Source organism: Azolla caroliniana, unplaced genomic scaffold (assembly GCF_043228905.1).
Source record: "Azolla caroliniana isolate FFs.n. ecotype wild unplaced genomic scaffold, voAzoCaro1.0.p SCAF_3, whole genome shotgun sequence".
Lineage (NCBI taxonomy): Eukaryota > Viridiplantae > Streptophyta > Polypodiopsida > Salviniales > Salviniaceae > Azolla > Azolla caroliniana.
The window spans coordinates 23,587,718-23,731,896 of record NW_028230438.1 but is presented as its reverse complement, the minus strand read 5'-3'; the positions used below and the strand labels follow the sequence as shown (position 1 = coordinate 23,731,896).

The 144,179-nt window shown below is 38.5% G+C and overlaps 9 protein-coding genes, 1 long non-coding RNA gene and 1 other non-coding gene across 16 annotated transcripts; 3 read left to right on the top strand and 8 right to left on the bottom strand.

The window, feature by feature from the left end:
• Positions 1 to 13,245: 13,245 nt before the first annotated feature.
• LOC147866711 (uncharacterized) lies at positions 13,246 to 26,087 on the bottom strand. Its single transcript, XR_015529521.1, has 5 exons — positions 26,016 to 26,087; positions 25,753 to 25,886; positions 25,114 to 25,221; positions 18,421 to 18,818; positions 13,246 to 13,274 (listed from the first exon to the last, which is right to left on the bottom strand). It is a non-coding gene; the product is annotated as an uncharacterized LOC147866711 (long non-coding RNA).
• A 51,911-nt stretch (positions 26,088 to 77,998) lies between these two features.
• LOC147866710 (Adenine nucleotide alpha hydrolases-like superfamily protein) lies at positions 77,999 to 82,132 on the bottom strand. Its single transcript, XM_087317170.1, has 7 exons — positions 81,761 to 82,132; positions 80,587 to 80,968; positions 80,384 to 80,470; positions 79,599 to 79,720; positions 79,425 to 79,518; positions 78,820 to 79,187; positions 77,999 to 78,229 (listed from the first exon to the last, which is right to left on the bottom strand). The coding sequence occupies exons 1-7, from the start codon at positions 82,045 to 82,047 to the stop codon at positions 78,187 to 78,189; spliced, it is 1,383 nt and encodes a 460-aa protein (XP_087173296.1). The 5' UTR covers positions 82,048 to 82,132; the 3' UTR covers positions 77,999 to 78,186.
• A 613-nt stretch (positions 82,133 to 82,745) lies between these two features.
• On the bottom strand, positions 82,746 to 82,817 carry TRNAW-CCA (transfer RNA tryptophan (anticodon CCA)). Its single transcript has one exon. It is a non-coding gene; the product is annotated as a tRNA-Trp (tRNA).
• Positions 82,818 to 85,773: 2,956 nt separating this feature from the next.
• On the bottom strand, positions 85,774 to 89,417 carry MEE31 (Mannose-6-phosphate isomerase, type I). Its single transcript, XM_087317169.1, has 5 exons — positions 88,694 to 89,417; positions 87,969 to 88,136; positions 87,662 to 87,877; positions 86,811 to 87,080; positions 85,774 to 86,363 (listed from the first exon to the last, which is right to left on the bottom strand). The coding sequence occupies exons 1-5, from the start codon at positions 89,192 to 89,194 to the stop codon at positions 86,031 to 86,033; spliced, it is 1,488 nt and encodes a 495-aa protein (XP_087173295.1). The 5' UTR covers positions 89,195 to 89,417; the 3' UTR covers positions 85,774 to 86,030.
• Positions 89,418 to 92,249: 2,832 nt separating this feature from the next.
• Positions 92,250 to 99,072, top strand: LOC147866707 (uncharacterized). 3 transcript variants are annotated; one of them, XM_087317167.1, is made up of 10 exons: positions 92,250 to 92,887; positions 94,602 to 94,786; positions 95,463 to 95,520; positions 95,598 to 95,657; positions 96,460 to 96,528; positions 97,963 to 98,064; positions 98,204 to 98,241; positions 98,348 to 98,389; positions 98,625 to 98,687; positions 98,793 to 99,072. In XM_087317167.1, the coding sequence occupies exons 1-10, from the start codon at positions 92,375 to 92,377 to the stop codon at positions 98,962 to 98,964; spliced, it is 1,302 nt and encodes a 433-aa protein (XP_087173293.1). In that variant the 5' UTR covers positions 92,250 to 92,374; the 3' UTR covers positions 98,965 to 99,072. The 3 variants fall into 3 exon arrangements, with proteins under 3 accessions (XP_087173293.1, XP_087173294.1, XP_087173292.1); XM_087317166.1 differs by having other exon boundaries at positions 92,252 to 92,887; positions 98,164 to 98,241; XM_087317168.1 differs by lacking the exon at positions 95,598 to 95,657 and having other exon boundaries at positions 92,251 to 92,887; positions 98,164 to 98,241.
• Positions 99,073 to 103,985: 4,913 nt separating this feature from the next.
• Positions 103,986 to 116,369, top strand: LOC147866706 (serine/threonine protein phosphatase 2A 55 kDa regulatory subunit B beta isoform-like). Of its 3 annotated transcripts, none has more exons than XM_087317165.1 (15): positions 103,986 to 104,272; positions 104,631 to 105,696; positions 107,447 to 107,550; positions 107,640 to 107,735; positions 107,931 to 108,050; positions 108,179 to 108,376; positions 108,497 to 108,588; positions 110,606 to 110,724; positions 113,273 to 113,396; positions 113,475 to 113,598; positions 113,766 to 113,834; positions 114,844 to 114,935; positions 115,027 to 115,104; positions 115,198 to 115,259; positions 115,374 to 116,369. In XM_087317165.1, exons 2-15 carry the CDS (start codon positions 105,567 to 105,569, stop codon positions 115,505 to 115,507), a joined length of 1,542 nt encoding a protein of 513 aa, XP_087173291.1. In that variant the 5' UTR covers positions 103,986 to 104,272; positions 104,631 to 105,566; the 3' UTR covers positions 115,508 to 116,369. The 3 variants fall into 3 exon arrangements, with proteins under 3 accessions (XP_087173291.1, XP_087173288.1, XP_087173289.1); XM_087317162.1 differs by having other exon boundaries at positions 103,991 to 104,272; positions 115,198 to 115,271; XM_087317163.1 differs by having other exon boundaries at positions 103,992 to 104,272; positions 108,179 to 108,373; positions 115,198 to 115,271.
• Positions 116,370 to 118,407: 2,038 nt separating this feature from the next.
• On the bottom strand, positions 118,408 to 121,993 carry LOC147866705 (pentatricopeptide repeat-containing protein At2g03380, mitochondrial-like). The gene is made up of 2 exons (XM_087317161.1): positions 121,786 to 121,993; positions 118,408 to 121,461 (listed from the first exon to the last, which is right to left on the bottom strand). Exon 2 carries the CDS (start codon positions 121,379 to 121,381, stop codon positions 118,457 to 118,459), a length of 2,925 nt encoding a protein of 974 aa, XP_087173287.1. The 5' UTR covers positions 121,382 to 121,461; positions 121,786 to 121,993; the 3' UTR covers positions 118,408 to 118,456.
• Positions 121,994 to 124,200: 2,207 nt separating this feature from the next.
• LOC147866704 (pentatricopeptide repeat-containing protein At4g13650-like) lies at positions 124,201 to 127,784 on the bottom strand. 2 transcript variants are annotated; one of them, XM_087317160.1, is made up of 2 exons: positions 127,055 to 127,458; positions 124,202 to 126,968 (listed from the first exon to the last, which is right to left on the bottom strand). In XM_087317160.1, the coding sequence occupies exons 1-2, from the start codon at positions 127,322 to 127,324 to the stop codon at positions 125,229 to 125,231; spliced, it is 2,010 nt and encodes a 669-aa protein (XP_087173286.1). In that variant the 5' UTR covers positions 127,325 to 127,458; the 3' UTR covers positions 124,202 to 125,228. The 2 variants fall into 2 exon arrangements, with proteins under 2 accessions (XP_087173285.1, XP_087173286.1); XM_087317159.1 differs by having other exon boundaries at positions 124,201 to 127,784.
• Positions 127,785 to 129,062: 1,278 nt separating this feature from the next.
• LOC147866703 (uncharacterized) lies at positions 129,063 to 132,011 on the bottom strand. The gene is made up of 4 exons (XM_087317158.1): positions 131,850 to 132,011; positions 130,579 to 130,717; positions 130,351 to 130,484; positions 129,063 to 130,269 (listed from the first exon to the last, which is right to left on the bottom strand). The coding sequence occupies exons 1-4, from the start codon at positions 131,954 to 131,956 to the stop codon at positions 129,315 to 129,317; spliced, it is 1,335 nt and encodes a 444-aa protein (XP_087173284.1). The 5' UTR covers positions 131,957 to 132,011; the 3' UTR covers positions 129,063 to 129,314.
• A 1,496-nt stretch (positions 132,012 to 133,507) lies between these two features.
• Positions 133,508 to 138,815, top strand: LOC147866702 (uncharacterized). Its single transcript, XM_087317157.1, has 8 exons — positions 133,508 to 134,003; positions 136,886 to 137,035; positions 137,120 to 137,254; positions 137,338 to 137,403; positions 137,986 to 138,039; positions 138,118 to 138,207; positions 138,289 to 138,355; positions 138,431 to 138,815. Exons 1-8 carry the CDS (start codon positions 133,806 to 133,808, stop codon positions 138,652 to 138,654), a joined length of 984 nt encoding a protein of 327 aa, XP_087173283.1. The 5' UTR covers positions 133,508 to 133,805; the 3' UTR covers positions 138,655 to 138,815.
• Positions 138,816 to 140,949: 2,134 nt separating this feature from the next.
• Positions 140,950 to 143,745, bottom strand: LOC147866701 (peptide deformylase 1A, chloroplastic-like). The gene is made up of 4 exons (XM_087317156.1): positions 143,288 to 143,745; positions 142,128 to 142,217; positions 141,899 to 141,966; positions 140,950 to 141,419 (listed from the first exon to the last, which is right to left on the bottom strand). The coding sequence occupies exons 1-4, from the start codon at positions 143,675 to 143,677 to the stop codon at positions 141,164 to 141,166; spliced, it is 804 nt and encodes a 267-aa protein (XP_087173282.1). The 5' UTR covers positions 143,678 to 143,745; the 3' UTR covers positions 140,950 to 141,163.
• Positions 143,746 to 144,179: the final 434 nt, after the last annotated feature.

Below are 144,179 nucleotides of genomic sequence, written 5' to 3'. Positions count from 1 at the left end.
TCGGTTCGGTTTGAGCCGAAACCGTGCCCATTGCTAACCATACATACATGGAAGGCAAAAAACACGATATAAATAAATAAATAAAATAAATATACATATATTGTTTATTGATGGAGAGGGGCATATAGTATTATATATATATATATATATATATATATATACTGCCCCTCTCCACGAAGCCTTTCCTATCGTAAATATCATCCTCATATCCCTCGCCCATGACTTCTGTAAAGAATCGAGTGTGATTCTGTGGAGTAGAAAGAGTATGTGTGTGTGTGTGTGTGTAATTATGTGTAGCGGAAAGTGTGTGTATGTGTGTGTGTGTATGAGAGAGAGAGAGAGAGAGAGAGAGAGAGAGACCCAATTGGATGTAGCTCAATTGGTATGGTTGCCCAATGGAGACAAAGTGGTAATGGGTTCAACCCCGACATACCATAGTGGCATCTAGGAAAGTGTGTGTGTGTGTGTGTGTGTGTGTGTGTGTATGAGAGAGACATCAGAGAGAGGCCTAAATGGATGTGGCTCAATTGGTATGGTTGCCCAATGGAGACAAAGTGGTAATGGGTTCAACCCCGACATACCATAGTGGCATCTAGGAATGTGTGTGTGTGTGTGTGTGTGTGTGTGTGTGTGTGTATGAGAGAGACATCAGAGAGAGGCCTAAATGGATGTGGCTCAATTGGTATGGTTGCCCAATGGAGACAAAGTGGTAATGGGTTCAACCCCGACATACCATAGTGGCATCTAGGAAAGTGTGTGTGTGTGTGTGTGTGTGTGTGTGTGTGTGCGTGTGTGTATGAGAGAGACATCAGAGAGAGGCCTAAATGGATGTGGCTCAATTGGTATGGTTGCACAATGGAGACCAAGTGGTCATGGGTTCAACCCCGACATTCCATAGTGGCAATTAGGAAAGTGTGTGTGTGTGTGTGTGTGTGTGTGCGTGTGTGTATGAGAGAGAGACATAAGAGAGAGGCCTAAATGGATGTGGCTCAATTGGTATGGTTGCACAATGGAGACCAAGTGGTCATGGGTTCAACCCCCACATTCCATAGTGGCAATTAGGAAAGTGTGTGTGTGTGTCTGAGAGAGAGACATCAGAGAGAGGCCTAAATGGATGTGGCTCAATTGGTATGGTTGCCCAATGGAGACAAAGTGGTCATGGGTTCAACCCCGACATTCCATAGTGGCATCTAGGAATGTGTGTGTGTGTGTGTGTATATATGAGAAAGGCCTAAATGGATGTAGCTCAATTGGTATGGTTGCCCAATGGAGACCAAGTGGTCATGGGTTCAACCCCCACATTCCATAGTGGCATCTAGTGAAATAAGAGATATATATATATAGTAAGGTAGTAGTGAAAATGACTTACAACTATGGTAAGCTAATTACAATCAATAAAAAAGAGAAAATGTTGGAGAAGGACAAACACGGTTTTTTATGTATCTTTCTGCTCCGATGTCTGTTTCCTTAGTATCTTTGGCTCGTTTCAAAGCTTGAATAGAGAGCTTTCTAAAGAGTAGTTTCTATAGAACGTTATTAGCAAAATTGTCATTCGGTTGTATACATATTATGGTCTCTTGCTTTGTTTCCCTCTCTAACAAAATTTCTTGTAAGTGAGCTCTCTCATATTTTTTGCCATATGGATGGTAGTGGTTTCATGAATATCGATGAGTCTCCAAATTCGTCAAAGGATGCATGCGTGGTTGAGTTCGTATCGAGTTCAAGAGGGGATGGTAAAAGACAACGATGTATTGGAGATAATCTTAATGATATGTCTTATATTGATGCAATGCAACAAGATGATATTGGGAAGGATGATACTCATTGGGAAAATTTAAGATGCATGACAAATATATTAATGGAAGATTGTATAACGGAGAATGTAAAAGTTATTGAGGAGTTTGTTGACGATGAAGTGACTAAGGTAGAAATAGACAATAAGGAGTTTTTTGGCTCATTTGCTAATTGTTTTGATAAAGGGGTCATATTGTTTTTCACGGGGAAGATCCCTTTCCTTTGGAGGGTCAAACAATGGTTACGTGGGATTTTACAAGCTGATTGTGTTCAAGATGGTTTATGCTGGTCCTCGTGGGTTTTATGAAGTTGTTTTGGTATCACAAGAGTATAAAGAGAAATTACTCAATAAATTGCCAATGTTTTATGAGAGAAGTTTGGTTCATATTGTTTCGTGGAGGCCACTAGTGGAATATTAAGATATATTGAAGCAAGAGTGTCCTGTATATGTTGAGGTAGAGTGCACATATTTAGTGGTCTGGCCAATATTAGGGCCAACAATGGAAAAGTTGGGAAAGATATTGGTGCCTCCTAGTGCTAATGCTCAAAATCGATATCGGATGTGTTTTCTTTGGGATACTGCCGTAAATAGGCCAAGTAGTTTACAAATTGCATGCTCTTGTATGCCTCCTATGTATTTTCGGCTTAAATGGGGTACATTTGCAAAACAATGTTTTCATTGTGGTGTGTTAGGGCATTTTATGGTTGAGTGTCCTCAAAAAAGAAATAATGTAGTGGAAGTGGTACATGAGGAGCCTAAAAATCATGATATGATTCAAACTTTGATAATTTCAGAGCAAATAAAGGAACCACAGATTGTGAATGATAAGGATGGAAAGACTATAGAGGATAAAGGGCAATGATTTATAGTTTTTGGAAAGATGAAGAAGTTTAATAAGAATGTTGGGCATAATGTATCTATGGAGAAGGTAACACTAATTCAACTTGAACAAATTCTATGCGGAATAGACCATGGGGTTGCCAGGAGGACTATCCAGAGAAATTGTCTTTTGATAATAAAGGTAATTTGTATGTTCCTTGGAGTAAGCGGAAAACAGTGCCTTGTTCACAGGAGGTGCCATCGGGGTCTGGAGTTTTGCACTCCCATAGTAGTTTGTATGCAATCTTAGGGGATTTAATTCAAAATATGGCAGAAACATTAGTAGTGAAGGAGAAGGAGATTTCTCAAATTAAAGGAAAAAATAAAGTATGATGATAACCACATGGAATCTGAGGGGATTGTGTTCTAGATTTAGAATGTGTGAGGTTTGGACGATTGTGTTAAGTGAGCAATGGGATGTTTTATGTGCAGTAGAGCATAAAGATTATTGTAATGCTGGATTAATTAGTTATTATAAGGGTTATACACTATGTTATGCTTGCATTGTTCATGGGGATTATTTTGGGATTGTCATGCTTATAACAGATAAATTTCATCCAAAAGTAATTGTTTCAAATGAATTTGGAAGATTTATCGTGGTTGAGATATCTATAAACTCGATGCTTGATAATGGTAGACTGGGTTTATAGATAGGAGATTTTAATGTTTGTTGTGAGACGAATCAATCAACATCTATCCGCTCTATTACGAATGGACTAGAGGCTCAAGAATAGGGAGATTTTGAGATTGAAGTCATGTTAAGGGATGTATGGAAATGGATCAAGAGAGATTTACCTGGTTATACCTTTGAATCGGCTCAATATAAGGATACTTGGAGTAGGTTAGATCAAATGTATGTAATGCTGCCGAAGGGTTTTTACTAGAGATTTTGGATATTTAAGTGTCTTATGGGTCAATTATATAAGATCATTTCCCATTAATTTTTGAATTCATTCACCACTCGATTAGAATTTTTCACGAGTTTTTAGGAAAACCACAGTTGATTTTCAATTTCTCATTTTTGGATCATGAGGTCTTGCATGCCTATATGTGTCAATTGATTGATGCATTTGCTTATCGTGTTCAATTTGATGGGTATGAAATGTGGAAAGTATTTGTTGGAGATGTTTAGAGGTTAATTAGGTATTATGGAATTCACCATGCCTTAGGAAGGAGAAAGAAATTAAGTCTCCTCGTTAATTTACTTGATAATGCAATTCATTGTTCACTTATTGGCCAACAAATGTAGAGTTGATGGGATATCAAAGGTATTAATTTCGGCAATGCATGATCTTACGATGAAAAATTATCAACATGCTAGATTACATCGTGTACTACAAGAAGTGGAGGATGCTAATTGTCACTCACATAAGTTTTTTCATGACCTTCATGAATCACATGCATGACATAATGTGGTAAGGTTAGAGGAAAATGGTATCATGTGTTTTGATCCTCAAGAAATTGTGATCAAGGCAAGTTGGTGTTCTCGATTGATGCTACGAGCCAAGGTATTTATTTGGAGAGTTATGGTTGGAGCTTTACCATTAGGGGATGCATAAAAAAAAAGAAACATTACGAAAGGATTGTGTTTCTTTTGTTCGGTGGAATTGGTACATAGTAGGCATCGATTTATTTCATGCCCGATGGCAATTGGAGGTGTATCAGTTTAGTGTGGATGTCTCTAACAGGAGTAAACATATCTTCCTTCAGTTGGGTTTTTGCACATATGGAGAACAATGAACCGATGCCTCATTTCCAAATTATTTTTGCGTTCTTGAGGGATTGGGGACTATGGTTCAATTGGAATATATGGAATGCCTTCACTTTTGATTCGCAAGTTGGGGGGAGAAAATATGTTCTAAAGTTAAAAGGACTTCTTTTGTGGCAATTTACAGTGTTAGAGAAGTCATGAAATCTCAAGCATGAAGAGAGAGAACTTTGCAGGGTAACATATCATCATATTCACCATTTGAATTGGTGTGTAGGGTGACATTGAGTTTGGAGTCGTAGTAGTCTTTAGATCCCTAGATAGAAGGGTTCTATACTTTGTGGTAAGTTAGTCATGGTGGTGTTTTTCCTTTCTTAATGAAAGCCACACAGAGAGAGATAGAGAGAGAGATAGATAGATAGAGAGATAGATAGATAGATAGATAGAGAGAGAGAGAGAGAGAGAGAGAGAGAGAGAGAGAGAGAGAGAGAGAGAGAGAGATGCCAAGCGATCTCAATTGAATTGTTTATTTCGACTGGGGATTGTACATTTGGAAGATGTGGTTGATAATGACTCTCAAAGGTTGTCGGAATTTGAAGATGCGAAGCGATCTCAATTGAATCGTTTATTTTGACTGGGGATTGTACATTTGGAAGATGTGGTTGATAATGACTCTCAAAGGTTGTCGGAATTTGAAGATGCGAAGCGATCTCAATTGAATCGTTTATTTTGACTGGGGATTGTACATTTGGAAGATGTGGTTGATAATGACTCTCAAAGGTTGTCGGAATTTGAAGATGCGAAGCGATCTCAATTGAATCGTTTATTTTGACTGGGGATTGTACATTTGGAAGATGTGGTTGATAATGACTCTCAAAGGTTGTCGGAATTTGAAGATGCCAAGCGGTGGTTATGTATTCCCCCAAAATATGGATTTATTTGGGAGAAATTACAAGATATACCATTGTTGCAAGGATCTTTGCCATTGAAAACAAATGTTGCACCTTGGGTGGATTGGTGGTTACAAGATGATACACGCTTGTTATAGGTCACTACAAATATATTGTATCATCATGCAATGATATCATTATCTTGGCTATTACCTAAAGTAGAGAAGTTGTGGAATGTATGTAAGTCAGATGCAAGTTGGTGGAAAATATTACAACGTGGTTGGCATTCCCATCTACCATTTCGTGCAAAGGTATTCATATGGCACTTGTTTCTTTTGCATCGTTCCATTGGAGGATAATACACATACGTTCATTAAATGTCCTGTAGCGTGTACCATTGGAAGCACTTATCAGACATTTGGCAAGTTTTAACCCGTTGTTTGAGACCTCAATAATGGAATTTTTCTCAATATGTTCAAATGGTTCAAATTATGAGATGGAGATATTGTTCCAATTTTTACGTCATTAGGGACTACAACACAATTGGAATATGTATAATGCTTTCATGTTTGATAATCAACAAGGGGTGAAGACCGATATAAAGAAGCTGAAAGGTATTCTCATATGGAATTTTTTCATGTTAGAGCATGCAGGGATGGTTTCCTCAAAATTTGCATATTTAGGACGTCCCTCTCCCTACATAGGCATATGATAGGTAGAGGACACTAAGAAATGTTGTAACTAAGTGGAATTTACATACAATTAATATAATTGTGTGCTTTTACCACGAGAGAGAGAGAGAGAGAGAGCACTGTATGTAAACAGAAAACTATCTTAACAAGTATAAAAAAGAACCAACAATTACAAAGAAGAAAGGTACTTATGTAGTCACATTCTCTCTATATTCTCTTACTACAACCACCTCTTGGGAAAGATGTGGAGACTTAACTACCTACTAACTATGTGTCATAGGACTTAACTTCTATGACACATTAGTTATGATACAAAGTGGTGGGATGTTCACACACTTGGCTATTCCTAGGGTGTCTCGACATTGGGGAAGTTGACTTTCATTCTCAACATGCTCCTTCAAACACAACTTCCGATCGCTAGAGAGTTGGTTTGGTGATTGGTATCTGGGTCGGCTCCAGTAGTCGGCTTCGACTTCGGTTATGGATGGCCATCTCACTCCGTTTTCTGTGTTCATTCTGCTCCATTTGACTCCATATCAGGCGACGACGGCTCCTTACTCCTCCTCAAGCTCGACTAGTCGGTGGTTGAGAGTCCTAGGTTTGTCATGAACTGATGGAGCTTGTTGGCTCCTAAGACCTTCTTGAAGATGTCAGCCTTCCCTAGCTTCGTGCTGATGTGTTCCAGGTCGACATCTCCAGCCAGGATATGTTCTTGGATGAACTGATAATGCACTTTAAGTGCTTAGCCCGAGCATGAAAAATCGGGTTGCGAGCGAGGTGACTATTGCTTATGTTATCGTAGTATAGGATGACTGGATCTTTGATGGAGATGTCCAGATTCTTGAGAATCCTCTTGAACCATACGGCTTCACATGTGACCACGATCGTGCCCCTGTATTAAGCTTCTTTGCTCAATAGTGCGATTGTCGGTTGTTTTTGTTGCTCCATGATATGGCTCCGCTGCGGACGGCGAAGACGAATCTAGAAGTTGATTGTTTGTCGACCTTGTAGCCGCACAATCAGCATTTGTGTATCCTTTGAGTCGAATTGTCTGGCCGATTTGTAGAGGATGTCGTAATATATCATCCCACTTGCATACCTTAGAACTCACTTAACACAGTCCAAATGATGAATGTCGTGAGGTGTTTGCATGAAATGACTAAGGAGGCCGATTGGATAACTGAGGTTGGGTCGAGTAATGGTGAGGTAGATCATGCTTTCGACTAGTTCACGATAGTGAGTTGGCTCACACTCTTCTGTGCTAAAGTCAGTCTCTAGCTTCGGGTTTTGATCGAGAGGAATTGCCATAGATTTGCACTCACGAACTTGTATAACAAGTTGACGATGTAGTCCCATAGGGAGATCATAATGTTGGCATGAGGTTCAAATTATTTCTATACCTAGAAAGTAATGGAGCTCCTTCATATCTATCATTTCGAATCGACAAGAGAGAAGCTTCATGATATGATTGATATCGGCGAGGTGTTCTCCTCCCATTACCAAGTCATCGACGTATATAATGATGAATAGTTGTTCTATGGAGTCGCTCCGGATGAACAAGGAGTTGTTAGACTTGGACATTCTGAAGCCGATTTGATGAAGATATTGAGTTATCTTCAAAAGCCATGCTCTAGGTGCCTGCTTCAGGCGGTAGAGAGGCTTTTTGAGTTGACAGAATGTGTGCAGGTGTGTACTCTATTTGAACCCGGGAGGTTGTAACATGTACACCTCATCTAATTTGCCTTGAAGAAAAGCATTCTGTACGTCCATTTGATAGAGGTGCCACCCTTTGGCTGCTGCAAGCACAATGACGGTCCAAATGGTCGTCATCTTTGCCATCGGGGAATAGGTGTCTTCATAATAAACCCCATGTGTCTTTGCGTATCCTTTCGTGACTAGCTAGGCCTAATACTGATTGACGGTGGCATCAGAGCTGTGCTTCACCTTGTATATCCACTAACAACCAATTGCCTTTTGGTACGGTGAAGAGGGGACCCGATCCCATGTCTCGTTCTTAGAGAGTGCTTACATCTCCTTGTTAATCGCTTTGACCCATTATGAGTCCTTGGTTGCTTTGGAAAAACTTTCCGGTTCTCGAATTATGCCTACCTTCATCATAAAGCCATAATAGTATGCCATGTAGTCATTGTTGCCGAACCGACTGACGACATTTCAAAGCCACCACACTCATTGTCGAGTGAGTGAGTTGATTCGTTGTTGTGAGATTGATCTTCATATCTTGGCATTTTGGCCCTGCCTTTGTCTAATAATGGACTTGGCCATGACTTGCTTTGATTGCTCAACCTGGTTGTGATTGGACTTTCTTCAAGTATCGGCCTTAGCTAATCATTCTCTTATGTGTTGTCATGGTCATTCGTAAATGGTTCGTACATTGAGGCTGATTCGTCAAATACTACGTCCCGACTTACCCGAACATTTGGAGTAGAGGGGTTGAAGCATGATGGGAAGTTTCAGAAGAAACTGCATGACATGGATATTGTCCCTAATATATTTGGTAACTTTATACAACCTCATATTTTTGGTTTGTGATGTGTTTATCGACCAAAACTATGTCCAAAAAACCCTTTATGGGGAAGAGTCTCTTGAATCTACTTTTGAAGATTAAATATGCAATTCAATGACAAAAGCATTCGATTTGGACTAATATTGGGGATTCCTATATTATATCCAGTGCAGCCATCTAAGGGCAAACTCTCACGTACACTTCATCATGATTCTCAGCAGTTAGTTAGTCTTACATTAATGTGGCCACTATGAAACATAATTGATGGTCCAACTGCTAAGAATACAGAAGGTTTACCGACACAAAGCAAGAGCACCACACTGCAATCAAAATCCTCTTGGAACCCAAGAGACAAGATTAGAGAATTCCAGGCTAGCAAAAAGAGAGAACGGCTTCAGATTTCATACGTTTTTGCTTACTCAATGAGAAATTGTAACACAGGTTTCGCATAACAGCCAATATATAATTTGAATCTATGATATGAAGAGAAAAAATCAAGAGGATGTGACACAAAATTTGAGTGGAGGATGAAATCACATAGTGTTTGGCTAGACTAGAGAAGCTGCATGTTTGAAGAAGCCTGTACATGAATCCACATTCCAGATTATTTCTTTCAAAATGAAATTATTTCATAATAACCATAGATGATTTCGGTGCGTTGCCTTGACTTTATTTTGGGCTGCTTCTAGGGAGCACCGCAGTGTCCTACTCGTATAGTCCAAGGGATTCTTCATTGTTGAGGCCGAGACTGTGATGTGTCATCTTGTGCCTTTTATTAGACAGATGATTATTTCAGATTTAATACAGTTTTGCTTCTTTTCTGGTTACAACAAGCAGGTTGATTATGTATGTGCACTTGACCCTCAACCCTCTTAACTAAAAAATCATACTTTTGTACAATAAATCAATTCATCGACCTTGAAGCTGTTAGAAACATGTATTAGAAGCTGTTAGCATTTGAAGCCTCCCTGAGCTGCAGTCTGCCATAGTCTAAATAAATCCTGACACTTGATACTTGATCCTCTGGACTATTTTACATATAGTAAATTGATGGCATGAAAAAATAAAATATGATACAACCCACTGTTAGATGGATGACATCAGATTTCCAGGTTTCCAAAGCCAGCAGTTTTCCATTCCTCTTGGGTTGAGGAACAATCCAAGTATAATGAATTGCATGAAAATCAATGTTGAAAATGATCGAAAGTCAAGGAATAGGAAAATGAAAATACAGTAACCTTGATGTTCAAACATAGGTCCTGACAACCTCTGCTGCAACAAGCGAAGCAACCAGTCACTTGTTCCTACATTCTATTGCTTTGGTAAATTCATTGTGTTTGGCATAAACAAACAATGCATACTAAATGCACAAGACACAATAACATCAAGTCATTGATAAGTAAGAGAGAAAACCACATCAGATTTCAAAATACCGATTTTTTTTCATTCGTATGTTTCCGTCAAACATGAGAGGTTAGCCTGAACTTGCTATTTACACTTTAACCATACAAGTTTACCAAAGACAGGAGGTATAATGAACAGAGAATAGTTTAACACTGGGGATAATCATACTAAACTTCAGGGGATGGAAATTCAAGAAAGGGATACGCTAGAAAATACAAACCATCAATATGAATTGCCTGAAATGACGAAACAGGATTACCACAGGAAAATGAAAAATACCAAGAAACCATCAATATGAAAAGGTACGTGGGTTTTGTATCAAAATATAGGTACATCAGTTGTTACCAACTGTGGGAAATTCGAGAATCATCCTGGAGATAATGACAGATGATGATACTGGAACCCAGACTTGGGAAACTATACGTCTAAATATAACAACTTTGAAAACAAATAGGACCAAGAAATTGCAAATTGATATAACAAAGGAACAAACAGAGATGCAGAAAAGGAAAATGAGGATTTCAGACTATCAAAAACATTACGAATAAAAAGAACATAATATTAAAAGAGATGGCCTCTTAATGTGATTAGTAACACTCAATGTGACAGAAATTACACTCAATGCCTATACATAGAATAAGTAAAGAACATGATATTATCAATAAAAAAAACATGATATTAAAAGAGATGGACTCTTAATGTGATTGGTAACACAAAATGCCCATACATAGAACAAGTAAAGAATGTTCTGGGAGGCGGAATTCAGCATTCAGCATAAAGAAGAAGTAGCAGTACCTATTCCATAGGAATGATTGATCGGGATCAGAATCAGAAAGGTGCATGTTACCTTTATCATATTCTCTGCAACTCAATCATGGGCTTCTTCTTCTTTCTGCGACACTTGTAAAAAACACCAATAATGAAATAAAAAAACAGACGAATACACCATTTTCTTAGGAATGGTTACATGTAGAGTGCAGCTGTAGGAATCCAAAATCCCCATCTATTGATGGACACAAATAAAGTATTCACTAGTCATGATTTGGAGAGACAACGCATAGCAAAATATCCTGGTTGTTGCCATGATAACAGAATTGGAAGAAGGAACTCTGTACATATCTTATAGACGAATTGGCATCTAGACAAGCGTACTCAAAAGAAAGAAAGAAAGAAAGATATATTAACATCTTTTAAGAGGCCAAAATGGCCTATAAGACCAAATAAGAGATCACAATTTGTATTCGTTGTTTTATTATTTCAGTTAACAGGGCTTCTAGTAACTGTTCATAAGGTCTATCAGAATCTCCCATGCATTCAATATAGACAACTAAACTGAGGCTTCTATATAATGTAGGTGTTCACTATAGAAAGAAAGAAAGAAAGATCTATTAACGTCTTTTAAGAGGCCAAAATGGCCTATAAGACCGAATAAGAGATTACATCTTAAATGTTTTCTCGTCTTTGAGAACAAATCAAAATAAAGTAAATATTACACAGGAAATATAAAAGTAAATACCATGAAAAGAAAAGAAAAGAGGGAATCTGGTTTTTGGCACATTTAAGATCCTCAAGTTAGGTATATTGTAGCTTTTGTCTTCGAAAGATCTGTAGCATAGGTTGATCCAGAATGGAAATGTCTCCGAAGTGAGGGAAGCACCTACAATGGCGGGAGATAATGGCTTTTATCTGTCAATGACAAGGGTGTCGAGGTTGTGGTCCATGGGCCAGGGCCTACGTGCACGGCAAATTGTCATTGCCCGATCAATTGTAACCCCTTTGTTATATCCTAGTCTGGATCCCATTTCTATATTGACTTCTAGCATTAGGAGTGATGGGGCTAAAGAAAGTTGTGATTGTTCTTTGTGGATGAGCTTGTGTGGTTGTATTCTTCAACAACTTTTCCCTATGTCTCTTGAGCTCTAGCAAGAAAAGTCCTAGGCATCGATGGTCCTCATATTCCAATACCTTGCGTAGTGGGCCAAAGCCTTGTTTAAAGAGGTAAAGCTATCTCCCTCTGATTTCAGAAAAGACACTACAATGACAAACATAGTGTTCTTAAGATTCCACTCCTTGATGTCACAATTGGCAAATTCTCTCTTCTAGAGGTAGTCGTATATATTTGCCTACCTCAATTTGTAGCTAATGTGATGAAGTTCGCAGCCGCCCTATCACACTACGTAGCGCACAAGATAGATGTATGTCCATATAAGGTGGCCTGCTGACAAATCCATGTTATCTTGTTTTCTAAGTTAATAATATCTTGTTCGGATCACTCTATTCTTTTCCACATTGGTCATTTATACGATGAAGGGACTCTGTACAGAAAGTGGAAAGGATAGTTTAAAAACATGAGCAGCCTCAAAAGGAACTCTGTATTGCAACCCACTGATGCAAGGGTCAGAGGCTTTGAGAAGGAGACAGAATGTAATAACTAAGATCAGGAGAAACATAATACAAGATATAGGGCCATACCATTCATTACTGATCTTGGAGACCATAGTCTTACATAAGGTAGTTCAAATACAAAGGCCTCAGCATCAAGAACTGGCTACCCACTGATACAAGGCACAAAGACTTTAAGAAAAGGAAATCTGATGTAAAAACTAAGACTATGGGCAACACAATACAAGATACATCGGACCATACGAGTGAAGATCATGAAGATCATAGAACACCTTGTCAACTTTGTACTCCAGCCAGCATGTAATACAATGTTCCCCACTTTACCACTACTCACCACCTGATTAGTTTGGATCAAAATGATATCCCCTATACCAATTCACATGCAGACGAGCATACACATACACAAGAGGCTACCTACAGACGATCCAACATGTACCGAGACAGAGCAGTGGTTATTCCACAAAACTAACCGGTTTAGGAAAATTAGGGGCTGCGGAGATGGGGTGAGGTGCTTTAGGTTGATTTCATAGCAGAGATTGATTGGGATCAGAGTCAGAAAGGTACATGTTACCCATCTCATATTCTCTATGACTCAATCATAGGCTTCTTCTGCTTGAGGAGAGCTTTATGGGGATCGGAGTGAGAAAAGTGCACCTATCCGGATTCCATACCTTATGACTTGATCAGAGATTGATTGGGTGCATGTTACCCATCTCATATTCTCTACGACTCAATCGTAAGCTTCTGCTTGAGGAGAGATTGATGGGGATTGGAGTAAGAAAAGTGCTCCTGTCCACAAGGAATATCATGAAAAGCACTACTCGCCAGCAGAGTATCAGAAGTATCATGAATGTATTGATATGAGCTATAAAAGCAATAAGGCATCAATTTATGGGAGACGCTTAAAAGGCATGCAGAGTCATTTTGAAATTGAATTGTAGTTAAAAGATATGCATAGCAACATATCCTGGTTGTTATCCTGTCATTGACCAAATCAGGACCATGCCATTCAAAGAATTTTAAACCATGATAACAGAATAGCAAGAATGAACTCGGTACTAACAGTACACAAAATAATTCAACAGTGACAAAGAATAGGAAGAAGGAACTCCGTACATATCTTATAGAGGAATTGGCATCTAGACAAACGTACGCATACAACCATACCACCTAAAGAAATTCAAGGTAATATTTTTCATGCATAGAAGTAAACCATGATAGCATGATAGGATGAAGGAACTCTGTACTGACAGTCTCTTGAATCTACTTTTGAAGATTAAATATGCAATTATGGAACAACAGTTTATTGGAATCGGAGTCGGAAAGGTGTATGTTACCCTTCTCATATTCTCTACGACTCAGTCATAGGCTTCTTCTGCTTGAGGAGAGATTGATGGGGATCGGAGTGAGAATAGTGCACCTATCCGGATACCATTCCTTATGACTTCATCATTGGCTTCTTCTTGCATCAGTACATATCAGTGCCTGGATTCTGCTGCTGTCCACCAGGAATATCACGAAAAGCACTACTCACCTGCAGAGTATCAGAAGTATCATGAATCTGGTAATTATAATGGGTAATGTATTGATATGAGCTATCAAAGCCAAAAGGCACACAGAGTCGTTTTGAAATTGCATTGTTGTTGAAAGAGATGCAAAGTACATCATAACAGTTGAATATTTTCCTCCAATGCAGCGCTGTGAATATTGGTTCACAGAGACAAATGTCTAGACATTCTGTAATACACATTGGGAGGACACCTGTTAAAAAACACTGACAATGAAACCACAAAACAGGCTGATACACAAACCATTTTCATAGGAATAGTCACATGTAGAGTGCATCTGTAGGAATCCAAGCTCCTCAACTAGTTATGATGTTGCAGAGATGATGCATAGCAACATATCCTGGTCGATCCAATTTGAAGAAGTTAATGGGTCCCCGTGTTATCTCTGGAGCTTGGTGAAGAATCCTATCCTGTCATCGACCAAATCAGGACCATGCCATTCAAAGAATTTTAAGCCATGATAACAGAATAGCAAGAAGGAACTCCACACTAACAGTAGACAAGATAATTCAACAACAGTGACAAAGAATAGGACGAAGGAACTCCGTACATATCGTATAGACGAATTGGCATCTAGACAAACGTACGCATAGAACCATACCACCTAAAGAAATTCAAGGTAATATTTTTCATGCATAGAAGTAAAGCATGATAGTATGATTGGACGAAGGAACTCCGTACTGACAGCGGAAAGAGTAGTTCAAAAACAAAGTCCTCAACATTAAGAACTTGCCACCCACTGAACCAAGGCAGAGGCATTGAGAAGGGGACAGAATGTAATAACTAAGACTATGAACATCATATTACAATATATGGGGGCAATACCATTTCTGATCAAGGCCTCAGCATCTTGAACTTGTTACCAACTGATACAGGGCACAAAGACTTTGAGAAGAGGACTGATGTAATAACTAAGACCATGCGTAATACAATACAAGATATATCGACCCTACAAGATAATGCAGATCACTCACCGTCTTGTCAACTTTGCACTGCACCCAGCATGGAATACCATGTCCCCTAGACCAGTTGACATACAGATGAGCCTACACATACACAGGAGATTACGTACAGATGATCCTACAGTTGAAATACAGATGAGCCTACAGATCATTGCAATAGATAAGGTAGCATGATAGGAGGTAGGAACTCCGTACTGACAATTGAAAATATAGTACAAAAACACAGGTCTCAGCATCAAGAACTTGCCACAGGGGCTTTGTGAAGGGGATGGAATGTAATAACTAAGACCATGAGAAACATAACACAAGATATAGGGGCCATACGATTACTGATCATGGAGATCATAGTAGTAGATAAGGTAGTTCAAATACAAAGGCCTCGGCATCAAGAACTTTGAGAAGAGAACTGATGTGATAACTAAGACCATGGGTAACACAATACAAGACATATCAACCATACCAGTAAAGATCATGGTGATCATTGAACACCTTGTATACTTTGTACTCCAGCCAGCATGAAGTACTGTGTCCCCTTACCACCACTCACCACCTGATGAGTTTGGATGAGTATGCTATCCTCTTTGATTGCGGACAAGCCTACACATACACAGGAGGCTACCTACACATGATCCTACATACTATATCATCTCCACAGTACGCCCTCCAGCAAAATGCAGGATATGTTTTCAAAAAATGATAAACATGACTTTTCATGACACATAACTAGACAATTTTACGAAGACCTTTCTTCGGAATGATCTGCTGTATGCTGTCCAAGCATAAATAGTATAGTCTCGCACAGGTGATAATATAAAGAGAATTATGTATGGCATGCTCAAATGCAACTAAGATCTGAAACACAATGCAAATACACAACCAAGCATCATAAAAAAATAAATGCCTTTCCCAGTTGCAATAAACAATGGAGATATCCCACAATACCTGATCCTAGAAACGGCTATTCCATAAAACTAGCCAGTTCAAGCCTAGGTTTGGGCTGCTGAGAGAGCTTGGGGGGCTTTAGGTTGAATTCATAGGAGAGATTGATTGGGATTGTAGTCAGAAAGCTGCACGTACCCTTATCAAATTATCTATGACTCAATCCTAGGCTTCTTGTTATTCTTGAGGAGAGATTGATGGGATTGGAGTGAGAAGGTGCACCTATCCGGATACAATTCCTTATTACTTGGTCATGGGCTTCTTCTTGTAGAATCAGCACATATCAATGCCTGGATTCTGCTGCTGTCTACCAGGAATATCACGAAAAACCTCACGAGCAGAGTAATGCCTGCGCTACCAAAGCAAAAAGGAATTAATTTATGGGAGATGCAAAGTACATAAGAGATGCAAAGTCAGCTTTAAATTGAATTGTAGTCATAAGAGATGCAAAGTACGTACAAACGTTGGACACTTTCCTCCACAGCAGCCCTGTGAATATTGGTCTGCAGAGGCAGATGTCTAGACATGTGGACAAGGCTGACAATCTCCAATTACTTTTTGCATTATAATACATAGGCCTTAAGAGATTGACACCTGTAAGAAAACAATGATAATGAAATCACAAAACAGGCTGACTCACAAACCATTTTTATAGGAATGGTCACATGTAGAGTGCAGCTGTAGCAATCCAAGCTACCCATCTATTAATGGATACAAATAAAGCATCCACTAGTCATGATGTTGCAGAGATGACGCAGAGCAAAATATCCTGGTTGTTATCATGTCATCCACCAAATCAGAACCATGCAATTCAAAGAATTTTAAGCCATGATAACAGAATTGGAAAAAGGAGCTTCGTACTAACAGTAGACAAGGTAATTCAACAACAGTGATAAAGAATAGCAACAAAGAACTCCGTACATATCTTATAGACAAATTGGCCTCTAGACAAATGTACTCAAAGAACAATACCGCCCAGACAATTCAAGGTAATATTTTTAATGCATAAAAGGAAACCACGATAGCATGATAGGACCATGGGCAACATAATACAAGATATAGGGGACATACCATTACTGATCTTTGAGAGCATAGCAGTACATACGTTGGTTCAAAAACAAAGGCCTCAGCATCTTGAACTTGCTACCAACTGATACAGGGCACAAAGACTTTGAGACGACGACTGATGTCATAACTAAGACCATGCGTAACGCAATACAAGACATATCGACAACACCAGTAAAGATCATGGAAATCATAGAACACCTTGTCAACTTTGCACTCCAGCCAGCATGGAATACTATGTGCCCTTACCACCACTCACTACCTGATGAGTTTGGATTAGTATGATATCCTCTAGACCAATGAACATGCAGATCAGCCTACACACACAGGAGGCTACCTACAGATGCTCCTACATACTAGAGCATCTCCACAGTACTTCCTCCTACAAAATGTAGCTTTATGTGTTTTCAGAAAATGATAAAGATGACTTTATATGACACATAACTAGACAATGTTACGAAAGCTTTATTCTGAATGATCTGCTGGATGTTGTCCCCCACTCTAGATTGTCACCACGGGTGATAATATAAAGAGAATTGTGTATGGCATGCTCAAAATGCAAGTATGGTCTCAAACACACCTGTTGTAGTAAAGAATGGAGATGTCCCACAATAGCTGATCCTGCGAATGTCTATAACCAATCCAATATGAAGCGTGATATGGCAGTTGTGGGCTACTGAGAGGGCTTGAGGTGCTTTAGGTTGATTTCGTGGAGAGATTGATTGGGATCGAAGTCAGAAAGGTGCCTATTACCCTTATCAAATTCTCTACGACTCAATAACGGGCGTCTTCTTCTTCTTGAGGAGAGATTGATGGGGATTGGAGTGAGAAAGGTGGACCTATCCAGATGCAATTCCTTATGACTGGATCATGAGATTCTTCTGTTTGCATCAGTATATATCGGTGCCTGGATTCTGCAGCTGTCCACCAGGAATATCAAGAAAAGCACTACTCACCAGCAGAGTATTAGAAGTATCATGAATCTGGTAATTACAATGGGCCATGTAATAATGTGAGCTACCAAAGCCAAAAGGAATTAATTTATGGGAGACGCTTTAAGGAACACAGAGTCAGCTTGAAATTGAATTGTAGTCATAACAGATACAAAGTACATCATAACAGTTGGCCATTTTCCTCCAGAGCAGCGCTGTGAATATTGGTCAACAGAGGCAGAGATTGTGTAACTCCAGGGTCAAACATGGTCAACTTCTCTTCCGATACACATTGGGATGAATGTAGTCAAGGCATACACTCTCCAATTATTTTTTGCATTATAATACATAGGTCCTAAGAGATTGACACCTGTAAGAAAACACAGGTAATGAAATTACAGAAAAGGCTGATAAACAAAGCATTTTCACAGGAATGGTAACATGTAGAGTGCAGCTGTACGAACCAAGCTCCGAATCTATTGATGGACTCAAATAAAGCATCCACTAGTCAAGATGTTGCAGAGACGATGCATAGCAAAATATCCCGGTTGTTAACCTGTCATCACTAAATTAGAAACATGTAACTCAAAAATTGGATCTATATAAATCACCCCGATAGCCTGTACGCATTTGAGGAAGGAGGTGAGAGACTAAAATACCTTTGTAGACAGCAGAAGCAGGGAGGTCTCTAGGACTCATATATGCGGAAATTCGACTTCTTCTTCTAGTTCTCTTACAACAGAGGCAATCGATTAGGAGAGAGACCATGGTAGTGGGCAGCATGACTGCGACATGAGGATGAAAATGAAAGCGGAGGTGTCGGTGGGTTTAGGAGACCGACGAATCTAGCTCACATCATATAAAACACATACACAAATATCTATATTCATAACTGCGAACAGCTGATATCAATGACCTCTTTCATGAAAGCTTACCTTAAAAGAGTCAGAGAATAATAATCAATATACGATTTTTAAGGAATCGTAGAGGAGAAATAGTCTCCATCCTCGGATTCGCTACCTTATCATCAGTTGCTGTTCCAATTTCTCGGAGGTCCCTAATCCAAATGATATATCTCTCATCGGAGTTCCTCCTCTATCATATAATCATGAAATAGTTCTGTTTACGCTAATTCATTTAAGGCACTTCGGTATTTGTGTTCTCGCAAACGTTAAATTTTTTTAATTATTCTCATAGACTATATTTATATTTATATATATACAACTCTTACCTTCTTAAATAGCGGTATTTATATTTATATATATACAAAATTATAGTTATTAAAAAAGTCTACCAAAAGTAACAATGAGCCTAGGTCCTAGATTCATAACTTCTTATTTAACTTGGGAATGTACTCTACTTATTTTAAGTAGATAGATCATATCTAATATAGATCTGTTAGAAAATGGTGGTTTAAATGCAGGATTCCAACAAACTCTTTACTAAATGGTTAAATTGACATTGCACCTTCCTCAGTTTCTCATTACAGGTTCTCCTTGCACACTATAAATTCTCAAACTCATACAAATATAGAGGGATTTGTTGATAGTATCCTGTAATTACATCTTATAAAAATCTTCCAAAGCTCGTCTAAACACAACCAATGAAATCAACTAAAGACATGGGTTTTACCCATGACATGAAAAGTCCAAAGTATATATTTGTACACATCTTGTTGCAAAAAATGGGAAACAATTCATAACGCACTAAAGAAGTCTGAACAATTCATTAAATTGTATAGTAATTGGTTTGATAATGAGCCACTATTTTAATAGCAAAATGTCCTACAAGACCAAACGATCAATTAATGAAATCCATATAGTGCCAACGATCTATTTGAATGGAACTTAAACATTAGCCTTGGATGGACTTTAAAAACACTTAAAAATCCTCATCATGGACTGATCCAAGTTACACTTGTCTCCTAATTGAGAGGAGAAAAACACTCACGGCACTCTCGTATTCGATTACCCTGTGTACATGGTCTTCTTTGGATTTCCAGCTCCTCATGGCAGAATTGGCAGTTTCGTTCTTCCGTAGATCTTTGCACAACCACAGCTCAGTTGTTGTGTTTGAATAGTTGTTCTTCGACAATTACTTTACCTTGGCTAGTGAGCCAAAGCTTTGTTGACAGAGGCTATAGCATATCTGTCTTATTTCTTAAAAAGAATCACAATGGCATAGGTAGTATTCGTTTGATTCCATACCTGAATGGCACAATTGGTAGATCCGTTTGCCCAAAGATCTGCATGTCTCACTAAACAATGAAAAAAGGTCCTAAGCTTCTCAACCACACAAACAGAACACATTAGATAGATGTATATTCATGAATGGTTTGAAGTATTATCTTTTGATTCAAGTTTTGATTATCATTGGGGTCATATTAGAACCTAGTGAACACTATCGATGCTTTCACTACATCGAAATGTTTTGATGCATAGCTCCAAAGGGTCTTTGAGAACAAATGGCAAGGAAACATAACATGTTCTCCGAAATAGCTTCAATACAATCTCAGAAAAATGCACAGCAAAATCAAACCCAAGAATCTATAAAACAAGCAGGTGTAACATAGGTAAAGGCAAACCTGCCAAAACTAGCAAGCATATCATTATCCGCTCTGAAATATTCAATAGTCTGGGTAAGTGATGCATGAGCGAACATATGGGTGATTAGATTTATTATTGAGTATCTGGTTTTGCAAATGATTACAAATGCTTTCTTTGACGTTTTACTGGGTCAAGCTACATATGGACAATACATGCTCCCGCATCCTAAACAATGCATGTCCCATTCAGTTATGACCATGGAAAGGGATGTTGAGTGCATGATTAAGGTTTACAAAAAAAACACATGTTTACTTCTTAGAGATGTATGGGATGCAATTATAGAAATTTAAAGACAAATTATAGCAAAAGCGTTTGGGTTCCAAATGGATGTTTACAATTGCATTCCAAGTGCTTATTACAGATACAAAAGTAGTGTGATTAACAATGTAGTATTTGGAAAGTATCTTGGATCACTTCCCAAATTTTGACTTGGTCAATGAATTCTCTGATAAAAGAATTCAACTTTATAATATTCATCATAAATGAGTATTTGCACAAGGACGAAGGATTTGAATACATGAGTATAAATGCGAAAATGCTTGATTATAACAAATCATAGTTTCAAAATGGTGAAACTTTAGAAGGCAACGCTTCTGAGACAAGGATGTACGACATAGGTGAGATGACTTATCCACTGCAGATATTTCTTTGTGAACAACTTTGATAATTATCACATTTTGATATATTTTCGGCCTTTGACCATATTTAAGTTTGTTTACCACGAATTGTCAATCTGGTCCACTCCGTATTTAAATTTCTTTTACAGTGATACTAAGCACTCTCAAATGGAATGTGCATTGCTACAATTTTTGCACATTGCAAATCACAACTGGATTCCATGCATACTATGTGAAAACATTTCACGTTTCCTCCTATAGTTCATATTTCATCTGGGGATGATAATAAAATCTAAAATATCTTCTATCTTTTCATAATCCAAAATGTTCTGAACAGTTGTGGAAGAGATTCAACCATAGCAAGTTCTGAACCAAAAGTAAAGACTCTTCTTGGTTCAATATAGTCTATTGAATCTTTGAGGAAAAAAACGTTAATATTGTCTGAACTCTTGCACAACAAAACTAAGCTTGTATCGTGACGTGGAAAATAAAAATAATTGGTGTATGTTGAATCTAGTAAATCAAGTTTAATTTTGTTTGCAGCTTAGAGTAATAATAATCCTAGCATAATCCTCCCGACATGTATTTTGGTGATACCAATATGATTTATTACCATTCACCATTTTGTCTCTCTCTCTCTTGCAAGAGATCATTACAAATAGCTCATCTGACTCATGAATGCCAAAAGTTCCTTCAAAGCTGAGGCCAAGCTAGAATAAGAAGTAGATTTTCCTCGCGGTTTCACCTATATGAAAAGCTTGATAATGACCATCTATACACTCATATACTATGACACTGTAGTGGAAATCATTTAATCCAGAAAACGTGTAGAGTCATCTATTAAGTGCGTATGATCTATAATGTAAAGCTTAAGTTCAAATTTTCTACTTCTCCCAAGCAGGATTTTAGGACCCTAAATGTTTCAATGCCCTGTTAGTTGGGAAAGTTTCATAAGAGAAGATATTCACTGCACCAATAACGGGTTTCTAATATTTAAGTTTCAATGATAAATTACTTGTAAGGTAACGTATTTGCTCACAAATGCATGCAACCATGTTAAAAATTGGGCAATGTTGAATGTCCTACTTGGTACAACCTTGGTTGGCTGATGTATTTCACTGAGTACACGAACAACTTGAGACATGGACTTCTTGTGGGCAAAGCACTAGAAACGCACTACCCAAGGTTTTACACGATCATGCAGCTGGATGAGTTTAAATAGGAGTGTATATGTACCTTTGGTACAGAAAAATAAGGCGTCATAGTATTCATGCATGTATTGCAGCGGGTCTGACTGCTAAATCCAACATTTCATGTACGGTGTGTTCTTCTAGATATATTAACAAAGACAAAATGGACATAACGCTATAACATGATATCCATAATCCTACAGTTTTTCATGCACGATCCAAGCAGCGCCTGACAATTAGAAATGTGACACACTACATAAAATTATTTCAGGAAGATAGGCGCATTAGCAGTGTGACATACTTCATACAATTATTGCAGGAAGATAGGCGCAGTAGATATGTGACACTTCATACAATTATTGGCGGAAGATAGGCGCACGATAAAAAGATCCACCAGGACTACAATACTATAGCGTCTTTGTACTCTAGGACTCGTTCTCACCTCTCCAAATTGCCAATTTCATTTTCAAGCAATTGGTTAAATTAAAGGCAACGGCTATTGGTTTTCCGATGACCAATCCTTCACATCTATCGTTTTTGTTCAACACACTCACTGTTTCAATTTTGATGAGTTATCTTTGATATATGTATTCCTCAAATCTCCCAATAAACTGGAAGATACTTATGTTTCCATGCTGGTACTTCTCTAATTTCACCTATCTTATCGTGGCTAATATGTAGCAGTAATAACTGATCTTAATTTGTTTCTATAATGTAATAACTGATCTTAATACTCCCTCTGAAGCGTAGGTCTCTCACAAGGAGGCCTTAGCTGGGCCATAGCGTAGATAATTAGTTATGGAAAATAAGTATAGAAGATGGAATTGGACATTACACAAATGAAGGTATCGGATTCCCCTAGGTTGACACTAACTTAGACTCCTAATTATGAATAGCATCCTTTTAAAATAAAATAACGAAGTGTTCATTATACATATTTCAGAACTACAATATCGAAGTTACAGTTTCACCACCATTGAGTTTCATATGTGTGGAACCATTGCATCATTTCCTTTTCTGCTAAGTCAGGATAACTCCTCGTCATAAATGTTCATATATTCTATATTGATGGTAAGGCTTATAAATATTATTCATTAGCATAAAAGATCAAACATATTTAATGGACTTTACAGAGTTTAAAATGGAATGGAAGTACCGTCATAAATAATAGATTGGCAAAATATCACAATCTGGCTACCATTTGTTACTTTGATATATAATTATAATTTATAGAGATATTAGACGATAACGCAAATTTAGGGGCTTATAAAAGAAGGAAACTCGTTCGGACTGAAAACCAAGCGTAAAGAGAAAAGTTTGGTGTTGCAGAATAATTTTTCTAATGAAGCATGGTCTACATGTATTGTCTATCCATTTCGAATAGGAATGGGAATTTGTGGTTGCGGTGGGTGAATCTCCGACCAGTTTTCTGAACCCTGACATTTCTCAAATAATACACAAATAATATCTAATTATATGCGATAGGAATTTTGCTATATACGTATATTCCCTCTATGCTTCAGTTATGGTGTCAAGAAGAACAAAATATACGTCAGCAGAGGCTTATATATATACTACCAATCCATATCCAAATATATGGACCATGATAGATGTTTGAATCAAAATATATATTGCAGAGGCTTAAAATATATACTACCAATTCATATTCTAATATAAGAACCAACGTGTTATGAATATTCATTCTCGATGATGATTCAAATGTTACAAAGAAAAACCATGCGTCAATGGGCCCATAAATATAGTAATACTACAGACTAAATATATAAGCGACACGATATATATATAGGTTTCCAAATATATTGAATAAATAACAAAACCTCTACTCGTATTACCGGTGCAGGATACAATATATTACATATATTTATATTATGTCGAATAGGAAAGGTACAGTTATCACATTGAATAAAGAAAAACACTCTTCCTATATCAAGGATTATATCTGATTCCCTAGTAATGTTCATAGAAATAAGATAAAACATATGATCCATAAACATGATAATTTTCCTTCAGAGGTAAAAAATCAATAAATAAAATTTTCCTTTACAAGGCTTAAAAGAACCTCCCTCACATAAGAAAATTACATATTATAATTCTTAGTCTAAATCTACTATTGAACTAAGGATAGACTCACAAATTACAATGATCTCAATCTCTATCAATAGTCTCGACAAACCTTCTGCAATTCATTATATTGGTTGTGACGAAAACTTCGTCCATGCACTAAAACGATAATTCAATAGCTATGATAGTATGTTGTTTAAATGCGGAAAGAGTAAATATTACATTAATCTTTTACCTTAAGCTTACAATTAGAATAGGCATATCATAAATGTAAAGGATGCTTATTTACTATAGATTCTAAATTAACTCAAACGAGGTAATTAAGTAAACCAAAACGATCGTGCTTTTATACTGGAATATAGATTTTCATTTTACTCAGAGGAAGAAAAACTCAAAATGAACTTTTTTCCTATGGAGTATTGATTTGATTTAAACTAAGGTTCTGAGTTAACTACTTTCATATTGTGCACAGATTCTGAGATTTGTTTCAAGCAGATGATTAAATAAATTTCAATGAAGACTGACGGATCATTTCTCTCAGATTATAGATTCTGACATTTTACTCATATCTAATAATACAGAGAATGCAGGGTTGCCTCGTTAACATATTATAGTTTAATATGGTGAAGTGACAAGGTGGTTATTACAAACAAGTTAAAAGCGGAAAATGAGAAGCCAGAAAAAATGATTACTAATATGTTTGGCAGCCACAACTTGCAAGGAGAAAGATAAAACAAAAATCATCACCCTTACTAAATATTACGTAGACTAGAAGTTAGAAAGACCGACATAAAGAGAAAAATAAACATTAGTTTGATTAGCATACTCAGCCTACGAGAAGAGAAGAAACCGCATACCTGTGATTATGAACAAAGAGAGGGTAATAGTCCTGCTCCAAGCTCCAACATCATATATATTCAGGCAAACCTGATTTCCATTGTTTTCATCGTTTCACACTATATGTGCTGCAGGTTCAAACATCAAGTTACTATCTTCTCTTCTCTCTCGCCTTCTCTTCTCATATAGCTTATATAATGATCATCATTACGCGAGGAAATTCACACATCTTCTTTCCATCTCGGGTGAAACACGCATATAAGAACAGTTTTGGCAAACAACATTGATATAAACACTTCTCTATGTCTTTCTATGTTTCTGGTGTAAGCATGTTGATTTCTAAGAGGGAATTACCAGAATCTTTCTTTTCATTCCAACTAAAGATACACAAACATAACGATATTTTGGCAGACAATAGTATTGACCTGACCGGCGCGCTCTCTGTAATAAAAATGCTCATAAACATTACTACGTCTTTCGCTCTTTCTTCGATCTCCCTCTTTCTCGTGACAATTACATATAACATACATGGCATATACAACACTTTCATCTCTTCAGAAACTCCTGAATCCCTCAATCTCTACAGATAAAGAAACACACAGACATACCAGACAACCTAATACATTATATTACAGTACGTTGGCTACATATAATCATACCTAATTCTGCAGGAATATGCTGATTATATCTTGTTGTTTTCCGTTACTCAGAACCGCAGATTTTAAGACGATTAATTGAAGACGGACGAAGAAGTTAGAGAAAGCTGCATCTTTTACATGACTTAGACTGAAACCTGTCAGGTTATAGACGTATAAGACCAAAGAAACTGCAGAAAACGTGATGAAGACGACGACGAAGTTGATAATATAAAGGAGAACATGCTAATTCTAGTGACGGCGAAGGCAATGAAGATAAAATTTACCTCGCAAAGAACAGCAGCGTCAGGAGCCTTCAAGGAAACGTGGCAGAGAAGAGAGAGAGAGGACCTGTGTGAGTGTCTGTGTAGAGAGAGAGAGAGAGAGGGCCTGTGTGATCCGAGAGAAAGAAGGGATTTTGTCTGTGGTAGAGTGAGAAGAAGGGCTGGTGTGTGCGCGGTGTATACATTAGATAGAGAGAAAATGTATGCGCGCGCTCTGTGTATAGACTCTAGAGAGAGAAGTGTAATAGCGGGACATATGTGCGTTTGGCTGCAGCTGCAGACTGAGGAGTATACGTAGATGTGTGTGCGTACGATATAGCATGTAATTGCGTAGGAATACACATACATACATGCATACATACATACATACAGACATACATACATACATACATGTGTGTAAAACAATACGTTTTTAACATGACCAAATTAGTCTCCTTTCTTTTCTTGTCATCTTTTTTTTGTATTTAATGTGTCCTGACTCCTATCCCCCTCCCCCCATTCTTCTTTAATCTTCAAGATTTTCTTCCGCATTTGTTTTTAATTAAATACGCTGTCCTGTCTGCCCTGTCTGTTTCTTTCTTTCTTTTTCGAAGATTTTATTTATTGATGCATTATTATTTTCTTGGGAATTATATGTTCTAGTATTAATTAGTTCGTTTAATTTTATTTTTTAAGTTTTCGCTCCTTTTCTTTTTAAATGTGTTTTGTTATCCGGGGCATGGGAACTTGTTGCTTTTTTTAGTGTTGCACAATAATAAATAAAGGTGATAACTGATGAATGATTCTCCCACTTGTTAATGAATGCCTCAATACTCTGCTATAATTCCATTGATGGCTCCTCCCCCCACATCTTCCTTCCTTCCTTTTTTTCTGTTTTATCATTTATTTGTTTTTCTCCGATTAATTGATATTTCGGTGGTGACATGTAAGAAGAAACCTTTTCCGAGGTTGATGTAAAACAAGCAAATAAATAATTGAGCTAATTATACAGATTAGTAATAATAATATGACACTGTTTCGTACTTTTTGTACATTACCTCATTATTACTGTCGGGGGCGTTTCTTCATTTTTGTTCTCGATTTTGCTCCTATTATTTTTCTGTTTAATTAGTTATTATTTTTTATTTTCCCCAAATGGCATCGTCTCAGCAGCGGAAGAGAGGCGACACAGCCCTTAAAAAAATATGATGGGGTTTTGTTTTTTCTTTTAATTATGAAGAAAAACAACAGTATAAAATCCTATATATATCGACTAGCTAATTATAAATCATAACCTATTCTCTATCTATATCATATCATCTGTGGCTGATCTCCCATTTGAATATTCTTAAAGGCTGTGCTCTCTCTCTTCTGCAGCTGAACGTTGCAGACCTCGTCGATCCTTCATAGACCATCGCCTCCATTGTATCCTTAACAAGCTGAAGAAGAGAAGAGAGGGAAGGGAGAGGAAGATATATGGCTCGTCGGGATATTTTTTAAGTTACTATATGCTGGTGTATATATGTATAGATTTCACACCACTGGATCACATGACGTTTTAGTGTATATATATATATATATATCCCTATGCTCGAGATGATTGATTGGAAAGAGGAAAAACTAAAAACATAAATAAATAAAAATCAGTTCATAAACCCTAAGTTTGAATTGATTCCATTTACATGGATTTCATTCAATTCTATAAGGGAAACAATGGCTCATATTTGCATGGCCTTTAATATATGTAAAGAAGGTCTACTACATACAAAGAAACAATGGCTCATATTAGATTAGGAGAAGTAAAAACCACAAGGGTTGGGTGGAAGTAAAGATGATCAGAATATATAATATAACATCATCGGGAAGCCGATAACATTAGTTGTGGAACCCAAAAAGAGAGTTGGGAGGATTGCGAGAAACATTACCTGTAGGACTCATATTCTAGCATTCTACAAAATAGTATCTTCTGCAATAGCCACATCTCACTTTCACGCGTAAGTAGAGAGCATATATATGTGACTCAAAGGTGCAAGTGGTTGTGATGATAAGAGGATATCAATAACTAAAGCTAAATATGCAAATTACAGACCACATCAAATGCCTCCTTATAATAATGTTGTGCCGATGCTTGAGTTTAAAAGAACATGTATAGCTAGGGCACAAATATGCTAACAAAATTTCTTTGGGAATCCACCCTTCTTCTACACAATATAGAAACCAATGTAATATGGGCAAATACAAGGAGAGGGACTAAAGGAGGTTTGATAGAAAGATGGAAGGAGCGAAAGATGCATAGAAATTGTCTTGCATCCCTCTTTATATATATATGCAGAAAAGATTAAAAATATATAATTCTAATATGTATTAATATTATAGCCCCAAAGATCACAAGTCATGGATACCAATGAGAGCTAGGCACATAAAAAGAGAGGGACAAAAGCAAATATCAAGGTTGAAAGTTGAAACAATACCATTACGCATCATTAAAATTTGAAGTACATTGTGTAATTGAACCCTACCTTCAAACAAAGCCATGTCGAAAGACCTCCATAGAGGTTGCACTAGAGAGCATGATGTCTCTTTGTGTCAAATCCAATTGGGTGTGAATAAGAGAGTTGATCACTAAGATAGAGACATGATGAGGTGATTGATCTTATGGAAGCGAAAGTTTGTACATTCTTCCAAACAAGATGTTAGATGATGGAAGTTTACACAACCTCCACTAGGATATAGTGATGGAGATATTAGATACGTAGATTATATTTCCAAAGGGGTCAAAGCAAACGAATAGACCTATAAATGTCACATTTGCTACGTAATTTGATATGTCTCACATGTAGAAAAAGAAAGCTTAGTACCTTGAAATTGAGATTGTACTAAAAGTGTCGCAACAATGAACATAGTATTTGCTTTAGCTGATTGTACAAGCTAGTAGAAGACATATAGAGAGGCTAGAGGGAGTGTGTGTGAGTCACTGAGTCAATCAACGAGTTAATGAATAATTTATGTTATGAGTTCGTAGTCAATTTTTGTGTGGTGTACATGCAAGTTTCATAAGAGAAAGCATGTCATTGTTTTCTACAAAAAATTGTCAATTTTCCTATGTTAATTCGTACATTATGCAAGAAACTACTATTGATGGTCACACATTACGCATGGCTTGTTTTTACCATAAGCATTAGTTTAGTAGCACACATGCACTAGTGAAAACGAATGGTTGTACGTTACAACATTGCCCTCCATTTTAGTTATTGAAACTCCCAAACATAGCTTTGGATGTAGTGGATAACTAACAATGCAACCAGGTCCTAACTTAGATCTTCAATGCCAACATCTTATTCATGTACTACAATCATCTAGTGAAACATTGAACATAATTACAATTGTAGGCATGGTCATTGAAGTGGGATCATTAATGTTAATATGGCATGGCAAAACCTATATCCCACTTGAGAAGTCGTAGCAATCAATATAACTAGTGTATGGTAAGTGTCTCCATCTGATGGGAATCATTAGGTCCAATGAAATTGTATAAAGATAATCAATTGTAATTGATTAAGGCAACATGTACCATTTCTATAAATGTCCCATATTCATATGGGAGAACCATAGATATACCCCAAGCCTTTTATTCATTTACACGAATACTTCTCAATCATGAGAACTTACAGAATAGCCTTTGATTTGATTCAAGAAATCCAAAGTGCAACCCAATTGTAATTAGCAAAAAGCATCAAACTTCTATCTGCATTTACATAAAGTGATTTGACATTGACAATTACGTTTTCAAACTCAACATGTCACCTTGAATGTGTGAGCATCTATGTGTCACATGAAAGAGAGAGATGATTACATGCATGGGATTACATTTCTAGAGCCAACACAAAAAAGCGAAATTCTTGGAAATTCAAATCAACATCATCATACAAATTGTAGTACATGGATGCCCATATTACAAAATACTTGCATCTATCTTCAACCTCATCATATACATTCAAATGATAATGGTTTCCTTGCATCGATAATTTAGATTGCGGCATATGAGGCAATGATAAGTGTTGGCAAGAAAAAAAACCCTTACAATTAGTAAATGCGTGATAATAAAACCTTTATTGGGGCCAAGGATAAACCATGGGATACACATGCTAGGCACTCATCGCTTTCCTGTGGCACTCATAAATCCTCCCCACATCCATATGCAATGTGTAAATTCACACATGTAAGACTCAAGAGAGTGTGTGCATGCTTATTAAGTAATGCATCCGATGTTCTTACTCATAACTACGACGAGTTTAGGACCTCATTGATCATTGTTATCAAGGTTTTGGTAGAGTAACACCCTGAGGTAGAGGCTCCAAATGGCGAGTCAAGCGGGGGAGGGTGTTATAAGGAAAACATTTATTGGTTGTTCCTTTTGTTCTGTTCTACACATCTGATGGATTATGCAAAGGTTAATGTCATTTATGTAGACTACCTGAAATCATGGTTAATTTGGTGGAAAATGTGAACCTACTTGGAGGTTGTTAATTTGTAATGTGTAGTGTACCCAAAAGAGAGTCCAATTACTGGATGTATGGAAACCTTTTTGTTTGATTTGACTAGTGAATAAATGGTGTAGTCCCTATGACTTAATTGACGAAGAAAGACAAAACTCTCAATTATGTCAATAGGGGGGAGAGAGAGAGAGAGAGAGAGAGAGAGAGAGAGAGAGAGAGATCTAGATGTCCATCAAAGAGACTAAACATTTGAAGTTTGAATATACCTTCACGCAATTAATTAAGTGGTGTTTGTTAACAGTACAGTAGGTCGAGCTCTATATGCATTTGCATAACCTAGTGACGTTGTACAATGTCAAAGAGAAACAAATACATGACCAATAAAGATATAGAAGTGCAATCAGTAGTACATGATCCATAAACAAAATGATGGATAGAACAAAGAAAAATGCATTTTCCACACACATGCTCATCTTCAACACCTAATATTGTCAGTGTAGCATGTGAACAATGTACCTTTCCATCTTTGTGGTATTATAACAATGGTTACGACTCAATAATTTATCATGTTAATAATGCACATACCATCATTTGTGTTGAACTTTAAAGCTAGATAACAACAAAGATTGTCCTTTATGGGAACAACAATATATTGAAGGGCATTCATATGTGGTTTAAGATTAATTATTAAAGAGGAGGTGTGTTGATCATAACTTGAGTTTTCTAATTAGGGTAAGCAAATCAACACATATTGATATCTCTACAACATTGCTACTTATCAAAATAATATTTTGTAGACCTCATTGAAAAGTCTTACCAACGGATGATTGTGTCGTTTAAAACATACATTGCATGTTATCATTTTCCACATGACAATTATATTGATGAGCAACAATTGTCCTCTTTGTCCTTCTATTCTCGACACCTTCTAAAGTGAAGAGTCTTCTCAAACCATTTTGGTTCAACACATTTGTGAGCCTTCTCATGTCAAGAGTCCACTTCATCAAACTCCTTGGATAATATCCTTATTTACTTATTCTCTCCCTTTTTTCTATATATCTTGTATTTGCTTCTCGAATTGGTCCCTAACAGGGATGAAATGGGATGGAACCTAGGGGTGATTAAAGGTTCCTAGGTACAAAATGAGGACCTATGGATGTTTGGAGGTCCTTAGGTCCGAAATTAGGGCATAAGGATGATTTGAGGTCCCTAGGTACGAGTTTGGAAATATTTTTCCTGATGACTTATTCTTGTCAGGAAATTTCTGCTCTCTATTGTATGAATGTCTCCCAACGGAAGGGCACCTGATTTGACAAATCCAAAGATGTAGCCTATATGTTTGAATCCCAATGGTAATCAATGTTTCCTCATGGATACCTCATTGATGGTATGCCTATCACTTGGACATACCAAACCAAATTTCATGTCCCACAAAATTAATATCATACTATTTGTAATTTGCCCCATGCTTGGTTGTTTAAGGAAAAAGTTCCGCAATGTTAACAAATCACGCTAAAATTACAATTTAAATTGTTTTTGAAATAAATAATGAGTACAAATTGTGGCAATCTTATTTCTCATAGATTAGATAAACCCACATGGAAATTCAAAATTTAACCAAACTGATTTATAATGAATAAACATGTTACACAAGGTGGGAGAGATCAAGATAAAATATCTAAGGGGATATTTTTAAGTTTCAATGTTGAGAGTCTACAATCGACAACCATCTTGCCTTTTGATATCATACCATAAAACATGGTCTTTTGATGTTTTCCTCCCGTCACACAAACCATATCCTGAGAACACATATTTTGTACATATGTCAATGCATATGCATATTCACACAATCAACATACACTCGATTTTAAATGCATGCAATCAATCAATTATAGAAAAATATGTGTATGCAATCGTACATCCATATACACAATCTTATGTATGCATACAATTACAAGCATATAATAATTTGAGCATACACATTCAATATACAAGCATATCCATGTACGCGATAGGTGTTGTCATGATTATTAAAAAGGTGGATTAATAGATTGAGGGTGCTCTATCGGATTGAGAGGTGAGGGTAGCAAATCAAGAGGGCTTGTAAGACCAACATCACCAAGAGGCGACATGGTCATTGATTGTTGGGAGATTACACTGAAACTAGAGGATTTCCCCCTACAACTTCAATCAAGGTTTTCTTATTATTCTTTACTTCTTGATCTTCTTCTTTTTCTCCACAACTTACTTGTTGTCTTAAGGGTTTACTAACTTCTTATTCGCAAATTCAAGGTTCTTGGTTTATGTTTAATTTCTGACATTTATCATCGTTGTAATAAAAAAGCTCCGAAAAACTTGTAACCCCTATTTTATAAAGGGAATTTCGTCCTTATTCTAGCAATTTCAGACTTAATTTTGTAAAATCCATTTGTAATTTCATGATGATTGGGTTAATTACGTGATTCAATCATTGTCTTACACATCATTTGTTGTTTGGGTCATCGCTACTTCGACTCTAAGGAGCCTTCAACTTTGGAGAGTCTTCGACTCGGCTGCACTTTGACTTTGACGATCTTTCAGCTCTTATCAATCTTCTACTCTACAAAGTCTTTGAGTTTGACGATCATTTGACACTAACCAAGTTATCCATCCTCTTTGGTTCAAGTCCTCGGTGGTCCCACTCAAGAAACACATGTACCAGCGTAACTTTGCGACAACATAAACTTGAACTCGATGACATTACTGCACATCCAATGTATAGTTTATTGGTTGCTTCCTAACCCATGAAAAGACATTTAGTATTTAAAAAAAAAAGCAATCACCAAGAAGGTATAGTTTCTTGGTTGCATCCTTACATATGCCATCATTGTCACCCCTCTCATCATTATATTGAGTAGGTGGATCGACCCTGCTTGTATGTTGTTGCCTTAATCATGTGTAAGTCGAGTGATCATTGTCACAAAGTACTCTCTGCATAGTGAGGTTGTACGCAAGTCTTGAGTGTGTTCAAATAGCCTAGTTCAATGTCTTTAAGAATCTACAAGACAATTATGTTATACTTTCTAAGAACACATTTGAAGACATTAAAAGCAAAAGGAAATTGATTTTAAAAGATTGTATTCCATTGTATAAAAAGGGAAACATGTATATGTTTAGATACAACTGATAATTCTAGATTGGAGCTAGATGAGTCTTCTCCGACGGTAACTAATCAAAATAACGCACAATGATCTAATGGTGGACATTGTAACATAGAAACCTACATCTCAAGTCAAAAACTCAACTATACGACTATTGCTAGATTCTACAAATATGTCTCCATTGGCTAGTATTAATGAGGCTAACTATATTTCCTCGAGCTTTCCTTTTATTGTAAAAAATATTATTATTTTTTCCTGACTTATTTATTTTTGGAGTGCAATGACAATCATTAATAAACAAACATTCTTCATTCTATTGTGTGTCATTTTTTATATGGTACATTTTTCATGCAACATACATATTTTGTTGTAATCATGAGAGAGAGAGAGAGAGAGAGAGAGAGAGATTTGGCCATGACCAATACTTTAGATTGGAAACTAAGCCTTATAAGGTTTAGTTTCCCACAAATTATAATATGCCCATATTTCTTATATAGATTTGGCCTATGAACAGTATTTAAGATTGGAAATTGAGCCTTATAAGGTTTTTAAAACTAAAGAATATGACATTATTTCCCCCAACTTATGGTATTATCATAAACATTCCATCTTCATTGACAAACATAAAGCAAGGTCAATAACCTCATAATCACACACAATCGCCTTCTACACAAACATGTTCAAAATCTAATGTAATGTTGATGAGAACCTTAATGTAATTCATTAACTTAGAGGTGGTGTGATGTTCAAAAAGAGGTTAAATGACCATATCAATTCATATCTCCCTCAAATGGAGACACATCGGAAGTAACATTTTGTGTTATGTTAACGTAACAATGTTATAAAAATATTTACTACTTGTTTGTTGATATTATAACGATCAAGATAATACTAGAGAATTTGGAACCAAATGACATTAAATGAAATCAGTGTTGAAAGAGATCTCAACTCTCTTTCCCTAGCACAAAGAAGATCATGCAAGTTAGAAGTCTTGATCAATCTTGTTCTCTCTCTAATTATGAGTTGTTTCCATGAAAATAGATAGTCTAATTATGAGTTACTTGGATGCATCAATTGATGTTGTCGGTCATCAAATGCGGAACAAAACCAACACTCTGTATGATGAAGATCTTCTAGTTGATGGGGAACAAGGTCAAGAAGGTTTGATTGACAAGAGAAGCAAAGGCAATTGTAGCAACAAACAAGATCAAGATTAAGTGCACAAAGAGAGAGAGAGAGAGAGAGAGAGAGAGAGAGAGAGAGAGAGAGAGAGAGAGAGAGAGAGATTATATTATCGTCTTCGGAGGTCAAATATGACCTATGAGACCAAAAATATTACATTTCACGTGATACGTGTGAAAGTGAGTAGTGACTCTCGATGTTCAAGAACTTTACCAATGAATGTTGAAATCGAGAGTGCACATTGTGGTTGTGAGAGGAATTCATGCAAAGATTGGGCTCGATCGAAGAGATGTGGAAAGCATGGTCGAATATGATCAAAGGCAGAGCATTGTATCAAAGTGTGATACTCAGACTCGCGAACTTGTTTAGGGCAAAGTGTGCATAGCCGACCACTCTCATCACTTGTACCCCAACGCCCTGTTTCACATCGCAATGCATGTGAGCTAAGTCACATGGAAGCAATGGTTCGAATGGCAGATAACGGTATGGGCTCTAACATGTATGGATGTGTACGATGTCGAGGTATTCCTCGCGGATGCGTGGAGTGAGGCGGAACCTCGGGGGTCCTGTACCAAAGAGCGAGAGAGGAAGGGGAAGAACCCTCTACGTGCGAGCGTAGATCCACAGGGACACGGCCCTTCGACGCAAAGACGCAAGTGGGACAGCGACACAGAAAGACACGAATGTATGTATGTATTAACAAAGACAAACAACAAGAACACGAAGACAACAAAACACGAAGTCGGTTACAACCGAGCAGGCCGGCGAACAGATGCCGATACCTGTTCGTAAACGCACAGAAAGACAGGAACAGGTTGGAGGTGCTGCCGGAAGCACTCGGGCATTCCTCAGAGCAGCGCGAGCCTCCCGAAACCTGCACAGAAGGAAGCTATGGGGTTTGCGAACCAGAGAGAGAGAGAGAGAGAAGCCTTCGCACGCAAACCGACAGCACTTCGTCCTCGACTCTCCGCGATCCCTCTACCCTCCTCGTCTCCCTCCTTTTATAGGCAAGGAAGGAGCCGTTTCCCCTTTACTCCCTACCTACCGAATCTACCTAGGATCTCCTACGTACAACTTAAGGCGCACGTGCATGAAGAGTCGGTTTCTACGCTCCGGTGCACGGATTCCGCTCGTGGACGGTTTTCTTCACGACAACGATTTCCCCGTTCCGCAAAGAATATGGTTTTGTAGTTAGGTGCAACATGTGTAGTATAATGTGTGAAGCGTGAGCCTCCACATTTGTCCCATGTCATGATACATTGGCATTGCAAAAATGCCTCATTTACAGAGGAATCTAATGATGCATCATGAAGCAAGTGTCTTGCATCCCATCTACCAAACCATTTTTCTATATCTTGCATCCAACCGAAACACAAAATTTTGCTTTTATGCGTCATTTGGATCTTTTTGCTTGCTTCCCACGCAATTCTAGGAAGTCGATGTGAGGGACTTTTTTGAACCTTAAGCATGTATTCAACAACCCTTTCCATGGCCATGATCTCAATGGGAAGGGATCCCGTCTCAAGGAGGAGGAGGGTGTAGGGCGTTTGTTTCTTAACTTGTAGAAACTTGGTAAGAAAATGCTTTTGGACATTTTCAAACTCTTTCCACATAGATTTAGGGATACTACCGCCCCATACTTCCACCCCATAGACAAGAACCGGTGTCACCAAAGTGTCGAAAAGATATTTCTTGAGGACCCAACACTTAATATCTCGGAATTGCATGTGTTCTCAAATGCATAGTATGCTCGCTTGCCTGCCTCTAAGCGGCGTGTAGCACATTCATTCCATCTATGATTTGAAGGAACTTCAAGGCCAAGATATTTGAAGCTTTCCACACATTCAAGTGGCTCATTGTTGTACATAATGCATGATTTATCTCTTTTTTGGCTCTTCACAAGCATAATCTTTGTTTTAGAGCTATTGGCACTTAATTTAGTATGCATGCAAAAATTTTCCAATGCCTTCATAAGCTTTCGTGCATCTCCTAAAGTATTTGCAAAAAGCACTACATCATCTACATATAGCAAAAGCATAATTACAACATTCCCAATGGCAACTTCTTCAACACATTCTTCCTTTGCAAACTTGGTAACCATTTCTTCCAATTCATCAATGCATAGACCAAATAGTGTTGGTGAGAGTGGGCATCCTTGCTTAACACCAATAGTGCTTTTGAAAAAATCTGAAAGTTCATCTCTCATGCGCACACAACATATAACCTTCTCATAAATTCGAGCAATTGCAAGCATATATTCACTTGGCACCTCAAGTTCTTCCATTCGCCTCCAAAGATGCTCACGAGGTACCATATCAAAAGCTTTCTTGAAGTCTACAAAGCAACAATATAAACCTTTACCTCTAAGGCGACTTTCCTCCATTAATACTCGAAGGGTGATAAGGTGATCAATGGTGCTATGGTGTTTCCGAAAGCCAGCTTGTCCATAAGTTCTCTTACCAGTTTTTTCAGCCCATACACTTATCTTTGATTCCATTATACATCCAAATAGTTTTGCCATTAATGAGCCAACCATGATGGTTCGATAGTTGTTTACATTATTTATATCTCCACCTTTATGTAAAGGTTTGATCCAATTTGTAGTCCAATCGTACGACATACCATGTTGCAATGCATCATTAAACATATCGCTTATCCATATATGTGCTTCCTTTCCTGTCCATTTGAGCATTTCAGCCTTTATACATTGAAGATCGCTTGCCTTTCGAGAGGCCAATTTCTTAAGTCCTATGCATATATATCTTCAATTGTAAAGAAGGGAGGCATATGTGAAAGAGAACCATAACACATCATCTTTCCGGCAAGAGATAACTCATATAAATTCTTACAATGCATAGACAAGTCGTGAAGAGTTAAGTCACCATAACTCTCAACACGTTTTCCCTTTAGATTTCCCCAAAATTTAGCACATGCATGTGCTTTCTCTTGCGTTTGGATAAATTGTTGAGTAACTTCCCATATTCTTCTCTTTCTTTGAATAAGCCTTTAAAACTCATGCAAATGCTTTTGGTAATTCTCTTTATCCTTAACTACATCCAAAAGCATAAGGCACTTTCGAGCTTCACGACATTCTTTATCAAACCATTTTTTCTTGAAAGCTTCCCATTTGCATTCTAGTGTGGCCCCATGTTGTATCTTTGTCATTTGTAACATATCCTCAACCATCTTGGAATACATGGGTGCTCGCTTAAGGTTCATGCTCAAGTGTGGTTGTTTATTATCTTCAATAGCCTTCTCACAATCAAACCTCTGCATACATTTGAGATCAATACATAAAGGCCTATGATCGGATTCCGGTGTCCATTCACCAAGTGAGAATTTATGTATACGATCCAAAATACCTTCGGAAAGTAGCACATAGTCAATCACACTATTTCCGTTGTGTTTTCTACATGTAAAACCATTAGTGTTGGGCCATAAGAGAGAGAGAGAGAGAGAGAGAGAGAGAAGAGAGGAGGAAAGAAATGAGTTCTTGTTTGATGGACTTCATGGGGTAGCACAACAAATCCGTAGGATGAAAGGGAAATTGATTTGGCAATTTTCACAACTATGTTGTATGGGGATCTTGTCTCAAGAGGAGATAGACTTATGTCATCTAGTTTTACAACACTTGCGAGGGTTTCCCTTGCACTATCACAAATATTATAGCAAGGGGTGTATTATAATTTTGTTTTAATAACAAACATTGATTTACGAAAAAAAAAAAGAGAGGAGGAAAAAAAACAAGTCTAGTGGAGAGGGGATGAAGAAGCGAAATTGTTTTTATTGTTGTGCTCTCTATCGGTAACGGAATTGAGCATAAAGACATGCGTTAGAAAAGCCCTCCATTAGAGCTTCGTAACGAGATACAACAAGTTAAATTTGGTGGTCTATGCGAGAAGCAGCGATAGAAATAAGGAATCTTGTGTTATTGGCATCCACATACTCAACACACAGCGTGGTTCTTCTATTGTATCCATCATCTTCGACATCTTCAATCAGGTGAGTTCCGGTTATCTTTCTTGTTCATGGAAAATTGTTATTATCCCGGATTGCTATCACATCAAGAATAATGGATATGAACATGAATTCCTCTCAAATTGTGGGGGACATTGATATGGACACAATTGATCCAAAACAGAGTAATGTGATGGTTGAATGTAATCGTGAAAGGGAAGACATTGGAAGCTCTAAGATGTTTAAGGGTATTGAGGAAATTTATGAGAAAAAAATGACATATGCCGAAGTAATACATGTAAATGAGGTAGGATAATTATAATTGGGATAAATGATGGGGAATTGCCAATACCTTGTTGTTTGATATTGTGGAAGATAATGAAAATGCAACGAAAGAATGCATTGATGAGGATGTGCATGATGTGGAAGTTGATGCTAAGGCAGTGTGTTCTATGATCGTGCAGTTATATTGTTTTTTACCGGGAAACTCCTATACATTAATTGGACTAAACAATGGTTGAACACAATCGTGTCACCAAATTGTGTTGAAGATATATATGCAAGACCACGAGGGTTTTATGATGTAGTGTTTTGTTCACCGGAACATCGAAGTGCATTGTTGGCTAAAGTTCTTGTGTTTTTTGATAAACGATTGGTGCATGTAATGCAATGCCCCCCCGTCGTGGACTATCATGCTTTGTTAAAACAAGAATGCGTCGTTTGGGTAACAATGTATTGTAAGCATGCTTTTTTATGGCCACTTTTACCAGAGTTGATGAGTCAAATGGGTAAAGTGTTGGTATCTCCACATGCAAATGCTACAAATAAGTGTAGATTTTGCATGTTATGGGATACAAGTCGTAAGAGGCCAGGATGGGTGCGTATGAACACACCTGGTATGAAAAGACTTTGTTTTAAATTGAAGTGGGAGACATTTGCAAGTCATTGTTTTGGATGTGGTGAATGGGGTCACTTTATGGCAGAATGCCATCGTCATTGTCCTTCAACTATAGAGGTTCCTAATGAAGGGAATGGTAAGGAAGGATTTGGGAGAGATGTTGGTGATATTGTGGTTGTTATGGATGAAGGAACATCATCTAGAGCGGGTTATAAACAGGTTTCACTTCAAGGCTTGGGCCCTAAGAATAAAGGAGCTCAATCTATGGATATGGAAAAACAAAGTTTGGTGGTTATAGATAAGGGGAAAAAACCATTGGAAAAACTAGTAGTGATGTTGTTGTTGAAAAGGATTGCATCAGGTTAAGGGCAAGTCGAAGGGGAAATCAATCAATATGCAACGTAATAGTTTGCCCACTAATCGTGAGACTACTTGGAAAGGTAATTTAGGAACTAGGGAAGGTCCTTGAAAAGTTCCTTGGCAAAGACAATTTAGGGATAAGGGATTACCCCTTCATCTTCAATTTTTCACAAGAAGTGAATCTTAAAGGAGTTACAGCATGGGATATCACATTACAAAACACTAAGATCATTCATCGTATGTATGGAGTAACTAATGCTCAACAAAGAAGAGGTCTTCTTCAACAATTCTCACAAGTTCTATCCAGGTGTAATGCATTATTGATACAGGCACCATTAGATGAGGAGCTTTTGGATATCCAAAGTCAATTGCATGTTATTATTTCTCAATTGCAATGCCAAAGTTATCGTTATACGAAGATGCGACAATTCAGGGATGGACTCATAGATAATCAATGTCAATCTCATTTGTTTTTCCAAGCATTACATCCTACTTATACTCGATCTAATGTGGTACATGTGAAGCAAGGGGATGAATGGATAGTGGATCCTACTACAATAATTGACATATGTGTTCATTACTTTAAGGAGTTGAATGACCCACAATTGAGAGCACGCCATGAGTTTTATGATGTGGTTGGATGTATTGTGCATGACCTCATTAGTCATGAATTGGATGCGGATTTCACTGAGGATGAGGTGGACAAAGTTTTAAGGCATCTTCCTAGTGGTAACAACCCCGGTTGGGATGACTTGACAAATGAAGTTTGTAAGCGATATTTGAACATTTTAAAGGGGCCCTTAACTTTGATGTTTCAACATTCTTGGGATTTTGGTCGTATGCCTCAAGCTTGGACAGTTGGTCTAATTAAATTAATTCCAAAAGTGGCATCTCGAGAGTCATTTCATCAATGGAGACCTATTTCTTTGATGGGGGTGTTGTATAAGATATTTTCAAAGGTCTTGGCAAATAGATTACAAAAGTATTTGCCAAAGTTGATACATCCTGCCCAATATGGTTTTATTGCAGGTAGGAATATATTGCATAATGTGTTGAATGTTCAAATGGCCATGGATTATGCTTGAAACACTCATCAAGAATTGATTGTGGTGCAATTAGATTTGGAGAAAGCTTATGATTATATTAATGGTCCTTTGTTTCTGGGTTAATGCATACAATGGGCTTTGGACCTTGTATGTCTCGCCTCATATTTTTATTAGGACAAGATGCGATGTCTCGAGTAATGCTTAATGGGGGAGTTACATAAGATATTTTCCTCACAAGATCCGTTCGTCAAGGATGCCCCATTAGTCCATTGTTGTTTGCTATTGTTACTCATCCCTTGTTAGTGATGTTATCCAAGCTTGCAACAAATGGTGATATTGTGGGTCTACACCTTCCGTCTAGAGGGCAACTAGTAGCACAAGCTTTGGCTAATGATTCTTTCATGTTTCTACAAGTCTCACAGAGAATCTTGAGAAGGGGATGCTCGTATGGAACCAATTTGCATTGGCTTCCGGATTACATATTAATTGGAGGAAGTCTAGTCTCATATCATGTACTGAAAGGGATTTAGAATGTTTAGGATGGCAAGGATCTGTGGTGAAAAAAGGCTCTATTTTTTGACACTTGGGCTATCCATTAGGAATGAATGTTACAAATGGTCAATTGATTGAATGGATGTCTAGTAAGTTGAGGGATAAGTTCATTTATTGGAAGTCACAATGTTGGCCATTTCATGTATGCTTGAAGGTCTTACAATGTATTATGGAACCCATGATATTATATTACTTGCCATTGTTGCCATGGGCAAAGAAGGCTTTGCATTCTATTTTGCAACTTCTTCGATATTTGTTGTGGAAGAAGAGGGATAAGATGGGAATCACTTGGGTTGCATGGAATAATCTAGCAACCCCTAAGCGCTTGGTATTAGAGACATGAACTAATGTAAGCATTAGATAAGGATAGAATATAGATAGATAGATAGAAAGGAGAGAGAGAAAGAAGGGTACCGATCCACCCGACCACCCCCGAGCAAAGGGATCAAGATGGACTCGAGCCTAGATCGGCATCCCATACCACCGTCGTGGCGTCAAGTCGTACCTGGTGTTGGCGCGCTCGCCACCACAAGACAGAGTCTCGACGTAGTCAACAAGATGATGAAATGAGGGTAGTTAGGTCCCCAAGGCAAGTTCACACTTGGCCTAATGGGTTGTCTCAATCCCGAGGATTAAAAGTAATCCTCCCCTTCTTTACACTCTCGTTTAACCCTCACACTTATCCACGTGTATAGAATACTACGGTAAATTCTCACCACAAATATTATATGGTCATGCTTGTAACATACTCCCCCTCTTTAAAACATTGCACTCTTGCAATGGAAAGTTAGGGAAGTTAGTTCTGAGAGTATTTTCGAGTTCCCATGTGGCATCTTTTATTGATTTATCCATCCATTTTATTTTAAATTCTCCGATTTCTTTAGTACGTAATTTTTTTGTTTTAACATCGAGAATTCTTTCTGGTACATGTGGTTTAGAAGATAATTCTTCAGAAGTAACCAAAGTTTCAGTTGTAACTGTATTGTCGCCAGAACCTAGAAGTTCTTTCAGATGACTCACATGAAAAACTGGATGAATTTCAACACCTTCGGGAAGAGCAAGACGATAGGCTGATGACCCAATGCGTTTGAGGACTGTAAAAGGTCCACAAAACCGTGGGTCTACCTTAGCGCACTTACCCGTAGACAATGTCTTAGAATTGTGAGGTACACGTAAACATACCTTCTGTCCAGGGTTGAATACACGAGGTTGCCTATGATGATCGGCATAAAAACGCGCTCTATCTTGAGCTGTTTTTATATTATCTCGTGCAATATGCAACATATCTTGCATATCCCGAAGAAAGTTTTGCGTACTTCGCAACTCATCATAATGTATATTAACATCAATCGGGGCTCGTGGCTGAAAAGCATACATCAACATAAAAGGACTATATCCCGTCGACGTATGCTTGGAGCTGTTATAAGCAAACTCCAAAATTGGGAGATAACGTTCCCATTTTGTTGGTTTTGCACCAACGTATGCTCGAAGCATGTCCTCAATAATTTGATTTACTCGTTCTGTCTGTCCATTGGATTGAGGATGATCCGTGGAGCTCATGCTCAACGTAGTTTCTAACTTCTTAAAGACTTGCGTCTAGAAGTCACTAGTAAATTTTGGATCTCGATCACTCACGATATCCATCCGTAACCCATAAAAACAAAATAACTCGTCCACAAATTGGTAAGCCAATTCAGGAGTTGTTACCATGGTTTTAGTAGCAATAAATCTGGCCATTTTAGTTAGTCTATCAACCACAACCCATATGGCATCATGGCCTTTTTGGGTGCGAGGAAGGCTAACAATAAAATCCATGGATATACTTTCCCACTTATTATTGGGAATGTCCAAGGGATGTAAAAGTCTTGCGGCTTTAAGTCGCCCGGCTTTGTTAACCTGACATTTGTGACATTTAGTCACATAGCTATGTATGTCGAGGCGCATCTTAGGCCAATAGAATTGAGTGGAGATGAGAACAAGTGTGCGATGTATTCCAAGGTGCCCTGCTAAGGGTGCATCATGGCATTCAAAAAGAATTCTCTTTTTGACCTCAAGAAAATCTGGAACACAAACCTTCCCATTACGGTAGAGCAGACTGTTAGCAATGTGGAAGTCTTCCTTCGAGGATGTGGTGGTGTTTGTTCCAGACTCAACTCTTACCCAGTATTTTGCAAAATAACTGTCATCAGTATACTTTCCTTGAAGGTGATTATAAAGATCTGATAATATTTCAGCATCAACGACAGTGTTCATGGAACCTTTACGATATTGTATGGAAAAATCAAAGTCCTGGATGAGATCAGCCCATCGTGCCTTACGACCTTTCAGGTCTTGTTGGTCACAAAAATATTTCAAGGACTCATGGTTCGTAGTTACCACAAAGCGATTTCCATAAAGATAATGGCACCATGTTTTGAGCGCATGTATAACTGCAAATAATTCCTTTTCTTGAACGGTATACCGACATTGAGCAAAATCAAGTTTCTTACTCTCGAATGCTATTGGTTTACCATCTTGATATAAGACAACACCTATAGCATAATCACTTGCATCAGTTTCAACCTCAAAAGGTTTTGAAGGATCAGGTAAAAGAAGTGAAGGAGCCTTGCACACTAGGTCCTTGAGTTCCTTAAAGGCAAGGTCTAGTGTAGCATTCGAGACAATAGGTTTTGTAGACAAACGACGTCGTCAATTGGGAGTAATTACGAAGGGATTTTCGCCAAAACCCGACAAAACCAAGTAATGATCAAACTTCTCGAATGTTCCGAAGAGTGGGCCAAAGCTTGTTTTTCTCGATGCAAGAAGGATCAATTTCAACTCCTCGTTCGGTTATGAGATGTCCAAGATAAGTAATTGATTTCTTGAAGAACTCACATTTTGAAATCTTCGCATAAAACTGTTTGTCACGCAATGTTTGTAAAACAAAGTGGACATGTTTAGCATGTTCTTGTAATGTGCGGCTATAAACTAAAATATCATCCAAGAAAATAACGACAAATTTTCCAAGTTGTTCTCGGAAAATGTCATTCATTTCTTGTTGAAATGTAGCCGGAGCATTGGTCTAACCAAAAGGCATAACCAAAAACTCATAATGGCCATAGCGCATACGAAATGCGAACATCCTCCTCACTTATACGAATTTGATGGTAGCCAATACGGAGATCAAGTTTCGTAAAATACCGAGCTCCCTGGAGACGGTCAATTAGATCGTCAGCCCAGGGCAATGGATACGAATTCTTGATCGTCACTTTATTCAAGCCTCGGTAATTAATACACATACACCATGTGCCCTCTTTCTTTTTAACCAAGAGAACTGGTGCACCCCATGGAGATTTACTATAATGTATATAACCCATTCGTAAATAGTCCTTGAGTTGCTTAGATACCTCATCCTCTTCGGATCAACTTAAGCGATAAGGAGGTATACTTATTGGTGCAACGCCAGGTATAATATCTATATGATGGTCTATATTATGTTTAGGAGGTAACCCATCTGGTAGTTCACTCGGATAAACATCACGAAAATCATTTAATATTTCATCAAGTTGTTGTTCAAAATATGTTAATTGAATCGAGACATCACGAAACATCATGAAATATCGATATTGTAAACGTGAATTTCTGGATCAAGTACACAATAAAATAGAGTAGAACAAGACAACTCGGATATTGATGGAGAGGAAACAATCGAGAGGGATTATTTTTTTACACATTGAATAAAATGAGTACAATCGTTCGGTACAAAAGTTATTGAATGATGAACCCAATCAGTAGATAAAGAAGAGCTTTTATTATAGAACCAGGGATAACCCAGTATTACATCAATGGTACAAAGATTCATTACATGGAAGTCTACTTCCTCTATGTAAGTATCAATAGAAATTCCTAATGAATGAATCCCCCCATTGATGTATTGTACTCTTCCATCAACCAAGTGCACTGTATAGGTGTGATCACTTACGGTGGGTTGGATTCCCCATATCTGAACCAAACGATCATTCACAAAGTTGTGTGAGCTTCCCGAATCAAACAAAAATTGTATAGGAGATCCATTGATATACCCGTTTGCAGGTAGTAAATCATTGGGACCCAACACATAGTGAGGGAAAGAACATTGACAATTACTTAAATGATGTGTATAGACCTGAAGGACATTAGGAATCTGACCTTTATGGTCTGCAGCTTTAGCTTTGTTGTCGTGCTCTTTCCGCTAGAGCATTCGACATTGCTCTTTTGTATGACCCTTCTTTTTGCACAATACGCAAAAAGGATGTTGTCGCTTACAATCACGATCCATGAATTCGTTGGGTGTCTTGCGTTTCCCAACGAATTGTGACTACTTAGTCCCGAGCGCTTCGTTGGGTTTGTTGTGGTTCTTCTTCAAAGTGCGTTGATAGAGAAGAGCTATTTCAACGGCCTCTTCAAAGGATTTTGGATCCTTATCGTGCACTATCCAATGATAGTCCGAATTGGGGATGCCATTGACATAACAAGTTATTAACCTATTGTCCCCTTCTAGACCCGATTTTTGGATTTGGGTTCTAGCATGGTGGACATAGTCTTCTAGCGAGGAAAACTTCCTGCTAGAGAGGTTCATTAAAGTTTGTGCTGCCTTGGTTCGAGAGGGAGGTTGCAGAAATTGGCCCTTAAAAACTGTGACAAAATCTGTCCAGGTATCAGGCAATTTCCCCAAAGTACAGAGCCCACGCCACCAAGCAGTGGCCTTACCCCCTAGTTCTCGGCTGACATATGCAATCTTTGTACTATCTGGTGTGGAATAGAGCTCAAAATGAGACTCCCATCGGCCCAACCACATGTAGATTTCTTCTTCGGTTCTTTCCTTTTTTTCTCCCGTAAATGGCTTAACAACAAACGATGGTTCACCCTATCGCTCATCAGGTCTATTAGTCTCTCATTGTAAACTAATGACACGTGCCTCGAGGGCACTTTGAGATTGCCAAAGTTCGGTCATCTATTGAGCGGTGAAACTAAGGTATTGGGTTATTTGCGAAAAAGACATCTCAATGGACATTTGTCCAAGAGGATTTCCTTGAGTTCCTTCCACTTGAGTGGATGACATCGGGTCGTTATTTTGAGCCATTGAATGTTTATTTCTGGCAAAGAAATAGGATAAGGTCAGATAAATAGTCATAACATCATGTCATGATGTAAACATATCATGGGCAAACATTAATCGATATCATGATCTCACGTCAATACCCCTCTAGACGTATGAGATGAGGTTCAAGATCAGGTTACTATGGTAACATAAAGGTGTTTTAAAAACCATGGGGGTGACAAATTAATGTCTTTCCCTGATCTCTATATCGATTTTTTCATGGCGGCTCCCCGAGGCTCAACCATGTATGTTCACATCATGAATAGTTTATACACGAAAAAAATGTTAACAATAAACTATGTTTCTATGCCCACATATGTGGTTTCAGCTCTTTAAGTCCTATTATGAGGATCCCAAAATGCACTTAGACCTCAAGTCTAAACATGTGTTATAGTGATATGTATCAAAGATGTTGTATGATCTTGGCCATATTTGAACTCGAGACCTCGAGAACAAATGCATTAAACACTTGAGCCAACCAAGTAGGTTGCTCTTCTTGAATGTTTAATGCTTCATACGTATAAGAGATATGCGAGACATTTGTCCATATATGTTTTTTTAAAAGAAACATATATGTCAAGAGTCCTTATTTCCCCCTCGTTTACTACAAAATATGTTGGTACATTACCTAACCTCAAGTTTCGTAATTACGATGGCATACGCTAAAGTGCAACCTAATGGTCAAGCTAAATGAGCCCTCTTTTCGTAGTAGGCATTTCTTTACGTAATAAAATCGAAGTCACCAATGGGAATGTCAACAATAAAAAATTGTTGAAAAAAGGGATGGTGACAACGCCATTCTCACAAAAATGTGAGGACGGCCACCAAGATCCTTTCCCCGAAAAGGAAAACATCCGATATTAAAATCACTTAATAACTTATATACACATATGTATATTATCACATATATACGATCAAATACATATACACGTGACCACATCGTTACATCAAATAGCCATAAATGATATAATCGAGATACGTAATTGAGGCATATATCTCTACGCAAACAAAACATCTAAAAATAAGGGTTCATCGTAATACCCAATTGAGGTATTGACCTCTTACGCATACGAGACCAAACGCATGTCATTTACAACAAAATCGAGGTATTGACCTCATATGCATACGTAACATATGTATGTGAGCGTAATACGCAATTGAGGTATTAACCTCGTGCGCATACGACACTAATCACATATTCAATATATGTCAAATGAGGTATTGACCTCATACACATGTATTGACCTCATATGCATACGTAACATATGTATCTGAGCGTAATACGCAATTGAGGTATTAACCTCGTGCGCATACGACACTAATCACATATTCAATATATGTCAAATGAGGTATTGACCTCATACACATATGTAAACGTTTTATACAACCAATTAATTACCACTACAACATCATTGAATTAATGAAATAATTGCACATAGACTATACACATGATTAGATGGGAGAAGAAAAAATAGAAAAAAAATAAAATAAGGAAAGAGTTACCGAAGTTCCTTTGTTGATCGTTGTCTGGATCAAGGCCGACCGCACATAGATCGATCACCATCAATCAACAAAACAAAAGACAACAAAAGAAACATTAGAACATAGGCTCTGAAACCAACTGTTAGAGACATGAACTAATGTAAGCATTAGATAAGGATAGAATATAGATAGATAGATAGATAGAAAGGAGAGAGAGAAGGAAGGGTGTCGATCCACCTGACCACCCTCGAGCGAAGGGATTGAGACAGACTCGAGCCTTGATCAGCGTCCCATACCACCGTCGTGGCGTCGAGTCGTACCTGGTGCTGGCGCGCTCACTACAAGAGTTGACCCACCACAAGAACAGAGTCTCGATGTAGTCAAAAGATGCCCAAAGTGAGGGTAGCTAGGCCTCTTATTTATAGCGATACCCAAGGCCCCCAGGCAAGTTCACACTTGGCCTAATGGGTTGTCTCAATCCCGAGGATTAAAAGTAATCCTCCCCTTCTTTACACTCTCGTTTAACCCTCACACTTATCCACGTGTATAGAATACTACAGTAAATTCTCACCACGGGATATTATATGGTCATGCCCGTAACACTTGGGGGGGCTTGAATATTGAACTTATCTAAGCATATGATGGCTCGTAGATTTTCATTATTACAAGATATGTGTTCAAACTCACAACCATGGATATCTAAATTGTTCAATATTTCATTGAGAACAAGGGTTTAACACATGGGAGGACAACGATTAAGGCTTCATGGTGGCAATTACTGAATGGATGTATTTCACTTAGGATTCCGGGCTCTACATGTGTTCAACACTTAGTTACCTAATGGCAAGAAGCACTATTGTTATGTGTATGGAAACCATCATCCAGTAGAGAGCATTGTAATTCTTTGCAAAAAGAGTTGCTTGTGTCTTGTTGGTTATTATGTTGGCCAGGAACGGAGAGTTTGCTCTCTGAAATTTAATTGTTTGTTTCGTTTGGGGGTCAAAGAGGTGGGAGATATAGTAGAGGCTCCATCTCAAAGAATTTTGGAGTTTGTTGAAGCGCAACAATTATTACGCATTCCACCTAATTATGGGTTTATTTGGCAACAACTACAAAATATTGCATTGATGCAAGGTCCCTTACCTCTACAAATAGGAGAACAACCTTGGCTTGATTGGTGTTTAAAGGATTCTTACAAGTGACTATTAATCTTTTGTATCATTCCTCTGTTGAGTCTCTTGGATGGTTATCATCTAAGGCTGAAGAAGAATGGAGGTTACACAAATATGATCATGGGTGGTGGTAGATCTGACAACATAGTTGGCATTCTAAATTGCCACTTGTAGCAAAGGTCTTCATTTGGAGAGTTTTGATTGGAGGATTGCCTTTGGGATTGGCTCTAAAGCGTCGTGGATTAGCAACGGGTATGTTTCTTTTGCACTATTCAAATGGAAGATAGTACTCATCGATTTATACAATGTCCGATTGTTTGTTAGATTTGGAGTTACATTTCTCAAATTTGGCAAGTTTTATCAGGGTGTTCCTTGACACCTAGACAGTGGGTGTTTGCACAATTTACATAGGTTGACCCAAAATTAGAGATGGAGATCATTTTTCTATTTCTCAGATATTGGGGATTGTGTCATAATTGGAATTTGCGCAACACTTTTGTATTCGACGGTAGACATGGAGGGAAAACATATCTACGAAAATTGAAGGGAGTACTAATGTGGAAATTTTCTTTATTGGAGCAAGTGGAAATTCTTTCCTCGATGGAGTGTTCATCTTGCCTATTGGCAATTCAACATGTTCCACTACCCATGTAGTGTAGTTAATGGGTGACCATACTCCATTGTCACACCTATTGTAAGTAGTGTTTTTTACACACATTTATTAATATAATTGTGTGTTTTCACCTGAGAGAGAGAGAGAGAAAGATATATTAACGTCTTCTAAGGCCAAATTTGGCCCATGAGACAATTGGTTTACAACAAAATGAGTATTTATCCGGTCATCATAACTAAAATAAAATAAAGTAAACATAGAACTTAAGCTAAAAGAGTTCTAGTAGTGTACAATACATGGTATACTCGATAAAGGAAGTGACTTTACACTAATCCTAATTTTATTTCCACCCACGCCTCTCGAAAAGAAGTGGGGGGTCAAAGGGTTTTGATGTGGGTGTGACCCATGGTTCCAATGTAGAGAGTGCCCTAGCCATGGCTTCTAGGCGGTGTAGCTCACGTTCTCTTATTTTCATTATTGCTTCCACACCACATCGAGTTGCTTTGAAACCCGGAACCCGAGGACATCTGGTTCTTCTTTGGTTTTTTGCCTCATCAAGGGAAATGCCGAGTGGTGCAAGTGTGTCGACATTTGTTGTCTCCCCCTGTTCCTGAAATACTTCATTTGTTACATGTTGGTGAACATTAGCAACATTATTGTCAACATTTTGTAACTTATTCTCTTTGTGTTGTTTTAGCTCTAGAATGTATTTGCCTAATTTCTTTATATCTAGAGTATCTAATAGTTTGGGGAGGGTGGGAGGGGAACCAAGTATGTCTTGGTATTTTGCCCTTATCTCGGCGTAGATTGGGCACTTGCATGTAAAGTGATACTCATCCTCTATCTCTATGTGACATAAGCTACATATACTTTCCTCCCTAGGGACTCCATTAGTACGGCCATTCTCAATCTGGAGTTGGTGAGATGATATTCTAAGTTGTCCAATGGCAACCCTTAGTGCATGTGGTAAGAATACATCTAGATATTTTGGTCGCGTGATAAAACCTAACTCAGAAAAGTGGTTCTTGAAAGTATGCTTGGTGGCATTGTCTCTCTAGGAGTGAGAGGGATGCATGTCCTCTCGTCTATCCTTCGCTGCCTGTGTCATCGAAAATTTACCTGAGCGAGCACTGAAAGTGACTCCGAGATAGATGTATGATCCAACCAACCTCCGAGAGAGAGAGAGAGAGAGAGAGAGAGAGAGAGAGAGAGAGAGAGAGATCAATAGGAACAAATTATGTACATGTGTTATTATCAAGAAGTTACAATGGCGAACACTCTTTTCAACTAAGTTACCAAGTTCAGTTTAAATACAAACTGAACTAGGGAAACTCCCCTTTCCAATATTTACAAATATGACCTAGACCTAGTTTTTCCAATGGGACAATGTGAATTTTTCCATTAAGTACCTGTATAAGACACTCCCCCGTGATTGGTGTATGCAACAAAAATATGTACTTAAAAGAACAAACAAAAAAGGAAACTACATATTTATATATAGGTTGTCGAACAAGTCGGCCTTTGTCCGAAGTGGCAATGTCCATGAGCAAAAGGCCGGATTGGCCGATACATAAAGGTTGAAGTCAATCCAAATATTCTCACGCCGAATCTCAAGATGTCGATGTCGATTGCCCAAAACCTTCCTTATTGTTCGACTTAAGCAGACTTATGATGCCCATTTGGTGCCGAAAAGACCAGAATCGGTTTTCCAGAAGACATTTGGTCATCCCATCTAGTACATTGTCAGTCGTCGGTATTTTCTCACGGCCGAGCTTCCCGGAGATGACGCGGTTCCGAACAAAGTGATATTGTACATCTATGTGCTTTGAGGCATAGTGGGGAGCTAGATTTCTTGACAAAGCAACGATGCCTTGACTGTTGCTATAGACAATTGGAGCCGAGACAAAATCAACTTCTCGAAATGTGCGCGCCAACCATCCAAGCCATAGAGCTTCCTTCGTCATGTCGAACGTGGCTACATATTCGGCTTCGGTGGTTGAAGTGGCCATGCACTCTTAGAGTTTTGGCTTCCATGAGTTTGCTCCATTGCCGAATTTATAGCACTATCTGATTGTCGATTTTTGTTTGTCCAAGCAACCAACAAAGTCCGAGTCGGTGTATCCGACTATGCCTGAAGTCTTCTTCAAGCCGAATAAGATGTCATATTCTTTTGTGCCCGCCAAATATCTCAACATGTGCTTTACTGTGTTCCAATGTGACCGGCTGGGATTTTGCATAAATCTAGTGATAAATCTGTTGAGAGTCAAACTCAACTTCCCATAGTAATAGGTTTCACACTAGCTCATGGTCATACCAGGCTAGCTTTGTAAATAGTAGAAAGGGCACTTGCCCTAGTTTAGTTGGTATTTAAACCAACCCCTTGTAATGTAGTTACCGTTGGAAGTATTTTGGTTAATGTAACATACAGTCTTTTATCTCTGTCTTAAGCTCTCTCTCTCTCTCTCTCTCTCTCTCTCTCTTTGTTATCGGTTAGGAACATAAGTTACCCTCAGTCCTTCGAGGTAACTTACAAAGTGATTGTGGTGCAAGGGAATAGAGATGCGTAGTGCATGATCAGTAGGGCGTAAGGAGGAGACGGCTACAACCTAGCCTCCTTAGGGCGTAGTACCCAACGCATTCTTACCTTGTGTTAACTGTAACACAGTCTTGTATAGAGAACGAGACACGGAAACAAGACACCAATCAACCAATGGACAGGACACCAAGATTAGAGAAGATAACTATGTTAAAACGACACTCTCATAATACGCTCCCCATTACAATGGTCTCTCGCCCTTTATATATACAGGGCCTCTAATTGGTTAGGCTCCCTGTGTACAACTGTTATTCGTGTTACTTTTAACGCTCCTAATATAATACTCTATTCCTCATGCGTTATGTTCGGCAGTTACAATTCCGGCAGACAACACCTGGCACGCCTGTGGGACAGTGCCATGGCACGTCGAACCCATCCACTTCCTATTCGTCGCCCAAAATGTCAAGGATGTTTGGCTCCATTCGTTCGACACGCTCCGGAGGCAGTGTGATGTTCGTAGATGCTTCTTGGGTACGCTCGGCCGGTGTGTTGGTTTCCATGGTGTCCTCATCACGGCTCCGCTCGTTCGCCATGCCTCGAAGACGGCGGGATGTTCGTAGTTTCTTCGTTATTCGGGTTGATTGGCGCGTTGGTCTCTGTGTTGTCTTCTTCACGCGGCGTCGTCGGGGTGGGCTCGGTTGGTACGTTGTCCAAGACATTTCCTTGTAGCTCCAATGACGGCTCTTCCTGGTGTGGCTAGGCGTTCGGGCGTTGTTCCGCTTCGCTCGTTATGTCCGCGGGGTTGATTGGTGTAGTGGTTTCCTCAGGCACGCCATTTGTGTTAGGTTGGGGCTCGTTTTGTTTAGCGGAGTTGTTGTTTGGTACTGTTATTGCTTCCGCCCTCTGGCTCTTGCTCCCGAGCTCCATGAGCTGGTGGAAGGTGTCTTCCTGACTTTCCCCGAAATCTTCCAGTAGTTGCGTGAGTTCTTCAGAGTATTGGTTAGCGAGCGTTTGATAATCCTACGTTGTCGAGGTATTCCTTGCGGATGCGTGGAGTGAGGCGGGACCTCGGGGCTCCTGTACCGAAGAGTAAGAGAGAGAGAGAAGAGACCCACTACGTGCAAGTGTAGATTCACAGGGACACGGCCCTTCGACGCAAAGACGCGAGTGGGACAGTTCCCGCCTTGACGATCGATCCGTGTCCACGCTCCACCTTCCCATTTTCCTCTGGATTGTACGCAGTGGTAAGCGAGAGCTTGACCCCTAACCGGTCGAACAGCTCCTCGGCCTCTTCGGCGTCCAACTCCCCGCGGTCAGCCACGATCTTCCCGACGCACCTGTACCGGCATATTACGTCCTCGAGCAGGAACCGACATACGGCTGTGTTGAGAACTTGACGTTCCTTATGTCCAACGCTCGGCCACAACCGAGATTCTTTACATACACAGAAAAACAGGTAATTAAACGCGACACAAAAGAGGAGAAATGATACACAGGAGGTATACGTGGAAAACCCCAAAATAGGGAAAAAAAAACCACGGCAGCCCACAAGCTGCAAACTGACACTATGTAGGAATATACAACAGTGAGATCACTGAGGCAACGACCTCGTGCTCTCAGATCTTCGCCACAGGCGGCGGTTACAACAGAGGCAACGACCTCATCTCTCTCTCTCTCTCTCTCTGCACAGTTACGTGCTCTGATTTCTTCTTGCACCAACAAGAAAGAATAACCACACAAAACGACAACAACTACAAAATTGCCCTAAGTCATATTTATACTAATATGACTTTTCGGCTATTTACAAATGTAGCCTCGATGGGCTCCATCCGACTCTCCGTAGTCGGGTACTCCCCATCCGGCTATCCGCAGTCGGGTACTCCTCATCCGGCTCTCCGCAGTCGGGTACTCCTCATCCGGTTCATACCGGGCCTACACCATCCGACTCTCCGCAGTCGGGTACTCCCCATCCGGTTCATACCGGTTCGGCCGAGGCCTGTCGGCCTCGGCCGAGTTTGTTCGTCGGCACTGTTCTTCTACCTTCCCATCCGGAGGGACCTGTTTCCCAACAGGCTGCAGTCGTTTTGTTCTGAAGGGCCCGGCCTTCCACCTGGTTCGTTAGATCTTCCCGAGCCAGGACCAGATACCGCATCTGTCCTACTCCTATCGGCATCGTTACCAGGTCTACCATCCATTTGAAGTGGATGGTCGGAGGGTACGTAGGGTGAAGTTCGTCCCGGTGTCGGACTATGGAGTGCATCTGACAGCTCTCGCAAGTTGTCACGAATCAATGCACGTCCCGGTACAGTCCCAGCCACCAGTACTTCCCCTTTATCTTCTCGAACGTGGCCCAGGTTCCACGGTGTCCGGCCCAAGGGCTGTCGTGGTAGGCCGTCAGCAGCTCCTCCTGTTCTTCCTTCATCGCCACCACCCGGAGCGGAGCGCCGTCCCTCTTCTTCGGGTGCTTCCATAGGTATCCGTCCCGGAGAAAGAATCGGTAAGCTTTCTTCCGGATCCGGTTGGCCTCGTCCTTCGTCCATGACGCATCCGGCGTCATTGTCCTCAAGAATCCACCGATTTGGAGCCACTCGCCATCGTACTTGCTCTCGTCGAAGTCGTTAAGTGCCGGAGTGCTCGTCCCATCGGTCGTCACGTACGCCGCCTCGAAGAAGTCCACGCCGACTTCTTCGTCCTCCGAAACCATGCCGCCCTCGTCATCAAACCTCGCCCTCGAAAGCATGTCGGCCATGGCGTTGTCCTTTCCGGAAATGTGTCGAATCTCTGGGTCCAGGGACTTGATGTACGCTATCCACCTGAGCATCGCCAGGTCCGGTGTCGCGCATCCGGAAACCATGCCAAGAATCGGCAGGCAATCCGTCTCGATAATCACTTCTGTCCCGATAAGGTAGTCTTTGTCCGCCTTTACTGCCGAAACGATACCCCAGAGTTCACGTTTAACCTGGGCGTACCCTCGCTGTCGCTCACTTAGGACCTTAGCGCCGAATCGGATCGGGAACCGGGTGCCGTCCTCGTCTTCTTGGTTGACGACCCATCCGATCCCGGTCGGGCTCGTATCCACCGTTATGTATACCGGGGTACCCTTCTCGTAGACAGCCTTCCGGAGCGCCGGAGCTGCCGCAAGAGCTTCCCTCAGCTTCCGGACCGACCCCGTGTGCTCGTCTCGCCACTCGAATCTTTGCCCCTTCTTCAGCAACCCATATAGCGGCTCCGCAACGTGGGCGTAATGCGGGATCCATATGTGGTAGAATGCGCATGCCCCCAGGAACCTCCGAACTTCCGTAACCGAGCTACATTCGGTCTTCATCGTGGAGATGGCTTCTACCTTTGCCGGAGACGGCTTCCGGCCATATGGCCCACATAGGTGTCCGACTACCAGGATTTCCGATTGCCCGAAGGCCGATTTCTCCCCGGAGAAGGTGAGCCTAGCATCCTCTAGCCTTTGTAGCACCTTCTCGCAGTCGTCGATGTGTTTCTCCACGAATCGCCGGCATCCGTCCGGCCCGACTGTCTCGTCCTTCTCCTCCACCGGGCACCCCTTAATCGGGATGTCGTCCAGAAATGGCATGGTGATGTCGGGGATGCAATCCCTCAGTACCTTGTTCATTGCATTTACCATGTGAGCCACCGAGTTAGTCCCTCCTTGTGGCAGGGTACACATTCGCACTAGGCCGAGGGGAGTTCGCATCGTCGTAATGTCTCTGCTCTCCACGGCTAGCTGGAACTGGTCGTACCCTGAGTACAGATCACCGACCGAGTAAATCGACCTTCCGGCAAAGGCCTCCGCGAACTCGTCTATGGTCGGTCTGATTCCTGCGTTTCGAATGGTCACCCTGTTGACCGGCTGCAGGTCTTGAATGAAGCGCAACGTTCCGTTTTTCTTCGGTACTGTAAACCATCGGTTCGAGTATGGGGCACTCGACGGTTCAAGAATGCCCATATCTACTTTCTGCCTCAATAGCTCCATCAACTTCGGGATGTGAGCTCTCGGTACCGGAATCGGCTTGAGATTCCACGGCACATGCGGTACCGTGAATATCACCATCGGCTCCACGATCGTCGGGTCTACGCACCCGATCTCTTCCGGTGAGAACGCGAAGGCTTTCTCGTGCCTTCCGAGCATCCTCCGAAACCGGTCTTCCTCCGCCGGCAGTAGGAACCCGCCCCCACCGATTTTGAGCTCCCGGAGCGTCCCGTTGGTGAAGGTGTGTCCTATGCAGGCCGGATCTCGTAAACTGGGGTCTGACGCAACCCCTTTGATCCGGGACTCGCTGCCCTCCGGTAAGGGTGCCGCGACTGGCCTTACCTTCCGGTCCACAGTCTTGTACTTTGTGCTAACTCGGGCCGTCCGATCCGGCCCGAGCCCCCGACTGAAGTTCGCGATGACTTCGTACATCTCTTCGGAACATACCGGTATCGTCCGGTCTTCGTTAAGGTCTTCTCCGGCTACCTTCCTTAGCATTCCCAAGGTGTCATCGAAGGAGACCTCCTCCACGGCTCCGCTGATTTCCTCGTCCGGGCCGAGAACTCCGCACGCTCGAAGTCGCTCTTCCGCCCTTGTCTTTTCTCGGCCAACGATGTCGACCATCATGCACCCTCCGTTGTCGGAGAAGCAAAATCCCCTACCTATCGTACAGTCGTGGGGTCTTTTCCGAGTGTCCGGGCTGTCTCGGCCCCACGCCTTGGCAGCCCTCTCTAAAAATCCTCCCGGCACTCGCCACCGAGGGATTCGCGGTTTCTCTCGTGGTTCGGCTGCACCGTCAAAAATTGCACCGAATGGCGCCCGTCCTGGCTTTTGACCCTCGCGTAGGCCGAACCGTTGTCCAGCACCTTGGTCTCCATTCTCGCCGCCGTGATGTATGGTTCCCCTAATATGACCGGATGCGAGGACGTCTCCTGTACGACGAAGTGCTGGTCAATCTCGATGTCGCCGATCTTTACTCGCACATTCGGGCAGGCCCCGTGCAGTTCCTCGGTGGCGCGCGTCGCCGCCCGTATCTTCCACCCATGCCTGGTGTTGATCGGCCACTTTCCCTTCTTATAGAAGTCCATGGACATTAGGTTTATTTCCGAACCGTGGTCCACCAACGCCACCACCGGTTCCTGAACATCTCCGATCTTTACCGGGGTCTCCATGGTCGCTCGGGCCCAGTGTGGCCTCGAATAGTGGCTCTCCGCCCACTCATCTTCCAGCGCCGAGTCGTCGATGTGCGTCGTCCGCACCTCCACCGGTCTTTCCGGTTCCGTTTCCGTCGACAGTCTCTTCCGTTTCACCAAGTCTACAATGGAGTCGTGGAACTCCTTCTTGGCGATCCCTAGCACCTCCCGTAATGACAGCTCCACTTTGCTGTCGAGGATCCGTTCTTCTAGGACCTTTGGTAGGTCCGTAGTCCTTTCTATTTCTGTCCCCAGTCGGTACCCGCCCTTCCTGGGGTTATCTTGCGGGCCGGGCCCACCGGCATCGTTCCGTCGTTGCCCGAATCGGGTCTCGTACCGTTGTGAGGGCCCGGCCGCTCCGGCTTTCCCCACTCGTTTTTCTTCTACCAGAGCCTCGTAGTTCCGGCAAGCGGCTTCTACGAAGCCCGTCTTCTCCTCGATCGGATCGCTCCACCCGGTTATTTCCCGGACCCGTCTCTCAGCGCGGTCCGTTTCATCTTTCCTCAGCCGCGCGCCGGCGAGGACTTCCAGCATTGCCGGCCAGAAACCGTCTTTACTCTCCTTTCGGGCCTCGCTGCCCCCAACCCGAATACCGGCTAACGCCGAGTAGTGGATGGCCTCCACGTGTCGGGCCGCTGCCTCTTCCATCAGTCTCTTCATACCTCCTCGCCCGTCGTTTCGGCTCAGGGCCCTCCTGGTGTCGCTAGCGTGCACCCGGCCTTCCCACAGGTACACCACCCGGTTTCTCAACGCCTCTGCGAAATCGCCGCAGTCCTTCCGAATGTGGCCGACCTCGTCGCACCACATGCACCTGTTCCCCGCTGCCGGCCGTCGGTCACGAGCCGGTTCGCCGCCTTCCCTTCGAGTCTGGGCGATCTGGAGATCCTTTATCGCCCGCGTCAACTCCTCTAGCGTTGCTCCTCCGGACGAGCCATTGACCATGCTGGTCGAAGCCGGACCGGTTTCGAGCCATTCCCGGGTTTCTTCCCTTCGCACTTGCGGTGCCGGTTCAAGCCTCCTTGCTGTAACAGAGCCCGCACCGGCCGCCCCGTTGTCAGCCCATTCTCGCCGTTTGTCGAAACGGCCACAGACTCTCTTAACCGCAGCCCAGTCGGTTGTCAACCCGTCTTCGGTTTCCAGCAAGGAGCCGACTTGATCCCGGTCCCGCTCGTCCACCGACTTGACGAACAGTAGGACCCGGCTCGTATCCAGAATGGTTCGGTCAAGCGCCGAAAGGCGCGCAAAGCGTTCTTCGAACTCCCGGAGGAGTGCCGACGCGTTTCTTCCTTTGCCGGGGGACTCCACCCATTCCATGAAGTCTCGTTTCGAAAGCTGGAGCGCGTCGTCCAGCCCATATTTCTCTAGGAGTCGGCCTTCGAACTCCTCCCAGGTACGGCTCTCCGCCCGTACCTCGAGCACCTCCGCATGGATGCTCGGCATCGCCACTCGAGGGAACCCGGCAAGACGCCTCTCTTCCGGAATGTCCCGCATCAGCATTTCCGCCCCGTAGGACGCCAAATACTTCGTAGCATCCTTTCCACTGAAACGGCCGATCGTACCGACGACCGCCTCAATGGCTCTGTCGAGGGCACCGGTGCCCTCGCGTGTGCTCAATATCCGATCCACGGCCGAAGCCATGGCCTCTGCGAGATCCGACCCCCTCATCTTCTGCTCTTCTGCCGCCTCCTTCACGTCGGGTTCACCAAATATGTCGAGGTATTCCTCGCGGATGCGTGGAGTGAGGCGGGACCTCGGGGGTCCTGTACCGAAGAGTAAGAGAGAGAGAGAAGAGACCCACTACGTGCGAGCGTAGATTCACAGGGACACGGCCCTTCGACGCAAAGACGCGAGTGGGACAGCGACACAGAAAGACACGAAAGTATGTATGTATTGACAAGACAAACAACAAGAACACGAAGACAACAAACACGAAGTCGGTTACAACCGAACAGGCCGGCGAACAGATGCCGATACCTGCTCGTAAACGCACAGAGGGGAAAGAGCAGGTTGGAGGTGCTGCCGGAAGCACTCGGGCATTCCTCAGAGCAACGCGAGCCTCCCGAAACCTGCACAGAAGGAAGCTATGGCGTTTGCAACCGGAAAGAGAGAGAGAGAGAAGCCTTCGCACGCAAACCGACAGCACTTCGTCCTCGACTCTCCGCGATGCTTCTACCCTCCTCGTCTCCCTCCTTTTATAGGCAAGGAAGGAGCCGTTTCCCCTTTACCCCCTACCTACCGAATCTACCTAGGATCTCCTATGTACAACTTAAGGCGCACGTGCATGAAGAGTCGGTTTCTACGCTCCGGTGCACCGATTCCGCTCGTGGACGGTTTTCTTCACGACAACGTGAGCTCCTCTTGTACCGCCGCAATGCTCTCCTCATTTTGTTTGTAGAAGCCTTTGCCCTCTTTGCGGCGGTTCTCCCAGTCCACCCGGTAGGTGTGCAATTCCGGTGCTTGCGTAGTCCACACTACCCATCCTTTGTCCAACGCCTCTTTCAATTGTGTTGTAAACCGCTCACGATTTGTTTGAAGGAGGATGCAGACATTGTCTGTTAGCGTTTGGGCATGGGCTTGTGCTTCGTCCAGGGCCTTCTTGAGGTTTTCAATTTTACGCTTATTGGCCATTGTTGCTTCCTCATAGCAACTCTTCATCTTTGCCCATATCTGAGACTCTTTCTGTCCCATTTCATTGTTCAGGCGGATTTCCACCTGATGTGTCTGTTCACATTCACGCATGATCTGTTCATCGTACCATGCTTTCTTCCTTTCTATTAACTTGCGGAGCCCCGCAATGACGACCTCTATCTTCTTTGCTTCCTCCTGCAACTTCCTCTTTTCCTCTTTTGTGCTGATATGGGCTGCTATCTCTGCGTCAAGCTTATCCTCAAGTGTTTTGGCTGCCCTTCTTCCTTTGGCCCTGATATCCGCTTATGCGCGGAGTCGGTCGATCTCAGTCTCGGCTAACTGCGTAGCCCTTTTCGCTTTTTCGGCTATGGCGGTTTGAGCTTCCATCTCTTCCCGTAAAGTGTTCAACTCGTTATTATTGGGGTAAGGTCCGGGGATATGTTGTGTCATAGTCGTGTTGCTTTCTAATTGCGCAATGCGCTCTTGTGCCTTCTACAGTTGGTCTTGAGTCAGCTTGACTTTCTTCCAAACATTTTTATTTTTAATTGCCATATCCTTGTCGCCTGAACTGACTCTTGCCAATTCCCTATGTACTTCGACCAGGGCCGTATGTAATGGAGGTAATTCGATGCCCATACGACGCATTCCCGCGGTACGCTCTATGCCCACCTTGGCAAGGGGCCCCTCATCTTCACTTTCCGTCGTACTTGTCAGTGCATGCTGAATCATTTGTTGCTCAACGTGATCCTCAGCCATTCTCTAGGACACCTTGATCTGCTGTGTCGCCAGGAATTCCATGAGTTCGTATGTCGTTCCAAACTGCAATAGTGTGCCGAACTCATGGGCCGTATCCAGAATGTCCGCATATTTCAGGACTTCTCTTTCTGCTGTGAGCACTCCTTTGCCACGTTGAGACTGAGCCGTAATGATCAATTGTGGCTCACGGATTTTCTCGAATGTGGTTGCGGGTTCCGTGGGGGTGGAAGTTTCGACTAGTGCGGCTGTATCTTTTACCAATCCACGCCCATCTTTCTGATCTAGCCTACGACGCTTAGGCTTTGGGCTTCCGCAGTTAAGTTCTGGGTCCTACTCACCCCTTGTTGTCGGTGCTTTGATAGTCTCATCTAGTTGCGTTGGTTCCACGACGAAGGGGGAAGGTTGTGGTTCTTCTTCCCATTCCATGGTTGCCAATTCTGCTAGCCGCAGTTTCGCAGATCGTGGCGGGGGTGTAGGTTTGCTAGTCACTGGAGCAGGGAGTCTGTGTGGTGGAAACAGTACCATAAGGTACTGTTGAATAATCGGCCTTAGCTTCTTTTTGGCTTGGTATGTGTGAAGTCCCCCTCGTAGCACTGGTCCCGTAATTACTCCCCAATCTATGGCGCGACCTTCGAATGTGTAAATGATAATGCCTGCCTTTTGTTTTGGTATTCCGTAGCTGTTAACATGTACACATACGACTTCCAGCAAGAAGTTTACAATCTCCCGAAAAAATGGATCCGGGATTTTCTTTGTTCTATATGCCTTGGCGGATGTCGAATATTGTCCAAAATACCTCTCCAGTTCTTAGATGGAGGAATTTCGAAGTGCTTCTCGCCTATTGCAGATAGACACAACTTCTTCCGGATACTAGCATTCGTCACCGTGTCGATGTTGAGCTTCCTGGCGATGTCTAGTGCATCGGGGTGCGGTGGTGCTTCTGCTACCCGGATGTACCCCTCAAACCCCTTTTCCAGGAGCCATCTGCGCAAGGCTACCGAGATGATGATCGACATCGTGGGTGGACAAGGTTGGTGCGGAGAGAGCAGGATCGATGAAGCACGTGAGTTGCGCCATACGTGGTGCCTGTGGTATGCAGGAGAGCGAGAAGCATGAGGAGAGCTAGGATCACGACAAGGGCGAGGGGAACGAGGATAGGAGAAGGTTGGAGGTTGTTTTCTGTAATGTGCAAAAAACCTTCTGTTCCCTTCTTTTTGTGCATTAGGGTTCATAGGCCTATGTGACATCGTGGCGATGCGTGTTCTTGTTTTGGGACTTGTCCATGCATAATGTCCTTTTAATAGTCGTGAATATCTTCTCTTTTTTTTTCTTTTTTCTTTTCCAACTGTTACTGGTAGAACACTACTGTTACATTTGTTACCCGTGGGTCCCGGCTACAGGTTAATGTGGGATCCATCCGCCATCTCCGTTACGGTGTGAAACAGGTTTGGGGGTGTAGATCCTAGGTAAGGCCTCAGTTGGAATCCTTTCACTTTTTGGCATAACACTTCTCCGGCAAGGGTACCTAGCTAAAAGGTCCCATTTTCTGCCCCAATTATCCAGTATGGCCCTATCCAGCGTGTGTCCAGCAGAATCGTAACTTTCCTAGCATTGGCCCCATGCGCGTTTGAAAAACTAGTACGGTGTCGTGAAGATTCTGGGCCATAGTGAGAAACCGGGGGAATATCAGAAGAATCGGCGGGGTGCATCATGTGCACTCACTCTTGTACAAATTGTGTAAATGATAGGGGCTTGCTCGGCTCCCGGAGCAAGAGCAAAGTCGATGAGCGAAATGGGAGGCCATCGGGATTGAGCTTGAAGACGATGAAGGAGCAAATGGCCTTACCGAGGACTGGTCGGAAGTTGAACGGGTATGCCGACGGATGGACGAGGAGCGGTTCGCGAAAAGTAAAAAGAAGATAATGCGCGACGGCGTGTCATCACGGCAGGAAGCGGGCATGCAACAAAAAGGATCGGCAAAGCTCGATGTCGAAGCCTTGGTTCGGGAAGTGTTCGAGGCTCTTAAGGCGATGGTTGAGGAAGAAGAGAGGTCTGGCACGCAACCGGATTCTAAAGAATCAGAGCTAGTCAGCCTTCCGGACGAAGCGGGTAGGGCCCAGGCAGAGGCCGAAGAATGGTACGACGGTACCACGCCGTATTGAGTTCCTGTATTATGTACGTCTTTTACAGAAGAATTGGATACGTCGTATCGAGTTCCTATATAAAACACAAGCATTATACAGGAACTCGATACGGCGTATCGAGTTCTTGTATAAAGTTCTCGTTGTATACAGGAACTCGATACACCGTTCCTGTGTAAAGTATGTGTTTGATACATGAACTCGATACCCTGCATCGAGTTCATGTATAGACACGAACTATATACATGAACACGATACGCCGTATCGAGTTCCTGTATAAAACACACAATTCAAAGAGGAATATTGTGTCTTTGGGGCAACAATTTAGTATTGTGTGAAAAGATATCAAACTTTCTGTCAAAATCAAACTTTTTTTATGGAGATTTGCCATATTTTGTAACAAATTGCGACCTTAATTATAGAGGTTTTATGACCTAGTATAGCTTAAAATAGTAGAAAATGACCCACAAATTACCTTTACGATACCAAAATCAAGTCTATCATATGCAAATTCTCTAGAATATGGATATGGAATCAATGTAAGCCATACCTACCCTTCAAGATAATATATATCCTTGTATACTTATTAAGATATATATTTTTCTAAGTTGAATAGCCCTTACTAGAATGGATTTCTGAATAAAGGACTACCATGTTCACTCAATGCATGATTGATATTTATAGTTTACAACAAATTGCCTGCTAGTTTTTGTCTTCGTCTAATTATTTGTATTTTAATATAACACCTTAATCTACGTGACCACCTAACTTATGTTTTTGCATGTCCTTTCTTAAATAGGTCGTTTAAGAACTTGCCAGACCGACTTGTGAAGAAGATAAAGCTCCGCATACAGGGCTCTCCAATTGAAACACATACCCTAATAGCTCCTGAGAACATGAAGAGAGGAAAAAAGCTTCTCTTCAACAAGGAGACAAAATCTCAACCACCCAATGAGGTCAGCCAAAAAAAACTACTAGCAGTTATTGGTGGTGAAGACCTTCCTAACCGTGATCTAACGGACAAGGAATGGTGTATGCAATACGTCGACTCAAAGAAAAAAGTCGTGTTGTATACAACAAAGAAGAAGGGGAGGGGCAACTTGAAAATGAAACCGCAATTATGTATGGCCGTATTCTATTATTTGACTACGAAGATTCAGATTCGGCCAACATACTTGTAATGATAGAGTGCTCTAAGGGGGTACGTAAAGTATTCCTTTCTGACGATCTTCTAGTAAAGGAATCTTGTGGACCAAAAAAGATCTAGAAAGCTCACAAAACCTTATTGTTACCTTGAGGCCTTATATACAAGGCCATGTAACTCTAAGGGAGCCATTGCCCTCCCCAGTAAAGGCCCCGAAAAGGGCATCTAAAGTACAATCAAGGCCAACAAAAAAGAAGACGAGTAAAATGTCAGACTCCAACTCATCAAGTGAAAACGAAGATGAGCACACTAAGGGGATGCCAGGAGCTGAGCTTGCATCGGGTGTGTTGTCATTTGAGCAGAATAAGATACGGAGAGAGTTAATGCAGCATAAACTGGTAAGGAAGGGGCAAGTGTTTAATTTGCCTATAACACACATCCATTGGCCCCCTATTGATGAAAAAACAGGACGAAGACCACTTGAGATTAGAGAGCCACACCGAATGCATGTTCAAAATCTCAAGAAAGAAATGAAAATTAATCCACATGCTACCGTTGTGCCTTTTATTGTTATGGTGGATCCTGAAGAATGTGAAACCATTGAAGATTTCGATATAAGAAAGCATGATCAATATAATTATTTTGTCATTGGTGGATCACATTCGGCGGAGGCACGTCGGCAACTTGTCAGAGAACATCCAACGACTTTCTTCTTCAAGTATGCCGAGTGCAAAATTTACGTGGGTCTCACAATTGAAGAGGCAAAGTTGTTGGCATGGGACCACAATAATGATAATGACTATAGGCAGAAAATGTCATCGATTGAGCGTATAAAGTTCTTCCACCAAGAGTATTTGGACGTCAAACAAAAGTTTGGTGTGAAGCTACATCTAGGCCTATGACGTCAATGCTTGCATGAAGTCGGCATTGTGGTAGATGATAATGTTAAGTTTGATGGTCTTCGAAAATATGAGACTTGGTTTCAACTGGCCTTTAGAGATGGAGAAGTATGGGACCTACAAGATCAAATCTTCTCAATGTGGGAGAATAAGGAAGTCAAGGGTCAACGACAAAAGAAATGTAAGGTAGACCCTCAACTAGAATTAAAGTCACAAGCGACCAAAAAAATTGATTTGACAATTGAAGAAGCGGTTGATGACATGAAGCTGTCTTTGTGGAGAGTGATGCAAGGTATTAAGGACGAGCAGCTTCTTGTGTCTGTTTTGTCAAGGGTTGTGGCCAAAGATTTAAGCCTTGAAGAAATGGTCACTGAGTTCAATAAGTAAGTCTTTCAAATAGTGATATTGAAGTCAATATGGTGCAATTGAAAGTTCTAATCACGTTTTCTAAGTTCACAGTCATAAGGTGTACATGAAGATCCAAGAAGTTATGATGAAACAACTTGGATGTATAAATTGGGAACAAGTGACCGAGGATTATCCTCTAACGTCTTCATATAAGGCGTTATCGGATTATTTTATTACATTCAAGGATTGGGTTAGTATTGGTGGTTTTTCATTAACCTTTCATTATATGTAGAGCTTGTATAATAAAACTTGATGTCCTATTGCTTCTATTAGAAACCGTGTTGTGGCAAGAAACAAGGAGAAGTTAAGGATATACACGATTTCGCGACATCCTTCCTTGCACATCTCGAGAGAGCCAGAAAAGAAAAGGATCGTCACTTAGTCAAGGCATACGAAATGGAGGAAGATGGCTCCTTCAAAAAATTTAGCCACAAAAAAGATATTACGAGACATCTTTACTACAATGTGGTTTGCGACGATGTTGTTGACATGATCCAAAAAGTGCCAAAGAAGGAATATACACTAATGATTGTTGATATTCCTTACGGATTTCAAATGGCAGGGTCATCATACGACGATGAACCATTTAGGTTTAAACAGTTGGAGAAGATGGTCAAGGATTTTGTTGAGCTAACGACTGCATCCTTGTGGAGAATAGTTGTCTTTCATAGTATGGACCAAGGGTACTCGGTAGCTCAAGGTTTGAGATCTCGTTGGCATGGCATCAAGAACCTTGCGTGGTAAGGATTATTTATATGTCTCATTCACTATATTGCCTTTCTTAAGATTGTTCAATCTATTCTTAACTCGATGTAATATTTGTTATAGGATAAAAACCAATGTAAATAGAGGGCCAACCTTTGGGTTCGTTAATGCCATTGAATACATCACGGTTGGCTACTTCAATGAAATTATGAAACAAAGAATCAAGGAGAATTCTAATGAAGTGGGAGGTTCAAATCTGCTGGTATATCCAACAGTGACATGGAAATTGCGACATGTCACCGCGACAAAATGGGGACTTGTCAACCCATACCAAAAACCTCAACGACTTATGATGCACTTGATTGAGATGTTTTCTGTCGAAGGAGACTGGATATTAGACCTCTTTTCTAGCACAGGTATTCCTCGAACTAGGGTAACAATCTTGAGATAACCAATACTGAATCTTTTTTGTTTGAGAACTAATTCTTCTTGTTACTTTCTTCGCAGGAACGACGTCTGCATGTGCATTGAAGCTCTTTAGAAACATTATTGCATTGGAGAAGGACAAGGAGCAGGTTATATTTATAAACATGAGGATTAAGGCTTTGTAAGAGTGCCCAGACCAGGACGAGGAGGTCGGTGCAAAGAATCTCACTAATACTGAAAGGTTTCAACCTGCTTTACGAGAGCCTATTCCTCCGTTGGTTGGGGAACCGGGGGAGCTAATCGAGCTTGATGATGAGCTTATAGAAGATATTTCGTTGGCTCGGCTAACAGGGGAAGCCAATGCACGTATAGCCGAAGAGACTTCTATACAAGATGATGAAGAAAATGACATTGACGATTTGATTGCTATGTAATAGACTCTTTTAAAAACGCGAAATGTATTGTTTGGATTTCACATTATTAATACAAATTTTGGGTTTTACTTGGTGGATTCTATTCTTTATAATCTTCTATATGTTTCAATTTTATTTTTATATACTTGGTTAGTAGACTTATGACATTGGTTTCACCATGTGCATTGCTGACTACCAAATTTATGGAGAAACATGAATTAGTTTAAATTGAGGCTGATTTTGGTCAAAGTTTACCTTAACATAACATGGTCGTAGAATTGTTGCCATGATTGTCCATGTTGTTATTATGGATCTTTGTCTTCTATTGTTAAAACTATTGTGTTTCTCTTCCATTGCTGCTTAGATTGTGTAGTGTGTTGATAATGGTTCCACTAGCGTTATCCGCATGTTTTTATACGCTTGTAGTTCCACTAGCGTTATCGTTCGGAGTTTGATCCCGTGTGAATCACCTAAGCAATAGATTAGATCAATTTTAAATACAAATATGAAAGCCTTAATAGGTTTGTTATTTCCACCACATTATCCTAAAGTTCACTGTCTTACATTGTCCACAATTATATACATATGGTTTGATCCCATACGAACAAACTGAGGAATAGATTAGATCAACTTTAAATACAAGTATTAAATACTTTAATAAGTTAGTTATTTCAATCGCATTATCCTAAAGTGCACTACCCTACATTATCCACAATTATATACATGCAAGTATGGGTCAAAGTATAAATTATAACTCATTTTATTAGTATGGTTACAAGTACACCTCATATTTTTGTAAAACTTACCAAATTAATATAAGTCTTTAACTTAGTGTTTCCCATGTCACACATTAGTGACATATTGAGCCATTGTTGAACTTTATTATGCCTACATTAACTTATCAACACGTCCAAACTTGCATGATTTCTAATGATCTCCACTCGTAGACCTATCATGTATTTTTATATTTGCAAATTCTAATCAAGTTGTGGAACATGTGATACTAGTGCATCCAATTTTTGTAGAGAGGGTATATTTGGATAGTTTCAAGAAGATTCTACAAGTGGAATGCGCAATCCTTCCACTTGTGAACGCGAATGTGTTAAATGCATCACTACGTCCACCAATCCAAATTTAGTGCCCTAGGTCATGGACATCCACATTTGTAGCTATTAAATTAATCCCCACCTTAAGTTCTTGCATTTGTAGCATTTATAGTTATGCTCATCTTGTCATTATTAGTTCCAGATAAATGTTTCTCTGTTGTAGATGAACCAAACTATGAAAATCAACATAAAGTGTTTGAAGTGGTGATTGAGAATCACACGAATATTGTATAGACCATATGTAAACGGAATTCGCAAGGTCCAATCCATCAACACAATTGTTACTGATTTTTTGTTGATCAATGAAGAACATGTTCACCATAAGGTATCTTATTGTGCAACATACTTGTTTGCATTATCGATATGCTTCTTTTTCTCTTATAAACAGATATTTCAATACAATTTGAGTGCATGTTTAAAAAAGTTTTTTAATTTATAAAGAAAAGAACATTTTCAATCATGAACTTAATACATTATATCGAGTTGATGTAAAAAACAGAGTTTTCATCACAAATCGAACAATGTATCGAAGTCATGTTCAGAGAAAAAAAATTGAACTTGAGTTGGTGTAAAAAAAGAGTTTTGATCAAAATTCGATACAATGTATCGAATTCCTGTTTAAAGTTTTTGTTTTGTTTATTAGTTTTTATTAATTGTTTTTGTTTTTTTGTTTTTTTCCCGAAAAAAAAACTCTGAACATGAATTCGATACATTGTATCGAATTGTGATGAAAACTCTGGTTTTTTCATCAAATTAAGTTCAAATTGTTTTTCAAAAAAAACCCAAAAATAATAAATAATAACTTTAAACATGAATTCGATATAATGTATCGAATTGTACTACCAAGTCTCTGTTTTAAAAGGAACTCTATACAAAGTACAATGTATCAACTCGAATACTTTGCATCAACTTGATTATTAAAATTAGTATTAAAATGATCGAATTGCTGAATAACTTGTATATTTTCACAAGTAATCTCTATTGTGTAATGAATTTCTATTTTTTCCCAAGATTTTCCATCAGAAAATTGCTTCTATTGCACTATTTAATGTTTGTTTCACCTATTATGTAGCAAAAATTCATTAATTTTTAGGATATTTTGCATCTACCTATTAGAAAATACTTATTAGTTCATATAATTGAGTTTCTTTGTATTCTTCGATCTTGCCTCTACAAGGTCAACTGAAAATTAGGGCGTGCGTACAGTCAAGAAAATACGTTTGAAATATCGAGGCTCACCTTTAAAATCTACTCAAGGTGAGGAAGCCTCATATAGTTAGAGAAAAAAGAAATATTGTTCAAGAATGATATATCAAGATAGTGATAATAAGAAACCTAGAGAAGGTAAAGATATTCCCGATATTCCTACGTCATTTCTTGCACATTTTGAAAGAGCGCAAAAAGAAAAGGATTGACGTTTAGTGAAGGCATATGGTGTAGAAGATGGTGGCACTTTTAAGAAATTTAGCCACAAAATGGATGTCACCCGGGATTTATAGTGTAATGTCTATTGTGGTAATTTGGCTGAGATGATACACATATTGCAGCCCTTGCCAAGAGTACCAACAACAAGGTAGTTGTGGTGCTCCTAGATTTTGAGAAAGCATATGATAGGGTATGTTGGAACTTTCTAGAAAGTGTGATGGGGAAACTCCATTTTCAAGAGTCATGGATCCAAGGCATTGCAGGACTTTATAGGAACGCCTGCAGTTGGGTTTGTACGACAGGTATGCCCACTAGCTCCAATGGTCATTACCTGTCAATGCCTCATTAGCATCTGACAAACTTCTATCTAAATTAACAAGAGCTTCAACTCTACTACCCAAGATTGTCAAGACCAGAAGCAAGGATGCTCAGGAAAAGCGAAAGAGGAAAAAACGGGGACTAATAGCCTTACAACGACTCCAACAGAGATACCCGGCATGTAGTTGGATCGCGGGACAGGTTGTCATGGCCAAACATGAACTCATCATGGCGGAAAAGACAACCTATGACATGGAGTTTCATGGAAGCATGGCTCAATGGATTCGAGTAGGGGACAAATCCACGAGGGAATTCTTCCGATCCAAGGGACCGAGGCACGCTAGAACAATGATGCATAGCCTCACCCGAGAGGATGGAACGACCATTGAGGATGGCGACGAAATGAGGAATATTGCCACAAGTTACTACAAGCGACTACTTACCGAAGATAATATGGCCATAGGGGAAGATACACGAGAAGATATTATCCTCCAAAGCATACCCGAGAAATTCATGACGGAAATAAATACATGGCTCGTGTGTCCCTTATCAAACATCGAGATATGGGAGGCCCTCTCCGATTTGGATGCAAATAGTTGCCCCGGTATCGATGGCCTCACTCCCCACTTTTTCACGTGCCTTTGGGACACTATTAAAGAAGACCTCCTCCAAGCATATGAGGAGATCATTACCTTTGGAAACATGTCAGAGGAATTTGGACATGGGATGATACATCTCATTCCTAAAAGTGGCGGCAGTGCCAACGACACTAGTAAGTGGTGGCAGTGCCAAGCGTACCAACAACAAGGTAGTTGTGGTGGTCCGAGATTTTGAGAAACCATATGATAGGGTATGTTGGAACTTTCTAGAAAGTGTGATGGGGAAACATGGTTTTCAAGAGTCATGGATCCAAGGCATTGTAGGACTTTATAGGAACGCCTGTAGTTGGATCTGTACGATAGGGATGCCCACTGGCTCCATCCTTATTTCTATTATACGCCGAAGCACTCTCTAGTTTTCTCAACTCGTGACAACTAAACCTACGTGGTCTTAGGGTGCCGCATTCTCACCAAAGCCTCCTGAATATAGAATTTGCATATGACACCGCAGTCTACCTACAAGGGAACTTGGAAAATCTACAAAAGCTAGAGAGTGGTTTAGACGTATTTTGCAAGAGATCGAATGCCATGATCAATTGGCACAAATCCTGTGCAATATGGCTTTCTCATTAAGCACATCCTGCGTAGCACCCCCATCCCGCTTTCAAGTGGATCGATCAAGGCGCGAGCACCAAATATTTGGGTTTCCAAATTGGGTTCAACATACCTCTAGAGACTATGATTGCACCAGTTATTCACTCCATTCGACAAAAGTTGATAAATTGGAGTTCGAAAAAACTCTCGTTAGCGGGGCGCATCATAGTGGCAAATCAAGTATTACTCGCAATAGCATGGTACAACCTATCATGTTGGACAATATCCAAGGAAAGTATACACCAGATTCAACTATTGGTACGCAACTACATTTGGTCTGGTAAGGAAGATCATGCAACTCGGGCCAAGGTGGCGTGGCCTATACTCATATCACCTAAGTCGAGAGGAGGATTGGGTCTTATTGATCCCCTCTCACAATCAAAAGCCCTACTCGCCAAATTTGTGGTGTGAGGACTCCAACCAGGGAATGATTGTTGGAAAATGTTGTTGTGGTTACGTTTCGCTTACTTTAAACCAAAAAAAGGGGCCAATTGGGACCCCCAAACTGGATGGATTCTAAACATGGAGCTCAAACCTAGTTTCTCCTGCCAATTGGAGGATAGATTCAATGCATCCATGTGGAAGGTGTGGTATGACATTAGACGATGGCTCAAGTGCGATCAACCTAACTCTAAACCTGCTTGGCTCAGTCAACGTATTCTATAGAACCCATGTATCATAGATGAATCTAATCAACTAATTGGATCAAGTAAGGGGTTGTCATGGGGATACATTGCGGAAGGTTTAGGAAAAAGTATAGAATGTTGGAGACGGTTTATGTCATTGCCAATACAAGACCAAGCCAACATACTCCATGGAATCAGGGGTGGATGGGCTATGAGATCTAAAATCATTAACGCTCTAATGATTAGGGAAGCTGCTAATCAAAGGATGACAATAGAGAAATGGATAGGCTACGAGGAGGAAGGCTCTTTGATCTCCAGAGGTAGGGAAACACCATACAGGATCGCAAGCTCTGAATTGCAAGACAATGAGACACCAACACATAATAAGGCAATTCGAGTACTATAGTAGATCCTGATCCTATCAAAGTACAACCAGATTGGCACATATGTACTCACGAAAACACATGGCTATGTAAGGTTAGTTGGAACCCTTTGCAATGGACATGGCATGATCCTTACGCGGGGCAAGGACGCAAACCCATCCCTTTCTTTCAATTCACAACTAGATTGGGTCGCCATATTCTAGCTGCTCAAACCGCTCGAGAGCCTACTGCTGCAAAGGTTTGGCACACATATCATGTTCCTCACACAATTATCACCAAGTTTTGGAAAAAAATCTGGAAACAACAACACGCACAGCGAATCACCACTTTCCAATGGCTATTAATACATAGGTCACTATCGGTTGGTGCATGGCAGCATGGGAACCTTACCTCTCCTAATTGTGTAGCGTGCCCAAATGCAATAGAATCAATCCGACACGATTTGTGGGACTGCCCAAAGTCCCATCGAATATGGCAGGGGGTTGGCCGCTTATTACAATTATGTTAGGTGCAAGGCTTAATCAAGTGGGGAAATATATGGTGGATATCATGGCAGGCCCCGCTTGACAGATACGAGCATCAGGAGGAGGGGATGGTTCTGGTGATAAAATCACAATAAGTTTTTTTCTCCACCATCGACAATGTCCACTCAACTCCTATCAATGCCAAATCTCAAGTTGAGTTGGAATTGGTCAGCCCAATAACTCTTTGGACTCTATGGAAACAACGGTGTAGACGGGTCTTCTCCAACCAAACCGTGCAGCCAGTAGTGTTAATGCAAGAGATATGGAGTGAAGTTGTAGCCACGCTAAAAAGCCAATATGATGGCCTCAAGGGCGACTCTGATGGAGACTAGCCTTCATCCAGCAATGGTCGACCTCCCCCTTTATTGAGTCTGTGGGCATCCACATAAGACAGACCTATCGCGTCCCTACAGGGATTTGTATATATTAATCTCATCTGTAAAATTTTATAACTAATGGAAGGAGTTTGTTTTTGGGGAAAAAAAAAGAAAAAAAAGTAATGGTTTCACCATCTTGAGGAATGTAGGTTCCAGACGTGGAAGTTACATCTATTGTTAGACTTGAAAATGTTTTAAGTATAAGAGATAACATTGTTACAATCCTTAATGCCATCATCTATATATTTAGTGCTCATTAACATTCATAAATTCACAACTCAAGAAATGTATACAATATTCATAAACAATTTTGATAAATCCATCACTCCTAAAATGTAAACGATATTCATAAACTGTCAAAACTGCCAAACTTAGATGTAAACATTAATATATCAATTTGAACATATCACATAGTTATCAAGGTATCCACAATGCTCTCCTCTTCTTCATTTTGAGAGCTCCCCTACAAAAGGTGTGAAGTAAATGGCCTTTGCAAGGTTCAATTACCATCAATACAATTATTAATGGTTTTTTGTTAATCGAGTAAGCACATGTTCACCATAAGGTATGTTGTTGTGCAACATACTTCTTTACAATATCGATATACATCTTTTACTCTTGTAAAAAAACAAAGATTTTAGTACAATTCGAGTTCATGTAAACCCTAAACCTCTTTTATTTGAAAAAAAAGAAGATTTCTAAACATGAACTCGATATATTGTATCGAGTTAATGTAAAAAACAGAGTTTTCATCACAATTCCATACAATGTATCAAATTCATGTTCAAAGTTTTTTTTCCCAGATTGTTTAGAAATCTAGACCCATTGTTATTACTTCAGTTGTTGCATAGACTTTCCACCCATAGTTTTTCTCAATAGTCCACTTTCCACAATTCTAGAAGTCTAATTACATTATATTAATTTCAGAACCATGGTCCATCAATGCAATGTACATTATTCCATCTTTTCCCCAATCTTGATCGGGGCATCTACCTTCTTCTTGATTGATATATTTATTTACACCCATTACTTTGGGTAATAGTGTAGCTTCCATATCCATAGCTTCTTGAATTTTGATTGTTTTAACTCTTCTTACATCATTTGTCAGGTACCTCTTTCTTTTGATTGCGTCAATCTAACCACATAGAATTCTTTCTTCACAATTCCTAACAATTTCTTGAGAGTAAGATCTACCTTTCTATCAAGGATTCTCGTTTCTAAAATATTTCTTGTGTCTATTGTAGTCTTAATGTCTAAGGCTAGCTTGAATGTCAAGGTTGCTTCTTGAGAGTAAGATCCACCTTTCTATCAAGGATTCTAGTTTCTAAATTCTTTCTTATGTCTATTGTAGTCTTAATGTCTAAGGCTAGCTTGAATGTCAAGGTTGCCTCTTGCTTTGACTTTTCTTCTACAATGGCTTTGTTTGTTTCTCTACTTTTCTACTCTTTGTTTTCTAGTCTTTCAGAAGGACCAACTTCATCCATTCTTTTTCTCTTCTCCTCTAGTCAAACGTCATGGGCATCACCCCAACAACTTTTACAAACAAATGAATCCTCTTAGCTTTAGCATGCTCCATTAACTTCTTCAATCCCCTTTTCCGAAGTTGAATCGAAGAGATTGTTGAGTTTGTGACAGATGAATCTTCCCACCTTTATAGAAAAGCAGATTTCCATCAAGAGCTTCTTGATGACTCATGCAACCTTTATTTTGATGTTCGGTGATATCCCACCATATGCATCAGAGCATGAAGTTTTTGTTGTGTGCTTCCTTAGGCTTTTATTGACTCAAGCTTTCACCTTTCTAGATCCTTCATGCCTTTAATTTGCACGTCAATTTATGAATCTAATTCCTTTCCTTTTTCTCATCTTGCTCGAGTAGCCAATTCTTGTGTTGGATAATCTCCCCATAATCTCTCGCAATAATCTTCTTTGAGTTTTTCACTTTGTCCTCCATCAGCAATGTCCTACTTCAGAGTATACAAAAAGCTTCAGAGACCTTGTCCCAGTTGGACACAAGGCTCATTGTGCTTGTTCGATCCTCTACAAGGATTATTCAATCTTCTCTAAATGGTTTGCTCACTATGTGAACAAACAAGTCCACCTTCTTCGACTAAAGAAGATCTCAATCCCTCACCAAGAGCTCATTGTACGGGACCTTTTAATATTGAGAGACCTTTCCCTCCTTTCTTGGTTCACTTGAGAAAGTTCTTTTTAGTGATTCTAGTGCCGTCATCAAGCATATACTCATTTCACAATTATTGACGAAATGAAATCCAATCAACGTGAAATCTCTCTTGAAATTTGCTACCTTTACTCAAACATCTAGAGTTACCACTCTATTGAATTGAGCCACAATGTGTAGTCCAGTTGCACCTCTATCGGCCATTTCATGCTCACAGACCTCAAAAAATCTCATGATGTTTTCAAAATTGAATTGACCAATCTTTTGAATAATTGATTGTACAACAAGTCTCCACTTGCTTTCAATCGATTAGTCACACTTTTCTCTTGTATCATTCAACTCATCATGAAATTGACCCCGCTCTCAACCATTTCTTTTATTAGCGATTCCCCCTTGTTGACGCTTCACATTAGGTTGACCAAATTTTTTCTTCGAACTCATGATTAGTACGTCAAACCGTCAAGGTTCTGAACGAAGAGAGTTCATAGCAAAAACTTAAAAGGGAGAGAGACAAACACATACAAGAGATGGAGGTAGTGTATAATTTAAGAAGCAAATAGTATATGATGCAAATATGCTTTATTGAATTGGGAACATAAAATTTTATTTATAAAAGTTACAATATTCAACTGTAAGGCCTTAACTTCGATCTTGAGAGATGAGAAACCTTTCCGAATGAGTTAGCTTAATCTCTTGATTACTACTTTTACAGGATTCCTACATGTTTCCATTCCTTCTCCTTAAATGGCTTGATTACTACTTTTCCATGATTTGTACATGTTTCCCTTCCTTCTCCTGAAATGTTTTCAAATAACAATGCATGTGATGTTTGAGTGCATGGGAGTGTGTGTGTGTGTGTGTGTGTGTGTGTGTGTGTGTGTGTGTGTGTGTGTGTGTGTGTGTGTGTGTGTGTGTGTGTGTGTGTGTGTGGTGTGATCGCCACGTGCACACATGTGCTACATGTGATGCATAACGACCATGTTGGTCATCTGAGTTACCATGTACGCAATATTATAAACCATAGTTACAATAATGAAAATTATACAACAACTTGTAAAAGAACTTGTCTTAATGGTTTACACTCATTGTTTGATATGCAAGGTTATAGATTCGAGCCTCACAAATGTCATTCATTGTAATATATATTTTTCATTTTATATCATGAAGCAATTGGTTCATGATAATGTGCACTCAGAGTAAAGCACCTAAATGTTACACAAGCATTATTCCAACTAATCCAAGCTAAAGCTATTGAATTCACAATCCATACATTGTTTCTATTCATCAAGGATGAGGTTAGCTTATTCTTGTACGTTCTTAAATTCATCCCTAATGTTTTGGGTAGTTGTTAAGTAGGCTAGCAACTCCCGTTCTTGTTCACTTTAACATATTATTGTTTGTTGATGGCCTCATTTTTGAGGAATTGCTTCCTTGCAAGTTCTTTTTCATTTTGTTTTCACAAGAACCTAAGATTGTGCCTTATTTCTTACATAAGTTCTAGGCAATTTGTTAAGCTCAAGTGATGTTTGCTTGTAACTCATACTAGCTGTAGTTTAGCTACTTCCCTTGAAACAACATAAATGTTGACACTTGTAACGAAAAAAAATATGTACTTGATCCCTATTTTTAAATGGTGGGAAATCAAATAGCACCAGCCCATATAGTTAGTGCCACATGATACATCATAACAAATGGGAGCCAATGCCTTCCTCTAATGGCACAACTAAGAGAGAGCTTTTACCTATATTTTTCTTCTTTTTTGGGTATTTAGGACAATGTGTTCTTGACAATGCTCTTGTTGGCACATTCTCAATGCTCTACTTCTTCTCCTTGTTTATATTTAATTATCTACAAGATTGCTTACATCAAGAGGTTATGCTAAAGCCACTAGTTGCTTCAAATGACATTCTCATTACTCATCAATAGTGCCAAATTTTGGTGTGACACTAAGCTGACAACTTACTCAAAGACTCTTCTTCCACATGAAGATCATGATTGATTGTATCATCAAATGCTTGATTGTCAGCAAGCAAAGTAAGATTAGTTGTAATCAATTATGTTACCAACCATTGTATTAATTATTAATAAAGGGTTCTCACTTTACATTACTTTGGTGGGATAGGAATGAATACATGACATCTGAGGACAGAAACCTCTGGGTGGTTCACCTGTTGCATTGCAACTAACTTAAACCTTTTTGGACTGTTTATATCTGTCACCATTGGAAATCACTCTCCCTCTGGGCTGTTTATATCGGTTTCCATTGCAAATGACTTGAACCTTTTATGCCTGTTTGCATTGCAGACAACTCAAAAACTTTTTGTAACTGGTTAAATCGTTTTAATATGCAAAACATATCAGTAACTTTGACAATTTGTCTTTGCATTGACATTTTGCAAGATGTCCATTCCAAAGCGAAATTTGTATCATAACAGACACATCCTTTACAGAAGTACACTAATACCCTCCCGTGTTCTCCCAGATAGTCATTTCAAAGAGAAATTATAAAAAATATGCTACAAAACTTTGCTCAACTTCTGCAAACAAAAAGACCTAATTTTTCAAATAGATCAAAGACTAGAGTTACTTCAATAAAATTCCCAATAATGATTGTTTGGGATAATCTCTTTAAAAATCAGTAAACCTTCAATAATAAAGAAGAGAAACCCCATCTTTGTGTACATTAATGCTTAGTTCACAGTAATATCAAGTGAAATTCAAATAATATGTTACCAGCCTCCATCAATTTATCTCTCAATAGTTGTCATCAGAAATGAGCCAGTCACAAATCTGTGACCTATTCCAAATAGACAAACACAATAAATAAGGATTGTAATTTACAGCTAAAAAACATGCTTATCTTTAAAAGAATTGAGCAGAACGTAATAAAAACAAAGAAGACCCCCAAAAGCCAAATAAATTCTAGGGAAAAACTGTCATACTCAAGTTCATCTTTGCTTCCCTAAATGCCCCTGAGGTTTCAATACTTCGTAAATGACCTTGATCAACCCCAGAAAGAGAGAAGCAGGAGACAAATTGACCATGTATACTCAAATAAGGAAATAAATTAACTATACAGATGTTCAATTATGACATCTAAGCTCTTTCAGGGTTCAGCAAGGGCATTTCGAAAAGTTTCCATTTCATGAGAATGCACTACATAAATTCTCTTTAGACAACAACACTGGGTTACAGCCAATCCTGGAAGGATATTATTATGTCATAGTTGCACTTGAAGTATAGACAATTGAGGAGCATTTGGGGAAATATGGGAAAAAAAAAGATGAATAGGGATAAGAAAATAAAATCTCATGCGCATAAAAACCAACAACAGATGCAAAGTTCATATAAACAACTATATGGTGTATGGTCAAGTATCATCGATACCTCATCCATGCTTCTTTCATCTCTGGATTGATCGCTTCCGATCTCTTGATAAGCTGAGGCAACAAGCTATAGGTTGTATCAACTTCTCCAAAATTTTGAAGCTGGCAACTAGCACAACATGCTTTGAAGAAGTTCGACGCTAACAGATTCTCCGAGCCTTGCCCCATTTGTTTTGTGGTTCTTACTTGAGTACACTCTATTGGATTCAAAGGAAGACAACATAAGGGGCACAACAGGTCTGCTTTAACATCATCTGACCTTTTTACTCCCTTCAACATTGGAGAAAGAGCATCTGAGTGATTGAAGGAAAAAGGCTGAAGCTTTGCTGCTGTCCGCACAATTGTACGTTCTCTGGCTGGATTCTCTTCCTGAATAAAAACATAGAATATTAAACTCATGATCTTCTGGTAGCCACTGAGGTTTTCTTCATTTCTTCAAATGCCCTTCAGTTTTCCTAATTTCCTCAAACATCCTTGGGTCAGGGATAGCTTGAGAGGGGGTTGGGTCACTCTTGGAATATAAAGGAACTTAGATGCATTCAGAAAATAAAGAAAAACTCAGTTTTCTAGTTTCTCCCAATTTCTTATAATCATCAATCAATTTACCTGCAACAGAGTGACAAAACTGGCTGATAGGCTATTGATACTGCTATGAGGTGTTGATAATGTTGATAACGTTGGAAGAAATATACATTTTAAGCTGCCAATCAGGTAAACTCAAGTTCAAGCAAACTGATAATGACAGAATACATAGGAAAATTTCGCTTCAAGGTAACTTACTTTCTGAAGCGGCAAAGTAGGACTAGCTCTTTTATGGCACAGTCCCGGAGCGGCATCACAACAGGTACACTCCATCTTGCATCATAAAATTGCATCTCTGCGGGGAGAGAGAAACCATAGCCCTGCAGTTAATTACTTAGCTAAGTATCAAAGTAAACTGAGAGTTTTATGGATGGTAATGAATGCCTCGCTTAATTATTGCAAGGATCTTATGCATCTAATCAATAATGAAGCTCAATCACATACATATTGCCGTGTGATCCTCAGAATTCAACCTTTGATATCTAGCAACCTTTGGAAACCAAGTAAACGCTAATCTTTGGGGCCATGATTGCCATCATGATATGTAAAATTCTCCTTTTATTAACAAACACAGAATACACCCCTTATGTATGTGATTTTCTCCCCTACTTCGTCACTCAAACACATACTCTCTATGTATCATTGAGTTGGGCTAACCAAAATATAAATATATTACCAGTGGCCTTATCAATATTAGTCCTAGACTCAAAGTAATAACAATCCAGATTCCTATCATATCCCCCAATGCAATGGCAGAGACTTGGTTTGACGGTGTTAAACCTTCTGATAGAAAACCATCAAAACCTATTGAAATCTGTGATATAGTATGATAATAAGTAGATGGAATGTTAGAATGCTGAAATAATAAACATCAGTTAGCCGCAGTGATGGTTAATATGATAGATTTCACCCCAAACCAACCCAAGACAAACGGGAAAAAAAGACTTTAGTGAGAAATATATACAGATTAATTGGATGCAAACCTTTGCTGTGGAAGAAATGACCTTGGCCGCAATTCTTGATGTCGATAAACCTAAGACAAGTCTCGTGTATCCATGAGCTTTTGCAACCTGAATATAAGACAAGAGAACTTCTAATAAGATCCATCAGACATAGAGACAAGGCCATGCAGCTACTGCAGTTACAAACAGACCTACATTGAAGTACATGGTCACATGAAATATACTTGTTGAAGTGCTTGCATTCTGATATGTTGCAATAAATCTTCCTTTCCAGTAATATCGCTCACACTTTGCAGTAGGTTCTGTATCCTCTCTCTTTTGCAATTATTGTCATCAACATTATTGCCAGAATAATTGATCTCGCATTTAGAATATACACTCTCTAATGGAACAATAAAGAACTCTTCAGGATTTTTCTCCCCTTCCATAACAATCTTTCGCATTTCTTCATTCACGGTTTTTGGATCATCAGGGAAAAGAGGCAAAACACAGCTTTCATCCACATATGCTACTCCAAACCCAAAAACCTTGATACATTCATCACTGTAGTGGATTGCCTCTCTTTTTGCTTTATCACGAATCTCAAGGAGAAACTCAAGGAGAGTCCTGTTAAAAAATGTTGCAAATTAAACAAATAAACTGCAGCATGAACAACTCCGTCAAGTCTTTCATGGTTATATTATGCATTATGAAATCCAATCTTTTCAGAACATCTCAAAACTCATAATACATTATTCCATAAACAAGAAGTTCTATTTTCTATTCGTCATTCCCTCTCAAACAAAACTTCAGACATGAAAAACTATTGAATGTTCCAATGCCATGTCAATTTCTTTGACATCCTTTCAAAATGATTCCATGCTTCATATAAAAACTAATTTCATGATTGATAACGAGCAGTGTAAGCAGTACTTCCATATATAGGTATTCACAAGTAGTTGATATGGTATTATCAGTTCTCTCATTTTCCACTACATATTTCTCTCATCCCCAACTACAGAAACAAAATGATTGGGAAGAAATAAGTAGATTCTCTCGACTTCCACATCCATTCTCTTTTGGCTTCCCATTTGTACGATTTCATTTTTCACACTTCCCATTGCATCACAATCTCTCATCTCCCACCCGCATAATATCTCTCATCATCCAACTCGCATAACAATCTCTCATCTTCACACTCACATAGCAATCTGTCATTTTTCCACTCGCATAACAATCTCTCATCTTCCATTCACAGAAAAATCTCTCATTTCCCACTGACATATCAAACGCTCATTCCCCACGTACATAACAATCACTCTTCTTGTCACTTCACACTCTCTCGTCTTCCATTTTCATAACAATATCACAATTAATAATGTACAAAAAAGAAGAAGAAAAACCGAGAGTTTAAATTACCTGGAGGCAGGTCCACCTGAGAAAGCGAGAAGGACTCTGTGCGATGGGAGGATGAGTCCATGGCCATTCACTGCGGTCTTGAACTTGGAGAAGAGGGAAGTGTTGAGACATGATGTGCAGATGAACTCCATCTGATTAGCCGCAACTTGAGCAGGAGCTTCCTTGCACTTACAACAAACCTTCACCGTAGAAGAAGAGGATACAGAAGAAGAAGGAACAGAAGAGGAGGAGGAGGAGGAGGAGGAGGAACAGTGTCCACCGGCGCAGGCCTGTCCACCACACTCCATGGCTCACGTTTCTCGGGTTTCTGCGGCTCGGCACTCAGTTCCTGTCTTTCTCCTCTGTCTGCCTGCGTTTCTGCGTTGGTGTTTAGGGTTTTGTATTTATCAGAGCCTCTGTTTGTTTGTTTGTTTTTTTAGGGTTATGGGTTTTGTTTGAGGGGAGAAACTGTGAAACAAAAGAGAAAGCTTTTTTAGAAAACAACAGAATTGAACGAAAAAGTAAAAACTTTCAGAAAAGATGTTTCCTTCCCTCTTTTTGTCCATCAAAATGGTCGGAAGCTCACTCCGTGACCGAAATCCGAGATAAAGGCCTTTCAGTCCGAAAGATTTGTGATCAAGTCTAGCGTGTAGCTTGGGCACATTTGGCACACATTATGCGCCTCCCTATATATAATTTGTATGTATCATGCGAACATAAGAAATGACACCACAACATCTTGTGGAAACACTCTATAGGCCCATGCGAGACAATGAAGCCCAAGATGTCAGCACAAAACACTAAAACAAAAACTTAACGTAGCTTGGGCACGTTGGCACACATTATGCGCCTCCTATATATAATTTGTACATACCATGGGAAGATAAGCAAAATGACACTACAGCATCCTGTCGAACACTCTATAGGCCCATGAAAGAGAGACAATGAAGCCTAAGATGTCAAGACAAAACGTTAAAACAAAAAGCTTACCAAGAAAGTTAAAATGTGAACCCGACGTGAATCGAACACGCAACCTTCTGATCTGGAGTCAGACGCGCTACCATTGCGCCACGGATCCGATTGGTAAATCCCTCGTCTATAGACTATTTATCCTTATTAATTAATAATGACCACAAATTTGATATCTATATTCAACAACGTGTACACTGTACTCAATCAATACATTTTGATTTGCAAGCAAACGCCAATGGCTTCTGTATTTCAAGTCGTGAATTAATAACAATACTCAGAATCATGTATGTATATATGGTTTGAGCATGTATGAATGAAATTCTTTGTAGCCATCTAATGTTTGGCCCTTCTAGATCCTTCATTAGAAGAAGCATTTCATGTGTCATTTATTGTTGGTTCAGAACATTGGTTTCCATCTTGAATATTGTTTGTGCATTTGATGGGACAAAAGACATCCCAAATTATTTTTACTTGGTTTTTCTCTTCATTTATTTTAATGTGTCAAATTAACATCATGGTAAATTTAACTATTTTGTAGAGTATAGCTTGCGAGTTTCAAGAAATCATTAGAATCTATGAATTATTCTTGTTACATTGTTGTTCCTCTTGGCTACCCATTGCATAGTTGGGGTTATTCTTTTAATGTTGGCATAGGCCTTGTTAATATAAATTTGTTCGCATTTTCGAATTGTTAGTAATAAACCCTAAACTTTGGTTTTTTTGAGGAGATATGGATGTTGGTGGCATGCTTCTCGGTCTAGCACATTTGGACCAGACGATGTATGTTTGTTTTTCAGCAACAAAAACTCCCAAGCAGTGAGGTGTTGCTAAACAATTGGTTCGAGTTGGTATCTTGGTTGCGCAGACAATACAACTCGATTGAAGGGAACTCGGATGAAGCAAAAGGGGATCGGTTGAAGTTTTTGCTGAAATGGGGTCGTTCTCCTATGATGGTAAATTCAGCGTCAGGGCCTAAATGGAACTACCAAGCACCGAGATGGCTATTTCCGCCATTGGCATCCATGAATGGATAGGAGTTGTAAATATGTGGTCACCATGTACAAAGTGTTAGCGGGATACTTTTGTTGTAAATAGTAGGGTGGGGATTATGTTGTTTTGATTATGGTTGATCTTTGATGTACTTCTTTTGCTAACTAATGGGAAGTAGTGTTTTTTTTTGGAAAAAAAAAAAACTCAATTCCACCTTCAACATTGGAGGGTAATATAAATAAGTATAGTTTGTAATGTTATGGTCTTACAAATATATTCTATACTTGGTCCATTTCTTAGTGCATTCACTTAGTCTTGTTGCCATTTGCATTTTTAGTTATCCTTTATCCTCCTTCTCCTTATTGTAGTGGATTCATGGAAATGCTTCTTATTGTCCCAAAAAACAACAGCACCACTACATTCCAAATCCAAATGCGTCCTAATAAGTGTGAACCGCCATAATGCCATAAAATGTATATCAAATCACATAAGTACGATCAAAGTAGTTATTTATTCTAATCTTCAACTCAACAAATTTATTTTGTTCACAGAAAACACATGCCATGCTTTTCCCATGTGTTATGTCCTTTATCTTTTGAAAACTTTTGCATATCATTTGAAAGACATTTCTTTAGGCCGTAATTTAAAACTAAAACTCTAGCTTCCACATAAGGCATTCCATCTACATCAATGCTCAATCTTTTATATTCGTACCACTATCTTGTCCATTATGGGCACATGCCATGGTTTTCCAATGTTTTGATTTTAAAACCTTTTGCTTATCCTTTGATGTTATATCAATGCTTTAATACTTTCAAAGTTTTCCAATATTCATGCTCGACCAAAGGATTCTAAGTTTCAAACACAACAAATCATCAAATCTCCTTGCAATGATAAACACTCAATTGTTGTGATTTTAACAAAGAACTTTGAGCTTCTAGGTGGAATGCATCCATATGAATCAGATAAAAAAAATCAAATTATACCTTTGTCCAACTCTAGCAATACATCTTTTTGTACATACATATATCACATAGTTTCTACCAATAATGGGTTGACCTCATATTGAACCTAAGCATCATATGTAAGTGTTTGAATGTGGATTTGCCCATGTGCCAATGAGACATCAAATCATTATGTTCATTCCATTCATGGAACTATTAGTTCGGTATTATATTGGATGAATACATGGCACCCCTAATGCATATCAAGGATAATTTCTTCTTTCTATCTAGAGTACCATGCTTGTATATTCCTATGACATTGCACCAATGAAACAATTTGTTGGGTCATAGCCAAATAGTTTCTCTATTAGCTTTTTACAATTTCGAAGTCTATGCCCCAACCAAGTATCATAAACATTCATGGTTATGTGGTCCAAGCGAATTATGTAGCATGGTGAAAACAAAATCACATGAGAAAAAGGATTATCAAATGTTTGGTTATGAGAGAGGTTTAAGTAGGTTGATACCAATTTACGAGGATAAATTGGACAATATATAAGAATTAAGGATGGTACAATATACCATGTGTCAAGGTGATGTGACAATGTGTAATAGCTACAAGTCTATTGAGTTAAAGGCGGATTGTATGATTCATTACACAATAAACATTATGAAAAAATACACTACATCATTGAGAGATTTTAGTAATACAATCGTAGGCAACACAATCTAGTAATGAGTCAACAGAAGGTATAATCATTCTAATATAGCCAAAGCTTAAAATAATAAAAGAAGTTTTCATTAAATCTTGGTCATTTCATCATATATAATTTATTTTTTCGAATATACTTAAAAAATGGAATAAAAATGAAGTTATTATTTAGTTTTAATAGGTGTAAAATTGCAATATCATATTTAGCTTCTTTCCAACACCCCCAAACAATACTCAAATTAAGAATTAAGCAAAGGTAGTGTGTGTGTGTGTGTGTGTGAGTGAGTGAGAGAGAGAGAGAGAGGGAGAAAGAAAGAAAGAAAGGTGTATTAACGTCTTCTAAGGCCAAATTTGGCCTTCTAATTCAATTTAATTCAATTTTCATTTGTATTTCCCTTTAAACTTTGAGGCCAATATTTCTCGGAACAAGAAATAATCGTCGATATTATTCCTATTATTAAATTGTTGTAGTTCTTGAGATAGTTCCCAATTATTAGCAACATAATTTTAACAATCATACATTCATGGGATGTGACCAAGTAGAGAGGCATGTATGTGAGTTACAGATAGATAGACAAATATTGGTAGAGTACATGAAGAGATCATTAATCCTTGTCAATCACCTACTTCCATGTCAGTATATGTGATATAATTTTACATGGCTTCACGTTTCTCATAGTACTCTTGAGTTGATACCTGCTCTATAGCAGTGAAAATCTGTGTTCCCCCTCGAACTTGCAGTCAATTGGAAATGTGTTTCGGCGGGAACGAAGAATACGTCTCCAGTTTGCAAAGACATGCTATAAGTTTCATCTTTATTATGTATTTCCGACAAGTCACCATTTCCTTCAAGGACAATCACAATCGATGGTCCTTGAATAGAAGGGAATTCTAGAGTATGACCAATAGGTATTATACAACTATCCATCTCAAACTCATCAAATGGTGGTTGATATCTCTTGGTGTAGTTATTTACATATACTCCTGAAAGGATCTCAGGCATTTCCTACAGCAATAATGTATCAACAATGTGATGCCATTGCCTCTTCTTTTGCAAATGTAGTGATGAATTAACATTTAGAAACCCATTAGAGAAATGGAAGAATTCACAATCATCTATATATATAATGCAATCTACATAAATTATAAATAAATAAATAAATAAAATTTCAAATATTACATAGATATTGACAAGCACAATACACATGTGTACAGATACAGATACACATACAAACCTTCCTTAATAAATAAATCAAACAAAGAAAATTGCTACAATATTTACAGTATCTTTTTAAACTAGCATTCTCAAAACAATAGACTGCCTCATTGAACCGCTAATAACAATCGATGCACACATAAACACATCCATCACTGAGATTAACCACTTTTAACATGAATTTGATCAGCGAATTTATTAAAAGAAAATGCTAAATATGAGGTAAGATTGATCTACCTGCTTGTAAGTCAACATTCCACAAAGTGTATTCGTATCAATGTATTTTGGAGTGAGACCGGCTCTTACAACATTATCTGATGTTGCCATGCATTCAAGGCACTCCCCAGAGAGATAAGCATGGGGCTCGTTTGCATCGAGATAAATAGCTTGTCCAGGGACCAATTCAATATAATTAAAGAAAAAGGCTGACAAGACCCCCACATCTCCTGGATATTGCTCAGCAAGCCTCATCACTAAAAGTTCCTTCTTTGTAAGGAGAAGGTTGTCCTGGCATGAATGCAGTTTTCGACAAATCAAAACGCATAACTTTTGTTCTTCTTGTATCATTCATTCAAAAGGAATCTTGTAGATGTTTATTCTACTATGACTCCCAAATTTTAGAATAACGAGATTCAATTTTCCATGATCAAAAAGCTGTTTATTTATTTTCCAAATTCATTTGCAATCATTCTTATAGAAATTTTCCCTCTATGATTCTTACATCAGGGATTATGACCTAACTATATGAGGTCCAATTCAGGCTTCTTTTATTTTCCATATCCATTCATAAGAAGCGTTATTTACATACCAATTATGAATGTCACGCTGCTAATCAGGACCTAACCTTATGAGCTCCACCATTCAGCTTAAAATAAATAAATAAGTTGCCTTTTCTACAATCATTCATGCGAATATTTTTCCCTCACAATTTCCCACGTTATCCTCAATTGAGATCTAACATTATCATAGGATTCAAGACTCTGTGGCACATGATGGAAATTGGTTTCTTTCCAATATGGGGAATTTTTCTAAAACAACTTCTTGTGATATAAATAAAACATTCAAAAACAGGATTAGAGGATCTTAACCTTTAATGCTTCTAGAAGCCTTGAGTTGAGCCGGATGAGGGCATGCTGTATCTTATCTTTGTTTGTGGTCATGATGGTTGTGAAAGCTTCCTTCAATGTTGATTTAGCCATATCACTATTAGACTCCAGAGATGAAACATTCATCAAAGAATTTGATAAAGGTTGCCCAAGCACCTCCTGCAGCTCTGGTACTATCTCCAATGTATGCTTTAATTCCTATGCATTTGCATGTGAAACAAAACAACTTAAAGCTAGCATTAAGAATGAAAAAGAAAAAACTTGAGAAACTTTTGTTAATCTTACATACTTGAAGGCTTACAAAACCACATAGTGCTTCAAATTTTGTTATGGCAAAAGCCATCTCGGGTTTGTGATTATCATCCTTGTAGATATTGGGCTGCAATTTATGCAACTGCACAGCCAATTGCTTATCAGGATGAGCTTGGATTGACAACGCTTTTGCAACCGATAGAACCTGTAATGAAATTTAAACATATCTCATAAATTACTCACGTGATAGAAAAACCATACCATTTAATATGTGCATAAGGTTGAGCTAAACATTTCAGATAAGACAGAAATCAAAGGGTATATATGTGTATGTACATATGCATATATGTATATACTACATATAAATATATATCTATATATATAGATACATATATATTTATATGTAGTATATACATACATATACATAGGTCATATACACGTGTGTATCTCTGTATATATGTACATACATATATCCTCTCTTTGTGTATGTATGATGCCCATCACAATAGCTACATATGTTCCCCTTTGCCTCCAGTATGTAGGTAATTAGGTATGTATGTTGCTCACTATGCCTAGTTATGTATGCTCCCCTTTACCTGAAGAAGCTCATGATGCCAGGTCTCAATCCACAATGTGAGAATGATAGCGACAATGTTTCTAAGAATTCTTGGGTATTTGGTATGACTAGTTCTCATAAAGGAATAGAAAACATTTGAGTAAAAAACAAGATTAGAATAGATCAAGTGATATTTGATCTCGTACCTTGAAGAGAAAGGGGAGATTTACGCCCCATTTCTGTAGGACTTTATCACCCAAGAAGCTTGGATTCCTTGAAAGCCAATCTTTGAGAAGCATCTCAGCATTGCCGTTGTTGTCATAAACATCCTGAGCCAAACTCGCACTTTCCTCTCTGATACCATTTGATCCCTCAAAAATAATGGGTTTTTTGCCATTTCCGCCATTGACATCATTAACATGAGGGTTCAGACCTTCACCAAAATGATTAGAATTCACATGTGCCATACCATCATCGCTGACACTGCCATTGACAACAACATCATCATGATCATGTGCAATGACAACAAAAGAGGGGCCAGAGTCATGAGTGCCCATCCATAACTCTGCATAAGGTTTATCCTCTTCCAGAGGGAGTTTGGATTGAAGGGAATACAATCTGCCCACTTCACTAGCCTTGCCTATGCTTCCCCATGCATAGTTCTGAACACTACATCTCAATCTTACTATCCTTCTCTTCCCACCCATTGTGATAAGTGCTGTTTTTTGTTCTTCCTCGAGTGGGTTATGTGCTCCCTGTTGCTTGACAAAATAAAAGCGTATGAAGGAAGAAGAAGATGAAGGGAACTAAAGAAGATGTTGTGACAATTCAGTTTAAACAATAACAACACTGGGTCGATTAGATTACTGAAGGATCCAAAATAGAGAGAGAGAGAGAGAGAGAGAGAGAGAGAGAGAGAGAGAGAAAGAGAGAGAGAGATAGTGTGTGTGTGTGTGTGTGTGTGTGTGTGTGTGTGTGTGCACGTTGTGCAGACGTGGGAAAGGAAAGATAGAAGAAAAAGAGAAAAAGAGTTCATAACTTTTCTTCTTCTTTCTGCATCTTTTTTGCAACCGACGATATATTTACACAACACACACAAACACACATCTATACTTACATTTTTTTCTCCTTTTTCGCCTCTTCCTCTGTTTGTCCTGCTCTTTCTCTCTCTCTGGCACACCCGCTTTTGCTTTTTGCGTTTTGCGTTTTGCTTTTTGCTTTTGCTTTTGCTTTTCCCCTTTCCTAATACCACGTTTTTCTTGACCCCCCCCCCCCCTTTGTCTCCTTGTCCCACCGCTTCTGTCTCATTGCAATCGATCCGTAACTCTTCCATCCCCCGCCCACACACACACCCCACTCATTCCATCACGGCTTCACCCCGATTGATTCCCTTCAATGTGCATGGGATATTTCACGCTCTCAATGAGTCTTGTGAGTTCTTACCCTTGCTTACAAATGCTCTGTCCTTCTTTGAGTGCCAATCAACTTTGCTTTCAATCGATCCACCCCTCTCCCTACACACGTTTCTCTCGTTGCCACAATTTGCACCCTCGATTGCAATGCTTATTCATCATATTCTCGAGTGTCTATTATAGCTACTCACTTTTTGTTCCATGGATCATATCAGGGCTCTAGGAAGGATGAAAATAAGATCTATTTTGTCTTTACTATATGAGGACCCTGGTTTGGATTACCTTCATATATGAATGTCCCACTTTCTCCTTTTCATTGACCATGTTTGTAACTCCCTCCATCACTCGTTGCATCACACCTATTTTGGATCTTTTCAATATATGAGTGCAATGATTTCCTTGTGAGAGTTTAGTAAGTAACTTTTAACAACTTCACTTGTCATTTGGGTCACATTGTTGTCCTAACACGGCATAATTTGGGATACAAAATGTAACTTTCCGACACAAAACACTTTGTTTGTATAGGAACAAGTGACACCAACATTGAGTAACTAAATGGAAAAATGACATATAGCCCATTATTTTAAGACAATAGATTCGAGGTTTTTTGAAATGTGGGTCTGTACCTGTGGCAATAATTTAAAGCATTTTTTGACCATGTGATTGAATGTGTTTGTGTGCAAGGTGGATACCAATTCCATGTTCATTGGGTGTTCTATGAGTGGGTGACAAAATATGTATTTGTGAACTCCAAAAGGAATAAATTTGTAAACAAAATTCAAATGATTAACACGTGAAGGGACAACAAAATTAAAGTCCATACATGAATCAATGTTGTTGTAAGGAAATAATGCCTTTATCTACGATATCAAATAAAATTACATGAACGATTCACTTCATTACAATGAATTATATGAACAATTCACTACAAGAGCATGCAAACTATGATAGCCCCAACATGACAACCATACATGTTTATGGGGTGTTAAGAATCAATGTACAGCCATGTGTGTGAAAGCTAATAGTCGAGGTAGGAGGTGGGGCGAGAAAGACTATGAATTGGATGGTTAGTCAATTTAATGCAATATTGATTGAGCTACGTATATTCTCCTAAGATACAAGATTCTCACTAACTTTGCAAAAAATGCTCTTCACAAATGGAGTGCTAGTAAGGAGGAAATTATGCATATAACCACATTATTATCTACACTAAACGAGGTGTTACATCTTAACGTGTTTGTGGCCACGAAAAATGGGCAAAAATAATTTATACCTTTAAGTTTGCAAAAATCTACCCAATAACATCTCTCACTCTCTCCTTTTCTTAAAGAAAAAGAAGTAGGGGACCTTAAGTAATAGGATCCTTGCATGTGACACTCAACGATACATTTTATATATCTAGGCTCCATTGGCACATATGCTATTTCAATGTGTGCATTATTGAGTGTTAGGTAATAGGCACATATAATGTAGCAATTAACTTGCAACTCAAAATGTGGACATTTGATACTAACCATATCAATGGAAACATAATGGTGATTTGTTAATTTCTCAAAAAGTTGGATGTTGTTCTAGTAGCTCTGTAGATATAACTCATCAACATTTTTTCCTTTTTCATTAGGCGTGTGAATAGAGAGAAGATGCAAGTCAAAGAAGCAAACTTTGTGATGTTTGAAAGCATAAGGTATTTTGGTATATTTATTAATAGAATCAAGTCCATTATTAATTAGCGTTTTCCCTTTTCCCTCAAATTATGGTTCTTTGTCATATAAGGGAAGGGGGAGGGGTTAATAATGGAATCGCAAGGGTCTTGTCGGAGAGATCTAAAACACCTATGGGGTATCCGATAGCTATAAACTCATCGTTTTCATTCCGTTTCAAACATGGTCACTTTCTCCTTGCTCGTGGAGATGGGAATTGGTGGACAATGTTCTTAGCAGGGGTATATCCTATAGTTTTGCGAAAACGTAGGGTGGGGCAACATATATATACATATACATATACATATACATACATACATACATACACCCACTCACCCACTCACATACATATACATATATGTATGCATATAATATGCATGCATGCATATAGATAAATAGATAGATAAATAGATAGATACAGTGAGTTTGTCTCCGGCTAGATTGGTCCGAGAGCACAACGGAGATGAAAGAAGCATATTCATTTTCTCCCGGGATTATGATGTAGCTAAAGGCAACTTATTAATGCTTGTGCCATGTCTATATAAGTCCCCACCCCTGCCCCTGGGAAACACCAGGGGTAATCTCTGTAATTATAAAAGTCTCATCCTTTGTCTTCTTCTTTTCTTCCATTCCTCTTTCCGTTTGGGTTGGGTTGGTTTTGGGAGGGTTCCATTTTTCTCCATTTTTTGTGGATATGGCGATGGCAGACGACCTCGTCGCAGGGGTATTCTTGCAATTTGTGTAAACGCAGGGGTATGTCTGTGTATACACAGATATGGCGATCTTCTCTGTGCTAATTCTACATGCAACAACAACGTTATCATCACCATCTTCATCTTCGTCGTCATCTTCTTTTTCTTCTTCCCTATCTTCATCTCCACCACCACCACCACGAAGAAGATTGCTTCATCATCATGGACGAGACTTGCTCTTCTTTCTCCAGAAGAACAAAAATCGTATTGTTTCCACCGAGGAAACGAAGCTTCCTCGTCTTCATTCTTCTTCTTCTTCTTCTTTGCATTATTGTGTGAAACCTCTTCTTCCTTACCTGTGCTTTCGCTCTGGATCTTCTTTTCATTCAGAAGACATGGTTTTGGAAGATTCCATGACCGACGAATCGAAAGCTGCGGAAGAAAAGGATATCTTTTTACCTTCGCTTTGTATCAGTATTTTCTTCTTGCAATGGAGCTTCATATTAGAGACTCGACGTTCATTCATTACAAGTTTTCTTCAACACGTTTCTAGATGCCTTGTCCAGCACTTCACAACTCAACTGCCCCTGCATCAGGTTAGCGTCAAATGGCGATTTTGATATACATTTTTTGTTGAAGTATCAGAAATTGAGGTCAGATTAGCTCAAGACAAACGACTCATGATTTTATTTACATCTGCTCTTAAATTACGAAGAATTCATCTACCACAATGAACTCAAGTGGCTTCCATGGTGATTTCATGTACGTGGTTAAATTGTAAATAACCCAATTAGCACAAAGAACTCAGCGATTACATCAGAATAAGACATCAGATTAGGTTGATTTCATATAGGTAGCTTGATTTCATATAATTTGATAATTCCACTAGTGCAAAGACCACATGAGTTCATCTAAGTTGTTAACTCCACCAGCGCAAAGAATGCATGATTTCATTTGTTGTTAATCCTAAAGAGCTTAACTAGCTTTAAGGATGGTTTCAAATGTAGTTGACATACCTTTGTTGTTAATTCATAAGAGCTAAACGAAAGTGTCTGTAATATAACTCCAATTAGTTTAATGGTGGTATGCTTTGTAAGTTTGAATGGAAATCATATACATTTGTTGCTAAATGATAAAAGAAATCAACTTCCACTTTCATATGCATTTCTTGCCCATCACACAGTGAAATAATGAATAACTCAGCTGGAAATAGATATCAGATCAGCGTGGGGACATGAGTCAAGCTTTAATGTGTGGTTTCAAATACATTTGTTAAATCATAAAGGACTAGACACTAGTGTCAGGGATAGACATACATTTGTTGCTAATTATAAATTTTAAAGAACTCAACTGGAATATCAGAAATAGAGACAGGTTACTTATGGTGTTTGCATGCAATTTTTGTTGAATCATATCAGTTATCCAGAGAATACATTGAGCACAAAAAACCCAATGAGAGTGTTAGTGATAATGTTACCTTAATTATGATTTCATGTGTAATTTAAACATACCAGTCCTACAAAGAACTCGACAAGGGTATGAGAAATACCTCCAAATTGCCTTTTTATAAAACTCTTAAGAAACTTTCGAGAAAAACATTTTCCTGATCTTCATATGTTATGTAAACATACCAGTCCTAAAATGAACTCAACAAGGGTATGATAAATAAACTCCAAATTGCTTTTATAAAAAACTTCTAAGAAACTTTTGACAAAAACATTTTCCTGATCTTCATGGGTATATTCATGTGTATTAGCTCTTATTTCGGAAAACTGTTTGAGAATATGTAGCATTAAGTGAACCTACATACAAAAGGAAATGATTTAATATCTTTGGATAGGTGTAAGGTGGTTTGCAAGTATTCCAATTAGAGGCACAGAAGATACCTTTTAGATATTATTGTCGTGCTATATCCAGAATTAGGCATTGAGGCTAATATAGAGCCCCTTTCTCTAACAAAATTATAAATCCCTTTCTTAAAACGAATTAAGAAATACAATATAATTTTGTATTAGGTTGTGTTCTAGATGCAGTAGTCAATCCAAAGGCCTTTGTTCACATATTTTTCAGAGATTTAAATTTTTTTATTCCAGTTTTCTACTACCTAGGGAGAGAAGCCTTGTAATTGGCCTCAGAAAAGAATTCATATTTATTCCATGGAACATCTACTAATTTCGTTTTACATATTATAATGTAATACTACTGTCATTGTAACCAACATCTAATGTTCTTTTACTGATTTCCTATAGAAGATTCTATAAATATCATAAAAGTTTATCAAGTGCTAATGCCTTGCGTTCTAATTTGCAGATTGTAGTAGGGGTGAGACCAAACACATTTGCAAGAAGGGTGGCTTTAGTAATGCCTTTCTTGGTTACTGCTAGCGCATTCTGTAATAACAAATCAAAGGCTGTGCAAGCTGAAGACTTAAGTAATCCAGACAAATCATTTTTTCAAAAACTTGGTCTTGGAGACCAAGATATTTATTATCCTAGGTATGGTCTGCCGTCTTTTTGTAAACTTGTGTCTTATGCATATTATAGAGTATGCAGACAATGTTGGAAACGAGCACAATAGGTTAGAGATAGATGCGATATATGGATAATTTATTGAGAATAAACCAGTTGACAAGTATACTGAGGTTGTAGGAGTATTTCAAATGATGATAATTGTGAATAAACCAGATACACATATGAACTGAGGATGAAGATGATTGTCTGGATTTAGATGCAAAGCATAGGAAAGGATGGATAGAGCCAGATGTTCTGACTTTCTGAAAACAAATGCCTCCATTGAAAATGATGTTTTATAACAGAATTTGGAAACAGATAGAATGCAGTTTCTCGACACTATGCATGCTCTATTTTAGCTAACTTAGAACTTCGGTGTTCGCCTGACATTTCAATATGAGAGGTAGATAATTCCTGGAGGTGTATGATATGGCTGGCTATATAAGGCACTTGTTGCTCTGAACACACATCCAGGCTTATCCCTGTGCTAATAGTATTGAATATGCAAGTCTTACCAAGTGCATAACAGATAACATTTTAGTGAACTAAAATTTCTGCATGTAAAATAAAGAAATCGACAGTTCAAACGAGGTGTGTAAAACGTGTTTTTATTTTCTGTATAGCTTCTATGTGAAAATTTGTGCATAAATTTGAATTGCAGAATCTTTGAGGGTTCATGGGTTTGTAATTCGACATTGATCGCTGTGGATACACCCCAGGTAAAATCTTGTTGGGTGCATTTTCCTACTGGTAATCTATTTTTTCATCGTTTTTACAGTGCTGATTCTTAACACAGGGTGAAGATAAGGCTGATAAGAAAAACATTGAGTTTTCTCGCAAGCAGTTAGGATACACTGTAAGTAGTTTCAGTATATGTAGTGAGGGAAAGAAACAAAGCTAGTTGTGACATAAATCATGTGTAATAAGTGAATCCAAATGAATATTATTGAAGTAGAACAAAACTAAGTCGTATGCTAGCTGTAGTGTCTACTAAGGAAACTTCAATTGATAGTAGTGAGAAGCCTTGTTAATAGAGAGTGGGTGGAAGAATCAGGTAAAGTGAAGAAACCTCACAAAGCTGCCTATTAAAGACCCACATTTTATTTCAACAAAGCAAATGACCACTGTTCTGGAATGACATCCTCCCCAGGATGTGAGCTGTGGGCTGTCTCCAAGATTATTGCCATACCGATAAGTAAACCACCTACATCAATGTTTTTAAGTATCTAGCTAGAGTCTAAAGTCCACTTAAGAGTCATAAGCACATGGACATTAATCCTAATAAATATGTGTTTGTGACTTCATTCAGCTAATTGTTGAGTTTGTACTCAAGAAAGAGCTGGTAAATTACATCTCCAATCTGAAAACCGATCTCCAGGAGAAGGCACTAGTGCATCCATTAATTAAGCTGATAAAGGAATTACAAACATAAAGATTAGATTACTAAAAAGAACTCATGTTTTTTATTTTCTGAAAGGAACAAAGTGATCATTTGTCCACATATCTCATAATACTTTGTATGGCTATTCATTTTAATGCAATGAGTATAATACATAGCGCATATTATTTCTACTACAATTGCCTTGTTAATACTCCTCATGCTATGACTCTGTGTGATGTGCTATTTGCATGTGAAATTCTGGGAAGAAATCAAGCAGCTAACATACAAAGCTCGTTTTATTCCGTTTGGAAACAAAATAATTGGTGATCGCCTTTTCACAACACTGGTATGACACCTTTTTCTTGTATAATAATCTTGTAAAACTTTTTGATGGTATACACATCAAATTTGGTGATCTTGTATGAAATAAGACGAAAGCCCATTTTGGCTGTATGGCATCTTTCCATGCTTCCTTTAGAGCGTTTCAAGCTCTGAGCATCTTCTCAAGTTGAAGAATCCAACACAAAGCATATTTTTCAAGCTATATGCATATGAACATCCTTTAAAACTTCAGACATTCGATTGCAAGTTTATCAATCACGAGTTTCGTGTTAATCTAGGCATATAGAAAGAAATATAGGATTTTTCAGAAATTGAAGAGATTGGGAGAAAAAAAGAAAGACAAATGGTGAAATGTTGCTGCGAGATTTGAGATTTTTGCAGCAAGTAAAATGAAGGTGAGAAAGGAGTTTTTATTAACATCCATAGGAACCCCCTTGAACCAATGAAATACAATGTTTGCATAAATTTGCCCACAAGGGAAAAGGAAAGAGTAAAAGCCAAACTAGAATGGATAAAATTATGTGGAAGCTATCACAAAATTATGAGGTTTCATGGAGAGAACTAATGTTATGAACTGCATTTGCTGCTGTGCAGAATGGTGATACTATGCACCACTAGCATAAGATTTGTTTCCCTCTAAGGCATGATAGTAATACTCTTGTAAAAATAAAGATAAAGCCATAATCACCACATAGTGTAGGCTTGAGTTGAGCACACTTTTCCTTGTGCCCGTCTCATACAATGCAACTGCAATCCAGATGTGGATTCATCAATTTACTTGAAGCTTTCTGGGCTCCAATAGTAGATTCCTTTCTTTCAAGTGGTGACCAAAGAGAAACAGATATTTGAGACAGGCATCAGACCTTCTGAAAGGTCTATCAATGCCAGAGTAGCAAGCAAAAGACCAATATTTGGAATAGGCTCATCTGCTGCGGACTGTGGAATCCTCTGTGTTGCCAAGATCATACCTTCTCTCCTAAATGGGCATGGCTTATACTGTGTATGTTCTTGACAGAACTGGCCACTCTTTAGGGCACCGATATGGGCAGGTCTGGCTTACATTCAAGAAGCTAATTTCATAAAAAACATTATTTGGGTTTAAAATCGGTCAGGTTGTTTGTTAATTGTTGACAAATGGCTATTGTAGCTTTCACCTTTATGGCTATGAAGGTAGAGCTTGAAAAGATGGGTCATAAAAATCAATAAAAAGGAAGCAATAAAGATAAAAGGAGAAGAAAGTGGGGCAGAATAATGAACAAGGAGAAGGAGGGAAAGTGAGAAATGTAGACTGGAAAACATCAGAGATATGGTTGTCTCAATTATGGATTGTAAAATAAGCAGGAAAAGAAAGGGCATCAATTATAATAAACAGGAAAATAATCTCATTTACTTGATTTGCAACTCCCCTTGGTAATATGCATTTTGCCTTTGGATTAAGTCTCTTGTTGAGTCTACTGTGGGGAAAGATGTTGTGGATCGTGGAATTTGGACTCCTGAGCAACCTGATCGACTTACCTTGATCTTACAAGGAGGACGCAAGGTATAAATATTTGGGTCATCTTGTAAATAATGATACTTTAGAATTTTCAGTTTGATGGAGGTCATCATTATTATTATTATCATCTGCCAATCTTGATAGGTACAAAATGTTGTGACAAAGCGCTCCGCATCCTTAACAGGGCCTGGGCAGTTTGAGACATCTGAATACTCTCAGCAGGTTTGTAAATTTTAACAAATAGTTTGTGTTCTTGGGTCACATAAAGGAAGTATACTTTCCTTTGCTTCTAGTTTGTTATACTGATTGGAATTCATGCTCTTGGAAGATCTTTGATAGTTCCAGGTTTGGAGGTCCTCCTACAATTAAGGTTAGGAAGAATTTTTTCTTTATTTGTCTTTATAGCTCTTTGTGAACAGAAACATATGCATAAGAAAAACCTTGTTCAGCCATATTTCTTGCAAGATGAATGACTGTCAAACAAGATGTTAAGGAGAAATTAATCAGCATCGATTGTGTTCTCTATTCAAGATTCAATCGCACTTTCCTGCCCTTGCATACATATCATTGTTTCTTTTTCAAATCTATATATTATTGTGCTCCAGGCAAGTCAGAACCGAACTCGTTATCGTTGGGATGCAGCTCTGGGAGAAGTGTCATATATTGAGGTCTCTTCTACTTCAAAGTTCTTATACGTACCTCTAGATTTCTGTTTGAATCATTTGGTTACTCACAAATATGTATGTATAATTGTGTTCCTTACTGATTGGCAGGCATTTCAGAGGGTGTCAATGTTTCCTGTTATCGAAGAAGGCCTCTCAAATTTTGACATTATGGGTATGGACAAGCCAATTGCTGTATATAAGTATATTGTACGATTCACACGGGAGGCAAATGTGTCATCTTCAACCTAATGATGTTTACAGTAATACATATATATACTGATCAAATATATATTATAAAAGGCGTTTTGAGATAGTAGAAGAAAGTGGAAATCCATTGTGTGACATCATGGAAATCATATATAGGAAAGTAAAAAGATGTTTCTGCTCACCAGTTGCACATGGTTTACTTTGTTTGTACTCTTTGCTCAAATCATATGGGGTGATAAGAGGCTCCTATTATCACCGTGGCTTCAAAGAGGTCCTATTCAATTCATGGTTTTGGTCTCATGGACATGAATGGTTTGTGCTTGGTGAGGTAAACATAAAGGGGGTGACTACATATAGGTCCCAAACGGTAATATTAGGTTACCATCATCACCATGTGTCCTTCACAACACATTCCTTCTTGTGCGTCATATTCAAGGATCACTAAGGGTTTATCAAATCTTAAATTTGAGATTTGAAACCAGATATAAGGGAGATCATAATAATGAGATTAGGGAATGAACTGATGAAATATTGTGTTATTTACAAGATAGAGTTGGCTTCAATTCGCCTTTTATAATGTTAAAGTCTTCACTTTATAAGATTTTAAAAGCATTGTTCAATGCCTCCAGCGAGGTCATTGGAAAAGTTGATCTATTAATGTCTCAAAAAGATGATAATGAACTTTGAAACCCTACAAAGATTACAACTCTTATGTTAATGAAAGTACTTGCAAGACTTGATTTTTGGTTTTTCCTTTCTCTTTACTCTAGAAAGCATTTGAGGAGTTGGTTTTGCTTGAATTTTTAAATGGGTGCTGTTGCATTGAGATTTCAGGTACTTCCTACACATATAGATTGAAGTGAAAATGTGGTATATGTGGGTTGATGTGACTTTAAAGAAAACAGATTGTGATGTAAAGAGAAATGTGGCATGTGAGATGATGACATAGACTTGTCTAAGAAACAAATGTCGTAAGACATTGTAGAGGGTAGACTTGCTATGATCAACAATGCTATAAATCCATTCATGTAGCTGTGAATTGTTCTTCTTTGTCATCATTGAGTCTAGACTAAGGCTAATAGTTATGTGTTATATGTGAATGTGTATTTAAAGAAAGTACTTGCAAGAGTTGAATTTTGGTTTTGCCTTTCTCTTTCCTCTATAAAGGGTTTGAGGAGTTGGTCTTGCTTGATTTTTTCAATGGGTGCCACTGCAATGAAATTTCACGTACTTTCTACACATATAGAGAAAGAAGTGAATTTGTTATATGTGTGTTAATGTGTTTTCAAAGAAAAAAATGATAGTGATACAAAGAGAAATGTGGCATGCGAGATGATGACATAATCTTGTATAAGAAATAAAGGTAGCAAGATTTTGTAGAGGGTAGACTTGTTATGATCAACAATGTTATAAATCCATTCGTGTAGCCATGAATTGTTCTTCTTTCTCATCATTGAGTCTGGACTAAGGCTAATGGTTATGTTCTATTTCCCTTTTGTTCGTATATTAGTGGCTCATGTTTTTTATTTCTTGTACTCATGTCTCTTCATGTACCCCACTTAGAAAATTTTAGCAGTTATATTATTTTCAAGGTACATTATTTTGGTGAGGAATGTGATGTAAATGTGCAATATAAGAGCAAACTTGGCATGTGTGGGAAATTTGCAACACATAATTGGATTTGACATCAAGTTTGGCCAAGCAAGTTGTTTAGAGTAGGCATTTTAACCAGTGTGTTGATTTGGAGGACAAATGATCCACCTTAGGATATGGTCCCTCTTTAGGGTTTGAGACACATTTTCTTGGGCAAGCAAATAGTTTCCAAGTGTTTCATTTTCTTGATTGAAAGTGGAATAAAATGTGGTTTGTTGTATAGGATGTTAAGACGTGTTGTTGAGGAAACTCCTAGAGAAATCTGGATGCCAATTGAGGATAGGCCACATAGCATGTGAATGAATGAATGAAGCATTGTCGGCGCAAAGGCCATGCGATTCGGGAAGTTATCACAATTCACCGCAATACCAGGCAAGCCTGCATCAGCCTTTTATCCAATAAATGTGTCCCTTCAAGAAGTCGGGAGTTGGTGCACATATTAGCTCTAGAATTACTACAGTTCTGAAAGTTGATAGGGCAGAAATTTGAATGACTCTTATAGAATCTCATGTTCCTTGGGAGGCAAAGCAAATTGAGATCCAATACCATTTCATGGAATAGCTCATTGCGAATGAGAAGATGAAGTTGTAGTATTTTCCAGTTGTGAGTTCTTTTTAAAAAGGTCTTGGTCTTTGAGTAGGTAAAGAAACTTGTGGAGAATTCAAGTGGAAGAATACTTGCAAAGCATATTGAGACAAATTTCTTGGTGTTTTATTTATATCTACTATAATCTCCCTCCCTCTCACATATTACTTGTAAACATGGTTTCCATGAGTGAGAGTTTGAGGATGAGGAATGTCTCACACTCTGATGTGAAGCACAAACCTCACACTACTATGATTTGGACACATCCACTTCCGTCTCCTAAGCATATACACACGATGTCCACTAAAGTACAAGTGCAATCCTAAGGAAAAGGCATAAGGTAGATATATGTTAATAGGTTCAAATCCATGCTTTACCATATCTTTGTTACACATTGTATGAATCCCACTTAACTCCCTATATATTTTCAAGTAGTTACCTTGATGAATGCACTTTCAAATCCTACTTATAACGTTTACTTTGCTAGATGCAACTAGGAATTGGTAATGGTTTGGTTTTGGCATTGTCTAAATCAAACCGGTTAACCGGTTTGGGAGTTTTCAAACTTTAACCAAATCGGCTCCTAGACCACTTTGGCCACACAGGTTAAGCTTAAACTAGTTCCAAAACTAGCTCAAACTAGTTAAGGAAGATCAAGCATGAATTCAACCGAATTGTCAAACTGTTCCACGGCTCATTTCAGGCTTGAGCCGAGCCATTGCCGGCTCCTATGTGCAACCACAAAAATGTAGGGGTAGAGCACATGAATTGTTTATAATAGAACTAAGTTATGGACTAAATTTTCTATCACTCGGGCTCTTTTCTCTCCATAAATCATTGCCCATAGTTGTGTCGATTGATCAAAGACAAGTTGTCAATTCTCATTTGGTACCATAATTTGTTATATGGTTGGGAATGTTACTTTGACATTTTGCAATAGTTGGAATAAATATTTTCTCTTACAAGCGTATGGTAAGTTATTGAAGTACACTTATTAGTTTAGCACATAATCTACTAATTTGTGTATTTAGTTTTAAATTATATTTTAAGTGTCTTCATTTGGACACATTCTTCCTATTTAGCCATGCTTATGAACTGAACTCCCAATTAACCAACTATGACATCCACACTGTTGTGACTAGATATGCATCAATATTATTATTTTTCGTCAAACTATCAATGTTATAATATCACATACAAAGATTTTATGGTATAGTTATACCCTTACCATTAATTATCACGTGATTAGGATCCCAACTTTATGAAGAACATAATGATAATGATAAAAAAGCAAGCATGCATATTGATGTGATCAACATGCTTCAATTATCTAATTTCACATGCCCAATGGTGGGAAATCAATACAATTCACTTACCATCTTCACATATACTAATTTAGATATTTGAACAAAGAGTGTTTCATTGATGAGATAAATAATTTATGGTATAAATGTTAGAATAGATTGAAAGAAATCAAAGCGAATCAACTCACCTACTTACATTCACTTCGACTTGAGATAGAACTGCTCAAGGCCACATTGGCTTGAGGTGAACATAGGTGGAGAATGCGGCTTGCTTCTCCTTTTTGTGATTGTGCTAATGTTAGAGAATAGACATCAACTTAAAGATTGATTTGTGGTTGGAATAACTATTCTTGGTAGGGGTTGCCAACAAACTATATGTGATGAGAACATTTAAATTTTTGTCAATAGATGTTCCTCATACTTGCCCTTTGATTTACTATGGTTCCTTGACTCTATCTTGAAGCATGGAGTATTTCTATTTTTTCTTTTTATGATGAATCTCTTGTTGCATGCAAACTCTAACTCGTTCCTATTCAAGATTGTCAAATCCCATTCGAATCCCCCACTTTTAGCTTCAAATTGAAACTCCAAGGATGACCGATGATATTTTTTATGAAAGGTTAACTCGAACAAATAGGATATGCATTCCTTTATAGGATTTGTGTCAAACAAGGAGAATAATTTTGATATGCTATTGGGAATCAATGAAGTGGGCTTGATATAGTGAATCAACTTCAACCATTCCATTGTTCAAAGAATGAAGCTAACCAATGTTGGAATATATGACATGTGTGTTTGCAAGAACCACACAGGATGCTCCTCCACATTGTTATTGAAGAATTGTATGAAAGAATATGAGAATTACTTAAGAATCGACTCCCTAAACCTAGACTACAAAGCATCTTTTGATATTCTTCACAACTAATTCACGAGATTGACGATATTAAGGAGTTTGCCAACGATTGTATTGGAAGACATTTTATGCTCAATGGATGAAATTTTGGCCTCTATCTTTCAGATAAACAATATAACGGGGAGGATCGGGAGAGGATTACACAAAAGAGAAGAGTTCTTCTCCTGAGTCGCTTAACATTCCCCGCCAAAGAGGAGGGAGAGCACATGCTTCCTCCCGCACAAATCGAATTCTACCGAAACCGATGTCTTTAGAAACATACTATTCCGGAGCTCAAAAGAAGAACATGTATTCTCGGGGGGGTGAGTAAAGAAGACGAAATGTGTTCTGAGTGGCGAGTTTTCATGGTATTATTATTTTTTCTTCCTTCCGAGGGTATGTAAAAGAGAGGAGCCTAGAGGAGCACTTCTTCTTCTTCTTCTTCTTCTTTTTCTAGTGTCCCAGAAAGGTATATATTTGTGTTTCTAGGGATGGGTTTAGGGCATTCCCTCTCTCATTCATCAAACATTTTTAGGGATAAGAATCTTAAAGAGCCCCTCCTCATAATAACAACAACAATAATATATCACTCCTTTTCCAAGTGTTTTTTTAACCCTTCTCTCTCTCTCTCTCTCTCACACACACACACACACACACACACACACACACACATACACATTTTAGTCAGATCGATAGAAAAGCAGAGTTAAATCCATCGCCATAGCTTATACCTCCCCCCTTCCCCCCCCCCCCCCTTCTGCCTCCTCTGTGTTTCTTCTTGTAATTTCTTTCATACATATGTATATATAGATACATACATACATACATTGAACAATCGAACGATTTCTTCCAGGAAAGCAAAAAAAAAGAAAAAAGAAAAAAGAAAAGAAAAGAAAACAGAGTGAACTCCAAAATAGTTTCCTTTCTCGGACATTCTCAACCAACAGGTCTTAAATTTTTTTTTCTTTTTTTCTTTTTCTATCTGAAAACATCGATGGTCTCTTCCTTTCTTATGATTGTTTATCTGTCTGACCTATTAAGCTGAGTATTTGTTTTCATTTCTTGTCTATTTGGTTCGATCTTCTATCATCTCCATATCTATGACGCTCTGCTTTACAAAGCTTTTATTACCATGTCTATGTTTGTGTGCTTTTTCAAGTCATTTTGAATTTGCTAACCATTTCGATAAAAATATTTTGCTTTTCCAAACCATTTTCATTCAACTGTGGATGTTTTTCTTTCTAACTATCTGATCAAGTAGGTAAGTTTGAAACCATTTGATTAGAGTTTGTGTTGTATCCACAGGAAATTGTAGATGAGAAAGATCTACGCTCATTTTCTTATTGAAGAGAGTTCTTCTTACTGACCAGAACAGAGTAAAAATGGACATATGAGCAGAAAGTAATGAGCCTAATCAGGGCCTGTTTAGACCCGTGAAGAAGAATTGAAACTCTTGATGGGTTTTGCCTAGATTTGCGCAGAAGACTGCAAACACCTTACGTGGGTCTGGTTAGATTTTGAGAGAGAAACAAGAAACTCTAATTAGGGTGTTATATTTTAATTTGGGCAGGAATCTGGGAAAGAACCACTCAATGGGTTCTACATGGATTTGAGCAGAAAGTGAAATTTAAACGTGCTCTTCTAAGTTCTGTTCAGAAGGCTTGGAAAAACCCTTATTAGGGTTTTATTCAGATTTGGGAAAAAAACTGGAAGAGAATCCCAGATGGATTTCACTACTTGGATTTGTTCAGAGGGTTAGTGGGAATGCTGAAATGGTTTGTACCACTCAGAGTCTTCCAATAGACAGGAAAGAACCTGCCTGTTAGGCAGGAATGAAGAACGCCAATTAAGGTTTTTGCTCATATTTTAACAGAGTTATGCCTAGCTTTGGGAAGAAACAGAAAAAACACTAACTCGGATTCCACATAGATTAGTGTGGCAGAGTACCAACCCCTAGATAGGTTCTACATAGATTTTGTGACAAATTGGGAACTCTAATTGCCACCCTACTTAAGTAGACAGGTCAAGTTATTGTATTCATGGAATAGCTGAAGGATATAAGGAATCCTGCTTACATTTGTGAACAAAAATAGCAAATGCTGTCTATGTTCCACCTACAATGACACTACAAGCTATCAAAGTGTACAAGCTGGTGCGGTGAAAAAGCTGAAGAATTCAAATAATCTCAGCTTCAAATAGAGCGAGAGTTTAAGAGATAAGTTCGTGATTAAAATAGGAACTATGGTCCCTGGTGCCAGTGGAGATGAAGTGGTGCTTGCACCTCCTGAAAATGGTCAATCAATGCAACCTCTTGAATGGAAATTCTCGCAAGTCTTTGGTGAACGATCTGCTGGTGAGGAGGTTCAAGATGGTATGTAAATATTTTTTATTTGCATTTTCTATGTTAAAATTTTGCAATGGATCAAACCTTCTGTTAAATGTTACATGAATAATGATGCTCTTAAGCTTCATAAACACCATGGGTAGGAAATATTTTGCTGCATTAATCCATATTCTGAAGGTGCAGTTAGAAAGTTGGGTTGCATTTATCATTTACGGTAACCTTGGCTAAGAACACTGTGCTGGTGCTGTATTAATAGTCATATTTGAAAGATTCATGGTCAGCATGGGCAGGAAGATTGGGTTGCATTTATCATAGAGATATTAAAAATGACATATGGGATCTCTAGGTATTTGCATCATGGGATCTGGTAATTGTTGTGATGTGCTTGATGTTTGTGGATTGATATTTTACAAAAGTTGATCAAGTGTTTGCTGGACATATGAGCTTGCATGTCCCATGAAGAATGTCAATATACTCAAGAAGATTCCAGAACTCGGATATGTTTGTTAACAAAAATACAATGTACCAATAACTTCACCTACTTCTAGTCAAACAGAAGCATTTTGAACTATAATCCTCATAGAATGTGAATGCATTTATAAGGTTCTCATTTTGAACCATTAATTAAAAATACTCCTGAGCTAGATATAGAATACCTTTTTCATGTCATTGCAACTAAAAACATATGCACTAGTGAAACTTGATTCATACAATCTTCGATAATTGATGGGATATGCGTGTAGCTTGAAGCTACATGCCCAAAAATATGTCCAGGGCAATTGGCAGTCCAGATCCTACAGCATACATGGATGTGAACCATGAAAAGTGTTTTTTAAATTCTGTCATCTAGATTGAAAATAGAGTTACCACTATTGAGAGATTAAACGGCTCAGGCTAGACAGAGAATATTATGTAGGTATCGTTGCTTTATTTGTTTATTGGCAAGGTCTTATCCCATGGATATTTCATCTGTGACTACACTGAAGCTTCCTATAATCGACTTGATTCAATGGTGGTTCAGGCATGCATGTTTTGCAATGTCTAAACTTTAATATTCTCTATAAATGTATCAAAGTCTGTTGATGTCTGGATTTCACTTATGGCCTCTCTGCTTCTAAATTACTTTTGTTATTGAGGATGGTGTACAATTCCCCCATGTTGTGTTATGGCTGGAGATGACTTGCTCCGTGTTGCAACGTTGGGACAGCATTCGTCTAAGCTTAGCCATAAACCTTCATGAATATTGGCTTGCATTTCAAACTTACATCTTAGCATCGTTAAAATATTGTGACAAGGAATGCATCTCTGGTTAATGTATAAAGGCCTTGAATTGTTTAGATGGATATTGGTTGACACTATTCATGGTTGTGCCATGTTGCAAGCATACTTTAACTAGCCATACTTGTACGTTTCGAAAATGCAATACCCGAATATAAGAATTCCTAATTCTTTGTGCTTGTATAAGGATCTGATGTTATTCTTCAATGCCTTTGCATGCTTCTTAGTTACTCATTCATAAATGTCATAATACTTTAGCAATAGGTTCATCTTATTCATTCCATCAGAAGCATGAATTTAATAGGAACACACAGTACTGTGTTGGAATATTACTTAACATTTGATAAGTGGATATACTTTGTCATTGCTAAAATCAACTGGTGTCTAATGCTTTCTTAATTGCAATTGAATGGGGTAAATTCGTTGTAGTGTATGCTGATTTATTTGACAGGCCGTATCAATAAATATGACAGCTCATAATGATATTTGTTTTTTGCAGTTGATATTATTTCTGCCATTGAGTTTGACAAATCTGGTGAGCATCTAGCAACAGGAGATAGAGGTGGTCGAGTGGTCCTTTTTGAAAGAACAGATGGAAAAGAGGTATATATAACCATGATTGTCTGTAGAAGGCAGGTTAAAACTTGTGGTAAATACTGAAGTGCCATACTGAATCCTGGAATATTATACAGCTTCGCTCTCGTAGGGAGTTGGAAAGAACGGATGTATCAACTTCAAGGCATCCTGAATACCGTTATAAGACTGAGTTTCAGAGTCATGAGCCTGAGGTCTGTTGAGGATTTGGTTCTCCCTTTCTCCGTTGGTTTCTTTTTGCTAATTCTATTTCTAATTGATTGAGAACCCTAGTTTGATTAAGTTATAATGTGCATCATACTGTACGTCGCACACACCGTTTTGTTTTGTTTTTTTCTCTATAATACTGTACGATAAATGATGTGAAGTTTTTGATATGATTTTTTCAGTTTGACTACTTGAAGAGTTTGGAGATTGAAGAGAAGATAAATAAGATAAGGTGGTGTGAGACTGCAAATAATTCTCTCTTTCTGCTTTCAACAAATGACAAAACAGTTAAACTGTGGAAGGTGAGGTTTGTGTTTGGGCATTGAATATATTTCTTTCCAATCCTAGTTCCTTGTAAAATTTGTGAAACTGTACAATAATTGCATCAGTAAAAGCTTTGTTACTGCTTAACGGTTTTCCTCCCATTCAGGCTTCCGAGAAGAAGATAAAGAAAGTAACTGAAATGAATGTATCGAGCTCTTCTCAAATATGCAATGGAAATTTTCCAGGAAGAAATGTTCTCTCTTATAAGTCCACAGGGTCATGTGCAGAAAATGGAACCTCAGGAGTAGATCATGAATATGTATTTCCACCAAATGGTATCACATCACTTCACTTGCCCACGGTAGTCGTGCTCTCTCTATGGCTCTTTTATTTTCTATTTAGCATTTTAAGATTGTCATGCATTGATGTGTGAAAAGGTATGTACTGATGTTGAATTCACTGGATTTTCTGACTGTAATTGCAGGTTTCTAGTAGTGAGGTAACACATGTAGCACGATGTAGAAGGGTCTATACACATGCTCATGATTATCATATCAATTCTATTTCAACTAACAGGTAATGTTAGAGAAAGGGTGTAGTTGGTCACTCATTGTTTTGGTTCTTGCATGTTTTTAAATAATATTCTCATATACAAATAAGAATAGTAAAACATTATGTGTTTCTGCTGGGTCTCAAACAATTTTGAACAATTGTAAAGTTGAACAATATTGTGCTGCCAACGATTTGTGTAGAAAATCGTTATGGTCATTTCCAAATTTGAATGTTAATGTTAAATCAGTTATGTTTTGTGTTTTTTGATGACTGTTTGCTAAAGCATATGTTTTTTATTCTCAATGGTTATTAAACGTTGCTAGTGTATCAATGATCTAAGCACAGAGACACCCTTCATTTGAGATTTGACCTTGGATTTATACTCCCATATTAAAGTCTCTTTGGGAATAGAGATATAACTTCACTGCATTTTGGAATTCTGCAATCAGATATAAAAAATGTGTTTCACAACAGGCATAACATGGAAGAAAAACCCCAAACTCTGCAAGAAACAGGCAATTGATTTATTTTTATTCTGTTTAATAGCTATTAAAAAAACAAAAAACAGTTTACCAAAAAGGTGAAAAACCAAACTATTGCTTTTCCTGGTTGGCCAGCAATCAAATAATCCAACATCAATTATCTCTGACTGAAATTTGGCTCCATTTCTCTCTTATGCTTTGCACTGCATTGTCCTTTTCATTCTGAGTTTCTGAGCTCTCCTCTTTTCTCTCTTATTAAATTTCTGCAGAATCAGAAATCTCTGTTGCTGAGATTTCTGTGCTGACCCTTCTCTCCAAATTTCATTCATCTGTTACTATTTCTTGCATATTTCTTCCACATTTTGATTCCCATAGAATCCTCCTTCTCAGAATTTCCTTCATTTCGTTTCTTCCCTCACACTGTCTTTTTTCTCTCTACTTTTTATTTTCCCTCTATTTCTCTGAGCTCCAATGAGAGGTTTTGATCTCAATATTAGAGAAGATAGTGCGTTAATATTAAGTACACATTGGGTGGGAGGTGTCACATGGTTGTTATTCTTGTGAGCGATTAGTTACGTGGTTATACATAGGATCAAGTTAGTTTACTTGTTTAGTATTCTATTATGCGTAAACAATCTACATGCTTTGACAGCTTTTGTGGAATAAGTATGTTGATGAGACCTAGGGCCTGGTCAAACATGCATTCATATGTGGACAAATGTCAGAAGTGTCACATGTGTCATCCTGGGATAATACAGCTACATTTGAAGTCGGTGGGTGTAAACCAACTGATTGACAAATTTTAATGTATGCATGAATTTCAAGGATGTTTACATTAATAATTAGGAGGCATGTGTAAGGTAGTAAAACTTTTATACCATATTCTAGCTCATGCAAGGAAAGCTTATATTTTTGGACTTCTAGAATGGAATAAATAAATTTGGGAACTCTGCGAAGGAGAAAAAGGATTCATCAAGAATCACCTTCCTCCATCATGTATATCTAAAATGACAGATTGAGGTGTCTGGTGATTGTTATTTGATTTTTTAAACTAGGGTTTCTGGTTTTCAGATTTCACAAATGCTTTTTGTGCAAATGCCAATATAATAAATTGTTAAAAACCTCCCAAGATTCACTGCGGTTTTGATATTAGGGTTTCCAGCAACTAGACAGGTCTATTGGTGAAATACTGCATGCTTACGTTTCTTGGGATTTGTGTTGTGGACTGAAAAATGCTTATTGTAATGTTTGATTTTAAATGGAATAATGTTTGATCTTTGGGTCAAATCTGTGTATTGCATCAAATCCTCTAGACTCCTACATTCTTCGTTGAAAATGATTTTTGAGTTAAAGTTAAATATGGGTAAAAGATATCAATCATTGTCCTTGAAGATTTAGCATTGTTATGTGCAATGGTAATATAGATTATCTTGTGATTTTGCAAACTATCATAGTATGTGTTATGCTGAAGTTATACCTGCATCATAATACAGAAATTAACATCTATCGTAGCCAGAACTGTTTAAAACTATATATGATGGTGAATGCTATGGTAACAGTGATGGAGAAACCTACATATCAGCTGATGATTTGCGAATAAACCTTTGGAACTTGGAGGTTAGTGATCAGAGTTTCAACATAGTGGACATCAAACCTGCGAATATGGAAGACTTAACTGGTATGGTTCTCCTGGAACTTTGTTTTATACTGATGCAATTTACGACTAGTACAGTATGAACCCCTGCTGCCTTTGCATTCCAAGTAGTCATTCTTATTTCACATCGGCAATTCAAAATGGAAGTTCATTACTAGAGGCGTCATGCTTCCCTAAGTCCTACATTCATTCAATGCATTGTTATTAAAATAAGACTGAGGCTAACATTTCTTGATTCTTTTCTTAACCTCAGGACAGTTCTAACTCTTGACTCTAAAATTTAGGCTGAGTTTCATGTTAATTTGATGGCTGCACATCATATTGGGTTATAATGAAGAATTTCTGTATTGGCCAAAGATGCAGACCAAGAAAAGTCAACAGTCACAATGTCCTGCAATTTCTCATCCACACAAAATGAAAAACAAAAGTATCTTTCGGAAACTGAAGTTACAGTTGTTATGTCAGACAATACAGATGTCCGCTGAAACTTAAATATAGCATTAATATTAAAAACTGCAGGAAATGTATTGGCATATAAAGTATATTAAGGTTGTACGAGGAACATTATGATAAGAAATGCAGATAAAGCTCATGATAGGAGTTACGTATAATAAAGGAGCTACCAAGTAACTGATGCTTTCGTATCTGTACCCTGTCATGGTGTAGAAATCTCATCAATATGTAAGCCAAAAAGGACCAGTTGGATATAATAGAGGAAAAGAACCTGCACTGACACTTGTCCTATGTTTGTATAAAAATCTTAGTGAACTTGCAAGTCCTACAATTTGAGGAATGTGTTTAACGCCCTTGAAAAATACTCAAATCTATAATTAATACTTCTCCAGGCTCGAATATGCTCTTGCTTCTACTGATAGGTTTGAGAGTAAATATGTGATCCTTAATTATAGGAGTGACTATAATGTGTTAAGGTTTCCTGATGGAGGTAGTGAGAACCATTATCGTGTTAATAGCGTCTCTTCTACACCGAGGTATTATCTCACCCATAACAATGCGATGATCATGGTCCTCAGTTTCTCTGCATATATTTCAAGGGGAGCAGTACATTGATTACAAAATAAACTCTACATGCATTATATCGGAGGACTCTTTCTGATCCTATCACCAGGTATTGAGCCATATGAATGTTTATAAAGATTTAGAATATCAATCATAGCCTGAAATGATTGGTATGATAATATCATTGACAAGTGCAAGATAAACGAACTTGGCCGAGATATGACCAATCACAATGCAATTATACTTTTCCAGAGAAAAGTGATATCTCGATACTTGGTACTAGTATTTGGATAGTTATGCAATTTGTGGAATGGGCTACAACCATAGATTGAGCCATGCGTAATATACGTGGTATTCGACATCCGCAATATTCGCGATATTCGAGAATATAAATCGGCCCGAAGAATATTATAAAACCATTCATTTACATATACATGTACATACATAAATATATGATATATACATATACATACATACATACATACATGATACATATATGATATATACATATACATATACACACACATATATGATATATACGTATACATACATAAATATATGATATATACATATACACACATACGTATACACACACATATATCACTCATATATGTATATACACACATACATCAATAATTAATTAACTCACTAATATAATAATTAATTGATTCACTATACAGTAATTAATTTACTAATACATATCTTAATTCATCAAAAAATTAATTAATTAATTAAAAAATATTAGTTAATTAATTATTAATTAATTAATTAGTGCTTCTGCTAAACTTAGCTAATATAATAATTAATTGATTCACTATACAGTAATTAATTTACTAATACATATCTTAATTCATCAAAAAATTAATTAATTAATTAAAAAATATTAGTTAATTAATTAATAATTAATTAATTAGGGCTTCTGCTAAACTTAGCTAAACTTAGGGTTTCAATGAAAGTCTGAGTTTGCAGCAGAGAACAAGATGTAGGATTAGAATAGAGCATGAGAGGGAGTCAAGGACGCGGGCTGAAAAGAAAGAAAACTGTTGAAACTAGGATTATGATAGAAATTAGGGTTTTTAGCCGAAACCCTAATTTCTTGGCCGAGAACAAGATGCCGAGGGAAGCGAGGGCAACACGCAGAAGGAGTAGGGTGAGGCTTCCTCGCTCGCTGCCGTTCACTCGCTCACAGGGAAAAAATAGTTTTTTATTTTTTATAAAAAATTCAAAAAAGAAAAGAAAACAAATATATTTACATGCATTCGTATTCCTATTCGTATGAATTCGTGGGGCAGGACCCACGAATGCGAATATGTCAATCTATGGCTACAACTATCTACTCCAGTAATTCTTTATGGATTTGCATATGCAACATCTCTTAGGCATCTTTGTGCATTTATCACTGACCGTTAGGCATTACATCGTCATGGCTTCTTATGAGTGCTTACATTTGGTATCAGTTCAACAAGTTAAACTGAGTATTTCTTCTGCTGTATCTTATATTTCAGCTACTCAAGTGTAAGATTTATAACTTTTCTCTTATGGTTACTTTTGGCAGAGGTAATTACATCAGCTGAGTTTCATCCTATCCATTGTAACACCCTAGCCTATAGCAGTTCCAAAGGCACTGTTCGCCTTGTGGACATGAGGCAGTCTGCCTTGTGTGATAGACATACGAAGCTGTAAGTATATATTTATTGGGGGTTCTATTTAGGTTAATTGAATGTCTTTTCCTAATTTCTAACATACAATCTTCTCAGTTTTGAGGAGCAGGAAATCCCTGGATCAAGGTCATTCTTTACAGAGATTATAGCTTCTATCTCGGATCTTAAATTTGCTAGGAATGGCCGCTACATGCTTAGCAGAGACTACATGACAATTAAGGTTTCTATCTCTCTTAGGACTCTGTGAAATTAAAAATTCTATTCTATTTAAAAACAAAGTGCAGAATTCTCAATGAGCTTCCCATATTGAAGGTTTGTTCCTTCTGGCGTTGTCTTTCAGTTACAGAATGTTTGATCAATTTGTATATTTATCTCTTTACATTGCAGTTCTGGGATGTAAACATGGAGTCAGCACCTGTTGCAACTTTTAAAGTCCATGAATATTTACGTCCCAAGGTATGTAACTGATGATACTGCAGCCTTTGAGTGTACATAGCGCGAGATTTCTGTTTTAATTTCCAAATGTTAGTTTAATCTAATTATACTGTCTGCATTTGAGTGTACACAGAAAGAATAGACATTGGCAGAATTGTGGAATGTCTGCACATAATTATACTGTCCTAACTCAATCCAATGTATATGGAGAGAGGGAAGGGTATAGATCAGATCATCATGTCTTATTAAAAAATAAAACAAAAACATGATGAAAAAGTCTTGCAGCTAAAGCTATACCAAGAGAGAAGACGAAATAACACTTAGCATTCTACCTAATCAAGATTGAACCATTGTACGCTCATTTCTCTTATTCCTTTTTTGAATGGCAACTACTAGATAGGAAACTTGGAAAACTTTATATATCTTGTTCTACTGGATATTTTTTATTAATATTGGTGTAACTTGGGAAGTTATAAAACTAGCTGTGTAGGTGCTTCCCTCGCTTTGGAGACATTTCCATTCTGGATCGACCTATGCCAGAGATCTTTCAAAGACAAAAGCTACAATATACCTAACTTGAGAATCTCACATGTGCCAAAAACCAGATTCCCTCGTTTCTTCTCTTTTCATCTTATTTATTTTATTTTGATTTGTTCTCAAAGACGAGACATTTTGGCCTCTTAAAAGACGTTAATATATCTTTCTTTCTTTCTCCATAATATAAATAAAGGATGACATTATCAAGCAAAATAGAAATGTCCAAGATCTAGTGTTAGGTGTCTAGTTATGCAGCAGAAAATTTGAATCCGGCCTCATCTATAAGGCCTAATTTTCTCCTTTCTCTTCGTCATAATAGGATTGACACATGAGATCAATAGGATACAGATTGATGTATTGATGGAAAAGTGGTCATTGATGCACAATATGAACATGTTGAATAAATTTGAACTTACAAAGACTGTTTCTGGCTGTGACAAAAGTTGTTCCTTCAAGAACCTACAATGATACTGACCTTACTATTTTCTTGCAGTTGTGTGATCTGTATGAAAATGATTCAATCTTTGATAAGTTCGAATGCTGCTTGAGTGGAGATGGTGCAAGGGCAGCCACAGGCTCATACAGGTGGATATGATAATATATCACTCTGTTATGTAAGAACTGGTTCGTGAAAGGTTAATGAGATGAATGTTTATATGTTTGTGGTGGTTAATAGTAATCTGTTTAGAGTCTTTGGTACTACACCTGGAAGTGAGGAGGCTTCAACATTGGAAGCTAGCCGATCTCCAAACAGGTACAGAATCCATATATCTTGATTAATATCTATTTATTTTGGTGGAAGAAATTTTCATTACCTTACTCAAATCTTGGGTGATAATTTGTCAAGGCGGCCCGTACAAAACATGTCTCCTAGTAGTGGGAGAAGTCTACCAAGTTTCACTCGCCGCGGTATTAGGAGAGGTCTATCTAATGTTTTATTATATCTTGCTTTTAAATCTGTTTTATCTTCGTTAGTATTATGTGGGTCATTGTCAAAACCTTTCATGCACTTGCCATATTCAGGAACCGATATTTCTGGAGTTGACTTGAATGGGGGCTACAGTTTTCAAGCAAAGCTATTGCATCTTGCTTGGCATCCTACTGCAGATCTTATTGCTTGTGCTGCATCAAACAGCCTGTATATGTATTATGCCTAAGCTGATTCCTTTGAAGTAAAATGGTTTCCTAATTTTTTTTCTTCTTTCTTTCTGATTTCCACTATTTGTGGTATCGAGCACTATTATGCGAAAAGGTTACACAAGTTTTAACTAGAGTTTGGGCTGATGTTAAAGACTGTATTTACTGATAGGAGTAAATGCAAAAAATCTCTGGCCAAACAAAATACTGGTCAAGAGTCTCTTTTGAGCTCATTTGTAGACCACCTATAATATTCCCTGTTGAGGTTGGGGGAAACAAATGCAATCTAGAGGAAGAAGTCCTGACCAACCGTGATTCTTTTACAGTTGTAAAACTTTGACACAGATTCTTTTGTTCCATCTGTTTGCAAACTGTGTGGAGGCTTTGTTAATGACACACCTACGGATGAACCTTCTCAATGGTATCATGATCATTAAGGAAGTTCTTGCCTACTTGTATACCAGCATGGATGCAGTATATTCACTTCATGCATGCCCCTTTTTATAGTGGCAAAAAGTATCAAGTTGAATTTGTAAACAGATTATAATGCCTCTGCTTCAAATTGTTCGCAGAATATACTGCATTTTATAATGCCCTATCTGCTTACATTTTATAAGGGAAACCTTTCAAGCATAATAGATAGATCCCTAGATAGTAGTTAGGCAGGAAAGTTTTGTCAAAATAAGTCAGTTTGGCAAGTTAAATTTATTTAACTCGGCGCAAATACTTGTTGCAGGAGTAAAAACAACTTAACATTTCAAAATTTCATGATCTTGTGCTTCATTCAGAACCCCATCTGCTTTCTTTCTGTGGAAGTTATGTTTTGTATTAATCTATACAAGCATGTAGCATTCTTGTCATGCTGGGTTTGATTATATCAAATTTCGTGTACAAATCTCTGTTTATGGTTTTGAAAACATATTTGATATGTAATCTTGTTCGGAGGATTTATTTCGGTATGCAATTCTTATTAAACATTGTCCTCTTTGATGTGTGCATGGAATGTATGCTTATATTTAATACGGGTGAAAGACCTACTGAATATTTTGTTGACATATCACCAGAGCTGCATTTGTGCATAGTATAATGGAGGTTGCTATATTTAAAACACAGGTTAAGGCAACTTGTGTGTTTATAATAATAGAGGTTAATATATATATACTTAATGCACCTGTATCATAATGGAGGTTAATAATGCAAATTTGTAGTTCTACTCTGTTGAAAGTCATGATTATTTTATATTGCAAATCTGTTGAAAGTGATTAGGAAGGATTTGTATGCAATGTGCATGATCAGCCAGCAAGCCAGCATATGTACATATTCATCTCTACACTCATGGAGAATCTGATTTGTACCTTCTGCTTGAATCTTTAAAAGAGCAAAGCTAACGTAAAGGGTTTAGGTTTTTTTTGAAAGGAAAAGGTTTTCTGAAAGTTCCAAACCTATTAAGTTTAGCAAATTGCAAGTACACCAGTATGCCATTTGTGCTCGTTTGCACCTTGTGCCTAAATATTTAAAACAGCAAAGCGAACATTTTGTAAAGGGTTCGTGTTATTAATTAGTTGAGGATGAGAGAACGTTTGTTACTAGTTTCAATCCAACATGCAAATTGCAAGTAAACCAGCATGCCAGGCGTGCTCATTTGCACCTTGTACCTGAATGCTTTTAAATCTTATTAAATTTGACTACTTTCTTCCATGTTGCAAAAGATGTACGATAAAAATTGATTCCCTTGCTCTATCCCCGTAGGGCAGAACTTCTAGTGCTAGCTGGTAATTGAACCTTTGGAAAGATTGTACTAGAATACAAGGGAGTTGAGGCCTACATTTTTGGATGGTAAGATATGGACCCAACAATAGGAGGATATGACTTGCATCCATGCAATTTCACTGCGAGGATGTGAAAGTCATAAAACTTGGTATAGTTATAGAAGCCCCAACAGGCCATGTCGCATTTGCATACACTGGTCCTTGAAGTTGACCAAATCCAAAAGGAACTATTGGCTATAAGCAAGAGAATGATTATGAAACATTATGATACATGACATAGTGCCATATTTAAATCCAATATAGAATACTCTGTTCCAATATGTTCAAGAATCTCCCATAGATATGTCCAGGAAAACGGAAAATTTTAACAATCCATGAATACTGCCCTTATAACTTTGATAGGAAACCTCTGATCAGATCTTTGATATGAAACAAAGACGTAAACAGTGACTTCGACCAAATAATGTAGCAAAAAGAGATAATTCTGAGCACTTATCTAGGGTGGATTTTCTGTGATAAGATGAGATTCATCTTTAAACATACTCCTAGCTGAGAAGCTTAGACGTAGAAGAAAGCAAAAGCTTGTTTTTCTTCTCCACATTTGATAATATTGAAAATGATGTTGAGATTGAATTGAACTTTCAACAAGAAAAGCTAATACCAAATTTGAAACTTTCTATCTCAGATCAACGCAAGGACACACAGAAGAAACCAGCAAACTCAAGCATAGCCTCTCTAAACTACACCAACCAACAACTGATACTAATATCCCCTATCACTCATCCCATTATGCACCACATGCTTATAAAACCATCTCAAGGACCACTAGAAGTTGTAAATCCCCCTCGTGAATTACAATCATTATCATTGATCTATAAAACCAAGTTACACTTAATATTGAGTTTGTGCATGTATTTGGACTTCTTGTAAAAGTACTGAATTATAATTATGCAGTTGTGCAGTTCTTTTCAAATTTAAAAAACTGTTTTGTGGCACATTGATTATTTGTTAGAATATAGCCACGTTTGCCAATTATATACATTAACAATTTATATAAAGATATCTTCTTGTTGTGAATTTTAATTCTAACTCTCCTTAAAAGTATGGGGTATCTATGGTTTACTAAAATGGGCACTGACATGCCCAAGTGAAACAAAAGGTTAAATTTGATTCATCAATCCATCAACGTGATTCTAACAACTAAGTGATTCTTTTATTCCCAAGTATGGCCTCAATTTTCTCTGAATCTCCTTGTTTGCCAGAAGCTGCAAAAATATTGCTCAGAGAGACATAAGCTACAGCATCCTTCTCATCCAGCTGAATCACATGCTCAAATGCTAATATCCCCAACTGTACATTGCCCCATTTTTGACAGGCACCTAATAAAGTGTTCCAGATCGTAAGGTCAGCATGAAATGGCATATCTATTATCACAGCCATCGTTTGTTCTACTTGTCCAGAACGGCAATAGAGATCAACCATGCATGTATAGTGCTCTAGAGTAGGAAAACAAGAGTAGCTACTGTTCATAGAATCGAAGTACATGCATGCTTGGTCTAGTTGACCAGTATGACTACAGGTATTCAATAGGATAGTAAATGTTGCCAAATTTGGCTCTTTACCTTCTCCTACCATTTTTGTGAATGTACAAAAAGCTACCTCGTCATTTCCAAGCTGGGCATACCCTGAAATTAGGGCATTCCATGAGGCCACATCCTTAACTTGCAGGGTATCAAATGATTCCTGTGCTTCAGCAACCAAGCCACATTTGGCATACATGTCAACTAACACATTACCAAGAACGTTATTTTTCTCCAGCAACCCTACCTTCACAATCTCTAGATGCATCTTTTGGCCCTTCAAAGGTGCTACTATGCTTCCACAAGCTTTCAGGCTAGGAAGGAAAGTAACCTCATCTGGGAAGAGGCCCTCTAGTTGCATACTCATAAAACAATTCAGTGCTTCTTCATTACACTCCTGAAGGGCATATCCAGTTATTAACGCATTCCATGAGATAACATTCCGGATTGAAAGTTCGTCAAACACTTGCTGTGCTTTTGCAAGCAAGCCACATTTAGCATACATGTCCACCAATGCAGTGCCAACTATAGTATCTTTCCCTAGTGAGCCTTGCCTACTGATTTCAACATGTATTTCTTCACCCTTTTCTACGTTTCCTGTGCTCCCACATGCTTTCAGTATACATGCAAAGGTTGTTACATCTGGAGAGTAGGCTAACTGCCTCATATTTTCAAAACAATTAATTGCTTCCTCACTGAAACCATATTGTACATATCCTGCAATTAATGCATTCCATGCAGCTACATCTCGAATAGATAACTTTTCAAACACCTTTTGTGCATCTAAAAGCATGCCACAAATGGCATACATATCCACTAATGCAGTACCAACAACTGTATCTTTATCTAATACACCCTCTCGAACAATCTTCGTATGTAATTCTTGACCTTTATTAGCTAGCCTGATGCTCGCACATGCCTTCAACATGCAAACAAAGGTAACCAGATCAAGGAAGAGACCCTTGAGTTCCAACCATTGAAAACATTTTAGAGCTTCATCACAATGCCCATGTTCTGCATATCCTGCAATAAGTGATGTCCATGACACCACATCCCAATGTGGAAGTTCATCAAACACTGCTTGTGCTCTTTCAAGCAAGCCACATTTAACATACATATCAACTAGTGCTGAGCCAACACCGTTATTTTCTCGAAGTAAGCCACCTTTTTTAATTTGAGTATATATTTCTTGGCCCTTTTCCAATGCTCCAAGTAGACCACATGCTTTTAAAATAGATAGGAAGGTGACATCATTTGGAGAGGTATTCTCAACTTGCATCTTTTCAAAGCAACTCAATGCTTCCTCAGCATCTCCATGTTGCACATATCCAGTGATTAGTACATTCCATGAGACCACATTCCGCATTGGAAGCTTATGAAACACATCTTGTGCTTTTGCAAGAAACCCACATTTAGCATACATGTCCACCAATGCATTACCAAGAATTGTGTCTTTGCTTAATAATCCATATTTAACAATCTCAAAATGTAGTTCTTGGCCCTTGTTTATGTCTTGAACATCCGCACAAGCTTTCAAGACACAAACATATGTAATAGGATCTGGAGAAAGACCTCCATGTTCCATCCTCTCTAAACACTTCAATGCTTCTGTGCTATGCCCATGTTGGGTATATCCTGCGATAAGTGCATTCCATGATATAATGTTCCAATTGGGGAGTTCATCAAACACTTCTTGGGCTTTCTCCACCAAGCCACATTTGGCATACATATCTACAAGCGCAGTGCCAACAATAGTATTCTTTCCCAATAACCTTTCTCCAACAATGTTAGCATGTACTTCTTGACCCTTGTCAATTGAAACAATACTTGCACAAGCTTTCAAGATACATGAGAATGTGACAGCGTCCGGGGCAAAACCTTCATGTTTCATCTGTTCAAACCAGTATAGGGCTTCTTCGCCATATCCATGTTGGGAATATCCGGCAATCAATGCATTCCATGAGACCACATCTTGCATTGGAAGATCACTGAATACTGCTTGTGCTTTTGCAAGTTCTCCATATTTACCATACATATCTACCAATGCAGTACAAATAGCCATTTCTTTCACTAACAAAGCTTCCTTAGCAATTTTTGCATGTATTTCACAACCCTTGTTTAGTTCTCCAATGCTACTGCAAGCTTTCAATATGCTTAAAATTGTGACTGAATTTGGAGAGAAGCCCCTAAGTTGCATTAACTCAAAGCATTTCAATGCTTCTTCAGCGTGTCCATGATGAGCATATCCCGCTATTAATGCATTCCATGATACAACATCCTTTACTGGAAGATCATCAAATATTTCATGTGCTTTTGAAAGAGTGCCACATTTAGCATACATATTGACAAGAGTATTTCCTATGACAATGCTTTTTTCAAGGAGACCATTTATCAAAATAAAAGAATGTAGATTTCGACCTTTTTGCAGATCCTTTGCTTTTGTACAAGCTTTAAGTTGGGCAATTAGAGTATCAAACCCAGTATTACCCACTTCACATTTCTGATAAGTCACATTGTTCGCCTCTTTCTTTTCTAGTGTTCTCATCAGAACCCTCTATCTTAGCATATTATTCTTGCGGAGCCCAAGATGGGTTGTAGATGCCATTATCTGCCGGTGATGGAATGCTGATGCACAACACAAATTATAAACTCTTAAGTAAATTTATATAAAAATGAAAGCTGCAATGGTTTAGGGTTTTATGGTTTTATAGCTTAGGTTTAGAGTTTCAGAATTGTAGGGTTTACGTTTGCGTTTTTAGTAACTTCTCTGTCAGAACTTTAACTGTACAGTTTAGATTTTAAGGTTGTATTGTTCAAAGCTTAAGGTTTACGTTTTAGGGCATAAAGTTTAGTTCAGAGTTTTAAATTAAAGGGTTTTATGGTTACGAGCTTTGTAGTTCACTCTGTCAGGTTTCTACGGTTTAATTTACTGCGTGGAAGCATAAGTACCTTGACCAATGAAGAAATGGCAGAGGGCAAACGACGGAATCTTCAGAAAACCCATAATCCTGCCACCAAGAAAACCCCAGATTTTGGGGTCTCTGAGGTATTCCTTCCAGGAGAAACCCAAGCAATGCTCTCCTTCTCTCGCTCCTGTAGGAGTCGTCTTCTTCTCCGTCATCTTCAGTAGAAGAAGCTCCATGGGACCTGATCTCTCTCTCTCCTGGACTCTACAAACTGAAGAAAGCGCATTTGAAGAGGATTCATGTGAAACGCCTCTTAAGAAGGTCTATTTCAAGAGGCCGCACGTGAAACGCCTCTTAAGAAGGTGCATTTCAAGAGCGTACGTGTGAAACGCCCCTTAGGAAGGTGCATTTTTAGAGGGTGCGTGTGAAACGTCTCTTAAGAGGGTGCATGTGGACCCCTGTTAAGAAGGTGCTTTTTTAATCCTCTTATGCTCACTCTAACACCCAAAGTAATTAATTAAACCAATATTTCCAAAACGACTTTACCTTCATTCTCAAGATTGACTACTTACTTTATTAATAAAAGAAATACAACATATTATTATTCACTAATGGAAGCCAATTACCCTTAATAAAGTATGAAGTGCAAATATCTAATATAGAAACTTAGGGTTTTAGATCTTAATTTGAGATGAGAGTCAAAGCTTAATGTGTGTGTGTGAGAGAGAGAGAGTAGAAAAAACAAATGAGAGAGAAATATTAACATCTTCTAATACCAAAATGTGTGAGGGAGAGATAGATAGCTAAAACTCTATTTGTTTTGAGAGTAAAGCCTACGCATGAAATACCGCAAACATCTTATTACGCAAGAGTTAGCCCTCTATTAGGCATCATTCCTTTTAGCTTAGAAAACGAGGGTTCCTATTAATAGTTTGGCTCACACATAGCTTCTATTATGGGACCCCAAAGTGTAGGAATTTATTTATCACGTCAAAACTTCCATTGATAGGTCTATATCTTTTTAATGTGAAGAGGAGATCCATTGCGGCATATGAGACAAGGACTAGCCCATGGCAAGGATCAAACTTGGGTTCTCTCAAATTTATGGCTATGATGGGATGGTGTAAACCACCAAGCCAATGGCTAGAGAGAGAGAGAGAGAGAGAGTTGGCATCATGCACATGTGTCTTTTGCATTTGTTCGATTGGAAGACAATATACATCATTTATTCATTCAATGCCTTATTGCATATGCTATTTGGAAATCTTTATTGAAAATATGACAAGTTTGTCTTCTTGTTGCCAGTGCCAAGACAAAGGATCTTCAACCAATATATGACAAAATGGACCAAGAATGAGATGGAAATCATGTGCCATTTTTTATGTTATTAAGGTTTGCGGTATTTAATTAGAACATGCACAATGTTTTCATGTTTGATGGTGGACATGAAGTAACTCTATACATTAAAAAGTTGAAAGGTATATTTATGTGGCAATTATCGATGCTAGGACATATGGGGATTATTTCACTATGTGGGTATTCAACTTTTTTAATTATACTCTAGAATGTCTATCTACTTAATGTAAGTTGAACGGTATATATTATGTGGAAATTATGGATGCTAGAACATATGGGGATTATTTCATTTTGTCAGTATTCAACTTTTCTATCATACTCTAGAATGTCTCTCTACTTATGTAGAGAGGGCATCATTCTTGTAATGGTGGTTTTTACATGTAATTAATTTAATTGTGTGGTTTTGAGAGAGAGTGAGAGAGAGAGAGAGAGAGAGAGAGAGAGAAAGAAAGAAAGATATATTACCGTCTTCTAAGGCCAAAAATTGGCCCATGGGACAATTGGTGTACAATAAAATAGGGTGTCTACCCAATCATTGAAATAAAAATAGAACTTAAAAAGAGTTCTAATATTGTACAAAATGTGTTATGGTGTAACATATTCGATAAAGGAAATTACTTTGTACTAGGCCTAGTTTCATTTCCATCCAAGCCTCTCATAGAGAGAGAGTCCAAATCATAGTATGAAGTTTGAACCATACGTGCATTCGCATTCATGTAAACACCCTCGAAGTATGGTAAATACCATACTTTTGTATTCATTATTTATTATAAGGTAAAAAGTGTAAAAAAAGCATAAGAATGTTTTGATAGCATACGCATTCGTTTGCATTTGTATGAAAAAGAATGTTTGCCAATGCATTCTCGAGTATGGTTCAAATCAAGGAGTTCTTGTCTTCTTACTTATTCCATTAAAATTCTCTTATTATATCTTGGATAGAGGACATGAACATGGATTCCTCATAATCCATGGGGGACATGGGCATGGAAATAATTGCTTCTCAAAAGAGCAAATTTGTGTTAGGGTATACTTCTTTAAGCAAAGAATAAGGGAGTTTCAAAAGGCTTAAGGATGTTAAGGAAATCATTAGAAAAATTGGACACATGTAGAAGAGAGTCATGAGGATGATCCTAACTAGGAGAACTTATGAAAGATTGCCAATACCTTGTTGTGTGGTATAATAGAGGCGAACAAGAATGAAACAAAAGAATGTATTGATGAGGTCATGCATAACATGAAAGACAATACAAAGGCAATCTTGCAATCTTTCGAAGTATTTTGTGATCACACAACTATCTTTTGTGTGAGGAGAACCTCTCATTTATAAATAAGGATTAAACAATGGTACCGCCAAAATATGTTGAGAATAAAATGCGGACCCACAAGCGTTTTACAATATTGTCTCTTGTTCCTTTGAACATAAAGCTCTTATGTTCTTTGATAAAGTTTGGTGTATGTATTGCAATGGTCCCTTGGGCCGGAATAACAAGCCTTGTTTGGGTGGCAATGGATTGAAAGCTCACATTTTTACAGACCCTTTTACTTTAGTTGATGTGTCAAATGGGTAAAGTGTAGGCATCCCCACATGTAAATGCATCAAACAAGGCATAAGACACTAGGGGGGTCATATGTGAAAACACCCATATGGTGTCAGTCTTGCAATAAACACATGTTGTCTTTGTTAAACTCGCAAAACATCTGCAAAGGTCAACCATGCAATTGTAGTGCTCTATAATTGGAATCCCATCGAATGTATTCGTAGCCTTCAAGATAGGCTTGACTAGCATATATCGTTAAACTGTAAGCGAGAACATCATCCATTTGGCTCCTTCAAGCTATTGGTGCTTATTGAGACTTCCTCTCCCCCATGCTAGTGATAGACGCATGTTCTTTTTAGTCTTTCATGACAAAATTGATGCCAAACTTTCTAACATGGAATGATGGGAATCGTGCGGTTTTAGTGAAATATCTTTGCAAAAGACTTTCAGGGGAATTGCATTCAGATATTAGGATGTTTTTACCACAATTGAGATAGACATTTCTGCACAAAAACCTTATCCTATTTTCTGTTTAGAGATGGTACTTCAAAATATTGGAGCCAGCCTTGCAAGACTCAACTGAATTGCCATATCAATGTAGTCCATGAACCATGGGATTCCTTCCATCCAAACTATCAGATGCAGCATGAATGTTTGATAACAATATATATGGTGCAGCATTCTCAGACCCAAGAGCAAACAAATTTCTGGCTGCCCGTTCTCCCCGCTCCACATCAGTGTGTGTCTTGCAAGCACCAAGTAATGTCAACCATGACATTGAAGTTGGATGGAATGGCATTTTATCAATCAAGTGTTCTCCCTCAGCCAGCTTCCCGGTTCGCGCTAAGAGGTCGATCAAATTGTTATAGTGACTAATAGATGCAATATTGTTGAGGCTATTAATAAATGATGCCCAACATTGGCTTCCTTCAACTGCAAGACCACCATGGCTGCAAGCTGTAAGCATGCTTCGTAGAGTCACCTCATCGGGGGCCATACCATGACACTGCATTTGAAGAAACATAGACATAGCTTCCTTGCCCTGACCCTGCTGAGCATATGCTGCTATCAAGGTGGTCCAAGAGATGGCATTTGGTTCATCCATTTGACTGAATACCTTCAATGAATCCTCCAAGCTGCCACACTTTGCATACATATTGATGACACTATTGGTAAGAGCCACATCTGAATCAAAGCCTTGATTCAAAATGTATGCATGTATCTGCTTTCCTTTAGCCAGTGCAGTATAGCTCGCAAATGCATCTAAAACCCCAATAAGTGACACTCTGTCTGGTACCAACCCACTCGCTTTCATTTGTTCAAAAAGTTGCAATGCATGGCATCCTTGACCATGCTGACCGTAAGCTGTGATCATCGCTGTCCATGAGACTATATTCCTCTCTGGCATTAATTCGAAAATCTGTAGTGCATCATCTATCTTGCTACACTTGCCATACATATCAATGAGGGCAGTGGCTATGGCAAGATCAGATTCCCATCCAGACTCCACAACTTCACAATGGAGATGTTCACCTTCTGATATTGCCGCATCACCAGTAAATGCGTCTAAAATGTTTATGATGGTAACTCTGTCTGGCTTGAAACCTTTATGTTGCATCTCTAAAAAGATTTCATAAGCTAGTTTAGTTTCACCTTGATGAACGCATGCAGTAATCAGGGCATTCCACGAGATAACATTATGCGCTGGTATGGCATCAAAAACTGCCCTTGCAGATTTCAAATCACCACAATTGTTATACATACTAATAAGACTTGTTCCTATGGCAACGTTGCGTTCAAATCCAGATCTAACCAGGCGAGCATGCATCTCTCTGCCTGTCAACAGTGCCGAGGAGCTGTTACACACAGACAAAATGATGATGTAGGTTAACTCATTCAGCATCACACACTCCAGCTGCATTTGCTGAAAAAGTTGCAAGCAGTCTTTGATGCAGTTGCGATGGTTGCACACTGAAATAATCGTGTTCCATGTGGTGACATTTCGTTCGAGCATCATGTCAAAGACAGTGAATGCATTCTTGAAATCACCACATTTGGCATACATGTTGATGATAGAGTTTCCTAATGTGACTTCAGTCGATAATAATCCTGAGCTCAGAATAATACTGTGAATCTGTTTGCCATCTGCCAGGGATGATACCATTGTGCATGCCTCAAGAATCTCCAAGAAGGTAACCCTGGTTGGTATGCAAACTTCCTCCTTCATTTGCTGGAAAAGGCCAAGGGCTTTCTCACCATGACCATCTTGTAAAAATGCAGAGATCAGAACATTCCACGATACCACACTGGTGTCAGGCATGCCATTGAAGAGCTGCAGTGCATTACATAAACATCTACACTTTCCATACATATTGATCAAAGAACTGAGAACCATGACGTTGGACATATGATCCCTACCCCCAACAACGAGAGCATGGATGAGCTTCCCGAGTGGAAGCAACATATGGTTGGCACACACGGAAAGAATGTAAACAAGAGTATGGTTATTGGGAAGTTCCCCTTGTTGTTGCATTTGTTGAAAAAGTTGTGAGGCAGTGATACCATGATCGTGGTAATGGGCATGGGTATGGGCATGAGCTGCGATGATGAAGGTCCAGGAGAACACGTCTGGTTGGCTGAATTTGGCGAAGAGGTCCGTTGCATCCTGCACAGCACCACATTTGGCATACATCTGCAAGAGCAGGTTCTTGAGGTAGCGATTCCTGAGATGCCCACTTCCACTCATGTGGGCATGGATGCGGCGTCCCTCCAAGAGGGATCTGGAATTCCCGCAGTGTCGCAGCAGAGCCGCATAGAGGCTGGAATCGCCGTCTACTGCGGTTCCCGATTCATCGAGCAGCAGGCTAAGGGTTTGTTTCCATGGTTTCTCGCTCCATTCTCTCTCCCTTATCCCTTTGCTGCTGCAGCAGCCGAGGGGCGGATTGTTCACCATGGGGGGTTCGGAAGATCTGTCTGAGACATGGATGGGGTGGGAGAGATGCAGTGAGCAGCAGCATGGCTACGTGCCATCATCCATCACCAAATGGGGCGGGCCTCTGAGGCCCAGTAACGATTTTGCTGGATCGCAGGATTCGTTGAGAGTGACAGAGAGGAGGGAGAGGGGCGAAGCAGCGCAGGAGGATTGTCGAGGTTCATATCACATCGCCATGGATCATATGGATGGACATGCATCTCATTTCTTCTCTGGTGCTCACTGCTCAGCCCAAACCTTCCTTCCTTCCTTCCTTCCTTCAGGTGTTCTTCTGTTGCCTTGCCTGTCTCTTGCCCTTCATGAAGAAGAGTATGTACCATAGATGGCCGTCCATCCGGCCATCGAGTACATACATAATCCCGTCCATCGCAGTATGCTCCTGTCCATCAAGTACATACATATCTATTATCTTGTCCATCTCAGTATCCCGCCGAGTCAAGTATCAGTTCTGAGATTGAAAGGTTGTCAAAGGTTGTAAAGCCTCGAGAGAAGTTGCGATGTCCCATGCACTACGCCTGAGTGTACAAATTCGACTGTACTTATGCATTGAGCCTAGTTTTCTACATGGGGTAGGAACTGTAGGATCTTGGAGTTGGAAACTAAGCCTTCATAAGGTACAAAACTAGACAGTTTTGGAGAGACTTTTATTCTTCATTATTGCTCTCATGATAAAGGGCAAATCATTACTTACCCACAATATAACATGAGTAGATGAGAGTAACATCCTTAAAGATAACATCATAAAATAACATGTAATTGTTATGTAATCTAAACCTTTTGTCTTAAAAGATAAGGAGAATGACTTCAAGTGCTTAACTACATGACTTTGAGTTGAAGCAAGAGCACATTATTAAACACTTGCCAACTAGATGTCAAGATACTTGTTTTCAATTATGAGAGAAACACATTCATTTGAACACTCATAAGTTATGTATCAAGATAACTATTAAATAACCACAAATATATTCATCTAAACAATCTCTTGTTATCTTTAAGGATGTTGACACTTGAGTAATATATTCACCCAAACAATGAATCAATCATGCATAGAGATGTCTTATAAAAGCATTGGGCAACAAAAGGCAACTTTGTTGAAGAATGCCATTGGATAATCTACCAAAGTGCAAGAGCCTCCATAAGTTAGGAAAGCATCATGATGAAGTATCCTTATATATTGCATAAGATATCGAGAGACTACTTCCATAACAAAACATTTGGTACATAGCCCTCTTTTTAAGCTAATCTATACATGTTCCCAATATGGAACCAAGACTACTATATCAAAACCTTTATAATCTACTTTGAGATACAATCAGCCACATGAAAACATTACAAAATCAGTATTGCAGTTGTAGTTTGATGCAAGAAAACCCTCATGCCCATAGAAGCCCTGACATTGATTTCATATTTTTCATCATAAGTTATATGTATATATGCAAGGGAAGCACTTATTTCATCATAAAAGAACATGTAATTGTTATGTAATATAAACCTTTTGTCTTACGTCATAAGGGCTATTTTTGCATGTTCTCAGTTGTGCTTGGAACATGGCATAACGCAAATAGTTCCTCCAATTAGAAACTAACATGCATTACATCAGTGAGCTGCTTTCACATCTGAAGCATTCATATACAATTATATTATAGTACAAATTCTTCCTCTTCTAATCAACAAATTGGGGTTATATTAAGGGGCGACAGGGGATGATGTTAGGTCAATTATCTCGCTTTGTTTTCCCTGAAAGTGTGAAAGAACATGCCCTTCTTCCAAATGCGGTCGTGATGCAGAAGAATCTGGTTTCGGTGTATTGAAAATGTTATTTGGTACACATTGAGATAAATCTATCATGCCTCCAGATTTTTGGCATGGGGAAGGAGACCATAAAGGTGAAAATTGAGAAATGTTTAACAAACTTCTGGTATCTTCATTGTGAGGATGAGCATTTGGGGTGGTAGGGCTTAGATCAGTGGTAGTGTCATGACCACTCTTTATCGGTTTCCAATATGATCGCATGTTGAGCTTATCTGCTTCCATCTCATGTTGTTGATGTGATTTCATGTCATCTTGATGTCCTACGTGCTTACAATGTGATTCTGGTGAAACTAGATTGACCAAGACCTTGGCACCACTCCGGCTCATTTGTCTCTCCTCAGACATAGTGGATTCATCCAAGTCCACTGAAACAAAATGATTGCAATGGATATCACCAGTCTCTATTGGATTAGTACAACCAAAGGAACTCTTAAAAGCCAAAGGATGTGGTAAGTCCTCTACTAAAACGGCATCCACAGATTTTCTATAACCATCATGATCGATCGAAGGTGGTTCTTGCCCAAGTTGCCACGATGTTTCAATGTTTGTTGTTACAGTGGGACTTGTGCAGGATGGTGCATCTTCACTTCGCTTATTGAGCATGTCAAGTTCATCGTTGTTGCTGCCATCATCATTGTTGTCATTATCATTGTCACCATCATCATTGTTGACATCATCAATGTTGTCACCATCAGAGTCATCCAAGTCTAGATAGCAGGGGAGATCCTCTAATGGACCAACTTTAACTTGCATTTGAGGAGGGAGACATGGACACTTCTTGGCCAAGGGGAGATGTTTTGTCGAAAGAAAATGGATGATAAGATCAAGTCTGCAACAAAGTAGACAATTAAAAATCCTGATTATGGACAACAAAATGTCAAATGATAAAAAATAGGGTTGTATACTATACTTGTTCCATTTCGGTATATTCAACATTTTGTACATGACCATGACTTTTCCTTGTTTCCCTCCTAGAGCCTTTATGCCAGCTATAGCCTCCCTCACTACTAAGGATTTGTGAGGATGTTGCCATGCCCATTCAAACTGGGAAGAAAGAACATCCAATGCTCATTTTAGTAAGACAAAATCACCATTTGTAGGCAATTCATGATAAGAAAGCAGACCTATATTCAGCTACCTGAAGTGCATGTACTTGAGAAGGGAATCCATAAATACAGAGAATCATCTCCCACGGCCTCCATTTCTTTGTTCTAAATGCACCAGAGGTAATTTCTCCATTGTGCTGTCTAATACGACGTCTTGGATTAACTGTGAACCTGCATCATTGTTATGCTTTCATAATTATAGACCATTGATCTTCAATAGTATGTGGTAAAAATTATAAATAGTGAGAATCACATAACAAACTCCAAGATCTAAACATTGAACACATTTCTTCGCAGAATATAACACCACTATGGGAGAATACAACATGAGTGATGTGTATGTAACTTTATCAACTTTCACATTTGTCTCCACCTGATGGCACTCATAACACTCAATAAAGATAATTCTATATACCAATGTTCAAGTTCCTCGTTTCTGAAAGGCTATCCATATTATGCAAAAGGGATACACTATATATATCAATCTCAACTGCATGAAAAGCTAGCAAGAAATGGTAACAAAATAAAATTGACAGTATAGTAAACAGTGGGTTGCTCTTCTAGGACATGTTCAGATTTATTGTTTTCTCCCACTAATTTGTATTTTCAAGAGATTGAGAAACAATTATATAGGAAGCAAGTTACCATTGGCAATAAGAAAAATATTAGATTGCTCTTCCAGGACATCTATGGACATGGTGATATTCCTTGTTCTATCCTGCTTCAATGTGTATGAGTTGCATTGGCATATTTATTACGTTCATTCAGATACATGTATGATATACATAACTATTTAAGAGCTCATGATTATTAGAGAACAATAGAATTTATTTCTTTATTTTCCTTTTCCCTTTTTGTAAACTATTGGATTAGCTGAAATTGCTGTCAAAAATTAGAAAATTCTTTCTTTTTCTTTTTATAGTACAATCACGTCATATGTTCAAAAACCTATTTGTTACCCCTATGTAATGATGATTTTATTATTATCTCATAAACTAGCTGTGTTCTGGCTTTTATTGATTATTTATTTCTCCCATCTCTCTCGTGTCCTACGATCACTTCAGCTAAAGAATGTGAATTTTTGTTTCAACTTGTTTTTCGTATAAGAATTGGGGCGTTTCTATGACAAACTTCTTTTGGACAATCTCTCAGATATGTTTCCCAACATGCATATTGAATCAAATATTACATTCTTTCCAATTTCGGGAAGCAATGAAAGAGCGAATAATACAAGAAAATAACTCACAACTGAAGGAGTTAACATGATTTGAGGAAAAAAGAAAACAAAAAAAGTTGAACTTACCCTATGTATGTTCGACCACATCGAGGTTTTTGCGAGCAGAGAAGGTAACACGCAAAGAAAGAGGACTTCCTGATGATGGTCTGTGCAACAGGAGCAAGGTCATCCATGTCATCTGGTGAGAAGAAGAAGAAGTAACAGAGGAAACGCTACAAATTCAGATCTTCCTCAGTTTCATTTTCAAAAAGCTATGGCAGTGTTTGTAAGCTCCCGTGGTTTTTGTTTATTTCAATAATATCCCTGAGGTTTTGTTAATTTCTCAAATGCCCTTTGGCCAGAAAGCTCCCATAAACCAACCATAACATTTCCTAAAGGGTCAATAGCTTTACGATACAAACATTGTATAAACTTGAGTTCCCTGGTACTTTGCATTGCGTACAACTGAGTTCGTTGATTTGTGGACATCTAAGTTCGTTCGTAGGAATCGTCAATGGTTTGCTTTCAGCTTAACTGGTTTGGCCTTTTCCAAACCAAACCGATTAAGCCTTAACCGATTTGGGAGTTCCCAAACTTGAACCAAACTGGTTAAGGCAAAACCAGTTTGCCAAGCCAATTAAGCCTGAACCGGTTTGGTCAAAATTAGTTTAGTTCGGCTTGAGCCATCCCAAACTGAGCTCAAACTGGTCAAGGAAGCTCAAGCCTAAACTAAATTGAATTGAACCGCCAAACCCTTTAAAACAACTTAATGGTTCGGCTTATGCTTGAGATGAGCCATTGCTGATTCCTAATTCATTGATATCATGGACCATTGAGCTTACCAAATTTCATCAAAAGGGTCTATAGCTTTGTGATACAAAATTCGTATCTACACTAGAGTTTTGTGGTACTGTACATTGCTTACGAATGAGTTTGTAGACCAGTGGAGCATTGAGCTCGTCAATATCATGGCACATACTTCAATTTCGTAGCTTGTTGATTTTTGATACCGATGAGCTTGTTGATTTTTGTCAAAAGGGTTTGTAGATTTGCAATACAAACGTTGCACATACTTCAATTTCGTGGTACTGCACACCATGGATCACATGCATTTGTGTTTGTTGATATAATTCCCAACTTATTGTTCTTGTATCGCCATAGTAATGCACCACATTTCCCTTTGTAGATCACAACTTCCATACAAAGATCAATAATAATAAAGATAAATTACAAAGATGCATGACAATAATTATTGTAAATCTCCTGAGTCCATAATAATAAATAAAATAATTTTCCTCATAAACTTTCAATCAGTTATTATGCATATTTTTTTAAATATAATGCATGAATAATAATAATAATAATTATTGCTACAAAATTTTAACAAAAATATATGAATAGTTACATATTTTTTAATTTAAACATTCTAATAGCAAGTTTTACTATCGTAAATTTCTAGTATTAAGACATTAATAGTTGAAGTGATTAAAAATCTTGAGCATAAATATAAATATGTACATATTCACACACACACACACACACACACACACACACACACACACACACACACACACACACACACACACATGTACATGTACACACAAACGTATATATACATACATACATACATGTATGTATATGTATGTGTATACGTATATGTGTATATCTCGTGTGTAGAGGAACAGAGGTGACAAAACTCTGTTTTTGCCCCCCTCCCCCCCCCCCCTCACTCCGTCTGTGCTTCTAGGGTTTGATGGAGAGAGAGAGAGAGAGAGCGAAACCTAACGATAGAAGAAAGAGACATCTGGTTCCTCTTTTTTTACCCTGAGAAACGAGTCTTCAAGAAATTAGCGGAAGCAGGAAGAGAAGCGAAGTGGAAGGAGAAGCAGGAAGAAAGAGCAGAAAAGGAAGTGGAATTAAGAACCAGGAGGAGCTGAAAGTAAAGAAGAAAGCAGAAGAAAGGTTGAATCAGAAAAAGAGAAGAAGCATAAGAAGGAAGAAGCAGAACCAGAGGAAAGAAGGTAGGCGGAGAAGAAAGAAGCAATGGGAGAACGGAAGGTTTTGAACAAATACTACCCTCCTGATTTTGATCCTTCAAAGATCCCTCGGCGTCGTCAACCAAAGAACCAGCAAATCAAGGTGCGAATGATGCTTCCCATGAGCATACGTTGTGGCACATGCGGGAATTACATCTACAAGGGCACCAAATTCAACTCTCGCAAAGAGGACGTCATTGGTGAGGTAGGAAATTTTTAGACTTAATTTTATTATATATATGGATCTGTGTGTGTGTGTGTGTGTGTGTGTGTTTGTTATTCTCATCCATGCGTGATTGTCATTCAAGCTATCATCTGCAGGCTGTGGCCAAATCCATGGAGGGATCCAACTTGGGTCCTCTCAATTTTATGACTTTTGATGCTACTGTGTATACCACCAAACCAAAAATCAGTTAGAGATAGTGAAAGAAAGATGCGTCAATCTCTACTAGAGGCAGATGTTTGCCTATGACGCAAATCATGATTGCAATATGGGTAACTTCATTTCAGTTTATACTGGTGAAAAAGAAAGGTTTAAGTTTCCTAAGATCCAAGCCGATGATCTTAATGCATTTTGCTATTTTAGAATTGCTAATTATTTGTGAGGGTTTTACGAGCATGAAGCATGTAAACACTATGTATGGGATGAGTAATGATGATGGATCTTGACATCCAGTTCTGATTGGTGTTGTGTTGTGGTGGAGTTGGGTAATGACATATGTGTGTCCTTGGCCAGCTCAGACATGATGAACAATGATCCCCATTACCTTGTGCTGGTAAAGTCCATGTGCTTGGTTGCTGTTGTCAAATTTTTATTATCCGTGTAGTCCAAAATAAGCCTATAAGACAACAATACCAACAAAGATGTATGTCTGCCTGCTATAAAAAATGGTACAATCCCTGCAGGTGCTAGAATAGCCTCTCGTGTCTAATCGTAGCCTCTTTTTCTGTGCTCTTACCCCATGAATGAAGCTACGTGATCGATTTTTGAAAGTGCTCTTCTAAAACCCACTTGACTAGGGACTCTCAGTCCCTCTCTCTGCCTCTAACCTCAGCTCCACCTAAACTACTGCTGTATTTAGTTTGGCCAGTGCTATGGTATGACCAAGCATGATAATATTGTATTTCCCCATATGTATGGAATCATTAGAATTACAATAGTCTTTTAATCTGCTTCTCTGGGAAGCCTGCTATAAAAAATGGTTCAATCCCTGCAGGTGCTCCTGTCTGATTGTAGCCTCTTTTTCTGTGCTCTTACCCCATGAATGAAGCTATGTGATCGATTTTTGAAAGTGCTCTTCTAAAACCCACCTGACTAGGGACTCTCAGTTCCTATCTCTGCCTCTAACCTCAGCTCCACCTAAACTAATGCTGTATTTAGTTTAGCCAGTGCTATGGTATGACCAAGCATGATAATATTGTATTTCCCCATATGTATGGAATCATTACTACAGACTCTCAGTGCCTCTCTCTGCCTGTAACCTCAGCTCCACCTAAACTACTGCTGTATATAGTTTGGCCAGTGCTATGGTATGACCAAGCATGATAATATTGTATTTCCCCATATATATGGAATCATTAGAATTCCAATAGTCTGTTTAGTTTGCTTCTCTGGGAAGCAATTATTGTAGCCTAGTTCTAAGAGCAATCAATTGAAACTGTAGCATTGTCTCCATAGATGAGGTGCTCATTTATGTGTTTGGCAGACCTATCATGCTGTAAGTGACGAATAACTCACTGCCATGCATGGAGATGGGCAGGTGTTGGCTTGGGTTGTGTGCATACCAGCAGATTCCTAGGGACCTCCTATGACTTCTATGCATGATCATGGCGTGCCAGTGGGTACTTGATAGGCATAGTCAGTCGAGGTTCTCTGACATACCGTGGAACAATCCATTTTGTGTCGTGTTAAAGTCTTCATGGGTCATTTCGTGTTCCTCTCTGTAGTCCGTAGTCTTGTCTGAACTGCTCCCATCATGGTGACGCAATTACATTGAGCCATCATTTAAAAAAGAAGTTAAATACTAATAAAAGTTCCATTGTGCAGAGCCCTTGTGTACAGTTACTCTCTTTTGTTCGAGGACTTGTCTGCAAATAGATTCATGAAATGGTTTGGTTTCTGGGGTTCACAAGAACCCTTAGAGAATACAAAGTGTAGCTTCCACTACTACCCAACCACAAAAGTCTAATGATGGGCTTGGAGAATGGCTAAAAATCATAGATTTAAATCAGAATTGTGGGTCAAATGAGAAGGGATACACTAGTACCTCTGGTCTTGGTATGTAGTGTGTGAAGGGAGAAAATATGTTAAAGTTATGTTTAATGGTAGTTTGAAAATCTAGTCAAGTGTCTCCAAGAAAAAAAGAGCAAGTTAGTAAAAGATAACTTAAATGGTAAGAATCAGTCTTTGCTAGTGAGAGGACAGGAGTTCTAATTATTAGCCTCTGTTTATGAAGCGCTTCATCACATGTGCATACCATGATCCTTGGTATGTCTTATATTTATGGCATGGTTCAGATCCAGGTAATAAAGCTCACTGCCTAACAAATCAATTTGGATGATCTCTTGAGGAATTGAGCTTCTGCTCCGTATAAATGTGGTGACATTGTGAATAGTTGACATTCTCTTTGTGTCCATGTGTTGTTGGGTAGACTTGGAGTCAATATGACTGCATGGTTCATGAGGGAGGGAAGGAGAGATGTTATTATCATCCTCAAAGGCCATATATGATCTTGGGGAGAGAGATAACACATGACTGTAGGCATCCTAATTGAGAAGCTTGGGCTATTGTATATATTACTTATACAGCCAATCTTAAGCCAAACAGAAATTTGGATGGAATTTTGCAACACCAATATAAGCCCTGATTTCTTTACTCTCTCTCGATGAGACGGATGTTGATCACTTGTTAAGGATGTCTATCAGAAGTCACAGGTTCAACCCCTACAACACAAAGTTCAGCTAGTATAGATTAGTAGGATTTGAACCCAGGTTCATGGGCTAATAAAAACATGGTCTACCGTTATATAATCCTAATATGATGAGAGATCGTCAGAATGCCTAACTATTATCTTTGTCTATCTTCAGACGTACCTAGGCATTCAAATCTTTCGGTTCTATTTCAAGTGCACAAAATGCTCGGCAGAAATAACAATGAAAACAGATCCTCAGAATAGTGATTATACTGTTGAGGCGGGTGCAACAAGAAATTTTGAGCCTTGGCGTTCAACAGATGAGGTATTTCCTTTATCTTTATTGATCATTTTTTATAGACTTCATTGTTTTCAATGCAAGTTATCAATGTTCCCCTACAAACTGCAGATAATTGACGATGCCAAAAAGAAGAGAAATGCTGAAGAAATGGGGGATGCTATGAAAGCACTTGAAAACCGAACGTTGGACTCGAAAAGAGAAATGGATATTCTTGCTGCACTTGATGAAATGAAGTCGATGCGGGTAATCTTTTCCTCCTTTTTGGGTCTTGGAGGTTCTTATGCAATTCATGATGCTCGTATGTCTAACTTGGTGACACTTTGTAGGCAAGGCATGCAGGCGTGGGAACAGAAGAAATGTTGGAAGCATTAAAACGAACTGCAGACATAAAGGTATGTTGTTGCATTACATGCATATACAATGCAAATTTATTTACTGGGGGGTGTTAATTGTTGAAAACAATAACATTGTAGGAGATGGGACATGAAGATATTTATTTATATCTTATATAACCATGCCAAGAATCCTTGGAATCTAATCTAGATTTGAGTAAATAAAGTGCAATTTAGATTTGATCACAAAATTAGCATAAGCAATTTGCACGTATACATTATATAGCCTGTGTCATGACTCGTGAATCTGATTCATGTAATTATTTTGAGTTTGTTGTTTCTCATCTTAAGAAGATTTTCTAGATTATTCTGCTATAAGATTGTATTCATAAACGTTTTATACAAAAGGGAATTCCTTTAAACAAAACGTGTTGCTAATTCATCTTCGAAAATAAAAATATCTGCATTGTATATTGCATCATTGCTTCAGACTCATCTCTGTTCCAAAAGCTCATAACAGAGGATTTTCTCTGCACTAATGTGATGATTTCAATTCATGAATCATACTATTAAATACTTCTACCATTCATATCTGCTCTTACTTATTATGTATTATATAATCGATATGATGAATGCTTCCAGGAGAGGGAACTTGCAGAGGAAGATGAAGCTGTCATTAGATCAGTTGTATTTCAGGTAAATAATAGACATGGTTATGCCGTAAAATGTCCACGCTAATGAAACAGATCTAATTAGTTTCCATCATTGTCCCAGAGCTCAGACAAATTTACCCGTAGATTGGATGATGATGACGATGACGACGACGACGATGAGTATGACGATGAGGAAAGCATCCCATCAAAGGTAAATTGTTTTTCCATTTATTACATTAAAGTAATTATTGCTATTTTTACCAACATTTGTTGCTATATATTGTTTTTTCAGAGATCTAAGCCAAGTCTTTTTGAATTGACCGATCACATACACCCGTCTTCAGCTACAAGCTCTCTAGGTATATATTCATAGTCTCAGGATGGAAATGTACTCTAATTTATATCTTATAATATATTTCATTGTTTGTGTGTAGTGACAGAGGATGTAGGGTCTGGAAAAGCGACAAATGAAAAGAAGCCTTTGTTCTCTGTGAGACCGAAAAATATAGCATTCAATGTGAAACCCAAGAAAGACCATGTGCCAGAACCAGAAACTAACACTAAAGTCACTAGTAGTGATGCCATTCCAGTTAGTTCTAGTGCTGTCACTGGTCTAGCATCATTATGTGCGACATATGATGATGATTCAAGTGATTGATTTTTTTATTGTTCAGTCATATGTTCAATGATTCTCCTATGTATCATCTATCTGGACAGCCCCATGAAAAATTGTGCCTTCTACATATAACTATAAGAAAGTCCTTCACTCGGTTGATTTAAAGTTCTTTTTATGAATTCATTTATATGCTGTTAAAGGTTTCTTTTGTTATGACACTAACTCATTGGTTTCATTGCCCAAGCCGACTTGTAAGAAATTGTTGACAGATATATAATAGTTACAGAAATGTCGGCATGCATTTCATTGTTGTATGGACGTCCAACATTTAGATCTACACAATGGTGCTATATATAAAGGATTACATAATGAGGTATTTCATAAACCAATTCCTATTGATGAAATGAATTCATATCATTTGTAAAATGATGCAAGTTAAATGTACGTTTAAATGTTCATTGTAGTTATGCATGTAAATGTTTTTCGCAGATATACATGTAAATGTTCATGACACAACTGTTCCAGCCTAGTTGGGAATTCTTATATGTTTGGCTTGACCAACTTGTCTGTTGGAATTGAATATTGAAGCACAAAATATTGTGGGGATTGAGATTGAACCACTACACTGATACAAATTTAAATGGTTCCTGTAGTGATGAGGCACATAGAATCAGTCATGCAGTACAAATGAAGAATGTGGAAATCAAAAGACTTATGACATGGAGAAAAAGGTCACAACAAACAAAAAGACCTTCAAAGAAGCATGGTGGATCTCGATTGAGGAAAATACAACTACATTGGAGAATCCATGACGGGGAGACCAAAAGGATCTTATTGGACAAAACCTAGTTCTGAAAGGTGGAGTTAAACAGGTGGATGAGGCAGGCTGGGTATGTGGTGTAGCCAATAAAAGATAATGGGGAATTGGTGGATCTTATCTGTGATGTGCAACCAATTTATTAACCAATTTATTGACAATTGCTTGTATAACGCAATTGGTTGCCCAACAAATGCCCAAGAAGCTACCTGCCAATAATGGGTTGGGGAAGGTTAAGACGGAGATTGAGGAGTATTTGTACAAAGGCAAACATATTAAGCCTCCAAGTATGACTGATGTGGTCTAGTATGTGACATGAGAGCAGGGCGTTATTGTGTTTGTCACCTTTGTAAAACCTACTCAATATTTAATACTCCCAGTGTGTGAGTAACAATGACCTCATATTGTCCTACAAGCCATGGTCTTTGATTTGGTTTTTTTGGATTGGACATGAGTTGAAATACAGTTAGGACTCGAATGTGTCAAGGAAATAATGCAAATGCAGTGGAGCTGAAAATATTTAGTCAGGGTTAGGAAGAGAGATCAAAGGAGGTCTTTACATTGTTAAATTTCTATCATGACAACAGCATAATAACAAGTAAATATGCTTTGTAAACTTTATTGTACTGGTGTTGTTCATTTCACAATACACATGACAAAATAAAACATTTATTATCAAGTTTCCAAAATTTTAGGCTATTACTTTATGTGAAGTCTGAAGTCTTCAATGTTGCTATCCTTAACAATGCAATGAAGTCATAAATGGATTATGTAATTTTGATATATTAGCTCCATCACTTCCAATTCCTATTGTATTTCTAATTGTATTGAGAACCATAACTTGTAGGAGTGGCTTGTAATACATGCTCCATCACTTCCAATCCCCATTGTATTTCTAATATTGAGAATCATTTCTTTAATGGTTTCACATGCATTCAATGTTTGTGCTTTTCGATCCATCCTCCACTTTGAGCATCTCTAAATAAAAAGGTTTTACTCATATGCCTTTCATGAGGGTTCATTTGCCAAATCCAATCTAATGGTTTTCCCTCACCTTACAATAAGTCTTGACTTTCAGCTCAAACAAGTGTTATTTCTCATGATAAGTAAGAGGAAGGCCTCATATAACACACTTAATAATCTCATTAGGCTTCCAAATTTCCCAAATACAACATAATAAAATATAAATACTTCCTTTGCCTTTATAACTATAATATAAATACTTTCTTTGCTATATAACGTACATATTTATACAACTTCTCAACCATCAAATCCATATTAGTCTTCAGTTTTGGTTTAATCCCCAACCTTGGAAGTTTATACCATGTGGTTATTGGTAACAAATATCATAAACCATCCAGTTCAAGGATGAAACATAGTAAATTTGTTACAATTGCTGTGTCCCCATCAAAGAAGAAAATCCAAAATCGAGTTGTGCTTAAGAACATAACACTTGGGACATAAAGAGTTTTGATTAAATATGAATGGAGGCCATTTAGGTAAACATATAGGATACTCTATGAAAGCATAATTGAACTTTGTGGAGGTTTAAAGTATTATACAGAAAAAGTGTGTGAAAAAAATCTGTATTGTTAGGATATAGTTATCGTTGAGAATCCCACTAAGATGAATTCACCATCTGTTTTCTAGGAATTGGGTGGCTACACTTCAATATAAAACCTTAATATTCGCTTGTGACAAATAAACTTCTGGTACCATCGTCAAATACGGTCATCAATTTGTTCTAGCTTCATATACGCCTATCTTTGGACACCCTGATGGCAATACGAGCTGTAAATTTGCAGTGGTCCTAAAAGTCCTTGGTACCATCTTATCTACAAAGATAAAACCTTCAATATGATCGCATTCATGCTGTAATATTCGCGCTTTCCATCCACATGCATCGAACTTGATTGGTGATCCATCCCGTCCGAACCCTGAAACCTCCACTTCTAGGTACCTTTCAACTAGTCCTCGATATCCTTTAACACTACAAAATCGAGTGAAGCATACAACCTTTCTTAATGCTAATAGATGTCTTATATCATAATTATCACCATTCCTCAAAAAATTAGAATATCCAAGTTTCCTCATAGTTATTTGTAGGGTTTCACTACCAAATTCTTTTGCAGATTTTGTTTCTCTTCAAAGAAGATTAATTCCCACTACCAGTCTTGTTTGTGGTCTTTGTTTCTCTTCATAGAGGATTGGTTCCCATTAGTGGTAATCAAGAATTGCTCCCATCTCAAAAACCACTAACCAAAACCTAGATGGTTTCATTCTCAAAACTTCAACCTACATGTTTAAGTTTCACATACATCCTTAAAAAACATAACCTGGATGTTCAAATTTCATATTTAATCATATGGGGCTGATACACACAATAGCACATTAATCTGCCACATCCTTCTAATTAACCACAGATTCAACCAAACTTAAAATGATACTGAAATAAGTAATTGAACTAACCTTAGACATCCTTCAAAAAATCTTGCACTTTTGTTTCCCTTCCTCTTTAATTTAGGATTGCATATAACCTGTCAAAGCAGTTTTAAAAGGAAAAAAGAAAACAAAAAAGACAGTAAAGTTTTTTACCAAAGAGAAAATACATGAACCACTCCAAAACAGAAGAATAAAATAACCTCAAAACCATGCAGACATTTTGCAATTCCTTAATGAAATTTCACATTTCAATCACCAAGAGGTCGAAAGGTGTGCGTTGTTGAGCATCTGCATCCTCTTTCGACACATAACTGATATATTCTTTTGTATCTTCCATGACAATTATCTGCAGAAATCAATCTATATCTTCATTAGCAACAAACAGAGTGGTAAGCTACAGACTTCTGAAATAAATAAATAAACCATCCTTGATTCTATCACAGATTGGATCCTTGTTGAAAATCATGTAAAAACGGATGTCTCAAATTGAATTCGCTGTGCCTTGAGATGTGAATAATGAATTGAATTTGTCACATGTCTAGATAGATGGAAAACACAAACTTAATAATTTTGTAAGGGATGCATACATGTGGTAAATTTTTTATGAACATTAGCACTAGGTGCCCTAACTATTCATTCATGAACAAATCATTTTAATTGTTCCAACGCCTTAGTATGTGAAAGGATTCATGAACAAACAATTCACATTTTTCTAAAACTTGAAATACATGAAGTAACTTATGCACAAACAATTCAAATAGTTTCTCAGACTCCTAAAAGAATCTTAGTTTACGAAGAATTCCCATGAGCACTGAGGACAACACCAACAATTATGAACAGGCCAGTCAAACTGTTCCAAGTGCTTACCACAAACAATTCAAATAACTTATGGACAAACAATTCAAATAGTTTCTCAGACTCAAAAAAGAATCTTGCTTAATTTACCAACAATTATGAGCAATTATGAACAGACCCGTCAAAGTGTTCCAAGTGCTCCACAAACTACAATTGTTCACATTCGTACTGCAATTTCTAGCTGTTCCAAATTCTTTAGTCAAGTGCCAATGGTGCCAAAAGACTTATTGCAATAAAATGTTCCATATTTATTACCTCAATTCAAACCAGTCCAAACTTTTCTTACCTCAATTCAAACCATTCCAAACTTTTCTTACCTCAATTCAAAATGTTCCAAAATTTTCTTACTTCAAATTCAAACTAAAACTATTCAAAATTCTATTTCTTACCACGATTCAAATGGCTCCAAACACCAAAGACGTAAGCATGTGTGTGTGTGTGTGTGAGTGAGAGAGAGAGAGAGAGAGAGAGAGAGAGGGAGAAGAGACACTGCTGCAAGAGACTTAAAATGAAAAAGAAAATTCATAAAAGAAAAAAGAAAGAATTTTGATGAAACCTTACTTGAAGAGGGATTCCGATCTGAGGAGCTGCAAGACCAACACCAGGAGCTCCTCTCATGACAGAGATCATGTCATCTATGATCTTCTGAATACGTTCGCTTTGAATCTCTTCAACAGGTACAGGAGAAGCCGCCTCGTGAAGGACGGGGTCTCCTGCTTCGATGATCTCGGGGAGCTTTGGACGCCGGGGCGAAGCCATTTTGAAGAAAGAAGATATGGATATCAATGGTGATGGTGAAGATGAAGGTGAAGGTGACAACGAAGATGATGAAGAAGATGAATATTTCAGAGAGGTGAACCAAGTCCTTCTTACCAGCAGAGAGGAGGAACGGAAAGAGAAGGGATGGTGATGGTGAGGCGCGGCGAAGCACCAGGAGCTATGGAGCGCCATAGCCTCGGCCCTCAAACCTGTTTGTGAAGAAGTGAGAGGATGATCAGAAACCAGAATTCTGAAGGATGCCCCTACAACGTAGTTTTGCGTATTTACATGCCTACACCCCCCTTCCCCCAAAACGGTTTGAAAGGCGACAAGTTGTAGGTATCATTATGTCCGGGCCAAGCTATCTTCGATTCGTGCCACATACATTGCAAACAAGATAAGAAGATGCACACACATACAATTGAATCCAATCAGGAACGCAATAGAAAAGGAGGGGACTTAATCTTGGGCAGTCTTTGTTTCATCCCGAATCCCGATGTTCATCTCTCTAGGTGTAGAACAAGAACTTAACCTTGAGGTTTGTTCCGTATGAATATTCATGTCTCCTTTTACCTTATACAGTAACCATTCGGTTAAGTACGTGCCCACTTAAGTACACCATTCTATTAAGTGCGCATTCTATAGAGGTCAAAATCCAGATCAAAAAATTTACACTGTTTCATGATGAGATTAC

Bases quoted from the DNA above. Each gene is read 5' to 3' on its own strand.
- LOC147866701 (XM_087317156.1), bottom strand. From the start codon at position 143,677: ATGGCGCTCCATAGCTCCTGGTGCTTCGCCGCGCCTCACCATCACCAT. The intron at 142,218-143,287 runs GTAAGGTTTCAT...TGATTTCTGCAG, and splicing joins AGATCGGAATCCCTCTTCAA to ATAATTGTCATGGAAGATAC. The intron at 141,420-141,898 runs GTTAGTTCAATT...TCGATTTTGTAG, and splicing joins TTTTTTGAAGGATGTCTAAG to TGTTAAAGGATATCGAGGAC.
- LOC147866703 (XM_087317158.1), bottom strand. From the start codon at position 131,956: ATGGATGACCTTGCTCCTGTTGCACAGACCATCATCAGGAAGTCCTCT. The intron at 130,485-130,578 runs GTAGCTGAATAT...CTTTCTTCCCAG, and splicing joins CTCAAGTACATGCACTTCAG to TTTGAATGGGCATGGCAACA. The intron at 130,270-130,350 runs GTATAGTATACA...ACTTTGTTGCAG, and splicing joins AATATACCGAAATGGAACAA to ACTTGATCTTATCATCCATT.
- LOC147866702 (XM_087317157.1), top strand. From the start codon at position 133,806: ATGGGAGAACGGAAGGTTTTGAACAAATACTACCCTCCTGATTTTGAT. The intron at 137,404-137,985 runs GTATGTTGTTGC...GAATGCTTCCAG, and splicing joins AACGAACTGCAGACATAAAG to GAGAGGGAACTTGCAGAGGA. The intron at 138,208-138,288 runs GTAAATTGTTTT...TTGTTTTTTCAG, and splicing joins AGGAAAGCATCCCATCAAAG to AGATCTAAGCCAAGTCTTTT.
- LOC147866710 (XM_087317170.1), bottom strand. From the start codon at position 82,047: ATGGAGTGTGGTGGACAGGCCTGCGCCGGTGGACACTGTTCCTCCTCC. The intron at 79,721-80,383 runs GTTTGCATCCAA...AATTAACTGCAG, and splicing joins TCATTTCTTCCACAGCAAAG to GGCTATGGTTTCTCTCTCCC. The intron at 79,188-79,424 runs GTAAATTGATTG...GTTTTTATTCAG, and splicing joins GTTTTGTCACTCTGTTGCAG to GAAGAGAATCCAGCCAGAGA.
- MEE31 (XM_087317169.1), bottom strand. From the start codon at position 89,194: ATGGGTGGGAAGAGAAGGATAGTAAGATTGAGATGTAGTGTTCAGAAC. The intron at 88,137-88,693 runs GTACGAGATCAA...ATTTCATTACAG, and splicing joins ATCTCCCCTTTCTCTTCAAG to GTTCTATCGGTTGCAAAAGC. The intron at 87,878-87,968 runs GTATGTAAGATT...GCAAATGCATAG, and splicing joins GTGGTTTTGTAAGCCTTCAA to GAATTAAAGCATACATTGGA.
- LOC147866706 (XM_087317162.1), top strand. From the start codon at position 105,567: ATGGTCCCTGGTGCCAGTGGAGATGAAGTGGTGCTTGCACCTCCTGAA. The intron at 108,051-108,178 runs GTGAGGTTTGTG...CCTCCCATTCAG, and splicing joins AAACAGTTAAACTGTGGAAG to GCTTCCGAGAAGAAGATAAA. The intron at 115,105-115,197 runs GTACAGAATCCA...TAATTTGTCAAG, and splicing joins GCTAGCCGATCTCCAAACAG to GCGGCCCGTACAAAACATGT.
- LOC147866705 (XM_087317161.1), bottom strand. From the start codon at position 121,381: ATGAGAACACTAGAAAAGAAAGAGGCGAACAATGTGACTTATCAGAAA.
- LOC147866704 (XM_087317159.1), bottom strand. From the start codon at position 127,589: ATGGTGAACAATCCGCCCCTCGGCTGCTGCAGCAGCAAAGGGATAAGG.
- LOC147866707 (XM_087317166.1), top strand. From the start codon at position 92,375: ATGGCGATCTTCTCTGTGCTAATTCTACATGCAACAACAACGTTATCA. The intron at 95,521-95,597 runs GTAAAATCTTGT...TTCTTAACACAG, and splicing joins TCGCTGTGGATACACCCCAG to GGTGAAGATAAGGCTGATAA. The intron at 98,688-98,792 runs GTCTCTTCTACT...ACTGATTGGCAG, and splicing joins GAGAAGTGTCATATATTGAG to GCATTTCAGAGGGTGTCAAT.